Source organism: Camelus dromedarius, chromosome 27 (genome assembly GCF_036321535.1).
Source record: "Camelus dromedarius isolate mCamDro1 chromosome 27, mCamDro1.pat, whole genome shotgun sequence".
Taxonomy (NCBI): domain Eukaryota; kingdom Metazoa; phylum Chordata; class Mammalia; order Artiodactyla; family Camelidae; genus Camelus; species Camelus dromedarius.
In genome coordinates, this window is record NC_087462.1 from 22415599 (window position 1) to 22559362 (window position 143764).

General features: G+C 48.5%; 1 protein-coding gene and 1 long non-coding RNA gene across 5 annotated transcripts; one reads left to right on the plus strand and one right to left on the minus strand.

Moving 5' to 3' along the window:
- Positions 1 to 53689: 53689 nt before the first annotated feature.
- LOC135319481 (uncharacterized) lies at positions 53690 to 66614 on the minus strand. 2 transcript variants are annotated; one of them, XR_010378122.1, is made up of 3 exons: positions 66446 to 66604; positions 57128 to 57326; positions 53690 to 55757 (listed from the first exon to the last, which is right to left on the minus strand). It is a non-coding gene; the product is annotated as an uncharacterized LOC135319481 (long non-coding RNA). The 2 variants fall into 2 exon arrangements; XR_010378121.1 differs by lacking the exon at positions 53690 to 55757 and having other exon boundaries at positions 57052 to 57326; positions 66446 to 66614.
- Positions 66615 to 68302: 1688 nt separating this feature from the next.
- Positions 68303 to 113568, plus strand: HRH2 (histamine receptor H2). Of its 3 annotated transcripts, XR_004131992.2 has the most exons (4): positions 68303 to 68686; positions 90371 to 91954; positions 98805 to 98932; positions 110712 to 110845. XR_004131992.2 is itself a non-coding variant. In XM_031437830.2 (3 exons), exons 2-3 carry the CDS (start codon positions 90879 to 90881, stop codon positions 110878 to 110880), a joined length of 1245 nt encoding a protein of 414 aa, XP_031293690.1. In that variant the 5' UTR covers positions 68305 to 68686; positions 90209 to 90878; the 3' UTR covers positions 110881 to 113568. The 3 variants fall into 3 exon arrangements, 2 of the variants coding, with proteins under 2 accessions (XP_031293690.1, XP_031293689.1); XM_031437830.2 differs by lacking the exon at positions 98805 to 98932 and having other exon boundaries at positions 68305 to 68686; positions 90209 to 91954; positions 110712 to 113568; XM_031437829.2 differs by lacking the exon at positions 98805 to 98932 and having other exon boundaries at positions 68305 to 68686; positions 110712 to 113568.
- The last annotated feature ends 30196 nt before the right edge of the window (positions 113569 to 143764 follow it).

The window sequence follows — 143764 nt, forward strand, 5'->3', positions numbered from 1 at the left end:
GTGAAAGCAGGCTAACATTTTGATATAAGAGAACAGGTCGTAAGAGGAGGGCCGTGTCCCAGGTCCCAAGCGAGTCCCTGAGATGCGCCCCATCAAGTGCAGGTCCTTGGCTTCACACAGGGAAGAATTCAAGAGTGAGCCATAGATGAATAAAAGTAGATTTATTCAGAGAGATGCACTCTCCATGGACCAAGTATTGGCCATCTTAGAAGGCCAGAGAGGCCACAAGGTGTGGGTTGGGTGTTTAAAGCAAAAGTAGATTTACACACTCCATAGACTTGTTAGAGCAGGCAGAGAGCTAGATATGGGCAGAAAAGAGGGGTCCAGGCCAAACGTAGCAGACCGTACCTCGTGTAGGCACCAGCTGTCCCTGGCCAGAGAAAGTAAAGCAGGCACCTCTGGGCTGATAAGTGGTCAAACCTTCCGGGGTGATGAGCCGCCCAGGCCGACAAAGGAAGGTGGGAAAAGGCAGGACTCTCCAGTGTCCAAAAGTAACCTTTTGCTCATTATGCCTCATTACAATAAAATTAGCCTTGCGGATTAGAAGTACCCATCATGCTCTCATGCTGCAACGCTTCTGATCCAGACTAAATGAGGACAAAAATCCTTCCTCCCTTCGGGAAGGTGGAGTTGGGATGAAAATCAGGGAATACGACCCCAGACTGTTCCCTCCCTCATGAATATTCTGCCCTGTTATGTTTACACTCTGTAACCAACTTGCCAATGAAAGTCAGGGCAGCTGCTCACCCGAGCCTGCCTGCTCTCCCTTTGACAGTGTACTCTCCATCCCTTAATAAATCCTCACTTCACTTTCTTAATCTCTGCATCTTGTCTCTGAATTCTTTCTGGGGCAGGACAGGAAGCTGGACACTGGTTACATTTACCAGCAGCAGGCTGAGCGCAGGCTGTCTCAAAAGGCAAGAGAAAGGTCATGAGTTGTTAGTTTTTATGGGCTTGGTAACTTCATATGCTAACAAGTGAGAGGATCATTCCAGCTATGCGGGGAAGGGGCTGGGGTTCCCAGGAACTGGGCCATCACCCCCTTTTTGACCTTTCACCATCAGCCTTGAAACTGTCCTGGCACCTGTGGGAGGACCACTTAGCACGCTCTTGTATTTCAGTGAGCGTATATTGAAGCTCAAGGTCTACTGGGAGCTGAATCTTCCTCTATCTCGGTGCGAACTGCTCTGTCATTCTTTTAATGGCGTGCCCTGCCCCCTTCCCTCCTGTCTTAGTTTGGTCAAGTCCCTTAGCGTGGTCTGGGCGTGGGCAAATCCCTTGTGCTATGGGGGAGTCCACAATTCACAGCAGCCAGGAGAGCTGGCCCACCCTTACCGCCTGCACAGGGTAGAAAAAAGTCTCAGACTTTACTGGAAAATTATGCATGTTCTTTGTTGTTGTTGCTGTTGGGGGGAGGTAATCAGTGCATTTATTTAAATTTTTTTTTTAATGGAGGTACTGTGGGTTGAACCAAGGACCTTGTGAATGCTAGGCATGCACTCTACCACTGAGCTATACCCTCTCCCTGAAAATGATGCATATTCTATAGCACAGGTGGATTCTGTCCTGTCTCATACCCCTCTACACACATGCAAAAAGTTTACCGTCATTTACAATTCAACACTTAGCATTAATTTGTGCTTTTCTGACTTTTCCTTTGAACAGGTTGAAACATCCACCTGGTTCCCTTGTTGATTAACAAATAGAATAAAAAATTTAACATGCGCTCATATGTACACCTGTTCTGAGAGTCATGAGTTTACATGTTTCTGAAAATGATCTTTTAACAACAGGAACTTCCTACAAAAAGCATGGAAAAACCCAACCCCCTTAAATATGAGTAAACAGAGAAAGATTGTGGTCAAAGAGTCAGAAAAACAGGATAATTATCACAGCAGTGTATCTATGGAAAACAGCAACACATTAGAAATAGATGCTCCAGTGAGAGGAAAATTATAACCTGATATTTCAAAATGAGCTAAAAAACTGGGGTGGGGTGGGTGGAGAGCAGTAAAGAAAGAACACTGTAAGGCAGTGTTGGAAAATCTCAAGAATGAATTGGAAATCAAGTTAATAGGCACTACAGAAAATTACTGTTAGAGAAATGTAGGGTGAAAAGAGAAAAAAAGAAAGAAAAAGAATGGAACAGACATGAGGAAGTTAAAAAGATAAGATTGGCGAGAAAGTAACAGACATAGAAAATAGATTAGAATGTCCAACATGTGTACAATGGTTCCAAATCTAAGATTTTCCACCAAGAAAAAAAAAAAAAAAAAGCTTGAATTATATAATCTGGGAAAAGCAACCCCAAATGGTCAACACCATGCCATATTTTAGTAAAATTTTTAGACTTCATAAGGAAAAGTACGTTGGGTATCCAGACAAGATGAACAAATTACTTAAGACATACTGATTTTGGAATCAAACTTGTCATCAGAGACACTATGTCAGAATTCTAAAGTAATGTTTTAAGAAATTCAAGAAAAGAAACTGAGAGTCAAGGACTTTATATCCAGTCAAATGGATCAAGTGAAAAGACCACAGCTCAGATTGTTATGAATAGCTGAGAACTCTAATAATTGTATTCCCATGATGCTTTCCTGAGAAATCTACTAAAGAACAAGCTTCAGACAATGAGAAAATAAGGGGACAAGACCCAGTGTAAGGGCTGGTAGGGAGCACTGAGTAGGTTTACCAATGGAAATAAGACTAAGTGATGGGGTGAGAGGAATAAACTAGTATCTAATCATTACATGCTTTTGACAATGAGGTATAATACAATTCAAAATATAGGGAAAGCAGGAGGAGGGTATAGCTCATTAGCAGTGTGCATGACTAGCAGGCACGAGGTCCTGGGCTCAATCCCCAGTACCTCCACTAAATAAATGAATAGATACAAATAAATATAAATATATGTAAATATAATAATAAATACAAAACATAAATATAAAAATATATAATAATAATAAATAACAAATATAATAGATATATATAAATAAATGGATAGATATAAACTAAATAAACAGATAAATCCAATTACCTCACCCTCCCCCTCAAAAAATATATAGGAAAAGAAAGGAGAAAATATATGAAAAGTAGAATCATTTCATCGACTGCCCATTTGTAGTAATAAGAAGTAAAAAGATACTACTTTAAAATATATGCTGAGAAAGAGGGAGAAGAGGATGAAAAAATTCTCAGTTAATTTCAACATTAAGGGAAAGGACATCCTGTCATGTGTGACAATGTGGATGGATCTTGAGTGTATTATACCAAGTGGAATCAGCCAGAGAGAGAAAGATAAATACTGCGTCATGTCACTGATATGTGACATGAAAATGAAAAAAAAAAAAGTCATACTCATAGAAACGGAGAGTAGAGAAGTGGTTGCCAGGAGTTGGGAACCAGAGAAATAGGAAGAGATTAGTAAACAGGCACAAACTTCAGCTATAAGATGAATAAGGTGTTGGGATCTAGTGTAAACATGGTTATAGCTGATAACTTTATATTGTGTAGCTGAAATTTCCTAGGAGAGTGAAACTTAATGTCCTCATCAAAAAAAAAAAAAAAGATAAATATATACGTGAGGTGATGGTTCATTAATTCACTTGATGGCGAGAATCATTTCACAATGTGTACATCTGTCAAATCATCATGATGTACACTTTAAATGTCGTACAATTGTGCATGTCAATTATACCTCAGTAAAGCTGAAATAAAAAATAAAATTCAAGGCATGCTGAGGAAGAAAGAGAGGAAGGTGAAAAAATTCTTGGTTAAGTCCAATATTTCTTATAGTAGGAAACCAGGAGATACAAACTAATGAAAAAAGGACTAAGTATTACAGAAAGTTGTTACTATGGAGGTAACCATTGGAATGAAAACGCAACACTTTCCAAATACCAGAAGAAATAGATAGGGATGGAAGCTAGACTTCTCTGAATGTATCCTGTTTTATAGTTTTTATTTTAAAACCGTGTAGATGAAGGAATTAATGATCTAACTACACACAGAAGGATTGTTTCAAGTTACTTTTTTAAAGTAACAGAAGAAACAGAGCTTTTTTAAACTGAATTCAGTAGTCAAATATTTAGTAAAAAGATTAATATTGTTATGTAAAGCATATATATGTGTGTGTTTATATATAGGTACATAATTATATCTTATATATGTAAGTGTAGTAGGAGAAAGTCAACATGTAATTAATTTTATTAGAAAACAAGATAATTAGCATAAAAAACAAAAATGTATCAAAACTGTTAACCACAAATTCTAATTTTTCGTTTGAGTTGGAAATAGCTGTATGCATTCATTATTTTTTCCCTTTTTAAAAATGCTTACTTCCTCTTTCTGTCCACTGAAAGCAACCAGGAGCACTGACAACCAGGTAACAATGAGCACCCCGAGCACTCGTGGTCTCTAAATAGCATTTCTCTCTGAAAAGAACCAGTGCTCCTCCGAGAAATGGGTGTTTGAAGATCTGGTGCAAGACACATCAGAGGTAAATCTGGGCCATCTTGTCATGACTGGGAAGCAAGAATCTATGAGACTATTGGGAGCCTATTCAAAGGGGCTCTCATTGGCCAAAGTGAGATTCATTTGAGCATCAAGAGTATTCACTGAAATATCAGGGAGGAAGTGGGTAGGAAGGGCTAAACTGGGAGTTCAAGATTTGCAGATACTAACTAATACATATACAGTGGATAAGCAACAAGTGTATACTGTACAGCACAGGGAACTCTATTCAATATCTTGTAGTAATTTATGGTGAAAAAGAATATGAAAACGAATATATGTATGTTCCTATATGACTGAAGCCTTGTGCTGTACACCAGAAACTGACCCAACATTGTAAACTGACTATACTTCAATAAAAATATATTCAAAAAAGAATATTCATTGAAATAGATTGAAAAAAAGGCACAAAGTATATGACATCTCTAAGTTCTCAATGATAATTTTTTTAAAAATCTCATTGATAAAGAAAGAATGGAGGCTTCTAAGCACCAAACTCATTGTGCTGCAAACTGATAAAGAATAATATTTAAGCATTTATCTTGCTTTATCTGCACGGATTAGATTTCAGGGAAACCAATGAGTTGATAAGGACAATATTCTCCTTTATAGAAGAACCATAGCTTTAGAAAAGCACCAATTTGCAATTCCTAATGAAATAATACATCTATGCCTGTGCACCTCAACCTTCTTTTCATTATCACACCCCCCACAAAAAGGAATCTTTTTAGACTTTTTTTCTCTCTGATCACACTGTCCTCCCATGAAATTTTAATACCACAAATATACTGTATATCTGTTTATGTAAAATATGTACATCTATGCTTTATACATAGAAAAATAAGATTTTTTCCTACTCTTGTTCAAGAACAAATGTTTGCCTCCTCAGAGGCATTATCACCCCTGTTGCAGTGCCTGATCCGGACAGTGATCATCAGTGGTGTGATAGTGAGCTTTATGACAGTGAGCTCCACTGATGCCATCTGAACTTGCTAATCATTCTTAAAAATGTGGGACAGCAGACGTTAGGGATGCCTTGATGCACAGCGATAAGAAATGAACAGCACGACCCATGGGTAACACTTGCCAAAAAAGAAAAGAATGAATTGGACTCTAACCAAGCCTCTAACTCTAACTGGTTTAGAGGGAACACAAAGATAGACCAGCACGTTAACTACAGCAGGAGGAAGCAACCCGTTAAACGTAGAATATGCAAAGTGCTGCTGGAGACATGACCCAGTTTCCCCAACCAACGGAGCAAAAGGAGAAGGAGAAGTGGGAGAAGGAAGTCTTGTGGAGTAAAAGGCATTCAGGAGAGACATCAACCCAACGCGGTGCGTGGGTCTCACCGAACGTAGGTTGGACGTTGGATGATATCAAGGGATTCTGAGTAATTTGGTTGAGTGCGATTTTCTGAAAGTCTTCATCTCATAGGACGTCACACTGTTGTATTTATGGGCAGAGTCACATGATGTCTCCAATTTGACTTAAAATAGTCCAGCTCTACCCTCCCCCACCAAAAAAAAAAAAAAATGCCAGTTTGAGAAAGCAAGAAAGGCAGATGTTAGTGACTGTCAAGCTGGGTGATGATGCACACAGTTACCCTTATATTATTCTCATCTCTACTTCTTAGGATGTTAGAAAGCTTTCACAATAAAAAAATTATTATTTGCTTAACCAAAACATTCAAAACTAAATATAAAGCAAAGTGACCGGGAAATTTATAGGAATGGAAATAGAAAGAGCCAAACCACAAATGAAAGAACGCTTGACCTCATTAGCTGTCGGGGAGATGTAAATTCTAAGATGCAAGATACTGATTCATAACCATCAGATTGGAAAAAATTAAAAATTCTGACCATACGAGTGTCTGGAAGATGTGAAGCAGCAGGAACTCGTATACACAGGTGAGGAGTGCACATTAATTCAGCCACTTTGGGAGAGATCGGCATTACCTAGAAAATTTGAAAATATGTGTGTCATGTGAGCCAACAATTCTGCTCTTAGGTATACCCCAGAAAACCCTGAGCACCTATGCACCAAGAGAAAGGTGCATAAAATAATTATGATGACTCCAAACTGGAGAAGCCCTCAACTGTACATCAACTGCAGGAGGGAGGAGTTAGCAAACTGTTTTTTTGCAAAAGGCCAGATGGTAAATACCTCAGTATTTGGCAGGCCCTATGCTCTCCACCACAGCAACGCAGCTCTTCTTTAGGTAGTGAAACAGCCACAGACAATATGTAAATGAGTGGGCGTGGCTGTGTTCTAATAAAACTTTATCTGTAGACAACAGACATGGGCTTGGATTTGGCCCCCGGGCTGTCGTTGGCAGACCCCTAGTGGAATGATGGTATAAACTGTGGTTTAGTCATACAATGGAATGAAATTCACCAACAAAATTGTTACGCAACAATATGGATGAATCTTCAAAGCTTATTTTTGAGCTAAAGAAGTCAGATATAAGAGGTCACATATTTTTCATTGTATAATTATATATATATATATAGTTATTCATTTTCAAAACCAGGCAGAATTAAACTGGAGTGTTCAGGAATGCAAAGCTAGGTACCATTAGCATGAAAAACATTGATACAGTGATTACCGTGAAAGTAACCAACAGTTACTTTTAGCAGGGATGGAGAGGAGTGTAATTGAAGGGGCACACAGAGGTTTCTAGGGCACTGACCGGTGTTTATTTCTTGGCCTGGGTGGTGGTTACATGGATTTTTATTTTAGAACAATTCATTAAACTGTACATTTGAATCGTATGTCCTTTTTTGAACATGTATTAATTTTCACCCCCCAAAAAGTTTTCAAAAATATGAGAACTTCTGAAGGGAGGGTATAGCTCAGTGGCAGAGTGTGTGCTTAGCATGCATGAGGTCCTGGGTTCAATCCCCAGTACCTCCATTAAAAGCAAGCCAAAAAAATTGCAGTATAATACAAATCCATGTCAAAACTGGAAGAAAACAATAAATTTAAAAAAATGAGAACTTCGAATGTGAATTCTCACATTCTGGTATATTTTCCTGCACACTATGAGAGATGTTTCAGGTGCAAATTGCCCTGGTAAGGGTAGCTGCCTAGAGCCCAGCAGAGAGTTTCCTGGACAGGAAAGTATAGGACTGACATCGTCTCGTAAGCCATAAGGAACTTACCCTGGCACTTTGCACTGTGCAGGGAGGGAGAGAAGAAGGCAACCACATCTTAACTCATGGGGGAAACCGCAGGGCGCTAGCCAGAATCGAATGTCTGAGCCAGAATCGGAAAGATAAAGGCTACTGTCCAATCCGTTCCTATGTCAGCCTCTTTGGCTTCTTTTAACACTGAGCTAGGGTGGCCGGGTTTTGAAGGGCTGTTTCCCTGGTTGCATAGACCCCTGGTTCCTAGTCTTAGGGGTGATTCACGGCAAATGCTAAACATGTGTGCCCACCTGTGTATTTCTGCATGCACACACATTTGTGTACACCCCTAGCATTTGAAACAGGCCTTTCAGGTATCTACAAGATCGTATAGTGTTAAAAATTATTTTGAAAAACACGTTGGCAACCAAGAACTGGAAAACATGTTCCGACTCTTTCCCCAGTATTTCTACAATTCCCCTAGAATTTCTACAATTCCAGGATTGTATTCTTATGACGTTATCAGAAATGAGATATAAGTTTTCCCAGAAAATTTGTCTTCCCTACGTTAGCAACAGCAGTGAAAACGTGGAAAACTGCTAAGTGTTCAAAAATAGAAATGATTAAGTCAACCAATTCCAGACACATGATGAAAAACATTACGGTCATTAAGATTCTATTCAGGGAGAGCTGGTAATAACCGGGAAGGGACTAGGATACAAAATTGAAATTACAGGATGATAACAACTTTGACAACAACAAAATCTTATATATAGAAAAATATCATAAAATGAAATCCAATAAAATAGTAAAGAGTTATCTCCAGGGAGCAGAGATGAAATAAGATGATTTTTTTCTTTATAGTTTCCCTAGAAGAAATCTTCCTAAATTACCAAAACAGTTTGATTATCTTAAAAACTGTAGAAAAGGAGGTGAATACAACTATGTGTAAGGAAGACAAAAATTGTGAAGTTTGGTGTCATGAGACAGGATAAACTGAGGCACTGAGTGGGCAAGGAGAGAAAGGTATCATTTGTTGAGTCCCTTTTTACGGCTTACGTATCTCAACATCAGACACAGAGTGGGTGCCAAAACCAGGGTTTCTGTGCAGTTTTGAAATCTCCAAATCTGTGCTCTTACCCACTGATCACCTGCTCCCAATCATCATCACCATCACCATCACCATCATCACCATCACCACCATCATCATCACCATCATTTTTGCCAACATCAACACCATTATCATCACCACCACCATCACCATCATCACCACCACTATCATCACCATCATCATAATCACGATCATCAACATTATCATCATCACCAACATCATCACTATTATCATCACCATCATCATTATCACCAACATCATCATCACCACCATCATCATCACCACCATCACCACCATCATCATAATCACAATCATCACCAACATTATCATCACCACCACCATCATCACCACCATCACCACCACCATCATCACCACCATCACCACCATCATCATTGTTGTCCATTTCCTCAATTCAGACACTTATTTTCACATTTTAACATTTCTGAAATCAGAATATTTCACACCATTGATATGGCAGCTTTTATTCCCTCTCCAAAAATTTATTAAATCAGTGATTCTTTTATAATCATCACTGTCTTAGAACCAAGGAAATATTGTAATTGCTGATTTTTATTGAGTAGGTATTATGTGCCAGGGTCTGTACATAAGATTATCAGCTCCCTACAAGCAACTGTCTAAAGAAAACATTTCATATACTACTTTAGGGAAGAAGAATGAGGCTCAGAGAGATGAGTAACATGCTCAAGACCACCCAGGAAATAAATGGCTGAGTCAGGACTTGACCTTCTAAGCATCGTGCACTCCAGTTTGTGTCCTCCAAAACTTTCCTCCTCTGCCACTCTGCTATCTCCACCTCACACCCTTCTGTTCCTTGGCCCTGGTTCCCTGAGCCACAGACAGGCTTCTACCTCTGCCTTTTCCAACTCCCAGCTAAGAACAGAGTGGTTCTCTGTAATACTGAGGAGTTCATTTAATTGATTCATCAAATCTCCTTCTGCAGGACAACTCATCCTCCATAGGCAGTCCCTTTGTTTCCAGTAGAGTTGACTTGACCCCTTCCATAGATGAGTGGCTTAAGCCTGACCAATCAGAATTTCATATTTCCTAAATCTTGGTGATTGAGTCAGAGATGGATACTTGACCCACTTGGAGCCAATGAGATAAGATACCTTTAGCCCATTTCTGTGAATTTAAGAAATATATTATGACTCTCCCTGCCTAGGGAGGAGTTACAGAGAGAGTTCAAGGGCTGGAACTGCTGTAGCCATGTTGTGCCATGAGGCCTGGTAATAAAGGAGAGCCAAGAGAAGGGGAGATAAAGAAACCAGGTACTGGATTGAGCCATACCAAACACTCATCATACCCTACCTGTGCTGCTTTAGGTGTGATGTTCTGTACTAAAAACTCTTCAACAAGTCCCTGGTGTCTGGTAATGATGTCCAAACTCCACCATTTGGCATGCATCCAAAGCTTTTAATTTCAGCTTCCAGGTTCTGCACAGCTTCCTGTCATCCAATGCTTTACATCACTCACCCTTCAGCAACAATCTTCCTTCTTCTGTTTTTTAAAATCCTTCCAATATCCTGATACATTCAGTCATTTATTTTATTTTATTTTTTTTGCTACAAAATGTGCATCTGTAACACAAATCAGCACTATGGAATTGGCAAATAGAGGAACGATATCATCTTTAAAAAAAAAAGCTCTTGTAAAGATTATACCTTCTACTACAAATGGCATTATACACACACACACACACACACACACACACACACACACAGAATAAAACTTTCCAACAGTCTGTAGTTTCCAAAGACATTGAGTTCCCATCACAAGGTATCACAGGCAGGAAGAAGGATATTCAGAGGGTTTGTTACAGAGAGAATTCAAGGCATCAGATAGGGTTTGGTTTATTTCAGGGTTTCTCTGGCCTGGGGATTGATGACTTCCTAAGCCAGAATCACCAGGGAGTGATTGACGAAATAGAGCTTCACAGAACTAAATTAAACCCAGATTTAGAGTCAGAATCTCTGGGTATGGGCCCCAGGAATCTGCCCCTTTCTCCGGATCGCCATTCTAATGCCTGTTAACATTTGAGAACGTCTGGCCTCGAAGAACGTCAAGCGCCCTTTTCACCCTGCAATCTGACGAAGTCTGGATGTCTATCAAGGTCTCAATGTCCCTTCCCAACACTTTTCTTTTCCGGGGAATTTCTGATTTCCATCTTTGGTTCCCTGTGAACTCTGATTCTGGGAAACCATTTCTATTCTTCTGCTTTCTATTGTTCGTTGTAAAGAGTTTATCAGACGGAACTCAGTGGGCTCACTTCTTCCCCGCAACATGGCCTGTGTGTGCACGCAAACACTTCTGCACCGTAAAAAAAAGTTGGGCTCAACTTCTCCAAGAGCAGAGTATGTAAATCTGCTTGACACAAATCAAGCCTCCACAATTATCTTTATCCTGGACCCTCTGCCACGCATGCCACTTACTTCTGCATTCTTTCAACACATGTTCGTTGAAGGCCTACTATGTGTCAGCTAGCTACCGGGTGCTAGGGATCCTGAGATTAAAGACAGACCCGGTCCCTGTCCTCAAGGAGTGCAGTCTAGCAGGAGAGATGGCACAAGCAAAACCCCGAGCTCTGTGCTCCTCGTTCATGGGTACATTCACTCACTCCTGTGTTTGCACAACACAAAGATTTGAGCACCTTCTGTAGGCAGGGTTACAGCAGTGCAGCGGCGGCTGAACAGACGAGTGCTTGCACAGCTGGAGCCCTCATTCCAGGGGGGAAGACAGACACGAAACGAGCGAACGATGGAGCCCCTCAAGATGTGACAGCAATATGTGCAACGAGAAACACAAAACTGGATGGGTCCGCTTGGAGTGGGGAGTGAGGTGCCTAGCATACTCAAGCTGGGCTTCACCAAGGAGAGGGCCTTCGGGCAGAGACCCTGATCCAGCACGATGAGAAGGAGCCACCAGACGGAGATGGGGAGAAGCAGACCCAGACAGAGAGCCCCACCGGCGCAAAGCCCCTCGGAGCTCCGTGGGTGCCTGGAACAGGAAGACCAGTAGGTTGAGGGTTGGATGTGAGGGAAGAGGGGTAGGGGATGAGGACAGGGAAGCAGGAAGGAGCCAAATGGAGCAGGATGTGCCAGACCACAGTGGGAAATTTGAATCGTATCTCAAAAGCAGTAGGATGCCTTGGGAACATAGAACTGTAGAATTGCAGACTGGATTTAAGAAGCGATTCCAGAATCTAGAGGATCCTGAGAAGATGCCTTGACTGAGGTTTGGAGGGTCCACATAGAAAGAAAAGGACGGGTTCAACACGGAATTTATAGGGGAAGGATGGTAGAGCCAATAGGACTGGGCAGGGCATGGGACCGGGCAGGTAGAGAGAAAGCCAAGCAGACAGAGGACAACTAGCTTGAGCTCAGGGGTGGATGGTGATGCATTTACTGACAGGGAGAGAAAGCGGTTGTTTGCAGGGTAGGGGAGTGGGGATTGAGGTACGTGTTTTGGATGTGTGTTAGACATCCAACTGGCCATGTTCGTGGAACAGTTAGATACATAAGTCCCTAACTCCGTGGAGAAGTCAGGGATGGAGACTGAAATGTGGGTCCTGGGCACATGGTCCTGACAGAGGCATAGCATGGGCTGATGGTCTTGCCAGAAAGGAAGGAGCAATTCTTCCCCGGGGAGTGACAGAGTGGAGGGAAGGACCCTTAACACCCAGTGTGTCATTTCCGGACATTTGATTGTAAGCAACAGAAACCAAGCCTGGCTACTGAGTAGCTCAGAGACTGAGACTCAAGAAGGAAGCCACCCAGGTATGGCTGAATCCCAGCAGCAGAAATTCAAGGACCATCTTGGGAAGTCTTGACTCCAGCCACCTTCTGCCCTTGTAAGACACTTTGGCAAATGGCAGGAGGAGGGTCTAAAGGATGCACATGTTGGCTGTGGGGTGGGGGTGGGGAGCACCCCTGGTTCCACTAGCACCTGATGGGAAGCACAATGCAGAAGCAAAATCTCAAAGAAAACCTGGATGCTGTTATCAAAGAAGGGATGGGGGAAGCCGGGCCGGCAAGAGCAGCAGACATCTACTGTATCCCACTTGCCTGGAAACTCCCGCACATCCTTCAAGAAACAGCTCAAAGGTCAAATTCTCTCTGAAGATTTCTTTGACCTTCACAGATGAATTTCTATGCTCTGAATTGTAAGCCCCTGTGGGCCTGTCTATCTAGCCCCTCTCCCATAGACTGTAAGCACACCAAGGTCAGAAACGCACTCCTATTCATCAGTGAAGCCCCAGCAAGTCACCTAGGGCCTGGCATAGAGCTGGAACTCAGTCTAAAAAAAAAAATGCTGCACTGAATATGGTGCCATCAGCGAAAGATAATAGGATCATGACCCTAGCTGTCTTTTCACATATCATTCTGCATTCATTTTAAAGTCCAGGGTGAGTTGAGTGACAAATTGCGGAGATCTCTCCCCAGAGCCTTTCAAGTCACCCAGCCACATCGGCTCAGCAAATTATATGTAATCAGCAAGGAAATCAATAAGTACTTGCAGGCGCATTAAAGAGTTTGGCAGATTCATTATGTATTTAGCACATTCAGTCCAATTTGCAGGAAGTTCAGAGAAAAACAGGCTTTAGCATGTAAACAGTGGCTCTGATTGAGTCTCTGGAGTGTCCCAGCCACCCTGCCCTTGGAGGTGAGAGCAGATCTGGAAACTCAGAGCCTCCCCACGCCGTGGAGCCCAGCCAGCCCAGGCCAGTGTCGTAAGTCAGGAATTTCACCTCCAAAGGCGGTGACCATGATCTCACAGGCCCTTTCTTCTTGGAAATTCAATTGGAGATGAAAGAAGAGAGGGGGGAAAGGAGGAGAAATAGAGGAAGAACAAAATTCTTTGGGATTTTGTCCTTTCCTTCAATCTCTCAGCTGCCTCCTGCCTCTGAAAAGGGGTCATTTATTAATTCATCATGGAACACTTGCTTTGTGACAGGTCATGGGCCAAGTTCTGGGGCATGAGCTGAATCAGACCTGGACCTGCCTTCACGCAACTCACAGCCCAACCACAACCCAAGTGGAGGCTCTGACCAGGGGGGAGGAGGAGGGGATATCTGAGCAGGGTACTAAGGAATGATGAGGAGTGCGTGAGGGCAGTATCTCCCAAGGAGAAAAAGATCTTCAAAGGCACAGAGGCAAAGCAATGTGTTTGTAGAATGACAAGTAGGTTGATGTCACCAGAGCATTAAGGCCAGGGAGAGGACGAGAGGGGCAGTGCCTCTTACACACATATCGTCGGGCCTCCTCCAGTCCTCCTGGTTCAAATCCCTCTCACTACTGCTGGGGGAGGGAAAATGGTTGCCCAGCATCACCCAGCAAGTGGCAGACATTAGATGTGGCTTCTGGCCACCACCCCAAGTTCTTTACAAATTCCCTCAGTCGCCTCTGGCCACACATCTTCCCGTGCTCCAATTTCTGAATTGGGCTGAGAAGTGGCCTCAGTTGGGGAAATATGGAGCACACAGCCACTAAAATTCACTTTTATTGATTGGAAACAACACCAGTAAAAGAATAATTCACACTGGCAAGACTATAACATGCACACCCACGCTAGACTGCAGCTCCCACAGCAGACATTGCTAATCAAGCCCTGCATTGTTTCCCACTGATTTCTTAACCCAACAGTCCAGGCAGCCAATCAGAAAAGAGTTGTCACTTACATGAAAGCTGCATGCCTTTTCCTGCACATGCATTTAACTCTGCCAGCTGTCACCATGGGTCAAGCACAAAGGAATGAAACAATAAAGGGGAAAAGAGCAAATATCTGGCACAAATGATTAGAAGCCAAAGAGGGTCCGAAACAGTGACCAAGTATTGATTGTGTGGTGTCAAATGCAATACTTAGCAGCAAACACAGGCTTCAGATTTGCTAGCTGCTGGTTGTATGGGACCTTCTGTCATTCCCTCTGTAACAGAAAACCAGCTGAAGTTAACAGTAGCAGAAACGGAAATCCGCTGGCTGGAGTGGGCCTGGCTTTGAGGTAAGGGCTTCCAGGATGTCATCTGATGTTTTCTTGGCCTCTCTTCTCTCAGCCCAGCTTCCCCCTCCATTGGCTTCCTTCCCAGGCAGAATTGCCCTTTGAGGGGACAAGCTGGCACAGCCCACATCCCCACGGCTCCCTGGGGAAGACCGTCCCTCCCCTGTGGTTCCCACTCAAGTCCTAATTCTGGCTCACACTGGCCCATCCTGGCCCAAATGGGGAAGGCTCCCCCAGGAAAGGGAAGGTGATGATAACAGAAAGGTAGGAAACAGATAACATAAGAACTGACAGCATTTAGATGACATAGAACAGCTATCGGCCATTTATCAGCCATTATGCTACTGACTGTCCACATACCGGGGTGGGGGGTGGGGGGTGGAAACAGCCCCAAAGAGTAAGCTGGCCCCAGCGGAGTGAGGAAGGGAACCTGGTGTGACCTCTGCATGTTGATTGCATAGTAACTTGCTCTTCTCCACGCTTCCCCACGCTTGCTGTCTGCCCCTCCGCCTTCCTTCTCCTAATTGAAATAGAAAATTAACAGGAGACTCCTCCCTGCAGCCCACGGTTAGCCTTTCGGGCAGGAGATGCCCCTGGCGGCCTCCAACTGCCTTTGGGACAAGAGCCCTGCAGGGGCCAGCAGCTTCCGGATAGAAGGGCTTCTACTGACTCCCTGCCTGCCTGGACAGTCGAAGGAAGCAGATCCCCTGCCCGTGCTCGGAATTCCCTGGGAGTCTGCTAAAATGTACAGTCCTTCGCCCCCACCCAGAGAGTCCGGTTCTGCAGTTCTGGAACACAGCCTAGAAGTTGACATTTAAATAGGCTCCTCAGGGGATGCTGGTGCAGAAAGCTTCTGTGTTACACTTTGAGGAACTCTGGTAAAATGGGATTTGGAGTCCCACAGATGCCACATTCAGTAGGGGCTCATAAAGGAGGTAGTTCAAGGCTCTGGCAGCTGGCCCGGTCTTGCAATTCCCCAGGATGCCAATGCAGATGGATTTTCATTTGTAACAGACACGCTACACCAGCCCGATCTGGAAAACTGCCCCATGGCCGCATCCCCCTCCCCAGGGGCCGCAACAACCAGGCCGTGAGTGGCTACTATTCCAGGTGATCTGGGCTCATTAGCTCCTCCCTTAGAAAGGCTGGAGTTCAAAGTCACAAGCCCTACGAACAACCTGAAGTGGTGTGGCAAACTGGACAGCAAAGCCCTGTCTAAAGGGGAGACCTCCCAAAGGTTCCCATGGGGAATGTAAGTTGTTTGTTTTTCTTTTAAGAGACTCCAAAAATCTGGATATTTTTAAAATATCTAATAGTATTGTATGGCCAGTAGAAGTGTGTGGAACTAGCTGGAAGTTTTCTTAAAAGGGACTTCCCTTCCTTTTTCCTGATGCCTAGAATATAGAAGTGATGGCTGGAGCCTCAGCAGTCATATTAGACACTGAGGTAACTTTCAGGATGGAAGTGTGCTGAGGATGACAGAGCAGAAAAATCCGAGTCTGAGTTTTCCATGACATGTCACACTAGCCCTGAGCTTCCAACTTCTGTATTCCTCCCATATATTTTATTTCAGTTATTTGCAGCCGAACAATAATCTCTCAGACCGTTCCTAGTTTAGATGAGGTCTGGCCATTCAGCCTACCCTTGGGTTTCATAAGAGGACCCTGGATCTTTCTAGCAAAATTCCCTTTAGCTGGACTAGTTTGGTTGGGATTTTTGTTCCTTGGAGACTAAACACTCTCTGTTTGCTCCCTATCCATTCCCACCCCCATTCCTTACTCACCACAGACCACACTGGCCTTCATTTTCAAATTAAGTAATTATTAATGGAGCATTTTTTTAACAAGGTAAAATTATGACTGTTATACCACTACAAAATGAGCTGGTGTCAAAGACCTGTTTTAGCTCATTCGTCATGAGGGAAGGAGGAAGATATTACAACAGATTCCAGGAGAATCCAAGGAAAAGACTCTTGAATCAGCAATTAGAACCGTCGCCATGAATTTGTGAGTGGATGCAAATCTGACCTTCCGCACAGCAGAAATCAATTGCATCTCCAGGGCGAAATTCACTTGCATCACTATGGACAGGAGCAGTTTGCCTGCAGTCAGTTTTCTACGGCTCACAGAGATGTAAAACAGCTCAAAGATCAGGAAGGGCGCAGACCCCTAGAGAGTCAGAAAATGCCAAAGCGTCTGCCAGACTTTGTTTTTAAACCCAATAATTCTTAGTCGTTCTCTGAGCATCCCTGGCAACTAACTGAAGGATGGAGAGTGTCTTATGTCTTTCCATGGGTACCCTCCCCTCACCCCCACGCCTGTGCCCTTGACTCTCCTGCCTCAAAAGATATCTACAGAAGTTGTCCAACTGAACTGGGCTTTGAAGGAGGAGCAGGCATTTGTCAGGCAGAGAAGGCTCTAGGTGAGTGGGGGGACTCATAGAATCACCAAAGGGGGTGTTAAAAAGGGGCCTGACCAGACCCTGAATTTCCTGTGTTTGCAGGGCAGGTCCAGTGTTTTCACTGGGACCACGTGTGGGACAAGGAGAAGTGAGCCGAGTCTTTGAGTTGATATGTCTGGGATGGAGTGGAGAGTCTGCTTGTCTAACAAGTTCCCCAGCAATGCTGCAGCTGGTCCGGGGACCTCGCATGGAGAATCGCTGGTGAGGCAGTGGGGACCACAGAGGGGCTTCCGTCAGGAGAGACAGAGCTCTGATGGCTTTGGAAAGGGCTGGGCGCAGGCTGGATGGGAGGTAAGGAACCCCCGCAGGGAAGAGACCAGGATGCAGCCTTAAGTGAGCAGAGGCTGGCCGGGCTGGAGAGCAGGTCAGGGTGGCTCCGTGTCCCCTCGGGCCCCCTCCTCCAGCTGATGAGTACAACTCCTTGGCAGAAGACGTGGACCTCCTGGCTCCTCACTGCCCTGAGGTTTTAATTATCTGCCAGAGCATGATTTTCACAGCCACCTCCACTAGAGGCGGCTGTGAGACAAGCCAAATCACTCCAAAAACACGTGATTTCAGCAAAAAGGAGTCACAGTCTCCCCGGTGGTGGTTGGGAGCTGTGGTGATGAATCCAGAGTCAGTGGAGGAAGATGCGGGCGGGGACCTTGCACAAGCCCCTGGAAGCAGTTTCCTCGACTGTCAAATCAGTTACCCAAGAACCACCCAGCAGCACCTGCTCTGCCCACATCCTGGATGCTGGGGACTCAGGCTGGGCCTTCCCTGCTGGCGTGGAAGGGACTGGATTTATCCGGCCTCCCAAGCTGTCAGGGGCACACCACAGTCTTCATGTTAATGGTCCTCTGTTTCTTCAGAAGTGAATGAGAAACATGTCTAACTAGCATATCCAACCCATGCTGTTATGGAGAAGTATTTCTTAGAGTGGAGCTGCACTTAAGCTTTTTTAAAGAAAATGTTAGAAAGAAAGAAAGAAAGAAAGAAAGAAAGAAAGAAAGAAAGAAAGAAAGAAAGAAAGAAAGAAAGAAAGAAAGAAAGAAAGAAAGAAAGAAAGAAAGAAAGAAAGAAAGAAAGAAAGGAAGGAAGGAAGGAAGGAAGGAAGGAAGGAAGGAAGGAAAGAGAGAGAGAGAGAGAGAGAGAGAGAAAGAAAGAAAGAAAGAAAGGAAGGAAAGAAAGAAAGAAAGAAAGAAAGAGAGAAGGAAAGAAAGAAAGAAAGAAAGAAAATGTTAATTACACAACGTGTATCCAGCAACTGTATAATCACTATTCATGGATTAATTTGTTAAAGCCTTACAACAAACCTATCGGGTAGGTTCCATGATTATACCCATTTTACAGATGGGGAAAACAGAGGCACAGAGTGGTTGAGTAATTTGCCTGTGGCCACATAGTAGAGAGTAGGGGGAGGATTTAAACCAAGGCAGCTCAGATCTAGATTCTGTGCTTTTCATGACATAGGCAGGACATGGCAAATATCAGACAATGGTCCCCCAAAGTGACGTTTGGGAAGCACTGAGCAAGTCACCCCTCTGTCTCAGCCATTCTCAGGCCCCAAAATGTCCCCAAAGTAGTGAGGCAAGAAGCATGATGTGAGGAGCTGCCTGGATCCTTCCAACCACTGACCCTCCCGACAGGGCAGACATGGGGCTGGTGCCTGGGTCTGTCTTCCCCAAATGTGACGTTCCCATGCTGTCTGTCTTAAATGACCCTCCTTGACTGTGGGTAAGCAGGGAGGGATCCCCGCATCCTGTCACTTCAGGGGTGGGGTGGGGCAGAGCAGGGGGATGTGTCCTGGGGGGGACCTGAGGCCACAATGTGAGTCTTCAATCCCCAGGGAATGAATGTAATTTGGACTCATCCAGATCTGAGGGTCTCCATCCTTGGACACACAATGCTCTCCTTTTTATAATAAATGTTTGAAAGTGAATCAGAAATACGGGTAACTGGCATAGCCAATCTGCGCTGTTACGAAGAGTGATCTCTTAGGGAGAAGCTAATTTTGCTTAACTTTTCTTAAAGTATTTCCTTTGCTCTTCTGAAATTTTAATCTAATGTAATGTATACATGATTTTAATATATATATATGAAATCTCTCACCCATAGTGTAAAAGGAAAAAGTTCATAATACAATAATATGTATTTCTATACGTAAGTGCTCTGGCAGGACTGTGTCAGAAGGTGTAGTGAAGTGATGACAGTCAGACACTGGCTCTTATTTATAACTTATAAATTTGGTTTAAAGGGGAACGAAGAGCTCAGTGTCTGATGGATAAAAGCGTAAGAAGCGCAGGGAAATGAAGGACCAGAGGCAGAGTGGACCTTACATTAAAAACTAGCATCAGGGTTTAATTAATATAAATAGACTGGACATCTTCCTACGTGAGAAGAGAAAGGGAGATAATCTTAATTGAAGTTTGGTGACCAGACCAAGACAGGTAAAGGACAGGAGGACATGTGACAGCCTCACGGGGAAGTTTTACAAATGCAGCGTCCGGGTAATTCCCTGCCTTGCGACACAGGACAGGGCAGCCCAGCGCATCCCAGGAAACATACTTCCTGCCTTGAAATTTCAGTACCTATGGAGGCCTACGGCCAGGTTCAGAGACCTGCCGATCTGTGTCCTTGCAGAGGATACAGAACACAGCGTATGGATGGAAAAGAAAAAGAATAATAAGAAAAGAGGCTTTAGAAAAGCTGCACAGACCACTGAGTAAAAATGGAAAAGAACAGGTAATCCCCAAATAAAAAATTGAATGTGGAACTTTCCAAACATAGATTTCTTATCATTGGGCCACAGGAAGATTTGAAACTATTTTGAATCGCAGTCATTTTGACTGTTCTGGAAATTTTTAGTAATGAAATTTAGTGAGAGTTCTCCTTTTTATGTATCGCCACTAATTCAACACAACTTCGTTCTAGGTCTTTTATAAAGAATGTGCAGGGAGTGACTGCTTTCACAGTAACTGTGCGGTGGCTGGAAGCCCTTTTTCAACCACAGCAATGGTAAAAGATGAGTTAGATGTGTATAAAAAAGAAATTGGCCAATCACCTCAAAACAAAATTTTTCTTGCATTGAATTCTCTCCGGAAGAAACTTCTGAATTACCAGGGTTTCATGTAGGCGTCTCACAGTTTTACTTTAAAAAATTGAAGTATTATTGATTATATTTGTACTGTTTAGCCTGGGGGAGGGGTGCATTTTAAAGTCTGGAGGAAGGCAGACAAGTCTTCCGGTGCCTTGCTGTATGGAGCTTTCATGTCCAGAGCAGGACTCAAGCATCCTGGTTGCCTCCTCCAATTGCCAGCAGCATCCACAATCCTTGTGACGGTAAAATTGCTGCCCTCCATTCCCATAATGCCCCCTAGGGGGCGTTATCATCCAAGATAGACTCCCAAATCTACACAGTAAAGAAAAGCCCTGACCTACTGCTTTATGGAGTCCCTACTGTGTGCCTGGTTCTCCATGAATCCTCACAGAGGACCGGAAAACCATTCTGTTATCCCCATTTTCACACATAAAGAAATGAAAGTCCAGAAGAGCAAAGTGGCTTGGCCAGGGTCACCCAGCTGGTAAGCCCTTGGCTCTGAACTCCGGGGTCCTCATTTGTGAAATGGCAGGGAGGCCAGCCCTCCATGCACAATGATGGGATGAGTGAATAAAGAAATGGACAGATTGCGAGAATCGTCTGGAAGGCTCTCTTTACTCTAGCACCCAATCCAGGATGTTTCTGGAATGCGTAAAATAAAAAAGGAGCTTCCAGAGTCTGATAAATCATGGCATAAGAATTCCTCCTTCAAGCAAGGGCTGTAGAGATGAAGTGAGATCCACGTTTCGAGAGGACTTGGCATATAATATTCTCATCCCTTTCCAAGTCCTTCACTCCTGCATCACCCTCCAAGGTCAAGATAAAAAAAGCTTCACTCGACTGGAGCATTTCGCAGATGGCAAAAGCCCCTCTGTACACGTGATCTTACCTGATCTTCGGGTAATTCAAAGAGTTCAAAGAGCTGGTATCTAGAGACCAGCTCCGGGAGGAAGCCAGATCCCGGTTCTTAGACCCTCCCAGATTCTCACATTTCCTCCCTCCATGCCTCAAGGATTCTGCTTAATTAGCATTGCAAGCCAGGCTTTGGCTAAACCCAGCCCTGCACAATCTGGCTTTGTGGGATGATCGCCCTGCTACCAGCCCTGCAGGACTTTCTTCCAAATTTGCATTGGCTCTTAAAGGAGCTTTGCCTCTCCCCTCCTGAAAATACCTCTTTGGATGCTTGCCCCTAAAGTGTTTACTCAGCAGATTCTTTGGCAGCCTCCTCCCCTTGGGGTGACAGGTGGGAGCTGGGGGGTCCTATTTTTTTTTAATTGAAGTGTAGTAGATTTACAATGTGTTAATTTCTGGTGTACAGCATAGTCATTCATTTATACATATATATTTATATATTTATTTTCATATTCTTTTTCATTACAGGCTATTACAGGCTATTGAATATAGTTCCCTGTGCTACATAGTAGGACCTTGTTGTTTATCTATTTTACGTATAGTAGTCAGTATCTGCACATCCCGAACTCCCAATTTATCCCTCCCCACACCCTTTACCCCCTGGTAACCGTAAGTTTGTTCTCTATGTCTGTGAATCTGTCTCTGTTTTGTAAATGAGTTCATTTGTGTCCTTTTTTTAGATTCCACATGTAAGTGATATCATATGGTATTTTTCTTTCTCTTTCTGGCTTACTTCGCTTAGTATGACGATCTCCGGGTCCATCCATGTTGCTGCAAATGGCATTCTTTTATTTTACTTTTTTTATGGCTGAGTCATTGGGGTCCTATTTTTAAGGAGAAGGCAACTGGCAAAAGCAGAGGGCAGGAGCTGGAGATAATTAGACCAGGATCAAAGCCATTCTTGTTTGGAGCTGAGCATGGAGTCTCCGCCCCTCTGGACCTGGCTCCCGGCATGGGAGATGGGGAAGGGGCAGGAAGTTAGAAGTGGTGAAAATCAGGACAAATCAGGGTCTCCAGCAGCTACTAGGCGATCCTGGGAGGACATCTGCATGGGAGGGACGTGGGGGGACAGAAGCCAGGGACTGCCCGTCCTTCCTCTCACGATAAACCACTGTCACTAATCCTGCTGAACTGAGCCGTGGTGCTGCAGGCAGGCAAGAGAGCCGACAGTGAGATGTTCAGACCAGCATCTGCAGGCGAGCAGGGGTCGGGGCGTGGTCCCCCTCAGCGAAGGAGACATCTGTTTCCCCCCCTGGTTCCCAACTGGACTCTTCTGGAAGCATGTCCCCGATCCCAGGCACAGCCAAGGGTGTGCTTTTGCTGTTTACGCCACAGAAAAAATCAGGGCAAGAGAAAAGACAGTTTGTGACTGAGCTGCAGGGAAGGGGTAGGTTCATTCTGCAAACATAAGCTCCCCACTCTGCACATCTCGAGTCCTGGATCCCAGGTGCCTCAGACAGGGTCCAGCACACGTAGCAGGTGCTTAGGATGGACTTGTAAATGGAGGCAAGACGGAAAAGAAAGCAGAAAGACAGGACTTTTCCGGTTGGTCATCCTTTTCCCTTGTGTTTGTTGAGGGCTACAAAATGCATGAATTTCCCGGATATTAGCTCACTGTCTTCCAAAAGCCAGAACGGAATGTTTAACTAGCGCCTTTGTGGGTTTTTTTTTTAATTAATTTATTCATTTTTATTGAGTTATAGTCAGTTTACAATGTTGTGTCAATTTCTGGTGTGCAGCACAATGCTTCAGTCATACATGAATATACATATATTCATTTTCATATTCTTTTTCACTGTGAGCTACTACAAGATATTGAATATATTTCCCTGTGCCATACAGTGTACACTTGTTTACCTATTTTATATATACCAGTCAGTATCTGCAAATCTCGAACCTTTGTGTTTTAGATGAAGAGGGTTTACATGATCTTTGCAGGGAGTGCAACAGATAAACCCTGAAGAAAAGCTAAAATTTCTAGCCCTTTGAGGAATTCACTCTTAGAAAACTTTTTCTTAAAAGGGAGAGAAAATCCTAATAAATTAATGAATCCAGGTCTTGCTCAACAATGTCTGCTCCCATTTCAAAAAAAATCATCTTGCAAAAGAAAGAAAATAAAGATTAATCCCCATCTGACTGATTCAGCCTTGACTGGATCCAGCCAGCAAGGCCCAGGAAGTGCAGGGGACAGAGGACCACGGGAAGGGACGCCAGGAGGCTGCAGTTGGCAAATGCAGCCTGGGGGAAACACGACAAGACAAATGAGCATGTTTCCTCTACAACAAAAAATTGCTTTTAAAATTGAGAGAGAGAGAAAAAGAGATGGAAGGACAACCTTGCAAGGGTTCGAGGAGACACATCAACCAATCGTTCTGCTGTGATCCTTGCCATATTTGGACCACGTTAGAGCACAAAGTTTTAAAGGGGGAGGAGGGGGGCAGTCACCCCCTCAGGGAGCAAAACCCCTTTCTTAGCTCTTCCAATGGCTCATGGCCCTCCCAAGGGCCACAGTTTATACATAGAAATATATGCAGAAAAAAAAATCTCTTAGGGGGCCATGGTGAAAAAAAGGTTTGAAAACATTGAATTAGAACCCAGAAATGGTAACATATGTATATGTGAAATAAAATTCATATTTTATGGCAAGACAAGAAAAATGCCAACCTGAAAACTCTTCTCTGCCCTCTGGCCTCCTCTCTCACCCTGTTGTGCATGGCATGTCTGCATTATGCATGGACCAAAGCTCCACCATCGGCAGAAACCCCTGCTCAGCCATGAAGGGCAACATTCTCTTAGAATCAGCAAGACAACTCCTTAAAAGGTAACGAACGGTCTTTCTGGATCTTGTAAGGGGTCACAGGACCCACCAGGATGCCGCTTAGATCTGGATTCTGTAAATTGTCAATAGTGCGTCATTTGACATAGAATACAGACTTGTGGTTGCCTGAGGGGGAGGGGGAGGGGGTGGTAAGGGATAAACCGGAGTTCAAGATTTGCAGATACTGACTGGTATATATAAAATAGATAAACAAGTTTACGCTGTATAGCACAGGGAAACAAATTCAACATCTTGTAGTAGCTTATGGTGAAAAAGAATACGAAAACGAATACCTGTATATCCATGTATGCCTAAAGCATCGTGCAATACACCAGAAATTGACACAACATTGTAAACTGACTGTACCTCAATTTAAAAAAAAGACAAAAAAATAATAATACGTTATTTGATATACAGCCCCCTGTCTCAAAAAAACTAACATATCTGTGCCTTGATTTTTAACCAACTGAACAGTTCTCAGGACTTTCTGAGATGCTTTTCCCGGGTTATAATCCTCAAATTTGACCCAAATAAAATTTTCCGTTTCTTTCTTAGACTGACTGATTAATTTTTCATTGACATATATAAGCAGCAACAGGGGAAATGCTGGCTCTTTACTGGGTATCGATGAAGTACTGTTAAATTTTAGGTATGATAATGGCACCATGGTTATGCTTTTAGGGTCCTTGTCTTCCAGAGACAACAACTGACAGCGTGGCAGATAAAATAGAGAGTGAGAGGGAGAAAAAGACAGAGAACCGGAGACAAAGGGGAAGAGAGGCTCACTGATGCTTCTCAGAGCGGTGGACTTCCTTCTTGCTGTGTTTTGGGATCCATCATTTCTTCAACTATGGTTGCTCACTAGTGGCCCTTGGATCAAACTCAGCCCACAGTTTTGTTTTGTTTGACCCTCACAGTATTTTCAAACTATTTGAGTCAACATTTTCAAAGAAGAGATTTTACTTAAAACTCCTTATTTCCAGTTTCTTTGGAGACATCAGACTCTCTGAACTGGGACTGGAGCCCTTCAAGAGATCCTCTGTTCCTCTGGTCACCACGGCCACCTCGGATCAAACTGGAAATACTCAGGCTCACAGTCTGTTCTGGGCCTCCTGATTTCCCCTTCTCTGCCAGCCCTCGGGGCATGAAAATTTTATCATTCACACTGGCCACCAATGCTTGTCCTCCAACTGTGAGCCAAGCAGAGTTTGGCCACACGATCTCATTGGACCCTCCAATGAGACCAGGAGGTATGTGCTGTGGTCATCTCTATTTCACAGATGACAACACTGAGGCTCAGAGAGGTGCAGTGACTTACACAAGGCCACACAGCTATAGAAGCCTGCCCTTTTAATGCCAAAGCCTGTGTTTTCATCTGTCATATCAACTGTTGCCTCCTTCATGTGACCACAACACACAGGCTCAGTGTCCCAGGCCCTTGGGCGGTTCTGATCTGAGGGGGGAAAGCCACTCCAGTTCCCCCTAGGCATCTGGCCTCAGTCTTGTTGGTTCCCTGGCAGGGGTGTACCTACCATATTTGACACCTGGATCATTTTTTAGCCTTCCCTCTATTTGAGGAAGGTATTAAATTATAATCTCTGGAAATAAAAGAACATTGACAGATTTCATGCATAAACTAAAATTGACACTATCAAACAAAAATACCACACCTCACTGATTGCGTTTTGTTCTACTGTTTTAAATTTTAAAGACAAACACAGACTCTAAGTAGCCACCCGGAATGATGGAACTGAAGAAACACAAGTTCGACTTCTTCGTCTTTGCAGTTCCTGTGCTTTCACACTTCTTTCAAATCGATTGTCCGAATGTGGGACTAGCCAGCATCTTGAATCCCTCCCCAAAGTGAACTTGAACAAGCCCAAATCGTTACAAACTTCCTCATAAAACAAGAGCTCACCGCTGAGTCTGAGTGTATCTGGGTCAAACTGTACAGTGGGGAGTTCTCAGAATTAATTTCCATGTGGAATAATATCTTTTTCAAGAATAAGTCATAAAAATGTGCCAATATGAAACTGACATATTAAAACTCTCAACAGTGACCAAAGCAATTATTCAGAACTTCCACCAGCAACCATTTTTTCAGGGAGGAATACTTTGCCACTGGCACTGTTTAGAATTGCAGGCACGCAAAGTGACCTTCAGTTCATTTTGCTATTGTTTTCAATTCACCAACAGTGTACTTCTTATTACCATCCCGGCCGCCCTCAGTCTCTCCAGAACATCTTTCCCTGAGCTCAGAAGCCCATGTGGGCTGCTCACCGAAGGAACAGTGTGGGGGAAAGCCCATTTTGGTATCCAATTTGGTACCCTAAGCGAAAGCTCTTCACAATCCTTGAGGCCGTGTGCAAAACCTAGTCCGTGTTTCCTTTTTAAAAATTTTATTATAGAAATATTGTTTTATTATTTTGTAACAGACGTTATGGCTGCGATGGGTTTTTTAAAGTCCGTTTCTTTTTTTTTCCAAACGTAGATACATATATATTTTTTTTTCAGTTGCTTTTCCATCACAAGTTATGACAAGAAATTGAATATCACAGACCGCCCCATTTAAAACACCCATTGCAAGCCCCAGGATGCCACCCATACTTCTGACCAACCAGCTCTAAATTCAGGGGATTCCCACAACCTCCTCGTCAGGTTTAATCATTTCTAGAACAACCCACAGAATTCAGGAAAGCACTTTCCATACTTGTACCAGTTCCTTATAAAGGCTGCAGCTCAGGGCAGCCTGATGGAAGAGGTGCAGAGGGCGAGGTATCCGGGAGGGGCGGGGGCCTCCATGCCCTCGCTGGGCACACCAGCCTCCCAGTACCTCGATGTGTTCCCCAACCCAGAAGCTCTTTGGACTCCCTGGTCCAGGAGTTTTACGGAGGTTTCATTCCATAAGCATAAATCATTTGACCACCCGTGATTAACCCAATCACCAGCCCCTCAATGCTCCCCAGAGGTTAGGGGTGGGGCTGAAAGATGGACTCAATCACACCTTGGTCTTTTAGCAGCCAGCCCCCATCTGAAGCTATTTAGGGGCTCCCAGACACCAGTTATCTCATTATCATAGGAAAAACATTCTTCAGGAGGGAGGGTTCAGCTCAAGTGGTAGAGCTCATACTTAGCATGCATGAGGTCCTAGGTTCAATCCCCAGTACCTCCTCTAAAATTAAGTAAGCCTGATTACATCCCTACTGCCAAAATAAAGTAATTAAATAACATAGTAATAAATAAATTATTTAAAAAAAAGAAAAACCTTTTTTAATTGGAGTATAGTTGATTTGTGATATTGTGTTGGTTTCAGGTATACAGCATACTGTTTCAGGTTTTTGGGGTTTTTTTTGCAAATTATATTCCATTTTAGGTTATTGCAAGACGTTGGGTGTCATTCCCTATGCTATACAGTAAGTCCTTTTTGTATGTCTATTTTATGTATCATAATTTGTATCTGTTAACCCCGTACTCCTTGTTTGTCCTTCCCCACACCTCCTGGTCCCCTTTGGTAACCATGAGTTTGTTTTCCATGTCTGTGAGTCTGTTGCTGTTTTTGTAGGTTTATTTGTATTTATTAAAATACCTTCTTGTCACTCCCAAGTATTCCAAGGGTTTTGGGAGCTCCGTGGCAGGAACTAGGGACAGAGAGCAAATCTACAGTGGACATAATCTGCCACTTGGCATATACTATCTCATTTAATGTCTTCCTCTTTATAATTCTGTGAGATCAGTGCTGTCAATCCCATTTAAATGATTAAGAAAAGAAGCTCAGTTTGGTTAATGGACTTGCCTAAGGCATCACAGCCAAGCCAGGACTCCAATTCAAGCTCTGGCCTTTCCAGGATCTTCCAGACCAAGGAAGGAATGACTTTATCCTGTTTGGCATGGGGTGAAAAGGCAGCAGGTCCTCTCTGGGCATCTCCCTGAAGCCAGGGGCATAGGGATCCAGCCCCGCTGACGGAGCTGGGGCTGCTGATGCTGGAAGAGAAGTTACCAGGACTCTGACTTCAGAGTCGAGGAGAAAAGATGGGTATGCTTGCATGTTTTGCTTATTTAACGGATGTGTTAGCAGCTGAGCGAAAGAGGGATCAAAATGACCTTGTGCTTTAGGTCAGGCAGCCTGGCAGCTTCCAGATCAAGTAAGAAGATGCCTTGGGGTTCCAGCTGGCAAACTACCAGAGAGCCTCAGCCCTGGAGGAGACAGAGCAGCAGGAGGACAGATCTGCCTTTCTATTTGAGGTTTTGGAAACTAAAGCAGAGAGAGGCAGAATGACTTGCCCAAGGTCACACAGCCCCCAAGTGACAGTCACATACGGAACCCCAGGCCACGTGACCACGTGGTCTGTGACATGTCTGCAGCACGGGGCCTCCCCAAGAGGGGCGTCAGGCACCAGGGTCCGGATTTCTTCCTCCGAAGCCACAAACTCTTATCTCTCACAGCAAGAAGTTCCCACAGCAGTGCAGATTCTGCAGCCTCTGCCCACGACTTTTTCTATTCTGGGTGCTGGGCGGGCAATTAGCATAAATCTGCATAAATTTCTCATTTTTAACAGAACGGAGAAAGGCATGAGGAAAGAGATTAAAAAGCTGGTGTTTATCAGTAAGATGGCGTGGCAGCCTTCGCCAGCTGCATCTGTCCCGCGTTCTCCCTTCTGCCTAAGAAGCCCATCCTTGGGAGCCACTTAGCACCATCCTCTTTCTCCTCCAGGCCCAGCTGCAAGGCCACGTCTTCTGCAGAACTTTCCTGGAGGCTCCGTGGCAGAGATGCTGGCGTGTCCCCTCACATCTCCCTGGACCGTGTGTGTCCCCTTCTCGCCCCATCACCCTGTGCCCTAGCCTACAGAAGTGACCCACCTGGGGTGGTTCTGCCTCAAGTCTGTAGGCCTCCGGGGATCGGCTTGCCTGAAAAGCTCTAGAAAGTTCTCTCAGTGCTGCAGGTGCCTTGACGCTCTGTCTGCGACGCCCAGCTTCAAACGGAGGAAACCCACACCCCAGAATCTGCTGGGCTGGCTTCAGACTTGTTTGCAAAATTTCCTTCTGACTCTGTGGCATGCTCTGAGAGTCTGCCCAGCCCAGGGCCGTCCTCCCCCAGCGCAGAGAGTACACCATGCTGTCTCAACCTAGGCTAGGGGTTAGCCCTGGCTGCAAAGGGCCCTCCACTGAGTCCAGCATGATCCCAGATAAGCCCCAAATATAAGTCAGATGGCAGCTCCCTGGAGGTCCCTGGGCCTCTGGCGGGCTGGGCTAGGTCTGCTCTTGGATATTTAAATAAAAATAGCTCACACCCCCATTTTAGATATCTGTATTTCTCCCAGGCAGCCTTTGCTTTTTTGCGGGGGGAGGGGGGTTGGGGAGTAATTAGTTTTATTTATTTATTTATTTTATTATTATTATTTTAATGGAGGTACTGGGGGTTGAATCCAGGACCTTGTGCATGCTAAGCACCCACTCCACTCTGCACAAGCCCTCATTTTTATCTCCTGCTTCCTCCACATTCTCACTCTCGACGCCATCTTTGTTTCCCATGTCTCCCCACCCCCACCTCATCCCGAGCTGGACGTAGGTCTGAGTACTTCGCTCCCCAAATTGCCACGACCTCAATGTTCTGTGTGTAACAGATCTTCATTCCGAGACTATTTATGGCAATGGATGGAGGGTGGACAGTGCACGTTGCTCAGCACAAGCAACAGCTTTAACCTGAAGTTGATCCTAAAGTCCCACCAGAAGGATCTTTCACTGGCCACATGGACCCTTAGATGCTGGCTTGTTGATTTTTTTTCCTGCTCTTTCCCTTCCAGGACAGTCTGGCGGCCTCTCTCAGGTCCCTCTCTTTGCATTTTAAATCTCCCCTCAATTAGAAGATCTCGGCTCTCTGGTCCCCACTCTGCTCAAAGCCCCGGGCACAACCGCAGCCCAGCCAAGGGCGCTCCATTCCTGGTCGCTATCCTTGAGCTGCATGGAGAACCGGCAAGGCACTGAGTTAACCATTTCCCTCCCTGTGACCAAATTCTAGGTCAGGGATCTGTCCCTGGGAACAGAGGAGGTCCAGGGGTTGTGTGTTGTTTCTCGGTCTGTGCTGTCTCCTGCACGGGCCTGGAAGCACCTAAAGGACAGAAACAATCTGATTCGTCTCGTCAGTCCCGTTTCTGCCCAGAACCAGGGAGGATGATGGGAGGGAGAAGAAATGAGTGAATGGATGATGACTTAGCACACAAACCAAGAGAAAGGCGGGAGGGAGCAGGGGGCACTTTGGAGTTGGGGTTGAATTTACTGGTTGTCACACATTCCTGGAGGGGTTCAATCAGATGGAAAATCACATAGCTAGCTCTTTGCTGTGGATCAGACCATCTGAATGGTCACTATGGTAACCTGCATTCACTCCAGTCCTGTACCCCACGAACAGAATATATGCCCTCAACAGAATATACGGCCTTGGACTTGATCATATGACTTGCTTTGACCAATGGAACCTGAGTGGAGTGGACAGTGTGGCCACCCTGAGCAGAGAATTTAAGATGTGTGGCCTATTTCAGTTCGGGCTCTCCTGCTTGCAACACTGGCCATGAGAAGAGCTCACTTCAAGAAGACCAAGAATTGGAGACACATGGAGCAGATTCTAATCCAAGCCCAGCTGAGCCACAGACCAGTGAGTGAAAAATAACCATTTGTTGTAAGCCACAGAGTTTTGCAGGGTTGGGGGTGGGGATTGCTTGTTATCCAGTACATGCTGACTAATACAGTCCTCTAGTCCAATCTCTGTCCAATGCATAAAGCCACTCCTCACCATTTTGGCCCATTTGAAGTCAAGCCTTAGCCTTGCACACCTCCAGTGATGGGGAGCTCACTACCTAACAAGGCTGCTTATTCCCGTCTCTGGAGAGTTAGATCCCAACCCACCCTGACCTGAGTTCATGAATTGATCCTAACTCCCTCTGTCCTTCCTTCCTGATCTCACAAGGCAAGTCCACCTCAGCACAGCCAGACAGAGACTGAAGCAGTGTGGTGTGGCAGCCCCATCCCCTGCCTCGTGGGACCTCCAGCAGCTCCTATACATGGTCGCCCATGCCTTCACCTCTCTACCTCCTCTCCTTGCCTACTGCCCTCCACCAAGGCAGAGTCTGGAACTGACCATTGCAGCTAATCAGCATGGCCAGTGGCCAGACCCTTGTCTCTGTTGGACTAGACAATATACCTCCACAGGAAATGCCAGGTTAGAAGCAGACTCTGGAGCTGGACAGACCCGGGGGCAAATCCCAGCCCTGCCACCACCTGCTGTGTCACCTTGGACAGGCCACTTCATTCTTGGAACCTCAATTTTCTCATCAGTAAAATGAAGACAGTAATTACCTCTACTTTACAAAAGCAATAATATGGGGGGGGGGGAGGTGGATTTAGCTCAGAGGTAGAGCACATGCTTAGCATGTGGGAGGTCCTGAGTTCAATCCGCAGTACCTCCATTAAAAAAAAAGGGGCAACAACTCAAGACCTACCAATAAAGGGATGGGGAATTAAACTATAGACTGTATACAGCTCATGCTACTTAATAACAAAAAAACAAACAACCCAGTTTAAAAATGGGCAGAAGACCTAGACAAGCAATTCTCCAATGAAGACATACAAATGGCCAATAGGCACATGAAAAAATGCTCAATATCACTAATTATCAGAGAAATGCAAATCAAAACTACAGTGAGATATCACCTCGCACCAGTCAGAATGGCCATCATTCAAAAGTCCACTAACAATAAATGCTGGAGAGGGTGTGGAGAAAAGGGAACCCTCCTACACTGCTGGTGGGAGTGTAGTTTGGTGCAGCCATTAGGGAAAGCTGCATGGAGATTCCTCAAAAGACTAAAAATGGACTTACCATATGATCTAACAATCCCACTTCTGGGAATATATCCAGAGGGAACTCTAATTCAAAAACATACATGCACCCCAATGTTCATAACAGCACTATTTACAATAGCCAGGACATGGAAGCAACCTAAATGTCCATCAACAGATGACTTGATAAAGAAGCTGTGATATATTTATATAATGGAATACTACTCAGCCATAAAAAATAATAAAATAATGTCATTTGCAGCAACATGGATAGACCCAGAGATCATCATTCTAAGTGAAGTAAGCCAGAAAGAGAAAGAAAAATACCATATGAGATCACTCATATGTGGAATCAAAAGAAAAAAGAAGACACTAATGAAATCATTTACAAAACAGAAACAGACTTGCAGACATAGTAAACAATCTTATGGTTACCAGGGGAACGGGGGTGGGAAGGGATAAATTTGGGAGTTTGAGACTTGCAAATATTAACTACTATATATGAAAATAGATAAAAAAACAAATGTCTTCTGTAGAGCACAGGAACTATATTCACTATCTTATAATAACCTTTAATGAAAGAGAACATGAAAACAAATATGTGTATATATGTGTATGACTAGGACATTATGCTGTACACCAGAAATCAACACATTGTAACTGACTATACTTCAATTTTTTAAAAAAAAAAAAAAGAATAAATAAATAAATAACAAGTATTAGCATGGATGTGGAGAAATTGGAACCCTTGTGCACTGTTGGTGGGAGTGCAAAATGGTGCAACTGCTGTGGAAAACAGTGTGGCGGTTCCTCCAAGAATTAAAAATAGCATTACTATGTGGTCTAGCAATTTCGCTTCTGAGTATACAACCACAGGAACTGAAAGCAGGTGCCTCAAAGGGCTGTTTGTACAGCCACAATCACAGCCGCAATATTTACAACAGCTGAAAAGTGGAAGCAACCCAAGTGTCCGTTGATGGGTGGCTGGATAAGCAAGATGTGGGGCATACATACAATGGAACATCATTCAGTCTTAAAAGGGAAAGAAATTCTGACACATGCTGCAACATGGACAAACTTTAAAAACATCACGCTCATTGAAATAAGCCAGTTACAGAAAGAAATACTGCATGATTCTACTTACAGGAGGCAGACTAAGAGCAGTCAACTTCATAGAGACAGAAAGTAGACTGGTGGTTTCCAGGGGCTGCGAGCAGGGAGAAACAGAGAGTTTTTGTTTAATGGGCACAGAGTTCCATTTTTCAAGATAGAAGAGTTCTGAGTGGATGGTGGTGATGACCTCACAACAACATGAATAGACTTAATACCACTGAACTGCACACTTGAAAATGGTTAAGATGTTAAATGTTATATTATGTTAAAAGTATACATGAATGAATGAATGAAAATAAACCAGAGTCTTCTATGTTTTCTTAGGGGCCACAGTCCTGCAAACTCCAGGAATACCCCAATGTGTCCCGGAGCGGGGGTTCTGCTGCACCCCTCACCCTTTTGGTCCAGGCTTTGGTCCAGGGAAGGAAGGCAGTACAGGACAAGGGACAAACAGGAGCATCCCCATGCCCCCATCAGTACACAGAGCACTCATACTCACTCATCAGATTCATTTTCCCAAATGCTGCCCATGTAATAATTTTACAGATAAAGAAGAAGAGGCTCAGAGAGGTTGAGTCACCTGTGCAGGGTCACACAGCTGCAAAGTGCAAAGCCTCAGACACACATACATTTCCCAAAGTCTGCACTCTTTCTTCAACCTCTCAGCAGCCTGGCCCAGAGCCTGAGTGATGCCACCAGCTATCTCTGCAAAGCTCTCAACATCATTTCTCTTCCCAGGCCTTCAGCCTCCTCTCGGAGAAAATGAAAAGTTCAGGGCTATGGTGTTTGTGAATGTCACTCATTCCATTCTTCAGCAAGTACTATTACTGAGCACGTCCTACGCTCCAGGTATTGCCTTGGCCCCACAGATGCAGCAGGGACCAGACGGATGAGGCCCTGGGCCTCACAGAGCTCACAGACAATAAACACATAAACAAGCAGGGGACTCCCAGAGTCAAAGTGCCCCGAAAGGCAAGATCAAGGGTATCTGGGGAAGGCTGCTTTGAAAGGCAGCCAGGCAGGCCTCCAGGAAAAGGTGACATTCCAGCTGAGAATTAAAGACTGAAAAGGAGCCAGCCATTAAGGGAGCAGCAGAGAACATTTGAGGCAGAAATAACAGCAAAAGTGGTGGGAATCAACTTGGCTTCTCAGAAGAACAGCCAGGAGAGGAGGCCAGCGTGGCTGGAGGGTGGTGAGCGAGGAGTGGCAGGTAGGAGGTGGGTGGGGAGGCAGGTGCTGGGGGCAGGAAGCCAGCAATCAGGATTTGGATTTTGTTCCAACCGAAGAGGAGCATCTTGGAGGAAGTGACAAGAAGAAGGAAGCACTCTGGCCCTGAATGTGCTGTGCACGCTGTAGAGTGCTGTGCACCTGTGAGCTATGATGTCCTTGCTCTTGTGTCAAGTGAAGGAGTCATCTCCCAGGAGCTCTGTTTGCTCCCTTCCGGTTTGTCTTGATACTCTGGGCAAACGGACACACCCTGGGGCTTAGTAAGCAATACCTTGTTCTTCTCATTTCCCTCCCTGTTTACCTTTCCCAGCTCTGATAGGCTCTGGCCCTGGATTCTGACCTTTCTCAGGACCTCCCTATCTGAGCCTTCGCAGGCAGGCAAGGGTGACCTTCACCACCTGGGCAGTGGAGCCCAAGGGTGAGCTCCACCCTGGGCAGGCCCTGAAGGAAAAAAAAGAGCCTTAGAAGGAAGAGAGCGGTGAGAAAGTTCCAGAAAAGGGTAAAATTAATGCTGAGTGGAACCTCGGTGATCAGCTGGGGAAACTGAGGCCTGGGGAGAGAAAGCAGCTTGTCTCAGGTCATACAGCAAGTTGATCCCGGTATGAAGTTCTTCACCACGCCCGGTAATCTGAGTGGTTCTCGGGCATAGTAATAATAACAACAAAAACAACAGCAATATAGCTAGTAATCACTAACCCTGTGCCGGACACTGTCCTAAGGCATTTACATATTTAACTTTTCTGCTTCTCACAGCACCCCTGTGAGGTATGGGCTATTAGAGCCCCAGTTCCGTAGAGGATGACACAGGCCAAGAGACTTAGCTACTGGACAGGAGTCACACTCACGTCTGCTGCCTCCAGAGCCCCACTCGTAGTGACTACACTAGCAAACTGAGGCTCAGAGTGGGGAGATCCCTTGCCCAGTTCACTCACGCTCATGCTGTAGTCACCGTCAGACACTGTGCCCCCGAAGAATATGTCATGTGCATCTTTATACTGATGGTGCCAAGTATAGCAAAGGCTTGGAGCAGAAAACACTGGTTGAATTAAGACTAATTGTGGTATCAAGTTCTGCTCAAATGTGGCAGATTCTTTTGGCACACGTAGGGGGGAATGCAGGGAAATTGCAGGAAGGAAGCAGATCGAACACCCCAGCTGGTGGCGGTTGTAGTAGAAAGCACATGGGCTTTCTGAGAAGTCACAGATTGCTTGTTGGAAATCTGTGGGATCTTCAGCAAGTCATTTAGACACACTCAGCCTCAGTTGCCTTCTCTAAAAAAATCAGTATAGAATTCCCAGCCTCACAGGGCATGGATTAATTCAGCTGATGGATACAAAGTGGAAGTTGGCTAATTTTTTTTTTTTCCACAAAGGGCCAGATAATGAATGTTCTCAGCTTTGTGAGCCATAGGTCTTTGTTACATTTCCTCAACTGCTTCTGGAGGGCACAGGGAGCCATAAAAATTGCATATTTACAAAAACAGGCAGCAGGCTGATTTGGCCAACAGACCATTGTTTGCTGACCTTTGACACAAAGCACTAGCCAGAGCCGGGTGCCCACAGTGCTGTGTATGACTTTTGTGGACCCTAAGAAACTTTGCCTTTGTAGGTCTCTTCTACCATAACAGAATTTGTGAGCCCTAGAAATTTCTTTTTTTCTATTAATGTGAAAAAAAATCTTTTGGCTTACTATTTTAAAATAAATTAAACTGTTTTTTCGGGGCACTGAAATTATTGCAGGTCAGGCGCTGTGTCTATGTGCCTGATGAGTGGGTACTTGCCACACACAGGCAGTCAGTAAATGGGACTCCCCTTCCCAACCATTTTTCTCTGCTGGGTGGGACTGCCTTTGTTGTCATGAGATACAATAAGAGAATACCAGAAGCTGGGTAGCTTAGGCCATGAAAATTTACCTTCTTATGGTGGGGGAGGCTGGACATTCAAGCATCCAAGATCAAGGAGCCAGCTCGGTCAAGCTCTGGTGAGGCCTTTCTCCTGTCTTGCAGACAGCCACTGTCTCACTGTGTGCTCACATGACCTCTTTTTTGTTCAAAAGAGAAGGGGTAGGGAGGAGAGAGAGAAGCAGCAGCTTTCTGATGTCTCTTTTTATAAGGAAACTAATTTTGTCACATCAGGGCCCCACCCTTATTACCTCATTTAAACTTAATTCTTTCTTTAGAGGCCCCGTCGCAAAATACAGCCACACTGGGGGTTAGGGCTTCAACATCTGAATTTGAGGGAGCAGGGGGAACACAAACGTTTTAGTCCATAACAGCCTGGAATCAGACAAGGAGGTAGGACATCTTCTACGTGGAGGTACCTATGAGCTCAGGTTTGCAACGAGGTGACCTGGGTGTTAGATCCTGGTGCATCCTCTCTGGCATTTATCAGAGAAATCATTTCAATTTTCCTGTCCCCGGGTTATTCTTCTATAAAATGGGGTAATTGTAATTTCTATGTCATTGGGCTTTCCTGGAACGTGTGGCAAGCATTCAGCTGAGACTTACATATGGAAAGCACATGATCAGTGTTAGCAATAGTGATGATGGTGATGATGGTGATAGTGATGCTAGTGATGCTAGTGATGATGGTGATAGTGATGATGGTGATGATGGTGATGGTGATGATGGTGATAGTGATGCTAGTGATGATAGTGATGATGGTGATGATGGTGATGATGGTGATAGTGATGATGGTGATGTTGGTGATGGTGATGATGGTGATAGTGATGATAATGATGATGGTGATGGTGATCATGATGATAGTGATGATGATGGTGATGACAATGATGATGGTGATGACAGTGATGATGGTGATGGTGATAGAGAGGATGATGAGATGAATATGATGATGGTGATGGTGATGATGACAATGGTGAGGATCATCTTGAGACAGGAAGGAAGGGGGCAGGGCAGAGCCATTAAAGGAATGACACAGCAGTTGGCACCAAGATGGCAAAAAAGTCAACTCCCAATAGACCTGAAGGCCTAAGATGGTGGGACATGTGACCTCCAGTGGACCTTGAGCTTTATTATATGCATTGTAATATATTAGCATGGGAAATAGCACACTCACAGGTGCCATGACTGTTCTCAGGCTGACCATAAAAGGTCAAAAAGTAGGTGGTGGCCCAGTTCCTGGGAATCACCATCCCTTCCCCAAAGTAGTTGAAATAATCCTCCTACTCATTAGCATATGAAATCACCAAGCCCATAAAAACTAACAACCCTGCACCCTGGGGCCTCTCTCTCTCGCCTTCTGAGACGGCCCACACTCTGTCTGTGGAGTGTGTGTCTACTTTTAATTTAACTGCCCCCCTCTCTGGCTTTCTGAGCTGGCCTGCACTTGGTCTATGGAGTATGCCTCTCTCTGAATAAGTCTACCTTTACTCAACTATGGGTCGCTTTTGAATTCTTTCCTGCATGAAGCCAAGTACCCTTACTTGGACGAGGCGCATCCCAGGGACTCAACCAAGACCTGGGACATGGCCATCTTCTAGCATGCCCCCACCTCTTTCTTGTATCAATCTTATAAGAAGAACCAGAGACTCATTGGTTGGACCCAGTGGCTGGGATCTTCTACTTCAGCTGAGCATAAATCCTTTCTATCACCAGTGCAAGGAAGACCCACCAGAAGGAGCTGATCCTAGCATCTCAGGGTGGGTACACTGACACACTGAATCCCTTTTTTTGGGTTCCTTGCACACAGTCCTTGTCTTCAGACTCTTCCTCCAGTGGACTAATACTTGTGGCTTCATTTATGCCCTGACACCAATTCTCTGAGAGCAGCTGGGTGTCCTGGCGCTGACATCACCAACCCCCCCGCCCCCGCCACAGGTCTAGGAGCTCCTCCACAAGACTGCCTCCACTTGAGATGCCAGCCACAAGTCTCAGGAGCCACCCACACTTCTGACTAGCTGACTATAAATTTCCAGGTTCCCATGGCTCCCATAGGTTTGCTAAATCTCCAGAATGACTCATAGATTCACCAAAAGTGCTATACTTATGACTACAGTTTTATTTTAAAGGATCCAGATCAGCACCCGCCAAGTGAAGAGACACACGAGTTGAGGTCTGAAGAGAGAGATGTGGAGCTTCTGTCCCCTCTGTGGAATCCAGACACATCACGCTCCCAGCACATCCACGTGCTCACCCACCAGGAAGCTCCACCAGGCTGTGATGTCAGAGTTTTAACTGGGGTTTCGTTAGGTAGGCACGGCTGATTAAATCATTGGCCACATAACTGAACTCAATCTCCAACCCCCTGCCTTCCCTGAAAGTCAGGCTGGTCCAAGGTTCCAACCATCTAATCACATGGTTGGTCTTTCTGCGACCAGCCCCCATCCTGAAGCTACCTAGGGTCCCACTGTGAGTCTCCTCATTAGCACAACAAAGACATTCCTATCAGTTGGGAAATTCCAAAGGTTTTTAGAGCTCTGGGCCAGGGTGAAAACCAGATACATTCTTGATACCACATCCCCCTTCAGAAGCCCTCCTTCTCTCCCTCCCCAAAGCCTTGATTGAATTTCCAGGCTCTGCATTTACTGTTTTTAACCTGGGAGACATCTTGCCCCTGGAAATGACCTCTACAGGGGCTGAGCTCATCCTCCCACCACATGTAGACTCACTCTGTTCTCCTTATGGTACCCACAGACCCTCCCTAAATCTCCTTCTGACCTGGATCCTGAGCTTCAGGCATGAACCCCACTTCCTAGGCTCCTCACTTGCTTATACCATCTCCTGGATCTGCCCAGATTCCCCATCTTACCCAGCCACTGCCTGAGAACTCTTTCTGTGTTTTACATTATTTTCTTTAATTTAAATTCTTTTCTGAATTAGTTTATGTTTATAAAATTTTTTAAAGTTACACTCCATTTACAGTTATTACAAAATATTGGCACATTGTACAATTCATCCTTGTAACCTATCTTACAACCAACAGTTTGCACCTTCTGCTCCCCACCCCCTATATCTGCTGTGCGTTCTTAACTCATCCCAACTTCAGATGCCGAGATTTCCTGGCCTTCAAGAGAAGCCTAGAATCCTGGCTTGAAGTGGGTCTTAAAAAGACATAAGTCCAATTGCCAATGGCACATTCCCAGCCTTGCCATTTCTTCATTGAATGGCCTTCAGCAAGTCACTTCAAGTCCAGAAGGTTACATTTCCTAATCTGGAAAAGAGAAAAACAATCCTCCATTAGTCAGGATTTGTCTAGGATTTGCTGCAGTAACAAATGCATCCTAACATAGCAGAAGTTCTTTCTCACTCACACCCTCACTCACCACACTGCTCTGTCCTTCACCTACATCCTCTAGAACACATGTTCTCCAGGGTCACCAGGACAGAGAGAAGAGAAGGGCTGGAGGAGGTACACTGGCTGTCAGTTGCATTGGCCCAGAAGTGACCCATACTACCTGCATTCACAAGCTACTGGCCCCCAGTCATCACTTGGCTCCCACATGCCTGCAAGGATTGCTGAGGGATGACTGTGTGCTATTTGGCAAGGGCCAAGTCTGTCTGCAGGTTCTTTGACTCACTGGGAGGTGGGGGAAATCCAGGAAGCTTGTGTATGTGAGAACTCCAGCCACAGAGCAGGTGGTTGTTAATCAGTTTCCTGATTCCACAAAGGGCCTCTGTTTTGCTTGGGAAGCCCTTTAGTCTTGATAAGAGAGATGGGTCCCGTTTGTGCTCTCCGTCTCCCGGGGCAGGGCAGGTCCTAGTGGTCTGGCCATTGGGGCTGTTCAGACTGGGCTGAGATGACCAGGTTATTTCTCCCAACTTCCCCCGGGGATCAGAGATCCTACCTTCCCAGCCCTCAAATCAAAGCTGGAGGCAGAGTTTATGTCAAATGTCACTGACCTTTACCTTGGCCGTCAAAGGTCAAAAGCAATCTGACTTCACACTATGGCTTTCTACGTTCTGCCGAAGTTGACTCCACGTAGCTGTAACCGAGTTGGATAGCGGAATGGAGCCATGAGATGTGGAATCAAAATAATGAGATCATGGTCCCGGGTACCATTAATTCCCTGGACCATGTGAAAAAGAGTCTATGGTAGAGTGGAATAGAGGAAACTGGACCTTGGAGACAAGGCAAGAAAAGGTCAGGAAAGGACTGAGACCAGATGGATAAACAGCAGAGAGTCAGGAAGCCAAGAAAGGACAGAAAATGGCACGTGCAAAGGCGAAGAGGCACAGAACCACATCCTCAGGAGCAGCGTGTGGTTGGAAAAGGAAATCCAGGATGGGGCAGGGTGGGGACACTGTCAGGAGATGTGGCTGGATGTGTAGCCGAGGCGACATCGTTCCTTCTTTCCTTCATTTCAGGACTATCCACTGAGCACCAAGAGACTCCAGGTGCCGTGCGAGGCACAGCAGATTCAACCGAGAGCCGGGGCAGAGCTTGGAGTGCGCCACGGGGGGCTGGGCAAGAGGCAAGTAGGCAAGGAAATGAGAGGGTTTCGGAGAGATGGGAGGAAGGAGAAGGAGCACCCCTTGAATGCCAGGCCCAGGGATCAGGGTGGTGGGGAGCCCTGGGAGAGCTGTAGGCAGAGGAGAGATGAGGTTAGATCTGGATTTTAGAAGCTCACTCCATGCAGGAGGGGAGGTGGGTGTCCCAGCCTGAACAGGCGCCCTCAGCACAGGGCGGGGCACACAGTGGGTGCTCAGCTGATGCTAGAGTTCTGACTCTCAGTGTGATGTGTATTTCCTGATCTGGAGCCTGTTCCCCTCCCCTCGCAGCCTCTCTGTCCCCAAGGACATCTGCAAGCAGGGCTAGATGCCTCCTAATCGCTCAGCTGGCTCTGTGCCCAGGGAGGAATGCAGGAAGGGACACCCTGATAACCATCAAAGCTCCAGCATTGACTCCAGGGGAGAAGACAGCCCGAGTCCCTCTCGCTCCGCCGCTGAGGACTCAGCCAGCTTTCCCCAGGGCCTCATCTGTTACCTGAGTGGATGGGGGACGGAGACCTGGAAGCGCAGAGCCTTCAGCTTGACTCCTGCCTCCACCCCAGCCTGCCGCATGCCCCAGGCAGGCTGCTCCCTCACTCTGTGCCTCCGTTTTCTTCCTGGCAAAACAAGCGTAATAATCCAGGCTTCCACCTCACAGGACTATGATGGGGGCGAGGGCGGAGACGCATTCTCTCCTCAACCAGCAGGTTCTCACTGAGCCTGTACCACTCCCCTGGCCTCTCTGTCCCCAAAGACACCTGCATGCAGGACTAGATGCCTGGGGGGCGTCAGCAGGGAGGGATGGTGGGGGTGACAGAACAGAAGAAGGAGTTCCCTGCACTGATGGAGCAGAGCCGAGGACCCAAGCTCTGCTTTAATAATGTCACATGGATTTGGCTCATTTAATTTTCATGACAACTCAGTGAGATGGGTCCAGTCCTCACCCCTCTTTCTACAGATGAGGAAAATAAGGCAGAAAGAAGGTAGAGGACTTGCCCGCGGAACAAGCCCAGGAGGAGCAGCTCACGGGGATATGAACTGGGTCTGAGTCCAGAGCCCGTCCTCCCAACCACGAGTCCGCACTGCCCAGGTGAGGGGAGACACGGCTTGAAAGTATTCAAAAATCCAATGTTCTGTGGAGCAAAGTTTTGGGACAGGAGACAGAGGCAGGAGTCAGGGGAAGAGACCTGAAGGTGGCGGGATGCGCAGCTCAGGGGAAGACAGAGGGGTTCTGGGCAGGGTTGGGGGGGCAAGGCTTGGACCGCAGTGAGAGTGGTCCATGGAGCTCAGTAGGCGGCTGCAGGCCTGGGGAGCATCATCTGGAGTTTGCACTTTCCTCCAAGAGTGATGAGAAACCACTGGAGGGATTAAACTGATTGATGTTTTAGAAAGAATCCCCCGGACTAGGGGCCACGATAAGACATGGGAAGACCACGCAAAGGACGCTGCAGTCAGTGACCCCAGTGAGAAGGGGTGGTGGCCAGGACCAGGTGGCGGCCTTGTGGGTGGGGAGAAGGCAGCTCGGAGGATCTAGCCGAGTAGAATTGACAGGAGTGGGTACGTGAGAGAGGGTGACCCTGGGACGTGTGGATCATGGGCCTCAGAGAGCGTCTCAATGGGCTGGTTCTCCAGGGAAGTAAAGACTGAGTAAGAGTCTTTATGAAACCCCTAGGGGAAGGTATAGCTTGGTGGTAGGCTGCGTGCTTAGGACGCATCAGGTCCTGGGTTCAATCCCCCGTACCTCCATCAAAAATAAATAAATACGCCTAATTACCTCACCTCCCCAACAAAAAAAATATATTTTTTTAAAAGAAGACCTAAAATAAATGGAAAGGCATTTCATCTTCATGGATCAAAAAATTTTATATATATGAAACACCCAACTGGAGAAGGCTCAGACTGATTCAGGCAGACCTGGAAACCCTGGCTCCACCCCCGACCAACCACGTGACTTACAGCCAGTCACTTCCCCTTCCTGAGCCTCGCTCTCCCTCTCTCAAAAGCAGAGGTGTAAACACCCACCTGACAGAACTGTGGGGATAATGGAGGTGATAGCTCCTGCCACTTGGGTTTCAAATCGCTGCATCTCCTTAGTTACAATTTACTGAGCAGGCACTATGTGTCAGATTCTGTGTTGTGTGTTATGTACGTGATCTCGGCAATCCTCACAACATCTCAATGAGGTAGGCAGGATTATTCCCTTCATTTTTCAGTAAGAAAATAAAGGCTCAGAGAGGTGAGGTGGTTTGCCCATGGCCACATAGTGACTAAATGCAGAACTAGAATTTAAGCCCAGAAAGGTCTTGTGTCAAAACCTGGGTATTTCATTACCACACTAGTCAGTAGTAGTTAGGATGTGGTCAGTGGCCAGTAACAGAAGGTACAGGCAAATGTTCATGGTTCCTATAGAGCAGAAGTTAATTACTTTTACATGCCAAGGTGTCTGGTCATAAATGATTCCAAGGTAGAGGCAGTAGCTCAACCAAGTCATCAAGGACACACATGCTTCCTAAAATCCCAATCTATTCCTATCATTCTATCAGCAGTATTTTGCCTCATGCTTGCAATATGGCTGCCACAGCTCCAAGCATCGCAGCTACATCCCAAGAAAGAAAAATAGAGATATCATAAAGGGAGTACCCTCTCTTATCATTCATGAAAAAGTTTCCCCCTAAACTTCCAGTAGATTTTCTTTTATGTCACATTGGCCAGAAATAAGTCACATAACCAATCCTAAACCAATCAGTGGCAAAAGAGAGTAGGGGTGACATGACGTGGCAGTTTTCAAGGATATCTGGCTATTCTTGTCACTCTTCTCATCAAGAGGTGGGCTGTCCTTGAATTTAGGCCCACCTTAGGAACTTGTTGACAAAGAGAACTTGGCATAAATGACACCATGTGACTTCCAAGGCTAGGTTATAAAAGAGAAGGAGATTCTGCTTCTATCCAGTTCACTGGAGCACATGTGCTGGAACCCTTAGCTGTCACATCAGTCCTACCAGTCCGAGGCCGCCATATTGTGAGGAGGCCCAACTAGCCCACGTAGCAATTCCACTTGGAGAAGGTCTAAGTGAAGAGAGAGAGAGGTGCCTGGCCAGCCCCAAGTACTCCAACCCCCTGATGTTCTAGCTCCAGTCACATCTGGACTGCAACTGGGAGAACAACCCAGCCAAGCCTCTTCTGAATTCCTGACCCCCAGAAATTGTGTGACATATGATGATCATTGCTGTTTCAAGCTGCAGAGGTTTGGGGTAAATTGTTACACAGCAGTACGTTGCCAAATCACATGATCAGCTTAGAACAATCATGCTTCATCTTCTGGGGTTAGACAGTTTTCCAGCTGCATAAAGCTGGGGTTTCATTAGCAAGGAAGAGGGGCAATGACTGTGGGACAGGCAATCCCCCACAGGGTTCTATTGTATTGCCAGAAGTTTCTGACATGGAGAATTTGATAGCCAAACTCAGAGAAACTATAGTAACATGAGGAGATTTCTCTTAAGCCACACATATCCTGATGCTCTGATTGCTTGGGTGGTACAAGGTTCACATTCGAGCTGGAAACATTAGTTCTCGATACAGATTCCTACATCATGAACACGCTTTGCCTGGCTGTAGCAACTGGTTCAGTCGTTCAGCCAATCCTGAGAACTTTTTTGTGCCAAACTTTCTTTGAGCCCTGAGACCCCAAGATGAAAACATCATCCTGTTTGTGCCCTTTGGGGGCTCTGAGAGTCAAGGGAGACCAGAAATAACTTCCAGATCAGACAGAAAGTATGCGGTGCTCGTGAGAGAGTGCAACTCACACGCAGAAGGAATTCAGAGCCACACAGTCTCTTCTGAATTGGGGGAGGTGGAAGCCGGGGCTCTGTGGTAGTGACAGCCCACTTACCCTCCTGTTCTCTCCCTCCCCTACTGCTTTCCCACCACGTGACCTTCTTTCTGTGCCTGAAACACCTCAAGCTCATTCCTGCCCCAGGGCCTTTGCACTTGCTGTTCATGTTTGGGGAACAACAAATCCACACCTAAGGAATATAGAAATAAGGGAGAGAAAGGAGTGGGCACTAGAGTTGCCCTCCCAGTGGGCAATGGGCTTCCTGCCTACCCTCAAGTGTTTGAGTTCAGGCCAGTGGCCAGGGCTTCTGCACAAGGCAGCAGATCTACCTGTGGCCCAAATGGCAGAGCAAACAAAGGCCGTGTGAATGCCGAGTACTACGCGAGGGGTTTTATAAATCATTACTGTTTCATCCTCACAGTAATCCTGTGAGGTGAGTGACAACATCCCCACTGAACAGACGAGAAGATGGAGGCCCAGGGACATCGATGAGCACCTTGCCCACCACCCCACAGCTTCCAAGCAGAGGTGGGCCAACTCCAAGGCCCGCAAGCTTCCTTCTGCCAGGCTTATCAGAAATAAGGGGCATCCTACAACTACGGGTCCCAGAGTCAAAAAGAGAGTCTGCCACCCGCTTTGATTGGAATATCCACGGTGACAAGGAACTCAGCCCACGACGTTGCCAGAAGTTCCCACTTGGCAGGTTCCGGGAAGAGTGGAAATTGGCGAGTCCAGGAAAAAGATCCTAGCAAAAGGCTGAAAGACCTTGGGCAGCTCGAAAAGGAGACAGAATAGATGTGATCTGAGCTTGGGGAGACTCTCCAGGGACGAGAGGAAAGGCTGCAGCGGAGCCTGGGGGCCTGGAGGCCAGGGCGAGCCGGGCGGATGCGCTGCCGTTGCAGACACTGGGTATGGGGCATTGCTGGGAGATAATAGTCCCCTTGTTCATCCAGGGCAGGACAGACAGGGACTGGACTGGGGGGAGTCTTCTGGCTGTACTGGGCTCTAAGACTGCACTTTGCACGTATCCCAGAGGAAATGCCAGGTGTGGGTGGTGCCCTCCTCCTCCCGATAAAACCAGTGGGGAAGGTCAAAGGGAGGCCTGTTCGTCTGGGGCCCGGGCAGCTGCGTCAATCATTAGCTGGCGATTAGAGGCCTCCAGCCGTGTCCTTCTGCAGGACATGTGCACAGCTGCCTCCCAGCAGCTGTCCGAACCCCACCCCACCTCTCCTGCAGGAATCTTGGATCTGCTAGGCTCCCAGCAAGGGGGCTGGAGCAACTTTCTCCCCACATGCTTGTGTGAAGGTGAGAGCTCAGTAGATCATCTTCCTTATCATGTTTCTGTTGACCCTTATTATCCAAAAGAAAGGCAGTAAGGTTTTCGAAAGAGGCAAAACCTCACCCCGCGGGAAGTCCTTCTCTTCTAAGGTGACAGAGGGAGATTTCAGGGCAGAGAGATCATTATGTGTCCACCCATAGGATACATGCAGGCCAGGGAACTCCATCAGGCAACCTGGGTTCTTCTTTTATTACTCAGCAAACCTCTCCAGAGGGCCCATGCTACGTGCTAAGAACTGGCTACCCCAGGTGAAGCTATATGACCCCTGCCAACAGAGAGGCAACAAAGTAAGCAATTTCAACCGACCGGACAATCGCTGTCACTGACGTGTGGGCCACGTTCAGTGGGAGCACTGGAGAGGGAGCCACTAATGCTGCCCAGGGGAGGTAAGCCGGGCTCCCCAGAACAAACAGGAACAGCAACTTGGGAGACCAAGGGACTAAGTCTGCTGTGCGTTCCCCTCCCCTGCCTCCTCGAGATGTCCTGCCCCTGGGAACTCCTGACATCGGCTCCCAGCCTGCGCACTTCCTTGCCTCTGCTCTCCCCTGGCCTCTTCCCCACTTCTGTTCCAGGGGGACCTCCCATGCTGGACCCTCCTGTCACTTCCCAAGGGGTCCACTGGCATGAAGCCAGTTTCAGGCTTCCTGGAAGGTGGGACCAAGACAAGTTCTTTGCCCTTGGAGCTTTTTTTTTTTTTTTTTTTGGAAAAGGTACTTCTTTGGCTTCTCTCTGTCTGCTTCTGAAAACTGCTAACTCACCCTCCAGATTTCACAAACACACCCAAAGTTGACTTACATTCCCCCTAAAAATGAGCTCATAGTCTGTATGGTTAACTCATTACACACCTTTTAGAGAAGAGAAAATGCTCAAAGCATTCTGATTTAAAAAAAAAAAAATGGCTGAGCTGGGGTGATCTCCACGTTCAGGGCTCCATCCAGGACAGCACAGCCGCCATGCCTCCTGCTCCAGGTCAATCAGGGTCAGGGGAGGCTGTGAACCGGCCTTCAGTGAAAGGTCTAAAGTAATTGCTGTTTATTCAACACATAGTTATGGAGTCGCTACTACATGCCAGGCACTGTTCTATACACTGACAGTTTGGTGATGGGCAAGCCAGACAAACACGGAGCTTGGATTCCAGCAAAAAAAAAAAGGATAAACAATAAATGAGCAAATTAATGAGTAAATAGGACCATTTCAGAGAATAATATTTACTATAAGAAAATAAAATAGGGTAATGGGGCAGAGAGTGATGGGTGGAGAGAGGGATTTCTCATTTAAATAGAGAGGTCAGGGAAAGCCTGAATGATGAGAAGTATCCAGCCCCATGAAGAGCTCAAGCTGAGAAAGCAGCAAGTGCAAAGGCCCTGAGGTAGGAATGAGCATAACGTGTTCCTGGCACAGCCGGTGTGGCTGGAGCAGAGTGAGGAAAAGGCCAAGTGCTATGAGATGAAGTCAGAGAGGGAGGTGAGGACCAGTCGTGTAAAGACTTCTCATTTAGGAAAAAGACGAAGACTAACCACACCAGGGAAAAGCTAACCGGGCACTGGTCACAGAACTTCAGTGGGTTGTCCACTTGCTGGGGCTGGAGGGAAGCCTGCGAGTCCTGAGGCCCCAGCTGCGCACTTAGTCTCATGGGGTCTGCTTCCTGGAGGCTGCCTGGCCTCCTGATGCGGCCTTTTCTACTGTTGTGCCTGGTAATCCTTACTTAAACAGCTTAAAGCCTCTCCCGTTTGTTCTTCCACTATGCACATGAACACCAGCTTGACCTTAGAGGTCTTCCCTCACTCCTTGAGTTGTCCAAGAACTCTGAAGTCTTTCTTAGTCCAAAGATGGGGTGGAGTTCTGCTTCTAAACGTCATGGAAAGTGGGATGATTTATTTAATCCTCCACCACTGCTGCTGCTTCTGTTATTGCCACAAGGTGTCGCTGTGGAGCACTGGTCTCACACAGCCCTGTGGACACCCTGGCTGGTCTGACCCTCCCTGGTGATGCTGCAGGTGTGTCCCGTGCTGGGCACCAAATTTCAGCTCCCTTGGGGAACACCCTATACTCAGCTCTTCTTTCCGAACACCATCTCAAGCCAAGGGTAGTTGGGTCCAGAGGAGTTTTCAGCCATATGAACTCAGCTCCTCCCAGACTACCCTTTCCTTACTGAGAACTTCTCCGGGGGATGGCTGGCACATTCAGATCAGGACCATCCCAAATACATTTCTTAATTTGAAATATCAGAGAGCAGGGCTTGGGGATTCCAATACCTTTCTTTCCAAAAGACTCTGGTATAATTTGTTTTAGAAAAGAAATTCGTTTAAGCTCATTGTTGCCAAATCTTCCCATTTTTTTTTTCAGTAGAAGCCAGAATTTTCTTATTTTTACGTGAAATTTCCAGACCTTAAAAATACCACAGGACCTGTCAACTACAAAAAAAGCACTATTAATAAATCATTTTTTTATTTCTGTCATACAAATACATCATATTTATGTATATATTTGTGTGTGTACTTTTCCAAATTTAGATATCAGGTTTTTTTTTTCTGTTATCAATGAGAAAGTAAAAAATGGCTCTGCTGTCAGCCAGACCGTGATGTTCCCAGCTGAACATAAATGATACGCGGTGCTCACAGAATACAAACTGAGTCCCAGCGGTGTGGGGGCTCAGACTGGGCCAGGCTGCATCCGTGTCTCAAAGATGGCAGAGAAAAAGCCACTCAGAGGCCACAAAAATAACTGAACACCCTCTCCTTTGACTAATGTGAACGATTCCTGCTTTTTTTTTTTTAACTGCCTCCAAGACAAAGTGCTTTAAGACATTCCGTGACCAAACTGCCCCTGCTCCCTGACAGCAGCCCATCCAGAACCTGCTTCCTGAATCCCTCCTTAGAATCAACCAAGTCAAGTCTAAAATCTCTAGGAAACTCTCTCAACCCAGCCCCGCCTGGTAGCCCCTCTCAGCACATTCTCTTTTGCTGCAGCAAGACACATAAACCTGACTTTGGATTACTGGTGCGCTCCTGGTGGTCTTTGGAGGAGGGCCCTAGACAACAGCATATTTTCAGCATCTTTCCATCCAGTCACAGGGGCCACCAACACCCTCTTTAATGACCGCTTCTTCTCAGGGCATTGTGCAGATGGCAACATCCATATTCATTCCATTTTCTCGATAGTCCCCATCACCCATTCCCTTACAGTATCTCTTCACACGCGGTAATTGTCTTGCTTTATTATATTAATGGGTGTTTATTTATTTGCTTTATGGGTAACTCCCTGCTAGTTTTCTGTTTTTCCCCACAGGTCCATCAGCTCTGGGAGGGCAGGGTCCCCACCCCACCCCCAACCACAAGTCTGATAAGAGACCAGTGGACAATAAACAGAATCAGATGGGGACCAGAAGACTGCTCATCACCAGAGGAAAACGGATGAGAGGGGGAGTGCCAGCTGCAGTCTGGAGCGCCTCCTGATCGCTGGGAACGTGGAAGGCGCTGGTCCTGGGAGGAAGTGGGGGCCCAGGCAGGGAGGGTTTGAGTGCTGCAGGACTTGGCCGGCTGCCTGTGAGCCAGGACCTCTCGGGGTCTATGAATAGCCCTCACACAGGGGAGCTCAGCAGTGCTTGAGGTCCTGGGACCAGAACCAGTGCTTCACTAATAAGGGCAGCAATGCGCTTGGGCCAGAGGCAACACCAGCCCTGGAACTGAGTTTCTCCTCCACATTCCTGTCAGCAACTGGGAAATAAATTAAGACAGATGGCATCCTGTGTTTTAGCTCAGAGAACTGCAAAATGCCCGTAGTCCCCTACCATCCATGGTTGGCCAGCTATGTCATTAGATGTCCTGGAAATCCAGAGATACTCCCTGACTCTTCTAGGAAATAGAACTTCAGAGGATTGTCACCAACTGCTTAGCAGGTGCTGCCCCCTCCATGTGGAGTTGGACCTGAGGACCCTCTGGGGAAGAAGAGTTCTCTGTTCTGAGTTTGGAAGAGAAAATCCTGCTCTCTGGAGCGGGGATGGGTAGAATCAGACAGGGGAGCTCACACTTCTGCTATGCGCAAGACACGAGCTGGAATTCAAATGTAGAAAAAGGGATGGGGGCCCTAGACTAGGAGCTAGAAGACCAACTGGGGGGCCTTGAGCCAGCGGCTGCTCCCCTCCGCCTGCCATTCTGGTTAACAAGGGAGCAGGAATGTGTGGTCGCCAAGGGCTCTCTCTGCCCTACGAATGATCTGCGTTGTGTGCTCTGGGACCAGTCACATGTCCTTTCTGATCCTCAGTTTTTCTGCCTGTGGGGAGAAGACGGGGACAGAGACAGAGGGGAATACATGCTGATTAGTGTCGTGTAGACTCTGGGCCAGACATCCCGCTGGGCACTGGGGATGCAGAGACCAAAGACACGTTCCGAGTCCTCAGGAAGCCCATCATCCGGAAAGGGGACAAGCAAGTAGCTCACTGTAATGCTTGAGGGGCAATCAGAGGCGCTGATGGAAGGAGGCACTGTCACAGAGTGACAGCCAAACCTCCAGGAGTGACTAGGAGTTTCTCGGAGGAGAAGGACACCGGGAGAGGAAGCTGCCCAAGTGACAGCAGGGAGGCATGCTTTGTTTAGTGAGCACCTAGCAGGCAAGGACTCATGTATGTATGTCAGATATTTGCAGCAAAAGTCACATGGTCCAGTGCCTGCAGGGCCCAGGGCAAATGATGTACATGAGTGAGGTGGGCAGGTGTCTGAGCCCAAAGGAGGTGTGTGGTGAAGTAGAGAACTCATATCCTCTGGAAAGAGAGAGACACTGCTCAGTTCCCACGGAATGCTGCCTCGTGAGAATTAGCCCGGTGTCTGAATTTTTAGGAGAAGACAAACATCTGGGTTTCGGGGGGGTGAAATCTTCTAATTTGTAAATATCAACTCTGATGTGCCAGACAAATAAAACAGGCTGGACACAAGTCTTGACTCCCCTATTTCCAACCTCTGGGCAAGGTCGTCTCTGAGGTTCCTGAGAGCATTTCCTTTCTAAAAAGGCACGTGGCCTAGTGATTGAGAGCATGGGCTGGGAGCTAGTAAGAGCTTAGTTCAAATCTTGGCACTGGCTCTTACCAGCTAATTCACAGAGTTTATGAAAATCATCACCTGGAGTTGTGCAGTGCACAGCCTGAGCAGCTGTATATGGTTGCCTTGTATGTAACTATAGGACAGGGCTTTCTCTTTTCCAAGCCCCAAATTCCTCACTCGTAAATCAGTGATGATTACCTCTGAGTGTGAAATGGATTTATATCGGTATAAATGCTTAGCTCAATGTTGGGCATATAGTAAATATTCAAAATATGACATTTTTTGCCCTAGTGTCTTTCTTAGGAACCCAGCTAAAACCCCATGGGCCCTCAGGCGAGAAGCATTCTTTTGTGCTGGAGAATTTAGGCTGAAGGTTGGAAGGGAAGAACCCCCTCTCTTTGGAGGTGGGTTGGAACAGAATCAGGGGAGTTCACGCTTATTCCAGCAGGACATGAGTCAGGATTAGAGCGTGGGAACAGAGATTTTGAAAAACCCTGGCAGCAGATCCAGGTTTTTTGTAGGGTTTTTTTCTTTCTTTCTTTCTTTTTTTTTTTTTTTTTTTTTGAGAGGGGGAAGGTAATTAGGCTTATTTATTTTTTAATTTTAATTTTAATTTTTTTAACGGAGGTCCCGGGGATTGAACCCAGGACCTCATGCACGCTAAGCATGCACTCTACCATTGAGCTATACCCTCCCCGACAAGATTCAGGTTTTGAGACACTTTCTGAATGTATCAGGAAATTTGTTTGGAAGTCTTATTTTTTTTTTTAAAGCTTCCTGTTCAATAAGGAAAAAAGAAGCTCCCCACCCCTCTCTCCAACATTCCATGCCCCAAATGCCTGGCAAATGTGAGACCAGTGATTTGGACTAGAAATGCAAATAGATTTGCTGAAGGTTTGTTTATACAGGGCTTAGAACAGGGTCCTGAGAACAACCAGAACTATTTTCAGCATCCCTTCCCCCCCCCTGCTGCCCTCTCTCCTGCCACCTACCCCTCTTATTTCTTCCCTCCTGTTACCTGTTTATGAGTTTGCCTCTCTGGGCTGTGAGCTTCTTGATAACAGGAAACCAGCTCTCAATGTCTTTGCCTCCCCAGCATCCAGGGTGTGGTACACATTAGACGCTCAGTTAGAGGTATGAAGGGAGTGAATGAAGGACTGAATAAATGTCTCAGCTGTCAAGGTGGCTGGGATGACAATGTTATCGGTTGAATTGTGTCCCCCCCAAAAGATGCTGTGAACCCCCAGTTCTTGTGAATGGGACCTCATTTGGAAATAGAGTCTTTGCAGATGATCAAGATTGAGGTTGTTAGAAGGGCATCGAATCCACTGTGACTGGTGTCCTTATAAAAAGGGGAAATTTGGACACAGAGAAGCTCTTACAGAGGGAAGAAGACACAGGAAGACCACCATCTACAAGCCAACAAATGCCCAGAAGCAAGGAGAGTGGCCTGAACAGATTCTCCTTCGCCGCGTTCAGAAGGAGCCAATCCTGCCAACACCTTGATCTCCAGCTTTCAGCTCCCAAACTGCAGAATAAATGTCTGTTATTTAAGCCAGCCAGTCTTGGGTATTTTGTTACGGTCGCCCAGACCCAGCTGGTACGTGATGGAGCTGGGTCTCACACCCAGGGAAGCTGGCCTCCCGTCTGGCCTGGAGATACGGGATGACTTTACAGGGATCCGGAGCTGAAATGTTGATTTAAACACACACATGCAGGCCAGCAGCTGATGCAGACAGCCAGATTGCTCTTTTCATTTGCTGCCGGCCTGTGACTTTGCCATCGGCTCATCACTGAGTAAAGTTCTTGAGTGTGAGCCTGTCTTACTGGGGGTCCTGCCTTCATGTCTGGGTCAACCCCAACCGTGGTGCATTTCACAGCGCAGAGCCACGTGGGAAGGCAGCTGCCCTGGGGTCTCTGACATGGGACTCAGGGGACAATGCAGCGCAGCATCTGAGACCTCACTCAGACTCTGGGGTAGGCTGCCTGGATCCAGGCCCCAGCTCTGCCTCTCCAAAGCTGGGTGACCCCGGGCAAGTGCCTAACCTCTCTGAGCCTCAGCTTTATTATGAGAAATGCTGACAACAGTGGCACCACCTCAGAGGGTTGTCACGGGGATTAAATACGTTCATACAAATGAAGTTCTGGCAAAGCGGCTGGCAGGCGAGCAGGGCTGTGTGTGTTTGTCCTTACTCTCCTGGCGACCCATGTGTGGCTCTCGGCCGTGGTGGACATCTCCCTGGCCATCCACACCCTCCCTCCTCCCCAAAGGCCCACCTTATCAAAGAGCTCCCTTGCCCTCTGGCTTCTCATTGTGTTCATCCTACCAGCAGTGCAGCCAGGAAGGCGGTGGTGGGGGGAGAATAGGGTTGGGTCTGTGTTCCCCTCTCCTCCACCACTGGGCCCCGAGGGCATTGGTGCTGCCCTCCTCCCAAGGATGCAGCGCCTTCTAGACAGTTCATCCACCTGCCACCTCCTCCCCCAGACCCTCTGTGTCCCCTGGAACGTGCTAGCTCTCTTGTCCCTTCAGCCCTGGAGGTAAAGGTGCCCAGCTGTGGCCAGCTGAGGGCGCCACTCCACCTTCCAAGGCTTCCCTGCACACTGCCCGCCCCTTGGTAAAAAGCCCCTCTGCTACACCCCTCAGTTTACCCAATCCGTGTGCCATCTGTTTCCTGCCAGGACACTTCCTAATGCCTGTGCCCTGTAGGAGTCAGGAAACTCACTTGGGGCCCCAACAATAAGAGAATACAATTATTAATACATGGTGTTAGTAGGTAATACACTGTCATCAGAGGGTCTTTTTTTTAACATTTTTTATTGATTTATAATCATTTTACAACGTTGTGTCAAATTCCAGTGTTCAGCACAATTTTTCAGTCATACATGGACATATACACACTCATTTTCACATTTTTTTCTCTGTGAGCTACCATAACATTTTGTGTATATTTCCCTGTGCTATACAGTATAATCTTGTTTATCTTTTCTACAATTTTGAGATCCCAGTCTATCCCTTCCCACCGTCCGCACCCCTGGCAACCACAAGTCTGTATTCTCTGTCTATGAGTCTAATTCTCTCCTGTATTTACACTTTGTTTTTGTTTGTTTGTTTGTTTTTGTTTTTGTTTTTTAGATTCCACATATGAGCGATCTCATATGGTATTTTTCTTTCTCTTTCTGGCTTACTTCACTTAGAATGACATTCTCCAGGAGCATCCATGTTGCTGCAAATGGTGTTATGTTGTCGGTTTTTATGGCTGAGTGTATTCCACTGTATAAATATACCACATCTTCTTTACCCAGTCACCTGTTGATGGACATTTAGGCTGTTTCCATGTCTTGGCTGTTGTAAATAGTGCTGCTATGAACATTGGGGTGCAGGTGTCATCCTGAAGTAGGGTTCCTTCTGGATACAAGCCCAGGAGTGGGATTCCTGGGTCATACGGTAATCTATAGATTTAATGCAATCCCTATCAAATTACCCAGGACATATTTCACAGAACTAGAACAAATCATAATAAAATTTATATGGAACCACAAAAGACCTAGAATTGCCAAAGCACTACTGAAGAGAAAGAAAGAGGCTGGAGGAATAACTCGCCCAGACTTCAGACAATACTACAGAGCTACAGTCATCAAGACAGCATGGTATTGGTACCAAAACAGACATATAGACCAATGGAACAGAATAGAGAGCCCAGAAATGAACCCACAAACTTTTGGTCAACTCATCTTCGACAAAGGAGGCAAGAATATACAATGGAATAAAGACAGTCTCTTCAGCAAATGGTGTTGGGAAAACTGGACAGCAGCATGCAAAACAATGAAGCTAGAACACTCCCTTACACCATATACAAAAATAAACTCAAAATGGATCAAAGACTAAACATAAGACAAGATACAATAAACCTCCTAGAGGAAAACATAGGCAAAACATTATCTGACATACATTTCAAAAATTTTCTCCTAGAAGAAATAAAAGCAAGAATAAACAAATGGGACCCAATGAAATTTACAAGCTTCTGCACAGCAAAGGACACCATAAGTAAAACAAGAAGACAACCTACATCTGGGAGAAAATTTTTGCAAATGAAACCAACAAAGGCTTGATCTCCAGAATATATAAGCAGCTCATATGACTCAATAAGAAAAAAAAAAACAACCCAATCCAAAAATGGGCAGAAGACTTAAACAAGCAATTCTCCAAGGAAGACATACAAATGATCAAAAGGCACATGAAAAAATGCTCAATATCACTAATTATCAGAGAAATACAAATCAAAACTACAATGAGGTATCACCTCACACCAGTCAGAATGGCTGTCATTCAAAAATCCACAAATGACAAATGCTGGAGAGGCTGTGGAGAAAGGGGAACCCTCCTACACTGCTGGTGGGTATGCAGTTTGGTGCAGCCACTATGGAAAACATCAGAGGGTCTTGATGCTGAACTTCAGACTGGTGGTCAAGAGGGGGAGAGGGGAGGGGTGAGGACGGAGGAGCAGGGAGTGGGTGGTGGTGGTGATGAATTTCTTCCAGCCTTGGTAAGCTCACTGAGCTGGAGAAGTGGTGCCCAGCCGGCAGGAGCAGCCAGTGGGGAGGGCTCTGGGGCAGGGAGCCAGCCTCTGGCCTACCCCTCTCCCAGCCCCCTACACCAGGCCTGCAGGGTTATAGGTCCCCCAGGCTCGGGACGCTGCAGGCATGCCAGGCCAGGCCCAGCAGCACCAGTGAGCTAGTTCCCCACTCCCTTTGCCCCGCCCACGCCCCCGGCTGGAGTGGGAGGAAGGTGCATGGCTTCCTGGTGGGCTCTGATCTCTGCAGGGCCCGGGGCCTCCCTGGACCCACTGCAGGCAAGTGCAGCTCAGAAGGAGATCCAGTTGCTCCGTCTGGAGGCTCAGGGATCTAGGCCAGGGAGAGGCAGGCTTAGAACTTCCTTGCCTGGCCTTTATGATATTGTGATTTATAATAAAAAAAATTTTTTTTGGTCTTTTTCCCCACTTCCGGAAAAGAGCTCACCAAAACCCTTGGAATTTCCTAAGCGTTAAGAGCAATAAAAGTGTCCTGATACTCATAAGAAACCCTTTCAGCCACACACCTGAATTTACATTAGTGAGGTGATGGGTGGAAACCCCCTTGGATGGAGGCTGGTTGCCAGGGGAACCAACCACCTGATTAAAGATTGGAACTTCCGGTGTCGCCCACCTCCAGGAAAGGAAGACCGACTGGAGGTAGAATCAATCACCAACCGCCAAAGATTTAATCAAACATGCCTGTGTGATGAGGCCCTCATAAAAGGCCAAAAGGACGGGTTTGTAGAGCCTCTGGGTTGTGAACTCATGGAGAGTGGTGAACCTGGAGACGGGGTGAAGCTCCGCCCCCTTTCCCCATACATTGCCTTGTGCATCTCTTCCATCTGGCTGTTTCTGAGTTAACATCCTTTTATAATTACCTGGTGATCTAATAAGTTAAATATTTCTCTGACTTCTGTGAGCTGCTCTATGAAATTAATCAAACCCAACAAGGGGCTCATGGGAACCTCTGATCTATAGCCAATCCGTCAGAAGCAGGAGTGACAACCTGGACTTGTGACTGGCATCAGAGTGGGGCAGCGGGACAGTCTTGTAGGACTGACGTGGGATCTGATGCTGTCTCCAGGAAGATACTGTCAGAACTGAGTTGAATTGTAGGACTCCCAGCTGGTGTCAGAGAATTGCTTGGTGGTGGTGGAGAAAAACACACCTGCAGCCATGAAGGTGCATAGGAGTGGAGGAGCTAGGAAGATGTGGGACTTCCCTCCCATACCTCCCCCTTGACATGTGACACTTCTCTGCCCTCCTCTCCCATTCCGTGGTCTCTCACTCCCCAGAATCTTCCTCCATAACCGCTTCATCCCTCCCAAGATTTCCTGTCCCCCAGCTCTAGTCTCAATCTGGTCTCAGGCAGAGTAATTTCACTCTTTGAGCATCCCCACACCCAACATCAGCATTGCCTTCAAGAATCTGAAAGGTCATTAGACCATCAGACTGAGTACTCGACACATGTACTTAGGGAACGGAAAGGACTCCCAGCTACCAAAGAGATGGGTCGGGGGGAGGACTTGCAAATATCTTTTGCATATAGTAATAATAAGACACGCAGCATGATAGTACATTGCTAAGAGTTATAAAATATTTATGTCATTAAAATTACTAAGTAATCATAATGGCTGACTTTTATTACACATTTGCACAGTACCAAGCAACATCCTAAAAGCTTTACCTAAGATCTCTTACTTAATGTTCACAGCGAGCCCTTGGAGCATCTTCTCTGTCGTAGCCTGGGGAACTGAGATTCAGGGCGCTTGGGTGATTTCTCAAGGTCACATGCTTATTAAGTAGATTCGCATCCAGATCTGCTGGCCTCCAGAGGCCGACCTCTAAACCACTGATGCCATCAGGACAGAATCCAACCGAAGATCCAGGGGCTCAGTCACTATAATAGAGACGAGATGCCTTCAGAAGAGCAAGAAAAATGTCAGAAATACGCAGGAATAAACGTACGGGCAAGCAGGCAAGGCCGAGGCAGCTTACCAAAGCTCAGCTCACAAGGAAGTGTGGGCGGAGGGAGCACAGATCATGTTCCTAAGGTTGTAAGGTTCATGCTCCTCAAATTACCCCATTAATTTGTTGTCATGCCACTAAAAATCCCATTAGTGCTTGGGAGATCTTGGCAAATTAACTAAAATTAATTTGGAGGAAAAAAGGCTCAAGAGGAGCCAAGAAAATGTTCAGGAAATGGAAGGAGCAGGGGAGCTCACACTAGCCACTCATTCTTTCCATGGATATTTACTGAGCACCTATAATATACCAGATGCTGGAGATAGAGGTACCATCTCTGTCCTCAAGAAGCTTACAGTCTAGTGGATCCTAAAATATGCTATAGACTAGGGGCATGTAAATGGTGGGGCTCTGGGGCAGAAACAGACAGAAATGGTGAGGGCCCAGACATAGGCTCTGAAAAGCAGGGGGCGGGGACCCAGAAAATAATCACCATGACGGTGTTTATTGAGTGCTCTGTGTGTGCCGCATCATTGCATCCCCTCTGCAGTGCTGTGAACCAGGAGCCCTGATGATCCCCTTTACACATAAACCCAGAGGTGTTAGCCTGCTCAAGGTTACGTAGCAAAATCCAGACCCAAGTCTGCCCAACTCCGACTTCCCAGCTTGGAAGCAGTACAGGGATGTGATAGGACCCCCAAGACACCTCAGATCAGTAGGGAAGTGGCTGAGTCAGTCAGTTGTGTGGGGATAATTATTTGAGAGATGCTTAACTTGATTTTATTTATTTATTTTTAATTGAAGTATAGTCAGTTACAATGTGTCAATTTCTGGTGTATAGCATCATGTCCCAGTCATACATATACACACATATGTTTGTTTTCATACTCTTTTTCATTTAATGTTATTACAAGAGTTCCCTGTTCTATACAGAAGAAATTTGTTTTTTATCTATTTTTACATAGAGTAGTTAATATTTGCAAATCTCAAACTCCCAAATTTATCCCTTCTCACCCCCTTTCCCCTGGTAACCAGCAGATCTGTTACCAGGTCTGTGAGATTGTTTCTGTTTTGTAGGTAAGTTCATTATTGCCTTCTTCTTCTTTTTTTTTTTTTTAGATTTCACATATGAGTGCTATCATATGGTATTTTTATTTCTCTTTCTGGCTTACTTCACTTAGAATGAGGATCTCCAGGTCCATTTACTTTGCTGCAAATAGCATTATTTTTCTTTTTTATGGCTGAGTAGTATTCCATTATATAAACATACCGCAACTTCTTTATCCAGTCATCTGTTGATGGACATTTAGGTTGTTTCCATGTCTTGGCTTTTGTAAATAGTGCTGTTATGAACATTGGGGGTATATGTATCTTTTTGAATTAGAGTTCCCTCTGGATATATACCTAGGAGTGGGATTGCTGGATCATATGATACATCTATTTTTAGTTTTTTGAGGAATCTCCATGCTGTTTTCCATAATGGCTGCACCAAACTGCACTCCCACCAGCAGTGTAGGAGGGTTCCCTTTTCTCCACACCCTCTCCAGCATTTACTGTTCATGGGCTTTTGAATGATGGCCATTCTGACTGGTGTGAGGTGATACCTCATTGTAGTTTTGATTTGTATTTCTCTGGTAATTATTGATACTGAGCAGTTTTTTCATATGCCTATTGGCCATTTGTATGCCTCCATTGGAGAATTGCTTGTCTAGGTCTTCTGCCCATTTTTGGATTGGGTTGTTTGCTTTTTTGTTAGTAAGTTGTATGAGTTGTTTATATATTCTGGAAATTAAGCTTTTGTCCATCACATCATTTGGAAATATTTTCTCCCATTCCATGGTTGTCATTTTTGTTTGTGCATGATTTCATCTGCTGTGCAAAAGCTTATAAATTTAATAGGGTCCTATTTGCTTATTTTTACTTTTATTTAGGTAGACTGCCCTAAGAGAACATTGCTAAGATTTATGTCAGAGAATGTTATGCCTATGTTTTCTTCTAGGAGGTTTATAGTGTCTTGTCTTATATTTAAGTCTTTAAGTCATTCTGAGTTTATTTTTGTGTATGTTGTGAAGGGTATTCTAACTTCATTGATTTACATGCTGCTGTCCAGTTTTCCCAATTAACTTGAATTTAAAGACAAATTTGAAACAGATTTGAGATTTAAGTGTAAGACAAAACCCATAAAAGCAATAGAGAAAACAAAGGGGAAAATTATTTATAATTTTGAGTTGAGAAAGGTATTTCCAACAGGACAGTAATGATAAAAGAAAAGATCAATAGATGTAATAAATTGCAACTTAAAGCTTCTATTATATATAAAATGGATAAACAATAATTTTCTTCAGTATAGCATAGGGAACTATATTCAATATCTTGTAGTAACCTATAATGAAAAAGAATATAAAAACCAATATATGTATGTATATGCATGACTGGGACATTGTGCTGTACACCAGAAATCGACACATTGTAAACTGACTATATTTCAGTAAAAAAATAAAAATTTAAAAATTAAAAAAAAAAAAAAACCTTTTTTATAGCCCAAGGCATGGAGACCAAGAACAAAATGAGAAAATATATTCACAACATAGATGGTAGACAAAGCTCCTTGGTTTTCAAGGTGGTCTTAGAAGCCCATAAGGATAAGAAAATCACCTAATTAAAAAATGGGCAAATGGCATGAACAGGTAACTCTGGAAAGAGAGACAATCAAAGAATGACGAGCAGGTTGTTTCCCACACATTGCCCCTTCCGTACAATAGAATATAATTTGGGAATTAGTCAGAATGAGGTTCAAATTTTATTGACATGAAAAAAAAAGCAGGAAGTTAAGTGAAACTTTTAAGCTACATTTTAAAACTATAGTTTAAAAATTTTATATTTATTGTGTGTGTGTGTGTGTGTGTGTTTAAGATTCAAATTGCCTGGGTTAGAATTGGGCAAATTCTTCAACCTGGTTTCCTCTTCTAGAAAATGAGGAATAACTGTATCATCTTCAAATAGTTGTCTTGTGAGTATTAAAACATGTGCCATCTTAGAACAATGCTAGGGACATACAAAGTGCTCAGTAACTGGGAGCTCTCACCATCATTATCCATAGAGAAAAAGCAAAAAACAAAAAACCCAAAAACTTAGAAGAATACACATCAAGTTGTTCATTGTCCACACCTCTGCGGGAAGGGGTCGGGGTGGGGATGACACTATTATATTGGACTTCAGGCACATCTATGTTAATTTAAATGTTCATAACAAGTGTGTTTTCTTTGGAAACTAAAAGACAGCTGTGGGGAAGATTTCTCCTCTAAGTGGAGGACCTATCAGTCAAGAAGGAGAAGAAAGTGGAGCTGATGGCCAGAGCGAAGCAGAGATGCCTCCCGGTCCCCAGAGGGAGAGCAGTGACAGAAGCAGCTGCAGGGAGTGGGAATGGTTGGCAGTCAGCTTCCCTTAAGGCAAGGCAGTGATTTGTTTATGGAATTGCTCTGTATTTTTACCAAAAACACCCTGTTCCTTTTTTTTTTTTTAACTTAAGTTAGTTTAAATAGCTTTTTGTTCCTGGTAACCAAAAAATTCTGACCCAAACAAGTAGCTGATAAGAAAATATACTCAACCTTACTCCTTACTGAGAAACAAAGAATTGCAAACTAGAACACAGTGATATCCTTTTTTGCCTATCATGTGGAAAAGTATTTAACAGATTGTTAAACAGTCAGGGAGGGGGGGATGAAAAGAGCCAAGATGCACACACAGCTGCCACTGAAAGCAGACATTTGGTCAGTCTTCGGGAGAGCACTTAGCCATGAATCTATTTGCTCTTAGATCTAGAGATTTCACCTTGAAAAATTTTCTAAGGAAAATCTTGGACCAGTTCATGAAAATGCAAGTTCAAGGGTGATGACATTGTTTATATTGGTGAGAAAACTGAAATCAACCTAGGTGTTCATCAGAGGAAGAACTGTTAAACAAGTGGGACACCAGGTCAGATGGTGGCCAGACGATCTCTGGTACTCACACCCGTGTTCAATGCCTTCCCCTTGAGCGTGGGCGGGACCCATATCTTGCTTCCAACCAATGGAATACCTCAGTGCTAAGTGGATATCACTCTGTGATTGGATTACAAAAGATCCTGACTTCTGTTCCACTAGTAGGTGCTCTGCCTTGCCAGCTTTGATGAAGCTACTTGCCGTGTTGAGGAGGACCACCTAGCAAGGAACTGAGAGTGGCCTCTGGCTAACAGTCCCTGAGGAGCTCAGGCTAGCAACCCAGAAGGGACTGAACCCTGTTAGCGAATACGTAAGTAAAATTGAAAGTAGATCCTTCCCCACTCAAGCTTTCAGAAGAGAACACAACCCAGGCGACAACTTGGTTACAGTCTAGTAAGAAACCCCGAACAGACCACCCAGCTAAGCTGCACCCAGACTCCTGACTCACAGAAGCTGTGAGATAATAAATGAGAGTTGTTTTGAGACATCAAGGTTTATAGTAATTTGTGCTGCAGCGATAGATCACAGATACAGAAACTGCGTCACTGTTCAGAAGGGTTGCGTTAGATCTATTTGCATAAATATAAGGAAATGTCTGTGCTACTCCTGTCTTTAAAAAAAAAAAAGTAGGTGGCAGAAGAGTATATGTGAGATGATCCCATTTTTACATACAAATGTCTAAAAACATTTTTATGAGTAGCTAAAAATCTGGAATGAGATATAGGTCAGATTATTCATAAGCTTATCCCCGGGGGAGTAAGATTTTGGGAAACTCACTTGACCCAAATGGTTTGAATTTTTACAACAAGCTTTATTGCTTTGAGAAGCAAAAGACAATAATAATGAAAGATTTCCGCCTAGAAAAAAAAAACAGTAATAATAATAATCTATGGTTAAAATATCAAAGAACTTGATAAAAGATTTTGTCATTTGTGGCAGAGGCTACTTAGTGGCCAGTCCCGCACCTCCGTTCCCTTTGCCTGCCGTACACATAGAGGTTGGACGGGTCCCATTGTCACTTTGCAAGTCTCCCTTGCAGCTAGGGGTGACCACGTGGTAGGTCTGGGCAAATGAGACGTAAGTTGAAGTCCGAAAGGGGGACAGATGTCACCGGCTCCCTCCCGCCTCCCTTTCTTCTGGCCCCCCCACAGAGACCCCCTGGTGGGAAGTGGCCAACAGCAGAGCACGCACCCCGTGCTATGAAAGCGGAAGCGCCCCGTGCTATGAAAGCGGAAGAGCACCAGGCAAAGATGTTTCCAAGAAATTCAGTGGGATCCAGCCTGGGAACTTAAAGTGGAACTTCTGGAGAAAGTAATATCGAAGCTTGGCAGCCAAGTGTGTGGAGAGGAAAAAGGAGAAATGTCCCAAACAAGAGAAAAATGGAGTCACCACCTTCCAGAAGGGCAGCAAATTGAGGATGGGGTTATATTGTCTGCACATTTGTATATTTCCTCCTTGAAGCAAGATGTGCTCAGCTGTGAATTATAAAAAACTTGACTCATAGTGTATTGCATTATTTCACAAGTGAAAAAGATGGGAGACTGGTGGTCTCCAGGGCTGGTCCAAGAGCCCGACAGTCTGTGGGTTCTGAGCTCATCTCTTTCTTTCATGTTTCGTTCCCTCCTGGTCCCAACACGGCTGTCTCAGCTGGAGGATCTAAAGAAGGAGGCAGCAGATCAAGCAAGCCAGGTAGCAGGCCAGGTTGCTTCCTGTCTCTCCTTCCTGTCACAGGAGGGAAATTTCCCACCCCACTGCACCAGGCCCCACGCCAAGACTTCCTCGTGGTCTCATTGGCCAAACTGGGTCATGTCCACCTCTAATGGAGACTGGAAAAGTGAGTATCTAACCCTGCAGCCTTTAAGGTGGATAAAGACAGGACAAAAAGGGGTGGAAACCACTGTGTAGACAACAGCCATGCTCCCTGCACCTGCCTGGACCAGGGACAAGATGCCCAAGACTTCTTAGGCTGGACCCCAGGCTCGCCTTTAAACTCCCTGTCTCCCAAGACTCTGATTAATGAGCCAGCCCAGCATGATCCCCAGACCTGGCTCTTCTTTTGTTCCAGGATATTGTCCTCTTACTGGAGTCCCCAATTCTGGGCTGTCCGTGTCTGTCAACATGTCCTCCAGCTGCTCGGAATATTCTATCCCAGCCTTGCTTTCAGACATGCTGATAGCTCTTCTTCTGTGCATTAGTCAGGGTACTCCAGGGAACAGAACCAGTAGAATATGGAGAGAGAAAGAATTATTTTAAGGAATTGGCTCATGCCATTATGGAGGCTGCCAAGTCCAAAATCCTTAGGGTGGGCTGGCTGGCAGAGACTCAGACTGAATGCATCATCTCCTACTCCAGATTCCCACATAAGAGTCTATTTTGCTAGTGGAGTGGGCCAGGAGAGCAAACTGGTTAAAAGCAGGGGCTTTGGAGGTGGTCCAGTGCATCCCCCAGCTAGTTGTGGAAACTTGGAGAAAACGCTGACATTCTGAGCCTCAGTTTCCTCATCTGCAGCCTGGGGGACCTAGCATGGACCTCACAGGACTGTAGTGACAATTACTTGAGATGATGCTCTATGTAATGAACACAGCATCCAGTATACAGAGGATGGTAGGTACTCAACAAATTGTGTTTCTTCCTATCCTTTGAGCTGTAACTGGGGCATCACACAATCTTAGAGGGACATAGCCAAGTCCAGGCTCCTTGGAGTAGCCCTGGTGGGGCAGGAACCTGCTGTGTCAGTCTGGTGACTCCCAGTCCTGAGATGTTTCCAACACTTCTCTCAAGACTCAGAGCATGGGGTGGCCAGGAAACTCTGCACCCCACATCACCTAACCACAGTCTCAGGTACCCTACCGCAAACCCAGAGCCATCCCAGCGCTCAAGAGAGAGACAAAAAATAACTGATGGCAAAAACCAGGGGGTTTCATTGGAATTTTCCGCAGACCACTTCGGTAAATGTTATCACCATGCCGTGTCATTCGTTATCTTAATTGTTGCAGTGGTTTTTTTTTTTGTTTTTTGTTTTTTTTTTAGTTTAAAGCTGTCAGACTTCACAGAGATTACTCATCCAAAGAGAGCCTTTTTTTTTTTTTTTTTTTTTCTGTTCTGGTCAAAGAGTGCTTTGGGTTTCCTCAGAATGAGAAGTTTCTTCCGGCTTCTTTTGAAAGATGGTTCTTACACAATCAGAGCAAGAAGGAACTGGAGGCCATCAGATCCCAAAGCCCTCTTGCAAGGTGGGGAGACTATTAGTGAGAATGATGACTTCTTAGATGATCAAAGGGTTTAGTTTCCAGCTCTCGTAGAGAACTGGTAACTTGTGAGCTGGAAGGGGTTACAAATGACATCCCAGTCTGTTGGGTTGCCAACTGTAAATGCCTCACTTTACAAGTATGAAGGGTATCACTTCCCTATTCAGACCCTCCAGTGGCTCCGTATCTTTGAGGATGAAACTGGCACGCCTTACCATGGCCTTGCACCAATACCATCTCCAACCATCATCCTTCTTTCTCATACTCTCAGCCAGGATGGACGTCTTCCCTGCCGAGGCCACGCCTGTCCGTACCTTGGGGCATTTGCACCTACTGCTCCTTCTACACGAGACACTGGTCCCCCTTAACTTCAGATACCTGGCTCAGCTCAAATGTCACATGCTCAGAAAAACCTTCTCCAACTGTCTTAAAGAAAGTACCACCCCCGGTCACTCGCAATTACATTACCCTTCTTTGCTTCTCTCACAGCAATTCTCTCTAGCTAAAATTATCTGCCTTGCTCATCATCTTTTTGCTCCTTCCAGCACGTCAGATCCTTGTCTATCTTGTTCATCACTGTGTCCCAGAGTTAACCCAATGCCTGACACATAGTGGGTCCAATATCGTGTGTTCGAGGAAGGAATGAATGAATTTAATGTCCATTTCTTCTTTCACGTGGGCTTCATCCAAACTCTTTGAGGCAGACATTACTGTCATGCTTATTTACTGGTCAAGGAAATGGGCTCAGAGATGCAAACCGCTTCCCAAGCCCCTTATCTACTTACTCATTGCTTTGCAGCAAACCACCCTAGAGTTTACTGGCATAAAACAACGAGAAAGCATCATTTCTCTCAGTTCTGGGGGCTGGCTGGGTGGTTCTTCTGCTAGGCTTGTCTGAGTTCACCTATACGGCTGTGAGAGCTGGGGCAGCTGGCCGTCCCCCTCTGTGTAGCCATTCAGATGTCTTCACAGTCTGGTGGTCTCAGGGCATCATCCTGAGAGAGTAAAAGTTGAAGGACCAAGACCTCTTAAAGGCCTAGCCTTGGAAATGGCACAGCATCTCTTCCACTGGGTTCTATCCATCATAGCAAGTGATGAGGCTGGCCCAGATTAGGGGAAGGGATATAGACTCCAGTCTTGATGGGAGGTGCTGTCACACGGCCAAGGAGCCGGGGCCATGCTGTGGCCACCTCTGAAAATCTATCACAGACAGTAAGTGCTGGAACCAGCCTGAACGAACCTCTGACTCAACAAGGAACACCTAGGGACCCCGATGATCTGTGACTCCAGAAATCTAAATGGCCAACATCACTCATATTACATGTCCACTGGGGCTGGCTGGGGTTCTGAGACTTCATTCTGGAACTCAAAGTTCGGGAGCAACCTCTCTCTTGAACACTTCCTGAGCAGAGCCAGTCTCGTGACAGAGAGGAAAGAGACCAAGACGTACTGGCCCAGAGCCCCTGCACAGAAGTGACACAAATCATATCCACCAATGTGTCAGTGGCTTATTAGGCACAGACAGTTCATCCTCTCCCTGGGAGGGACACAGAATAATCTCATCCACATGGAGTCCATTTTTCTCTTCAGATCCTTAAAAAAAACCAAAACACCCTTCACAAAGACCAAATCTGTCTCATTCTATTTCAACTGTTGGTCCAAGTACTGCTGTCACATTTCTCCCTCTGCCCACAGAGCCCTGCAGAGAGACAAAGCTCACTGGAGCCCTCTCTTCTCCAGGGTGCAATACATCCCAGTCTTTCAGGCCACCCAGTGTGAAAATCTGCCATAATCCTTCACTGGTCACAGGATCAAGTTCAAAGTCCTACCTGTGTCCTTAGAAGCTCCCCCACAATCTGATTCCTGCCAGCACGCCAGTCTGCATTCCCTGGACGTCCCAGGCTGTGTGATGCCCCGTGCCTCTCTCTACGCTGTTTCCTCTGCCTCCGTGGCCCTTCTGCTGTTCTCCACCTTGTGAAATGTCATTTTCCTTTTAAGATCTGCCTCCAAAACCACTTCCCTCTGAAGTAGATTTCTGTTGCCTTTGACAGGTCAATCAACTTTTCCTTTCTCCCAACTTCTTCATCATAGCATCTGTTCATTCACTCATTCATATTTATTGAGCATTTATTACTGCTTCAGGCTCTGGGGAGACACAGGGAGTAATATATGCAAGTTTCCTGCTCCCTTTTGCGTTATATTCTGGAGTGCTAAAACAGGCAATAAGCGCAAAAACAAATAAATAAACAAAATAATTTTAGATAGTGGTGTTTTTGTTACAATGAAAGAGGGATGGTATATGAAAAACCCTGTGGCAAGGAGGTGACTGCGCTAGGTAGGATGATCAGGCCTCATGGCGTCTGACACTGGAGCAGCTGTGGGAAGATGTGGGGGAAGAGCATTCCTGGCAGAGGAAACAGTCAGTGCAAATGGCCTGTGGTCTGCCAGCTTGGCCTGTTCCCAGCACAAGGAGAAAGATGCTGTGGTGGCAGAGGCACACAGAGGGAGGCAGCGAGTGGTGACACATGAGATCAGAGAGGTCATGTTGATGGTGATAGGGAGCTTGGACTTTATTCTAACTGCAGCAGGAAGTCATAGGAGGGTTTTCAGCAGAGGAGTAGGCAGGTGTGATCTGATTTATACTTTCCTGAGATGACCTATGCTGATTTGTGAATTGCTGGAGAGCCAGAGCAGTCTGTGAGATGAGCTTGGAGGCTCTGTGTTTCCAGGATGCTGGTGACTTGGATGCACTGCCTCCAACAGCCTCCCCCAGAGGCTGTAACCTCAGAGCTCTAGGGGACTGTGACGTTGGTCTCTGCATGTCAGAACATGGATAGCACAGAGGAGCCCACAGAGACAAAATGACTCGAGGTGGTGTGTCAATCAGCAGCAGCACACGCCTGAACCTTACACTCAGTGGAACCAGCTATCTTTCCCTCTCCTTTGTCAAGTTTCTGCAGAAACTTCCCTCCATGTATCAGGTTCCCCGGGGAATCAGGGGCAGCCCATCTGACTGCCTACCTCTCCTGCACTGGGTTAGCAACCCCAGCCTGGCACAATGCCCTTGGCCATCCTGCCTACCTAGGCTCCCCACACTGAGGTCTGCGTGGTTAGCACAGTAGCCTTGACATCTTGACATTTAAGAGGTAAGTTCTCCCATCTGAGCCTCTTTTTTCTCATCTGGAAGGTGGGCATAATTTTTCTTACTCAAAGAGCCCCTTTTCCCAAAACTCCCCTCCCTACCTCTTCTCTCTCTCTTCTGCTGTCAAGTAGAACAAATCCATTCTGGGGTTTTCTGAAGCTCCACCGATCTTTTTTTGAGAATTAATAACTCTGAACTCAATGATTTTTCTGGACCCTTGAGCATCCGGCCCTCTGTTTCCAGACACAGATCCCAGAATTGTCCAGACAGTCACTTTGAAACCAGTTCTTTCTCCCTGTCTAGCTTGATCCCAGGTGGCTGGGAGCTGGACACCCAGGTAAGGAGTGCCACCTGATCCCGTGGGTCTAGCCCTCCCTGGGCAGGCCCTCCAGTTGTGCGTGGAAGCGGTGTTGGGCCACAGCTGGAAGTCCCCTTCCACTCAGCCAGTTACCCACATCTGGGTCCCAGGCCAGGCAGTGGGGGCAGTGGGCGGGGTGGGGGGGGAGGGAAGCGAGAGAAAGAGAAGGCAGTGTGACCGAAAGAGAGTCAAATGAGGAAGTGTTAGAGCCAGAGAGAGAGAGGGAAAGAAGGTCCAGGAGAAAGAAAAAGAAAGTGTAGGAGACTGTGGGAGAGAGTGCGGAGAGGGAGTGTGAGTGTGTGCGCGCCGCGCACGGAGCGCGGGGGGGAGAGAGGAGAGAGGGAGAGGGAGGGCGAGGAGGGAGAGAAAGACTTGGAGAGAGAAGGAAGGGAAGGAGCTGTTGGGAGCCAGGAGGAGCGAGTTGGGGGCGGAGACGAGGAAGTGGGTGCGAGGCGCAGGGCGCGGGCGGGGCGCGCCGCCCGCTGCATCCCTGCCCGGGGCCGAGCCGGCGCGGGCGCAGGACGAAGGCGAGCCCGAGCGGAGCCACCGCGGCCGCCGCAGCAGCTCCAGGTAACGCGGCCTCCGCCCCGCGGGGCCCGGGCTCGGGATGGGGTCCACCGGCGGCCGCCGGCTGGGCCGCCCCGGGCGGCTGCTCCCGGTTCCCCGCGGCGGTCGTGACCCTGACCCTGGGATCCAGCCCTGACCCCGCTGTGCGCTGGCTGTGCCTGACCTTGGGCGAGTCCCGCCGCCGGCGAACCTCACTCTCTTTCTGTGACCCGCGGGGGTGGTGCCCGCACCCTGGGATGCAGCCCTGCTCCGTCCGCCGTGGTGCTCGGGCGTGGGGTCGGGTGGAGGTCCCCTCTGCCCCCGTGGGGGTGGATTTGGAAAATCCACTTTCGCCGAAACAGCCCCTGTTTTGTCCCTGGGTCTGGGCGCTGGCGCTTTCTCAGGGTGGTGTGTCTGTGGGAGCATGGAACGACTTTCTGCTTAAGGAAAGCCGGAGAAGGGCCGAGGGCTGGCGGGGAGGGGGCTCCCAGCTCCTCAGGGAGCCTCGGTCCTCCTGGGCTGCCGCCTCCGCCTGCCCGGATGCTTGGGAGCGAGGACCCGGCAGCCCTCGGCCAGGCGGGAGTCTTTCCCGAGCATCTGGAGAGCGAGGCTCTGGGATGAGCCAGGCAAGTGGTCCAGGCTTGGAGGCTGGGAAACCCAGTTCTGCCGCTTAAGTAGCGCTGTTGACCTTGAGCATGGGAGCCTCAGTTTCCTCCCCCAGGAAAGGGGGCCTGCTAACGCTGCCTTTGCGATGGCTGTGAGGATAATGAGGTTAGACAGGAAAGTACTGCGGGTTGTGGTATTCCCGAAGGGCGGCTGTTACACCCCACTCGGGGTGACCAGAGTCCTGGAGCTGGTTACCTTCTGGAAACTCGTTTGTATGTGGCAGGTCCTCTCTGGTCTACTTTGCCAGAGATGGTCAGTGGCTCAGCTGGGCACGAATCAGGGCCCAGTGAATCTGGGGGGCCCAAGAGCCCCACCCCCCAGCCCAGACACACATCCTGATGGTTCTTTTAGACATGAAATCTGTTAAGATGACAGCTTATGTCCTCATGAAGACTCCTGGCGGAACCTCTCCAAGCCTCAGTTTCCCAGTTTGTAATAGAAAGTTAAGAGCTACTCCTTATTCATGAGATTGCTGTTGCTTGAGGTTATGAAAGACTATTAGATAGATTACATTTATTGACACCTCTGACCCTGAGACATGAGGAGAATCGAACAAAACAAGGAAAGAATATTTCTCCAGCACCTGCCCCGTGCAGGCCTGGTACTCGGTGTGTTATGTATACAGTATTGGTGATAGCCATCAACCATAGCGATCAGAATCATCATGGAAATGCCATTAAACCCCAATTTACAAACAAAAACCAAGACCCACAGGAGTCCGTGATTTCCACAGAGTCACACTGGTGGGAAGTGCCTGCCCAGGGATTGGCCCTAGTTCCATCTGACTCTGGAGTGTTTCTACTGATACCAAACCACCTCCAAAATATGGCTGTGGATGGTGTCCGGCATGAGGCCTGGGGTCTAGTTAGCTGGTTTCTTGATGACTGTTTCTTGTTAAATACGTAACAGAAGGAGCTGCGACACCATCACTGGAGAAAGTGATTCTGAAGATGGGCAGCGGGGTCGGGGTGCCTTGACCACATGGCAGGGGGTCTGGAAGGAAGGAAGGTCACTACTCAATACCAAGGAAGCAGATGCCGGGCTGACTCATTCCAGCCCACCAACCTCCCTTCCCACCTCTGCCACCATGTCCCGGCTCACCTCGCCTCCGTTAACCCCAGCCTCGGCTGCTTCCTTGGCCTTCAAGGGCACTTGTCCTTCTGCATCCTCCCCTGATGACTAACAGAACAGACCCTCCTGGCTGATGTGTCTGAGCAGAAAGCAGAGCCAGCTGTGGTCCATCTCCACTAATGCCCCGGAGAAGGAGAAACAGGATTAAGTCCCGAGCCCAAGGATTTAGCTCAGCTTGGGGAGGAAATCTCCGGGGATGGGAAAGTGAGCGTCCTGCTATGGGAAGATGGGCGTCCCGGCAGGCTGGAGAGGTTCCTTTGCCAAAAATGTTTTCAAAGAAGTGGAGGACATCCAAAGGAAATGATGGGAGTCTGAGCAAGGTTCTTTCAAATGGAAATAGTCATCCACAGTCAGAGAGCTCCTAAATGTCCAACAATTGGGGATTGATTAAGTAAATCATGGGATGACCGTGTGCTACTAAAAGTGGACAGTTATAATGAATGCAGACACACTTATGCATATGCATGTATATGGCACGGTCTCAAATTGGTGGCAAGCACTTAGAAAAAAGACTGGAAGGAAATAAGTCAAAGAGTGTTCACGACGTTTGCCAGGGGGAGATTTATGCCCTCTTTATAATTTCTGAACTTTCCAGATTGTATGCAATGGGCATGTACTGTCATAATTAGCAGACACAGACCCGTCTGGCTTCTAATGGCAATAGAACCCACCCACTCCCACTCCCACTCCCACTCGCACTCCCACCACCTCCTCCCAGCAGCCAGGACAGGGCTGGTGCATCGATGCTTGTCAGTAATAGGGACACCTCTGTGTTGAGGCCTGGCAGGCACCTTAGAAGGAAGAAGGAGTGCCAAATTATCGATACCATGAATATCTGACATTGTTTATGCTCTTACTGTGTGCTCCTGGTGGCCCCTTTGAGGTGGCTACAATCAATACCCCATTGTACAGAGAAGAACCCAGGAGTCAGATCCCACCAGCCACTCGCCCAGCATCACACAGGATGTAAGCACAAGCCGTCTAAACTCAAAGCCTGTCCTCCTAACCAGAGTCAGGAAGGGTCAACAGAGTCCACTGGCTGACTTTGCAGCACGTATCACAGAAACCCTGGGGGGAGTGATGCATCTCTGCACGGCACAGGGGAGGAAAGGATTCAGCAGGGACCTCCAAAGTGCCAGGCTTTGTGCTGAATGCTGGAGACCCGAAGGTATATAAGGTGCCTCCCCTACCCAGGTGTGAGGGGGAGCGACATGTAAACGGTGTCCGCAGGGCTTCGATGGTGGGGGGGTTCTTTCAGAAACTTGAGAAGACAAAGCGATAAGGTTCCCCCAGAAGAGATGGCATCTGAAATGGTTCTGGAAGGTTAAGCAGGATTTCATCAGGTGAGCAAGAGAGGTCTGAGCAGTGGTTCTCAACTGGAGACAGTTTGGTTCCCCAGGGGACATTTGTCAATGTCTGGAGATGTTTTTGATTGGCACAACTGGGGTGGGGGGCAGGGCACGTGCGGACGTCTCGTGGGTAGAAGGCAGGGATGCTGCTAAGAACCCCACCATGCACAGGATGGCATCCACAATGAAGAATTAATTAACCTGTCCAAAACGTCACCAGGACTGAGCTGAGAAACCCTGGGTCAGAAGAGAAGGGCATTCCTGAATCGGGATCAGCCTGCCCAAGGCATCCAGAGACATTTGCTAGGTACCTCCTTTCAGCCTGTGATTGCACTGCTAGCCCTCTGACTTCCCTGCTGCTGCTCTGCCCTCGTCACCAGCCACCAACCAGAACGGTCTCTTTTTTTAAAAAACATAAAAGCTTTATAGACATACAACTCCCATGCCATAAAATTCACCCGTTTACCCATTGCACCCTCTTCTAAGGAGTCACCGCATCATAACCCTACCTGTGTTAAGCCTAACATTTGACCAACCCGTGATACAAATGGACCAAGAAACCGTAACACGATTTGAGCGGTGCTTTTCCCTGCTTTGTTAGCCATCACGTGCACTAGTCTACCGCACAACTTTTCTTTTAACAAAGCTGGAATAGTCCTGGCTTCTTAAACTTCATATTTGGGTGTGCTAAGCTGCTATTCGTGTTCAGTATGAATAGTATTTAAGTTGAAACTATTGTTTAAAAAATTATATTTTTTTCCAAAAACATTAAAAAAAATAAATAACAGTAGAACTGAAAAAAAAAATATTTGGTCAGTTGCTTTTGGTCTATTCAGAGAGTTGTGTAACCATCGCTGCTACCTAAGTCCAGAACATTTTCATCTGCCCAAGAAGAAACTGTACGTATTGGCTGTCACTCCCTCAGTCCCACCCAGCCACTGGCCGGTCTTCTGTCTCTGTAGACATGCTTGCCATCTCATGCCAATGGAATCACACAGTGTCTGGCCTTTTGTGACTGGCTTATTTCGCTTGGCATCCTGTCTTCCAGGTTCTTCGATGTTGTAGCGCGTGTCTGTATTTCATTCCTTTTTATGGCTGAAATAATATTCCGTTATTCGTAGAGCACATTTTGTTTATCCATTCATCAGTTGATGGGTGTTGGGGTTGGGTATTTTTTGGCTCTTATGAATGATATTGTTCTGAACATTTGTGTCCAGGATTTTATGAGGACATAAACTTTCACTTCTTTGGGGTATATACCTAAAAGTCAAATTACTGGGTCACATGGTAATACTGCATTTAATCGTTTGAGGAACCATCAGAGTGTTTTCCAAAGCAGCCGCATCATTTAACATTCCCATCAGCAGCAGTGTCTGCCGATTCCAGTTTCTCCACATCCTCACCCATGCTTATGAGCTGACTTTTGGATTCTAGCCATCCTGGTGGGTGTGAAATGGTATCACAGTGGTTTTGATTTGCATTCCGCTGATGGCTAATGAATTTGAACATCTTTGTGGGTGCTTGTTGGCCACTTGTGTATCTTGTTTGCAGATCAGTCATCTTTTAACACGTGGTTGCATCCTTCCCTTACTGAGACTGAAGGGCAAAGCCTGCAGAGGTATATAAGCCCCACACGCCTGGGTCATGTCCCGGCTTTTGACTGCATCTCCCCTCGCTCACTGCTCTGGCCACCCTGGCCTCCAAGCAGCAAGCTGGGCCCGTTGCAAGTCCCTTGCCAGGCTGGTTCCTCTGCCTGCATCACCAGGGAGCTCTGGGGACAGCCTCAGAATGGTCTTCCCTGTTCTCTCAGTTCAAGAGCCTCCTCTTATTCCCAGGCCCTTTCTAATACATCTCAAGGTTTCTTTTGATCATTCTTTTTATGATCTGATAAGATCCAGATGAACTGGTCTCCTGTGTGGCCTCAGGCAAGCAGCTGCCCCTCTCAGGGCCCCAGCTGCGCCACCTGAAAACCAGACTGGGAGCATAGTCTGATTTTGTAGGGGCTTTTCAACTTTGCCCTTCTTTGATATCGGCTTCCCTGTGACAGTGCTGCCAAGAGGGCTCAGGTCTGGCACCGCAGCAGTGAGAGAAATGTGGCTGGAGCCAAGTTGGTCATGGCTCGGAGCAGGCGGCATGGCTGATGAGTGCCAGCCCCGTGGGGACGGTCTCCAGGAGCACGTGGCAGCCTTGACCTGGCGCCCAGCCTCCAGCAACAGCAGGAAGAATTGTCAGCAGCTTCAGCAAAGACTGGACTCTTTGGCCATTTGTAGCTCTGGCATCACCCACTTCTCCTGTGAGAATAATCTTCTAAGCTTCAAACCCTCTCTGAGCACTATAGAGCCATTCAGTCCCTCACTCAGTCACTCAACAAACTCTTCCCAGGAGCCCACTTGTGCCTAGTCCTGGGCAGTGTAGTGAAGACACAGAGATGGATAAATGTGACACCTGCCAAAAGATTTGGGTGTAGTGGCGAAGGCAGACACTTGCAACAGTGGGACAGGTACAGCCCTAAAGCCATGAGCAAATCTCAAAAAGTCAAGTACACGTTGCCCCAGGGAGAATCAGGGAAGGATTCACAGAGCTGGGTATGGAGGTGGATGAGACGGAGCAGGTAGACAAAGAGTGTTGGGGTATTTCAGATGGAGAAGGAGGTGGGCAGAGACCCAGAACTGCAAAGCCTCCAGGTGTGCTCAGGGCATTCAGAACCACTAGGTTTTGCCTGAGGGGCCAGGGACAGGGGAAGGAGGTAAGAGAGGATTCGATTCCTGGGGGCCCAGATCATGGAAAGCTTGCAAGGGCAAGCTGAGGAGTTTGGACTTTGTCCCGTAGGCGGTGGGAGCCATGCAAGGATTTTAGGCTAAGGATGGAGGTGATCAGGTTGCCCTTTCTAGAATGTCCTTTCTCCAGACAGTGCCGAGGCAGGTGGGGCTGAGGAGAGGGCGGGAGACCAGGGCCCTAGTCAGGATGTCCGTGTTCTGGCCCAGTCCAGGGAAGCAGCGATAGGGGAGGCTGGAATGCTGCAGCTGGAGAGAAGGGAACAGATTCAAAAGCTGTCTGGGAAGTAAAAGCACATGAAGGAGACAGGGGAGTCTAAATAATGAACCACACCAGAAGAGCTGATGCCAGCCTCCTGGGGTCCCGGCTACGACAAGGAGGCACAGGAGCTGTGGGAGCTGGCGTTTGAGTGTGACATCTTCCAGGTGGCTGAGAGACGGAGGATAGAGGTGGCAGGAGAGGATGATCCAGACCCAGGGATTGGGATGTGCAAAGGCTCGAAGGGGCAAGAATGTGGAAAGTTAGAGGAAGGTGAGGCTTTCTGGGTGGCCGGAGCACAGAGGGCGTGATGGGTGGAGAGGAGGGGAAACGGAGTCTGGAGAAGGCAAGACGGGCAGAGATTGTGACATCAGAGGACAGTTAGAGCCCAGAGCAGGAGTCCCAGCTACAGCATCGCTGACGTCACTGCCAGACACGGAGCACTCGGTACCCACGGGAAAGCCCACCACTAGGGTCAATCAGTCCTCTCCTGGACCCCTTTCCACACTCCCAGGGCAAAGATGGATAAATGTCAGCCTAATTTTCAACCAGGAGGAAGGCAGACTCCCCTGAGCCCATGGATCAATTCGTTTGATGCAAACTGGGGCAAAATTCTCAAAGCCATAATGAAAAGTGGGAGGATGGTTAGAAAAGCAAGTAAATCTCAGGGGCTGACCTTGCTCTCTGAGACCACCAGGAACGTGCTGAGGTCATAGATGGCAGCTGGTAGAGGGCTTCCACATACGACATTTAAAACAAACAAACAAACAAACAAACAAACGAAAGAGCCAACATTTAAAAATGAGATTTCATTGAAAATCTTGGATATTTTGTTTTAAAGCCAGAAGAATTCACTTAAAATGCAGATTTCCAGACTTTCTCGAAGAATGTGGTGATCTGGTGGCACTGAGGACACAGTGACCACAGTGGCCACCCCTCTGGCCCGGGCATGCATCCTCTCTGTGGGTCACCATGCCTGCACCCCCACAGTTCCCACAGAGGGTGGAGATGGTTCACACACAGCCTGCCTGGGTCAGGAGGCGCTCAGACCTGGGAGGCAGCACCAGCCTCCTAGCGTTCTCTGTCCTGGAGCCTGGTCCTTGCTCTGTGTTCCCTAAACTGGTCCTGGCAGCAGCATTCTCAGGGGAAGCTCTATCGGAAAAATAGGGCCGGGGGTGCGGGACAGTGGAGGTTCTGGGACCTTATTTGGCTTGTTGGAAGCCCTGCCTCTTTGGGGCACAGTGCACACTGGCAGGCTCAGTCAAGTCCCCGGTTAAGACCCCAGCTGACCTGATTCACCCCTGATTCATTCCCAGCAGAGATTCCTTTTTTTTAAGAGCACGCTTAACCGATGTCCCCATTTGGAGAAATAGCGCCTTTTTTATAAATGTTTATTACATAGTTATGTCTTTTCTTTCCACTTTTTGATTAGATAAAACACTGATGTGGTTCAGAAGTACCATATACAGAAGTGCATGGGGAGAGGCCCCTGCACGCTGGCCCCGTCTGCCCCATCCTCTGCCCAAAGGAGGGGGTCAGGTTTTTTTTTTATTTTGTTGTGACGTATCCTTTCAGATTTTCTTTATGCAAAAACAGATACACTTAGGCAAACACATATATGCCTTGGGCATAAGTGAGTGTATGATACACATGTCTGCATTTTATGTTGTTGTATAGTGCCTGGAGAATTAATTCTCCATAAGAAAATTTTGAATAAGGAAATGTGGAGGAAGACAGTAATAAATCATTGTTTCTCTATCCAAAGAAAACCACTGGTACCCTCCAGTCTGCCCCTGTGGGCATAAATTGTAGCTGTTTTTCTCCCCAGGAGGCTGACAGGGTAGGAGTTCATAGTTTCAGTCCTCCTCTATATACAATCGGAACCCTGCTATTTTATTACCTCAATATAAGCATTTTCCCTTTTTATTTCATAGTTTCCAAAATGTGATAGTAACAGCTAGAGTAATTCCATTTATGGCGTAATCGACTCAGCCATCCTTCCAATTTCGAACATATAAAAGTCATTTGCAATATCCACCGGCCGTAAATAATACAGTTAAACCTACCGTTTTGTATGTATTTGGAATTGAGTTGAGTGAGCATCTTCAGAGAGCCTGGCATCTGGACCAGCAGCTGAGTTGCCATGAGTAGCTGGTCCCCCAGGGCTGGGACCCGGGTTGGGGGCGGTGTTGGGAGAGCATAGTTCAAAGAGAGGACACGGGTGGGGGCTTGGCAGGTGAAGGGACCAGGAGGCCAGTGGGCAGCTGGAGGAAGGCAGGTTCTGGGTCAAGCATCATACCAAGCGCTTGTGTGTCCGACCCGTAGAGCAATCACACCGGCTGAGCGATTAGTAAGTGCTGGGGCTTCACGCACATCATACGTTTGCCCCGTGATTCCTCACAGCAGTCAGACGATGCGAGGACTGTTATTCCCATCCTGCCAGGTGAGGAATCTGAGGCAGCAAGGCTCCAAGTTGTTCAGAGAGAGGCAGTGGGGCCAGAATGTGACCTGGGAGGCTGATTCCAGAATCCCCTTGCTTCTAACCCCCACGAGCCTCTGGACACGCTCATGTGGTTGGAATTAGTACCCCTGTTTCGCAGGAAGGGAAATTACGGCTCAAAGCAAAGCCCTCTGGCTCACATCGCCTCCCTGGGAAGTAGCAGAGCTGGGATTAGAACCCGCTGCTGGGGAAGACCTTATTTTCATCAGGGGTCTGGAGGCTGAGATGCGGGTGGTGTGAGGGGCGGGCTCGGAGGAGAAGCCTTGGGACCCAAACACGTTCCCAGGTGGCTCACAGACGGTGTAGTGCAGCCGCCCTGTGCTCAGACTCTTCCAAATGAAGATGTGTTTACTTGGATGCCTTCCCTCGGCGAGGCGGAATTGGAAGTCCAGCACTTCCCAAAGAAGAGCAGAGGATGGGCGTGGGGAGAGGAGGGGCGTTTACCCGGGAGCCATCGGGCCTCTAGCGCCATCCCCCTGTCTTCACCTTTCATCCCCCCAGCAGTGCACGCTGCCGTTTTATGCCCATTTGCAGATGGGAGAACTGAGTCTCAGGCTCCTGGCTCCTTTCCACCACACGGTGTGGGGGTCCTGAGGCGGACGTGGGTGGTCAGTTGTTCAGATGATAGCAAACATCCAGTATTACCAGTGAACGGATTCCTTTTTCGGTTCTCCTTCAAACTCTCCTCTTTGTGTCAAAGGAAGTATCAGTTAGGTGCTAATCTATCTTTAACACCTTTGTAGCACAGGCAGGTCTGCCTTTCTAACAAGGAGAGGGTTAGGCTGGCTTTTCGGGCAGCAGCTGCACCACATCGCTCTCACTTCCACTGCATTTATCTTCAGAGTAACCGATTTGAGGGAAAGTGATCCTGGCGGTTATTGTCATGAGAAAACAATTCCTTTGGCGAGTAACTCCATCACTTTAAAGAAAAATGTTAAAATGCAAAATGGAAGTTGTATTTTGTGGGTTTGGCAAACATCCTGGAGGTGGTACAGGAACTCATGAGGTTTGGGAAACACGGGAAGCTGAGGACACGGGGCGCTGTTGGGAAGTAGAAACTGAGAGGGCTGCTCCCGGCCTCTGCCCAGCTGTGTGGCCTCGGCCCAGGCGTTCGGCCTCTCTGTGACACCTTTGCAGAGGGGAGTGATAGTGACTGCCATGACGGCTTCACAGAGCGCTCCTGCAGGACGCGAGATGAGGTAATGGGCATGTGGAGGGGCTGTGGAAAGTGGGGGAGGGCGGAGGGGACTGCATAAGATAACCGGTGTGTGTACATGTTCCTGGCAAGCCTTAGCTGTTTGCTGTTGATATCTTTAAGGTGACCCAGCTGGCTGCAGGACTTTTGCTTTGTAGGAGCAAGTTGTTCCCTGCTGGAAGGGCAACACCTTCCTGGAGTGAGGGGTGGGGAGAGAAGGGCAGAGAGGAAGAAGACAGTGCTGGAGGGGGCGTTCTGGTGCCCAGCTCGTGTGGCCGCAGCTGCTGATGGTGGCGCTGATGCTGGCGGTGGTGGTGATGGTGGCGCTGATGCTGGCGGTGGTGGTGATGGTGGGGCTGATAGTGGTGGAAGTGGTCCTGATGGTGGTGCTGATGCTGTGGTAGCAGTGGTGACGACAGTGGTGATGACAAAGGCAGTGACTATGATGAGGGCAGTGGCGGTGATGATGACTGTGATGACGATGATGGTGGTCACGTGTCCAGCTGGAGGGCCGGAGGGCTTTTTTTATCACAGAGAAGCAAAAACTCAGGAAAACAAGGGGCTCTGTTGGGCTGCCTGGGGAAAGGGACTTAGATTTGTTCTCTGGGGCTTCAGAGCTTTTCAGGAGCCTACAGAAACATCTGCAGACTCACGTAGACCACCCCACACACACACACACAAAATACTGGATCTAATACACAAAAACCCCACAAAACTGCAAGTAATGATTGTTTAATTGATAATCTATGACAGCTAGTCAGTGGCAGCTCATTATACTAAACAGCTGAATATAAATTCTATGTCTGTGGAAGGTGCACATATTACAATGCACTTATTACACAGTGGGGTCCGTCTCCAAAAGAAAGGGTATGTAGGGCTCCATGAGGGTTTTAAATAGCCGTGACTGATAGGCAAACGATTTGTAAGCTAGTGAGCCCCCCGTCGCTGGAAGTATGCAAGGCAATCAGGGATGACGGTCTCTCCGGGATGCCGTAGAAAGGGTTCCTAAATACCAGATGATCACTGAGTTTTGTCTCTACCCAGAGCCCTCCTATTTTATTGTTTTGGGGGCTCATTATTTCTTCCCTTCCATCCCTTCCACATGTGCACAAAGATACTTACTGGAAGAAATCTTTGAGATACTCTAAGCCCGTCTCCCCACTTTTCTGCTGAGGAAACGAGGGGTATGAAACTTGTGGGCAGTAGCGCAGCAAGTCGGAGTCACACCAGGGACTCAAACTCAGGGTCCAAATCCCCAGCCCAGTGCCTTCTGGCAGTTTTGCCCCTTGGGGGCCCCCTTGCAGACACTGGCAATCTGGGGTCTCACCTGCCCCAGAAGAACAAGGCGGAATTTTCATTTGGCCCAGTCTAACGCCTGCCCTGAAAAGCCCCTCCCCAGGCCTTTCCCACACTTGCAAACCCACTGAGGGCTGTGGGCTTTGGCCAAGTCACAAAGTACCATGAACCTCAATTTCCTCGTCTAGAAAATGGAAGTAAATAATGGCCACCATGTAACAGGGTTGTTGCAGAGAGATTAAGCGGATTAAAAGTATGTAAGATGCTTAGAAACTTGCCTGTGCTTTCAAAGTGCCCCGTGAAAAAGATGCTATACTGTTAGGGCAGCTGTTTTCGATATGCATCTAGTCAGTCCAGTAAGTGTTCCTTGAGCTTCCATTAAGCACCTGTCAGGGAACAAGGCAGAAGGAATCTGGCCCTCAAAGGTGCCTACCTTTCAGCGGGGAGAAAGAAATAGTGAACAAATAGGGAAACAAAAAAACGCCAAGAGAAAAAAATGTGCCAAGAGGGGATGAGATGGACGGTCAAGGGAGCTGCTTCCAGGGTCTAGGAGGTGGGGCGCAGGTCCCGTGGGGCCTTGTGAGCCCGGGGGAGGGTGTAACGGGCCAGCGTGGGGAAGACAGAAGCAGGTGGGTGGTGGTGAGGCTTGAAGACGTAGCGGGAAGGCCCGGCAAGAGCCTCTTGCCTGGACTGGCTGGGACTGAGGACCAGGATGGCAGCAACCCAGGGAAGTGGCCGCATCCGAGATGCGTGTATTTCAGAGGCAAAATCCACCAGGCGTGCTGACAGCTTGACTGCTGGGGATGAAGGAAGGATGAGAGTCAAGGGTGATTCCCAAATACGTAGGCTGAGCCTGTAGTTAGATGAAGTGGAGGCAGGGGCTGGATCCTCCCTCGGTCCCACCCTTCCCAGTTTACATGGGCTCTGTGGCCACAATGTCCAGAATAAGTCCATGGAGTCAGAAGGCAGGTTGCCCGTTGTAGGGACCAGGGAGAGGGAGTGACTGCCTTATGGGTGTGGAGTTTCCTTTTGGGGCAATGAAAACGTTTTAAAGCCAGATAGCAATGGTGGTTGCACAGCCTGGGGAACGTACAGGATGCTACTGAACGATGGTATGCTGTGTGCTTTTCACCTTAACTGAACCAAAAAAAAAATTGAAGGAAAAATAAAGACTTTCTTAGACAAGCCAAGGGAATTTGTTGTCACCAGAGGTGGCTTCAGGGTCCCACATCAACCGCTGGCAGAGGCCAGGACAATGGCGTGGGGTCTCTCGCTGGTAAGAAAACACCATAGCAAGAGCCCGTCACACACGTCGTCAGGGGATGACCTGGACCGGATGCAGGTCTCACGCGTCCATGGGGTGGTTGGCTATGGGCACTCAGACTGGAGTCAGGCCTGGTTCAAAGCCCTGCCTGCCTCTTTGCTGTGGTTGTGTGGCCTCAGACAAGTAACCTGACCTCTCTGAACCTGAGTTTCACTGTCTGTCAAATGGGAATAATAATAGTCTCCGCCCCACAGAGATATTAACGTTATCTGTCGGTGCTCGGCAAACGGAAGTGGTCAGGGTCCTGGCTTCTGGTCCTGGTTGCCTTCCTCCTCACCGTGATGCCCAAGTGATGGCTGTCATCATAATAAAATGTCCACTTTGATCCCACCGTCCCATTCTGGGCTGCTCGATGCACGTCTGAGGGATGGATGGGGCTCTTTCGCTGCCCCGAATTCCAGACGATATTTGTGTCCCTTCACCTCTCGGCCTGGGCAGAGGGGGCCGCAGTGCTTAGGACAACATGCCCTTGAGGACAGACGCGCAATCCTGGCTCTGGGCCCCTGGCGGCTCAGGAGAAACGAAAGGGTGTGACCAGCACTCAGACCATCAGGGGGCCGGGGCCCTTCTCGCTAATGAGCAGCCTCAACCAGGAGTCTTTTTATTGCCTGAAGAGGCTTTTACTAAATGTCCAGCCCACTGCAGGGAAGGACTTAGACATCTGCAGCCATAAAGATCAAAGGCACACTGAAATGCTACTGCAAATGAGGAAGTGTTTTCTGCGGCAAATGCCCAGGCAATTATCCCATCCCTCTGAAGATCGCAGAGGGTGGGTCCTTTCTCCATAGGAAAAGCTAAACAGTAGCGGCTGAGAGCAGGGATTTTTGGAGTCAGGCAGACCTGGGTTCAAATCCTGGCTTTCCCATTTGGTGATGTTGGGACTCTGGGCAACTTGACTTCTCTGAGCCTCGGCTTCTGCATTTATAAAATGAAGAAAAGATCTCTTGCTTCAGGATGTTGCGGTAAAGCGTGAGTGAGAGGATGTGCAGACAGCAGAGAGCCCCAGAGTGTCGTGACATAGCATGGGACGTGAGCTAATGAGTCAGAGAAACCTCATTGAATGATGGCTGACTGGGTTCAGGACAGCTGGGCTCCCAGGCCTGCTGCCAGAATCTCCAGCCTGTTGACTGAAACTTCAGGGCTCCTGTTTGCCTTAAGAACTAAGGCCAAACTTCTTAGCACTTTATCCGCAGCTACAGTCTCCCCACCCCTGAGAATCAGCTGGAGAGGCTGGGGGCCAGATCACGCAGAGTGTGGCGGGCATTGACATCCTGATGCCAGCAACAGGGGAAGCACTGGAGGGGCAGGTCCGACCAGCCCTAGTCCAAAGCCTGTGCAGTGACCACGGGGAGAGAGGGCCCTGAGGGGGACATGCTTGGAGTGGAGGACTTAACGCTTACGGGGCTTCTGGTTGAGCGGCCAAGAGCCAGCCCTGGCCTGGAGCCCTGACCCCCCAGGTCCCGCTCCGAAGCGTGGCCTGATCTCCCAGCTACCCTTCCTTTACTATTGTTGCCTCTGCCCAGCACACCCTTCCCGCTCCCTGCTCCACCGGCCAAACTGTTTGGCTGTAAGGTTTGGAGTAGGTGACATGTACCCAAGGTGAAAAGACTCAAAATGTCCCAAAGAGCGTATAGTCAAAGACGTCTTCCTCCCACTCTTGGCCCAGCCCCCAGTTCCCCCCTTGGAAGCAGTCAGTTCCTTTTCACACGTGCCCTTCCTGGAGGAAGTCCGAGTGTCGATTCCAGGGCACGTGCACGGGTGTGCGCACGCACACACTCCCCGTTTCACCTGTCACACTCGGCGCCCGTGTGGAGACCATCCCACACCTGCCGGCAGCCTGCTTCAGCCGTTCGGTGAGTGCGGTGCGGGCTGTCACACCATTTCCAGGTCACATGACCAGTTCCTAGAAGTACATCTGTGGGTCAGTGAGCAGTCTGAGTGTTTTAACGTTCATGGGGTTTTCCAGCCCCGATGAAGCGTTGCCTGCTGCACACACGCACGCGCACACACACACACAGCTGCCACCTGCCACCACCCAGTGTCCAACTTCATTCCTCCAGTTCCCACAGCCTCTTGCTGCCCCTCCCAAGGCCCCTGCTGCCCATCGCTGGGCTGGGTCTGAATGGCCTGGGTCTGGGACCCACCCTGTCCTTTGGTTAGTCCCCCGGCCCCTGCCCCGCAGCTTGCCTCGGGCGCCCGGGTGAAGGCAAGAAGCAGCCGCAAAGTGCCGTCAGCCTTTCTTGAGCGGCGCTGCACCTCGGTCCGGCAGCGCCTGTGTGTGGGAAGAAAGGGCCCCCTGGGAAGGCCGCAGGCCATTTCGGTCCCCTCCGTCTGGGCCTCAGTCGCGTTGCTCAGCATCCCGTGTGGCACGGCCCCTCTGGGCCTTGGGCTCCTCCTCCCTCCTTAAAGGATGCAAGTTACCCCGCTGACCTCACTGCCGCTTCTGGGCCACTCTGGGACTCCTGACGGCGGCAGAGCCCAGCACCAGGCCCCCAGAACACCTGAAACGGCCAATGACAGGGGCAACATTCTGAGAAATTCCAGCTCGTGAAAATGAGGAACTGCCTGCCAGGCCCCTGGCACATCACATCTCATTACCTGCGGTGATAACGGCCTGGTCAGTGGGGCCCAGCTAGTCCCACACCAGCTGCCACCCTCCCCCAATGCCTGATGTCCCAGCAGGACAGCTGGACAGTGGAGCCACCTCCCGCCTCCCAGCCACGTCACCCTCCACTCACACGCCCCCTCCACCCCCAAGGCTTCCCACGGCTCTGCAGTTAAAATCCACCATCTCTCAGCCTCCAAGCTGTTACAGGGGCTGTTCTGTATGGAATCTGTTTGTTCCCCATTTTCACTGCATTACCTTTTTCCTGTCTGTACAGATGTCAACTCAGATATCCCCCAGACCTGGTCAGAAGCCCCCGTGATACAGTCCCGTGGCTTCCTATACTGTCCCTTTATGTAACTGTTAAGACACTGCGATTAGATGAGCGCTCTGCTGTGAGTTACTTCTTGTTTGTTCCCCTATCCCCCCACCCCCCTGCCCTGCAGCTGCCATGGAAGCTCCAAGATACGCCTGCCATGCTCATCCCGGAACCCACGCACGGCGTCTGCATCTGGAAGGCACTCAGTAAATATATGGGGTGTGCATGAATGCTATTTCCTTGCTGTGCAGCTTTAGATAATAATACAAAAATCACATTTTTTATGGTTATGAAATTGTTACCAAAAACAAGTTCACATGCCCCACGCACCGTGAGGCCAGACAAACAGAAACCACGGCGTTCGGAGCAGAGAAAGGTTTATCGCAGGGCCGAGCAAACAGAACGTGTGGCTCGTGCTCAAAAAACCCCGAACTTCCTGAAGGGTTTCAGCAAAGCATTTTTAAAGGCAAAGTGATGGAGGGGCGTCCCTGGCAGATTGGTTAATGATGATTGATCCTTAGGCACCAGAAGGTCTAGGGGCCACGTGCTCATGATAGTCAAGTAGCTAATTTCTTCCTTTCCCTGGTGGTTTTGGCATCTGAAAAACTCAGGAAATAGGCATCAGATACCATCACCTGGGTACATCAGAGAGGAGCTCCAGCAGAGGATATGGGGGGCGGGTTCTGACCCAGGAAGGCCCCACAGGGTCCTGTTCAGCTACAAAGTAATGATCTTACACTATTATTACGTATAACGTAACCTGCCACGTGCCAGGCACTAAGTGTTTCACAGCCCTTCACTCTGTGCACTTTCACATCCACCAAGTGAAGAAGGACATCTCATTACCCCCATTTTACAAAGGAGAAAACTAAGGCTCGGAGAGGTGGCAGTCACGTGCCCAAGGTGACAAAGCTATTAAGTGACAGCCCTGAAATTAGAACCCAGATCTGCCCAATGTCAAAGTCCTTGCTTTTCAGCCCCCGGGGCTCCCTTCACTTGTCTGAGTGTCAGTTTTTGCAGAATAAGGATCAAATTACCTACTTGCCCCGCTTGTCCACTGGCTCACGCAGAAGGTGCCCGGCACACAGCGGCCTCCTGCTGAGTGTCGTTGTCTTTCCCCTTGGTCAGTGGTTGCTGGGGAAATCAGACTCATCTTCCAGGCTGAGTGAGAGACCCAAAGGTGCCTGAACTGACTCCCCCAGACTGCGGCTCTGCCTGGGGATTGGGTCCTTACACTGCAAACGGGGAGCTTCATCTGACTTCCTAATGAGAAGAGAAAAGTGTTAGACTCGGTTTGATAAAGTTTGATAGGAGAAGACCCCAGCCCCCAGACTGGTAAACAGCATGTACCACCAGTGGCATCTCTTCTGGGATTTTGGGGTTGAGGAGTAGTGAGAGGGGACCTGGTTTGCCTCTGGGCTATACCTCTGCTGGTGGGGCGATCCTCAGCCTTTCAAGCCCCCATTTTCTTTGCTGCCACAGAGGGGGATTGAGAAGGAAATGGTATTCCGGATTCCACCCACCACAGCTCAGTTCCGGGGGAGACACATTCTGATGGGGAATCACCGAAGGCCACATTGAGAGGAGAGTTTTCCTGGGGCCCTGAAAACTCAGAATTCTACCCGGAGGGGTAAAAGAACCCCTCCTTCCTGTGCCTCTGCCAGAGGCAGGTAGAAGTGGGAGGGAGAAGTGAAAGAGGATGGAGCAAGTAACTCTGGAGGACTCCCTGGAGGAGGTGGCAGAGGAAGCCAGGTCTTCAAGAAAGAGTGGGGGCTCACCAGGCATGGAAGGGAGGAAGGGAATTCAGGCAGGGGGAACAGCATGTGTAAAAGCAGAGTCAGATCAGGCCCAGGACTTTCAAAATCAGGAGGAATTAAATGCCACCAGAGATGTTTCTCAAAGTGTTGCCCAGCGAAAGGTCACTCGGCAGGCAGGAGCTAAGGCTTAAGAGAGAAGAAAGAAGCAAGTCACAGAGAACCTTGAATGCCGTGCCAAAGGTTTATACTTGGAGACAACCAAGGCTGGTAATGGGAAGTGATGGAAGCTGGCTCCCCAGCCCAGAGCCCAGCACAGGGGATTCAACACACACCTGGGAGCACAATGAGTGCGTTGAACACACTCGGCGGTGGCTGCTCTTAGGGGCTAACTGGCCAGTGTGGCCTCACAGGGGCACCTGATGTGATGAGTCAGACTCTGAGCTGGGCCCTGCCTTTTGTCATGTTCGCATTTGCTGGGTGATGACTGTAGGGAAAGATGAGACGCCTCCCCGGGGGGGTCGTGAGGGGCGCTGCAACCCATGAGCAAATTCTTCAGAAAGTGGCTTTTCAGAGGCTCTTGAGGCAAAGATGAGGTGAGGCAGGAGGAAGCGGTGGGACGGTGCATAGCTGCAGCGTCTGGGGCCAGCCTGAGGCAAAGGGGGAGGAAGTGGCCGAAGCGGCTTTAGTGACTTTTCACACACTCACACACACAGAGAGAGAACCCATCATTATTTAATCTGCATGAACAGGGGGACAAGAGCTAACGTACACTGTATTGTTTCTTCAGCTTTTTGTGTGTTTGACAATTTTCACTCTAAAATGTTGGGGGAAACGGGCTCATTCTCACATATCCTTTCAGACGTACAAATAGGGCCAATCAAATGCCGAGATGAGTGCCCTTAGGTTTTCACAGTGGAGAAACCACACACACACACACACACACACACACACACACTCACACACACTCCATGTACCCTGGACCTCTCCCTTAGATAGACAACCAGAAACGTTTGCTGGATGGGTGGATGGATGGATGGATAGAAGGACGGAAGGGTGGGTGGATGGAAGGCCCGAAGAGGTGGTCCAGATCCAGCCCCTGCTGGGGGACAGACCCAGAGCCATATGAACAACCTAAGGCGGCAGGTGCCACCAGTATAGCTCCATACAAAGTGCAGGGGAGGGTGCCCCTGCTCGCGGGCGTTCAGGATGGCTTCAGGGAGCTGGAGCTACAGGCATCCCCTGCTTTTTGAAGGTTCGCTTTATGAAACACCTGCATTAGTACCTGTTTCTGCTAACCAGAAGAAGTCCAGGGATTTTCGCTTTTACGAAAAAAGGTGAAAATAGCGTTCAGGTTTGTTTTGCATCCAAGTCGTTATAAAGGCAACCTGCACCCCGAGTGTGGGGTGACCCCACCAGGCTCTTTCCCCGGGAAGTGCACTCAGCATCGGCTCCAGGCCGCCAGAGCCGTGAACTATCTGAGCATCTGTGCTTTAGCTCCATTCCCCGTGCGCATCCATTAGCAAGAGGTGTCCTAAGGTAACCGCTTCTTCGCTTTCTGCCGTTTCGGCTTTTGAAGGGTTTTGTAGGGATGCTCGACTTTCGGGTAGTGGGGGAACCCTGTGTTTGAGCTGGGCCTTGAAAGGGCAGTAGCTGAGAAAGCGGGACTCCGGGAGGTGGAGACCTGCTGCTTTTGAGCAAAGGCCCGGTTGCCTGAACAGCGCGGTTAGGGGACAATTACAGGGCTATTGGGCGAGATCCACTTGGAGGGACAAGTTGACGTCTGATCCACGGACCGGCGTTGAGGCAGACCGAAGGAGTGTGAGCTGAGTGTGAATCCAGGCTCTCTGGCTACTTACTAGGGCTGTGACATCGCTCGGCCTCCCCGAGCTTCGCTCTCCTCGACTGTTAAATGGAGACGGTGATTCCCCTCACTCGCGTGCAGGACGTCACCTGGCCCTGGTCCACCCGACAGTTCCAATGCGCCATTGTTCGTAGCACCCTTCCCGGGCTGGTGGACTTTCATGTGGTTTCTTTTATGTGCTTGCCCCTGGCAAACCGCTCACACCGACCTCCTTCTTCGTGGGTCCTCTCATCCTGGTGGTTGTATTGCCAACACTAGGTGCCCAAAAGAATGAGTCAGATCTGAGTGATCTAGAGAGGCGTCCAATATATAACGGGAATTTTAAAAGAAAAAAGGAAAGGAACTAGTGGGGTAATATCTACAGATGTATTAAATAGCATCTGCCTGTGTCTGGCACACAGAGGCCCAAAGAATGGAAGGTCCCCACCACACCAAACAGCCAGCGACAGTCCCCTCCCCATCTTGAGGCCATGGGTATGCCATGGCCCAAACAGTTGGCCCGTCCTGTATACCTTGGTTTGCTGCAATCAGCTTGTCATTGCTTTTGAAGTTAGAAAGGAAAGTTCCAGAAAGTGTTTTTTAGATTAGCTGTGACAGTGACCTTGGGGTCCCGTGATCCTCTAGGACCATCCTTCTTCTCCCCACAAGGGACAAGATGAACTGAGCTCCTTGCAGAAGCTCCTGCCTTCACCAAAAGGTCACTGGAAACTTCTGGGGCCGAGGCTGTAAAATAGAAACGTAACAGAAGTGATCCTTCTTTTGAAACTCTCTGAAAAAGGAAGCCACCACTGTTCTGTTAATCATGGGCCCCCCAGCGCATGGAACCGCGTTTGGCACATTGTAGGTTCTGCAAGAAATAGTTGCTGAAGAGAGCAGAGGGAGGCAGGAGGAAGAGGAAGGAGGGAGGGAGAGAAGAAATTAATTTTTAATTATGTGAGAGGCTGGTTTGTACAAATTTGAAAACCGCCAAGCATCAACTAAAATGTCAGTTCAAAATACCTAAACCTGGCTGTTAAGGAAACACAGAGAAAATTTTGATCAGAAATAGATAGCGATTCTCAAAAATAGAAAAACAAAAAACCACACTCTGGCTGCTACCCCCCTCCAAAGTTAATTAAGTGTGGCGGTAAGAGCCATCCTGTTTGGGCTATTTATGTAATGAAAAGATTGTCTGAAAAGAAACCCCAGAGGCCCAGTCCGCTAGGCTAGGTGGCTGAGCCAGCTGGAGTGGCAGAAGGTGACCAGGAGCCGTGATCCCTGCACCAACAGACTGGTTATGATTAAATGATGCTTCTCATATTCAGATTGCAAAACCGCTCCAGGCAAGAGTCTGGGAGAGGCTTAAATTATGTCACACAGTAACGAGCTTGTTTCTGAGAGAGTTTCCGCTGTCAACTTGATTTTCTGCACACTCCCAGATCCCAGGAGGTGGCCTGCTGGCTGCTCTCTGGAAAGCCAGGATCAGCTTGAGAGCAAGGGTCCGGGAATCAAGCAGGCCCTTCCCTGGTTTTGCATCAATTAGAATCGTAGCTCATCACCGCTAGGAGGGGGTTAAACCTTCTGCTGAAGTGATGTCCGCAGCGGGACAAGAAGGAGGAAGGAAGAGAGGGCAGTTGGAGAGAAGGAACTAGAAACCACGCAAATACTTGTGATGGGGTGATGATGGACTAATGTACAGCCATTAGAAAGGGGGAGCGAGGAGGGATGGCGTAGCTCAAGAGGTAGGGCATGTGCTTAGCATGCATGAGGTCCTGGGTTCAATTCCCTGTACCTCCATCAAAATAAATAAATTAGTAAAAAAAAAAAAAAAAACTTAATTACCTCCCCCACAAAAAAATATTTTAAAAGAAAGATAGAGTGAGTTCTGTACCAGCTGACCTGAAAAGTGAGGTTCACAGAGATGTCTGAGGCAGATGTGGGGTGGGGCTGCCGTTGGCAAACTATGATAGCAAGCTAAATCTGGTGTCCTCTCCCTGGCTTCCTGCAGCCCGCGAGCTAAGAATAACTTTTACATTTTTAGCTCAGAAATGGTTTTAAAGAGTTTGGGGGGAAAATTCCAAAGAAGGAGACTATGTTATGACACGTGAAAACGATGTGAAATTCCCGTTTCAGCAGCCGTGGTCTGTCTTCCTGGCACACGGCCACCGTCACTCATCTGCCCGTTGTCTTGTGGAGGTGTCCTCACGCTGAACGACAGAGCTGAGTCGTGGCCACAGAGACCAGGCTTGGGACGCCAAGCAGAAAATGTCCTCTACCTGGCCCCTCCCTGAAAAAGTCTTTTGGTTTCTGGTTTAGAGTGTGATGACATTCTGTGACACAGCAGTGTGAGATGCTGTTCCCCGTGCTTTGCCAGAGGAAATGTATTGCCTTTGCTTATTTTTCATTCATTTTATCATTTATTCATCAGACGCTTAGTGCCTACCTGCAGGGCCAGGCACTGGGACCCAGCAGGGGACAAGCAGAGGCGGAGCTTACAGTCTGTGTCCTTTCCCCTCTCTTCCTCCCCCTAGGAACCCTGATGGCCTTGGTCCCTTCTAAGGAGAGGTGCGGGACTGGCTCCATGCCTCCTGGTGTCTTGCAGGGAGGTCAGGGTCCAGAAGGGTTCATCGTGAATCGGGCCACACTCTCGGTTTGGTTTCCGGATGCTCAATACTCAATCTTTGCATTTCCAGCGCGTGCTCCCCAGCGCACCCCACAGGGAGAGGCAGGAGTGCCCGACCCCCGTCATGTGGGCGGGAGCAGCTGTCTGCGATGGAGAAGGCTGCAGCCCCATCTCCGCCTGACGCCTCCCGCGTGAGGCCAAAGCCACCTTCAGACTCATGCCCCAGGGCCTCAGCCTCTATGCAAAACCTGGACAGTGGAAATCAGCTCCAGTCCCGGGAGGAAGCCAGCTCTGCAGGGGCCGATGTGAGGAATGGGGTTTGAACTGGGAACCTCGCTTCAGAGACTAGCTTTCCTTCTTCATTCATTCTCATGCCTACCACCTCCTCACAGACTGCTTTATTAACTTCTAGGAAAACAGCACCCAGGTCAGTCATTGTAGCCTCCCCACATTTGGACACTCCTTTTGGCTCTTTTGGGCAGCCTGGAGCCCGGTGGTGACATAACTTACACGTTGGGGACCTGCAGGAGGAGCAGCCCCGGGGCCGAGGGCAGGGGGAGGAGCCATAGGGCCCCAGCATGGCATCCAACAGCACGGACCCCTCCTCCTGTCTGAACCATACCGCGTTCAGGGTCACCGTCAGCTTGGTCCTCACCGCCCTCATCCTCATCACCATCGCCGGCAACGTGGTCGTCTGCCTGGCGGTGGGCTTGACCCGGCGGCTGCGGAGTCTGACCAACTGCTTCATCGTGTCCCTGGCCATCACTGACCTGCTCCTCGGCCTGCTGGTGCTGCCCTTCTCGGCCTTCCACGAGCTGTCGTGCCAGTGGGGCTTCGGCGAGGCCTTCTGCAATATCTACACCAGCCTGGATGTCATGCTCTGCACGGCCTCCATCCTCAACCTCTTCATGATCAGCCTGGACCGGTACTGCGCCGTCACAGACCCCCTGCGCTACCCCGTGCTGGTGACCCCTGTCCGGGTCGCCATCTCCCTGGTCTTAATTTGGGTCATCTCCATCACACTGTCCTTCCTGTCTATCCACCTGGGGTGGAACAGCAGGGCGGAGACCAACAGCACCAATCACACCATCTCCAAGTGCAAAGTCCAGGTCAACTTGGTGTACGGCCTGGTGGACGGACTGGTCACCTTCTACCTGCCCCTGCTGGTCATGTGCATCACCTACTACCGCATCTTCAAGATCGCCCGGGATCAGGCCAAGAGGGTCCATCATATCAACTCCTGGAGGACAGCCACCCTCCGGGAGCACAAAGCCACAGTGACTCTGGCCGCCGTCATGGGAGCCTTCATCGTCTGCTGGTTCCCCTACTTCACTGTGTTTGTTTACCGTGGGCTGAGAGGGGACGATGCCATCAACGAGACCTTCGAAGCCATTGTTCTGTGGCTGGGCTATGCCAACTCGGCCCTGAACCCCATCCTGTACGCCACACTGAGCAGAGACTTCCGCACGGCGTACCAGCGCCTCTTCCGCTGCCGGCCCGCCGGCCACATCGCTGACAGAACTTCGCTGAGGGACAGCAGCTCTCAGCTGAAGAGGAATCAAAGCCAAGAACCCAGGTGGCAGGAAGAGAGGCCCCTGAGGCTCCAGGTGTGGAGTGGGACAGAGGTCACGGCCCCCCAGGGAGCCACAGACAGGTAACTGCTAGGGTTGTTTGTGTGTGGGATGGGGACCCGAGGGGGTCCCACTCATTGAAACCATTCAAGTGGCAGCTGCCCCCAAGGTGCTGGCTGGAACATTACGGGTTGGAAATGCCTCATGAGCACTTTCCAAATCTCGTATTGTTCCTTCCCCCAAACAGAACTTTTTACCTCCATTCTAAAAGAGGCAAGTCCAGACTCAGAGAACTTGGCCAGGGTCACACAGCTGGGATGTGACTAGAGTTCCCTCGACTCCAGAACTTGTGGGCCCTTTTTTCTAGCTACCTGGTCCTTATAGTCAGGAACCCTAACTTTGAGACCCAACCCTGCCACTTACTTACTGGTCCTAAGTGTTCATCTGAACTGGCCAGGACAGCCCTCCAATGGCCATGCACTAATGCTGCCTCCTGCAGGTTTAGTCAGAGACCCCACTCGGCCCACATTCATTGAGCATCAGCTCTTACTTTGGGGGTGCTCCAGTGCGGGGAGGAAGGCAGAGCCTTGAAAGCCAGGCTTGGACATTGTAGTGTAGGTCTTAGGGGAAGATGGGAGGATTAGAAGCAAGGAGGGGGTAACCCAGGCACCTCTGTGCCTTGGAAAGAGGGCTCTGGTTGCCCCATAAGATGTGGACCACAAGGATAAGATGAGGACGTCAGTGAAGGGGAATGCAGCTCTGGTCCATGACAGAGGAGAGCAGAGAGGAGAGAACAGAGCAAAATCTAGGAGGCTATTGAAAAAACAAACAGACAAAAAGGCTTGGAGACCATTGACTCTCCAGGATGCAGGAAATGCAAGAGACAATGCCCTAGGATTCAGCCTCCAAAGAGATGCCCAGGCTGAACAGATAAACAGGATCAGAATGAGATTTAGATCAATTCACTGGTGACAAAGCCCATGCAAAGTATTAAGGGGAACCCCACCAAAGACTTGAATGGCCCCAGGGAGCTCGCCCGCGGGGAGGAGGGTTACAGGTGGGAGGGAGCCCCAGCTGTTGAGATGAGTAAATGAAAGGGTGCTGGCAGGACAGCAGACATGCGGGTGTTCAATATTACTTTCCTTTCTCTTCCCACAGACCATGCCTTTGCCCCCCCCCCCCAGAATGCTGGTCCGTGTGACAAACCCACTCATTCATTCATTCATTTATTCACTCATTCATTCCCTGATTCATTCATTTGCAAACATTTGTCAGCTTCCCATCCCATGCCGGGAACTGTGCTGAGTGCCAGGGATGTAGAGGTGACGTTTTCGGCATCTGCTGTGGTGCACTGGGATGGAAAGGCAACTGCCCAGCCCTGATCTCAGCTCTGCCCTCCTCGCTCTGTGGCTTGAGCGAGTCCCTGCCCATCTTGGGCCTCAGTTTCCTCATCTCGTAGAGGGTGAGGTCTGTCCTCAGGCAGCCTGTCCGGCTCACCTCCCAGAGTCGCCTGAAGTACACGTGAGCCAGGGGATGCAAACAGGTTTTAGGACCTGCAGTGGGGTACTTGTCTGCTCTCGAGTACTGAGCGTCAGACTCCAGAAAGGCTTGGATGGGCACTGCACACCCATCCGCTCTGGGTGCCAGTCCCTGTGGAGCACTTTGGGGCTGAAACTGACCAAATGGTCCCCTAGGCCTCGTGTAACTCTGGTCCTTGCATCGGCCAGGTGTGGAGTGTCCCCATGTAGACTTGGGTCCCGGACCCTCCCCCTCCACTGCTATGCTTCTGGAACAAGCTTCATGGCTCCTGCATCCAGCCTCCTCCTGGCCTTCCAGCCTCTAGGCTGTCTCCCTCACATCCACCCTCCAAGTCACCCAAAGGCGCCTCTCCAGAACGCCTGTCTGGAGGCTTCCGCGTCTGGCCCTGATCGCTAAGATGACCTTGTCCTTCCACGCTCCCTCACTCAGGAAGCAGCCTCTGGTACAAAGCTAATTTTGTTCACAAAGCAAACAAAGGGCAGAGCATGGCGGGTGTGGACTCTGCAGAAGGCAGTTACACATTCAGTCTAGTCATCAAACCACTTCCTACCGCTCTTACCTGTGCGACCTCAGGTTAATAGGCCACCTTGACCCCTAATCCTTAGGGAGACATCCAGCGAGCACTCACCTGCACCGACTAGGTGCCAGTTTCACGTTTGTCACTGTTTCTATGTATTAATCTTTCTGTGGCGGCATCCTTCACCCACCCCCGTGCTGGGTGCAAAGGGAGAGACAGCCAGCCCCCCACCCCACGCCATCACTCTCACCACCTGCAATTGCTCACAGGTGGAGGTGATGGTCTGGTTAAGGAGCAAACTGGTGATGGTTTGGTGCAGCACATGCCAAGGCTTGAAACCCAGTTCCTGAGGCCCCCAGAGGAGGCCGTGCCGGGAGCAGACCTCTGAGCTGAGCCTTAGATGCAGCTGGGAAAGACTCGTTCCTCCAGGGTGGTGCTGGACCCTTTAGACCCGTGGCCCCGTTTCATTCTCTACACCACCTTGTCAGGTAGCTGCTTGCTTAGTTTCCACTTTGCAGATGGGGAGACTGAGGCTCAGAGGAGTTAAGTAAATTGGTCAAAGGACACATGCTAGTGACTCTCCCGAAGCCAAGATCTGAGCAAAAACAGAAATAGCAGCCCCCGCTACTGACTGCCCTCTGGGGGCCAGACCACCAGCTCTTCTGACTGTTACGGCCACCCTGACCAGCAAGGCCAGCTGGGAGGCCGTGCCTGCCTGGGTCACACACAGCAGCTGCAGAGCAGAGAGGTTCGGCAGAGACGCATAGGGAACCAGCTGAAGGGCTTCACGCTATGGTTGTGGGTGTCGGGGTCCAGGAAGCCAAGAACAGCCAGAGGTTGATTTTCCAAAGGAGGCCACCAGGGCACCCAGGGACTCGTGTGGCCTCCACAAGGTTGGCTCCCAGCCCCCCTGATGACCGATAGTGTGTCCTTCCTGCTCCCCATCTGAGGACAAAAGCCAGCAATGACCTGACAAAGAGCCCTTATCACAACCAAGGAGGCGGGGGTGTCTGCCTGTGCCAAGAATTCCAAGGGACGGACCCTACCTGCCCTTGGCTGCTGGTGGTGGAGGTGAGGGGCGGGTGGGAGACAGTCAGCCCAGGAAAGAGTGGCAGAGCTGGCTGGTCCTCCCTTCCCGGAGGCCAGTCAGCAGCCACCGCCCCACCACCCCCTCCCGCCAGCAGGATGCTCTGTCTGCCCTGCCCTGACCCAGACTGGCCGTCACGTCTCCCCCTCTCTGATCCCAGGTGGCCAGCCTCACCCTCTCTGCTCCACTGACCCTACTCAGTAGGCCCACAGCTTCCACTAGACACAGGCCTGCATTAGGTTCCCAGGTGGGGCTCCTGTAACCAATGACCGTGAACCTGGTGACAGAAAACAACACAGATTCCTACCCTTACAGTCGAAGGGGTCAGAGGTCTGAGATCCAGGTGTTGGTAGGGCTGGTTCCGGAGGCTTCAGAGGACAATCCGTTTCCTTGGCTTTTCCAGCTGCCGGGGGCCACCCTCACTCCTTGGCTGGTGGCCTGGTCCTTGCCTCACCCCCACCTCTTGGTCACATCTCCATCCCCTCCTTTGTAGCCAAGTCTCCCTCTGCCTCCTTCTTTATTTATTTATTTTTTATTTTTTTTTAATTTCTTTTCCTTTTTTAAAAAGGAAAAGCTGCAGTTTTCTTTTTCTGGTGGGAGAGGTAATTAGGTTTATTTATTTAAATAGAGGTACTGGGGATTGAACCCAGGACCTCGTGCGTGTGCCAAGCACATTCTCTACCACTGAGCTACACCCTCCCTCTGCCTCCCTCATCTAATAAGGGCACTTGTCATTATGTTCAGGGCCCTCTGGGATATTCCAGGATAACCTACCCCTCCCAGATTCCTTAACGGAACCACATCTGCAAAGCCCTTTTCGCCATATAAAGTAACACTCCCAGTTTCCAGCGATGAGGATGCGGGTGTCTGGGGCCATGTTCAGCCCCTACAGGTCCCAGTTCCCTGAACTGGCATTAGAGGCCCTTCATGATTTGGTCCCTGACCACCTCCGGACACCATCCCCAGGCCCACGCCCACCCTCCAGCCCCACCCAAACAAGCCACTCAGAGTTCATTCATTCACTGGCACTCACCAAGGACCTGCCCGAAGCCGGCGCTGTTTGGGGGGCTAGCAGTGAGCAAAGCAGGGGTCTTCGTCCCTAAGGGAGGTTATTCCAAGGCCGTAGTTCTCAAAATGTGGGCCCCCGGCCAGCAGCCGGGGCTTCTGGAAGCAGCCCAAGTCCGTCTGCCCCCGAAGCCAGGCTCGTTCCATGCTGACATGCCGGACTTGAATTTAGCCCAGACTCAGAGCTAATCCCATAGCCCACAGATGGGGGAACTGAGGCAGGTGACCTCTCTGAGGCCCTCAGCAAGCTGGGCAGGGGCTAGGAGTAGACCCCGTCTCTCTGGATCCCTGCCTGGGCCTCTTGGGTCCTTTTCCCAGACCCTGGCTGGCCCTGCTAATCTCCCGAGGCAGGGGGACAAGATTCCCGGGGACCTGGAGTGTCGGCAGTCTCCCTCAGGGCGGGGCACTTCCTTGTTCCTGTGGAGCCCTGGTACCCATGGTGGTGATTCTCCCCAGGCCTGGAGGTTGGAGTCAGAGCTCAGGAAAGCCCTCAGGAGAAGATGCCCAAAGGGAGGCAAGGAGCCACAGCTGCCCCGCTCCTGCCAGGTCCTATCAGCTCTCTTCCCTCACAGGCCTCTGGCCAGCACTCCCAGGCCCCTTCCATCTGCCCTCCTTCCTTCTGCTGCCAGAGGGACCATTTCCTCCAGATGGGAACAGGCTTCTGCTCTGCCCCACAAGGTCCTGACCTACAAGGTCCTGCCCTGCCTGACTCTTGTCACTTCCCTGACCCCTCCCTCCCTCCGTCTGGGCCCCTCGGTCATCTCCCCAGGCCATGACTTGTCCCACCCCATGCACCCTCCTCTCAGCCTGGACAGTCTTCTTTCCCCTCCTGGCACCTCCCATCTGTTCTACTCCCCTAGACCGTAGCTCCCTGAGGGCAGGCCCACATCTGTATCCATCACTGCTTAACATCTAACACTCTGCCTGGAGCCCCAGTAATATCCATTGAGTGGATAAGTGAATGAATGAATGAATGAATGAATATCTTGTTCTAGGTCCCCAAGAGCCCCAAGAAGTGACTCACACCATCCCCCCTTTAGAGATCAGAGAAACGAGTTTCCCAGAGGAAAGTTCCAGGAAACTCCTGGGAGCTCAGAAATTCCTGGTTCCCTTTACTAACTTTGGCATCACCCCAGGCCTCCCTCCAAAGCGCAGTGTCAGCCTCGGGCCTCACAGTGGCCTCCGCAGCTCTGAATCACAGAGTCTGCTGGTGGAGGGAGCCTCGCCTCTACCCCCGCCCCCAGGAAAGGGGCAGGGATCCCCGGATGCAAATCCAGAGTTCAGGCAGCTGGGATGCGGTCCTCTGTGGCTCCAGCCCGCTGAGCCGAGCCGTGGGTTGGCCAGCGGTGGGAGGCCCCAGGGGGAGGGTGGGGCTGGCTTTATCTTTTGCTCCAAGTTCAATTTCTTCTGGCTGAGGAGATAAAAATTTGCATGATTGACGATGTACACATACTTCTTAAGAAGGAGCTGTTTGCTCAGAAAGAAAGTTTTGCATAATTTAGTCCTTCAAGAGCCCCAACTTCTTTGCTTGCATCATTTGGGCTCTAAAAGTCTAACTTTGTGGCTCATGGATTCCAGGATTTCTGAACGGGTCTTACTTAACAAGGACTCTTTGCAGAGGCGCCTGGAGCCGCTGCCCCCACCGCACCTCCCACCCGGGACCCTGGCTGCCCCCTGCACGCTGGCCTCCTGCTGGCTGCTGCTTGTCCCCTCTGCCCTCTGTACCTGGCGGTCACACCACAAGGCTCCTGGGGGGTTCTCCTGCTCCCGTGGGGAAGCTGGGGAGCCCGGTGTTTGAATCCTGGCCCCACCACTAGTAAGGGGTTGAGTGATGTTAGACAGGCCTTGGATAGTCTGAGCTGCAGTTTCCTTACCCAGAGAACTATGATAATTATCAGACCTCCCTTGCAGAGCAGTAAAAATAAAACCAGAATAAAGGAGGCGGGCACTGAGCACAGTTCCCTGCACGTAGCAGGGACTGGAACAGACGTGACCCTTCCTTCTCAGCCACCCCTCTCTTTCTCTTTTACTTTCTTCTCATTTTGTCTCTTTTCTATCATGTTCTTTCTTTTATGTAACAGGCGTACTGAGATATCCTTCACGCGCTCTGTGCATCATTCGTTTCAAGTGTACAAGTCACAGGTTTTTAGAATATTCACGGAGTCGTGCAGCCACCACCACAGTCCATTTAGAACATTTTCATCACCCCCAGAGAAATGTTGTAGCTTTCAGCTGTCGCCTCCCAACCCCGCATTCCCCAGACAGCCACTAATCTGCTTTCTATCTCTGTAGACTTGCCTCTTCTGGACATCTCAGATGACCCTTGGGCTTTTGCGGCTGGCTGTTCCACTTAGCGTAATGTTTTCCCAGTTCTTTCTTTATTTTCTGCCTCTTCTTCCTTCCTTGCTTTCTCCCCCTCTGTCGTGTGTTTTCTTTCCCTCCGGCTGTTTCTCCCTCCCCGCTCCCCTTTCCCCCCGTGGCTCCTTCACCGTGTGCTTGGGCTTTCTGGCAGCTCTTGGCCGTCGGGAGGCCCTGGGTGGGGAGTTCCAGGCGGGAGGCTGCATCCCGGACCCCCAGGCGGTCCACGTCCCTCCCGCCTGGCCTGCTCCGATGGGTTCCGAGCACCCGTTCGCAGCTCCTGCGGGGCCCGCACTCCAGCACCGCCGCGGGCAGAGCAGATGGGCTACAGCGAGGAATTAATCCTTTTCATCTTCTGTCTCTTCAGAGAGTTTGGGGAATGAGACCCCCTCCCAGCCCAGGAGAGGAAGTCAGGGAGAGAGGAGGTGGGAAGCCTTTTCCAGCCTCAAAAGTCAAGGAGAATAAATCGTGGCCCCCCCAGGAGTCACTTGAAAGGTAGAGAACCCCTCATTCCCCTCCGCCCTGGTGCCTGTGCCTTTGAAGCCGGCTGGAGGCCCCCGCTGGTGCCCGGCCATGCCCCTCCGTCCCTCTGGCTCTGCACAGACCCCTGCCCTTTCCCTTCCTTCCCTTCCGGTTCCTTCTGACGCACATCTGACAGGTCTGCCGCGGGGCTGCTTCCCCAGGGCTGTGATGAGGAGGGAAGGGGTTGCGTGCCTTCAGGACCCCCACTAGTAGCTCTGTACCCATAAGAAAAAGGTGAACACTCTGGGTAAACAAATTAGGAGAAGGCCCTTTCTCCAGGGGACCCAGCCCCGGGGCGCACAGCCCTGCAAGCAGGAGGAGGTTTGGATATCAGCCCTGAGACCGCGGGTGCAGAGACCAGCCTGCACAGCCGCCGGGAGGCCCCGCAAACCTTCCCGGCTCACAGGAGACGGCCAGGCGTAGGGCAGGGCTCGGCAAGCCTCTTCGGCCAAGGGCCAGATAGCAAATACATTAGGCTTTGTTATGTTCTCAGTCCCCACTGCTTAACCCTACTGGTGTAGTCCAGAAGTCGTCACAGACAATACAGAAATGGATGGGGGTGGCTGGTTTGCAGTCCAACTTTATTTATGGGCACCAAAATTTGAATTCCATATCATTTTTGCGAGTCACAAAATGTTATTCTGCTATTCTTTTTTTTTTTTTCCCCAACCATTTCTACAAAATAGATGGTGGGCTGGATTTGGCCCACAGGCCATCTAGTCTGCCAACCCCTGGTGCAGGGGAAAGAAAAGGGTGTCAGTTCCCGGCCCGGCACTTGCTGGCTTTGTGACTTTGGGCAGGTGGCTTGCCCTCTCTGAGCCTCAGCTTGCTTATCTGCAAAATGAGGATACAAATATCTCCCTGGGAGGACTGGATGAGGCTTAGCATCGATTTATGCAAAGCGCCTGATACAAGGTAGATGCTTGTAAGTGGTAGTCCCTTCCTCCCTTCCTTCCTCTCTTCCTTTCTTTTTTTCTTTCTCTGTTTTTTCCCCTGTGGCCCCTCTGTAAAGGAGCAGCTGAGAAGCCCAGGGCAGACTTTGTGGATGTGTGTATCAGTTGTGCCACTGAGTTGTTCAACTCAGGCCTTAACCCTGAGCCTCGTGTCTGTCCTGAAAATGGGGACTGTCTCAGGGGTCCAACACTAATCACACGTAAATACTTAACAAGAGAGAGCAGTTGGGCCAAACCCTCCACTGTGTTTGTGTCGAGAATCTTCTGCCAAGGGCAAGAAGGAACCTGTTTTTCAGACTAATGAAATCTCTCCGAGGGTGAAGGCAGATTCAGTGAAACGTGTCCTTGTCACGGCCTGAGCTTTGTGCGCCAGGGCCACGGGCAGACGGGGGTGCAGGCTGGGTGCAGGATGGGGCTTCTGGGAGATGGGGGACCCAGGTTTCTCACTGCCTCTGCCCTGGCTGGCTGTGTGGCCTTGAGAAGATCACGTCCCTCTCTGAGCCCCCGTTTCCTCATCTGTCAGAGAGAGCTAAAGCTTCTAGCAGCCGGTGCTGCTCCCGGGAAAACGTCAGTGAGTCACAGGGCTCTCTGTTTTGGGGTGATGCTGTGTGTTCATTAAACCTATAGCTGCTCTTTGTGGCTTTGTCAGGGGACAGGGATGGGGTGTGCCTGAGACCTGCTGGGCATTTTAGGGTGTCTGCAGCCACCCTGAGGCTCTCCTGGGGTGTGAGGACCATTTGCTCCCTGTCCAGAGACGGGCAGGGAGGAGGGGGAGTTTGTCCCACCTGCCAAAAAGTGGCAGGTGGCTCTCCTTGCCTGCATCTGATCTTACAGGAGGGTGCAGCCTTCGGGGAAGACCACAGGTTTTAGGACTCACTGGTCCGTGGATGAGTCACAGGCCTTCCTCATTCCACTGCATGTCACTGTCACCCTGGGACAGATACTCTGGGTGGGCGGCAGGGTGGTGCCGGGTGCCCAGAGGGTTCTAGGAACTTGTCTTTTCCTCACTGACTTGGGAAACGCAGAAAATTTATAAGGATTTTATTAGCATTGAAATGGAGCATTAAAATTGAATGTCAAAGAGAAACTCCATTCCTGTTTCATCTCACATGACCCCTGAAGGCACGCTCTGCCTGCCCTTTCTGTCTCCCGTGAGCAGATGTGGTCTTAATATCATAGCAACCAGAGCACCCACACGTGGAGTTCCTCAGCAGGTCTCTGTTTCAGGAGCTGCTGAGTCCTACTGATTCATTCATTCATTCATCCCTTAGCGCCACTTCCCCGCGGGAGGTAGGAGCAGGAGTGGAGGGGGCCGCTAACAGAGCTGTCGGATGAGCAGGGAGGGGATGAACCCAAAGCCTCATTGAAGGGGTGATGTCTCAGCTGACTCTGGAGGGACAAGCAGGAATTTTCTAAGCCAAAGGGCAGAGGTTGGAGGCACCATTCTCATCAGAGGAGTAGCCTGTGTGGACACTGGAGGTGGAGGAGGCGAGGAGGGGGAGGAGGGACCCACAGGCAGTGGTGGCCGTGGTCTGTTGAGAGAACGCTGGGGGCTGACCTCCCCATTTTGTTGGCCAGCTGACCGTGGGCAGGTACTTCCTTTTCTAAAACTTTGTCACCATCTGCAAAGTAGGACTGATCATTCCAGCCCCTCCCTCCCAGGGCAGGGGAGAGGACCAAGGGCATTAATGCCTGTGCTGGGGTGGAAGCTCAGGGCACAGGGCTGAGTCCACTCAGGTGCTCAGGTGTCAGGTTTTTGTTTCATTTTGCTCTGGGCGTCCACAGGCCACCATTTCACGGATGGCGGGAAAACGTATGTTTTCCAGGTCAGGGGATCGCAGTCACTTCCAGTTGTCAGCATGGTGACTTTGGAGTGTCTGAACAGCAGCCCCTGGCGGTTCACTGGTGGGGGAGGAGGTGCATGGGGAGCCTCAAGATTGACTGCAATGCTCCCCTATTGTTGTCTTGTGCCCTTGTCTCCACATTATTTTGACTATTTTCAGCAACCTTGTGATGAACATCTCCATGCGGAGAACATTTTGTTTCTTTCAGATTATGTCCCTAAAAACTGAATTTCTAGAACAAGAATGACTGGTGAAAGGGGAGGGATATTTTAGGCTTTTTGTTACAAGTTGCTTAATTGTTTGTTAGATTGGCTGGACGGGCTCTGGTGACGCCAGCCACATCTGAAGGCACCACTTCCTGGGAGCCACACCGGGGGAGGGTCCTGGAAATGTCGTGAGAGGGGCTGATCAAGGAAGAGGGTATAGTCGGCAAGGAGAAGGGGTCCCTGGCATTTAGGGATGGACAGAGGGGCAGGGAAGAGGGGAGAAGAGTCTTTGATGGGGCTGAGGACTAGCCCTCGGAGAGGCGAGCCTCCATCCAGGGCATGAGCTGTTCAGAGACTACAGAGCAAATTAAATCTCAAATCAAAAGGACCAGTCTGGGGATGCCAGGCCCTGAGCCCAGGATACAGTGCCGGACCAGGATGACCTGGGGCAAACGGCAGTCTTTGACCCTCAATTTCTTATCTATGAAATGGGCGTGACCCTTCGCCTGCCTCCCGGGGGTGGGATGGAATGAGTGATGGGAAGTGACTGTGAGAGTTGCCTCCAGTATGTGGGTTCTTTTCCCATGAGTACCCACTTGTGTGAGTTGGCAGGAGCTATGGGGTTGCCTTCGGTTTTAAAACGACATTCCAGAGTCTCAGGGAGAGGATTGCGCGAGCCAGCTAGTCTCCAATGGAGGTTCCTGGAGGGTGGGAGCAGCAAGCGCAGATCTCCTTGGGACTGGGGACATCTGAGCATGACCCAGATTCCACGTGTATTGGACAGGGAAGGCGGGCCGGGAATCTCCGTCTCTGCAGATGGGCCAAGCTGGGGTCTTTCAAGACCCCACCACTTATTTGCTGTGAGTTCCTGGGCAAGTGACTAAAGTTTTCTGGGCTCAGATTTCCTCATTCATTGGAAATAAGAGTATCAGAAGTCTATCGTCCGTGTCACATGGATAGTGTGGAAGTTCAGTGTTAAGCACCCTACCCGTGATGACTCTCATCATGTTATTATTCTGCCATCTTGGTCATGAAGCATTTAAAATATATATGATCGATAAAATGAGCAATGGCTTCTGCGCCACTCAGTGCTCCCCATGCACACCCACTGACACTCAGATGCACACAACCCCATGCACGCTCAGGCACTGGCACACACAATCTTGGGTGTTTACACACACACACACACACACACACACACACACACACACACACTCATACCCTGAGCTTTGAGACCAGCTACCCGGCCCTGACTATTAGCCCTCGGTCCTGCTCTGTTGTATTCATTTAGCCTGGCTCCCAGGAAGGAGCATGCTGCCATGGGAGGGGAGCAGACCTCGGAGTCAGCTGTGGATTCACATTTGAGCTTTGTTACTGAGTGACCCAGGGGCATCGCTTACTCGCCCAGAGCCTGGGTTTCCTGGTCTGTGAAATGGGACCCCTGCACTTGCTTTAGCGTGCAACTAACTAGAAAAAGGATGCCGAACAACCCCACGCGTGAGCGCTCAGTAAATGCGCCCTTGTCAATCAGTTGCTTTTCATTCAGGACAATTCACAGATGCCAGTTCTTTGCCAGGCCCCACGGGACTGCTGGAGTCACAGACAAGCCTCCCTTCGAGCTCTGGGTTGTGGTCCCAGGTTGTGACCCACCAGTGTTCCGGGGTGTGTGCCCTGGGAGGCTCCTAGTAAAGATCCCTTTCAGGAGCCTAAACCCTGACCCTCGCCATCTCTTTCCCATGCCAGGAGGTAAAAACAAAACGGGACAATTGTTTGTGGCTGTCACCTATTAACCAAGTCCCAGGGGGCTCTGCGAGTGCCTTTCTTGGATACATTTCACCTTATTTGGCATGAAAATGAACTTTGTTTTTGCAAAGCTCCTTCAGGAAGTCTTTGCCTTGCTCTTGAAGCTTGAAGGACAGAAGGAGAGTTCCGTCTATGGACTTACGACTGGGCGCCCATCATCTTGCCCTGGCCCTCCACACTTCAAAGCAGACGCTGGTGCTGGCAAACCTTCTGTGCTTACTTCCAGAAAATTATGAGAAGGCCACTAAAAGATCAAAAAGATCACTTTTCTCATGAGCGGAGGGTGGAAGTTTGGTCATTTCAGCCAAATTCTAGGTTAAGACTGGTTTGTGGTAGAAAACAAACTTCTGTGAAGATGTTACCAGTGTAAGTTTGTGTGTTTGATGCGCCTGAGGCCAAACAAACCGAAACGTTGGCATTTGGAGCAGAGAATGGTTTATTGCAGGGCCAAGCAAGGAGAATGGGTGGCTCCTCCTCAAAACACCCCAAACTTCCTGAAGGGTTTCAGCAAAGCATTTTTGAAGGCAAAGTGATGGAGGGGTGCCCCGGGGTATGTGATTGGCTAGTGCACAATTCTCTGATTGGTTGATGGTGATCAATCCTTTGGCGCCAGAAAGTCTGGGGGCCACGTGCTCATGATCATCAAGTAGTTCATTTCTTCCTTTCATTCCCTGGTGGTTTTAGCAGCTGAAAAGCTCAGGAAATAGGCATCAGATACTGGCATCTGGGTACATCAGATAGGAGCTCCAGCAGAGAGTATGGGGGAGGGGTCTGTCCCTGGAAGGCCCCCTAGGGTCCTGCTTAGTTACAAAGATAGCACCCCCAAGAGTGGGCTATAGGTAACTTGGCATCCTGAAATTTCCACCTCGTAGCTTATTTTAGGACAGCTGGAAATTAGAAGACACTCACCCCTGATTTTGGCAAAAGTTGAAGGGAAGGTGATGACACGTGGTGGGTTCTGTCTGGCTCCCAGGGCACTAGAGAGCCACTTCCCCTTTCTAAGCATCTCCACTTCCCTTTCCTCAAAAAGGAGAGCAGAACAGTAACCCAGTTCCCAGGATGTCAGAGAAACTGCCCATCTGGGGGGTGGCGGTCCTCCCAGGTGGTTGGCTGCGGGATTCGCGAAGGCCCGGGTTCAGCAATAAGCCGCGACTTCAATACAGAGTTCCTCAAGTTAATGGCTGTACCCATTGTGGGAAACAGATGGGGAGAGAGCAGAGGAGAATCTTCTGGAATCTCTAAACCTTTCACTTCCTCCTATCTCTTTTCATGGCTTCCACAACTTTGAACCTGGCTCATGACCATTTGTCAGATGAGGAAGTGGGATTCTGTAGGGAGGCGGAGTTGTCTGAGACCCAACAGCAGGGGAGTGAGGGAGCCTCAAACTGAGAACAGGACTCCTGGTTCCAAATCTCACATTTTTTGTTACTGAGTCCAAGCTTGCACTGCTCTCCACAGGGCAGACCAATAAATAGACAAGTTATTGGGGCAAGGAATAGTGACTTTATTCAAAAAGCCAGCAGACCAAGAAGATGGTGGACTGGTGTCCCAAAGAACCATCTTCCCCAAATTAAAAATTCAGGCTTCTTTTATACTAAAAGGGGGGGGGGGGTTTGGTTGTTGCAAACTTCTTGGTGTCAGAATCCTTTGTTCTTGCAGCTGCTCAGATAGATCAGGTCATGATGTTCCTGTAAATTTCCAATAAGACAAACACTATTTTCTGTTCTGCAACTCTTTATCTCTATATTTATGGAAAAGAGTTATACCTTTAAAGGTCAGAGCTTTGAGAATGGGCCATCCTGTGTATTTCAGGACATAGGCAACATTCGTAACTTGTAACAGAAGCAATAGGATACAAAGTTTAAATTAAAAGGAACAGCTCCAATATGAAGTCATATTTGTTCTTCCCTGTTACACTTTGTCCCAATCATCCTAGCATAGGGCTGGTGCTCAGGAGGTATTGGCTGAAGTGGTAAACATCCCTCACTGTCCTGCAGTTACTGCCCACAAGGCTCTTTGGGGCTAGTAGCAGTGGGAAGGTAAATATAGAAATAAAGCTAGAATGAGACACCACACATGGGGTAAGGGCTGCCCAGCAGCCAGGGAAAGGGCTTCTGCTTCCAATGATCTGTGAGCTTGGGAAGCTGGAAGACGGGAGAATCAAGATCTACAATGAGACGTACTAGGTTGTTCATTCATTAGCTCACACACTCTATTGAACACCTGCTATAAAGTTGGACGGTGGGGTGGATGAGGAAAGATACAACTCCTGCCTTTAGTCTGGGAGACAGACAGACAGGTAAATTGATGGTTAATCCAAGGAAGTAAGTGCCTCTGCAGAGGGGTTGTGGGAGCCGGGAGAGAATCAGTAATCCTGGGAGACCTCAGAGACAGCTGCCCAGAGGAGGTGATGCCTGAACGGAACCTTGAAATGGAAGTAGATGTTGCACAGCAAAGAAGAAAATAAAGGAATTCAAACAACGGGAATGACACGTGGAAAGGTGCAGATACGAGAAACAGCAGAGTAATGTGCTGTGGTGATTCTGTGTGATCATTTGTACTATAAGCCATAGAGGGTGATGGAAAGGGCACTGGCAGTCACTATGTAGTCCTGTGAGGTAGCTGTTATTCATATATTTCACAGATGAGAAAACCAGTGTTCAGAGAGGACCTGAGCAGGGCTTCTCATACAGAGTAGCGCTGAAACTGGGTCCTGACCCCTGGTGGCTGATCATATTATAGCATCCCCCATGTGGAAAGACTGAGATTCAGATTCAAAGAACATTTATTTAGGAATGTTGTTAGTCAGGACAGTGTTAACGGTCAGTAGTAAAAACCCAGTTAAAAGAGTCTGGGCTTGGTGGAGGTATAGAATTGGCTTATAGAACCGAAGAAACTAAGTGTAGCTTTAAGCTGGATTCAAGTGCTCAGACGCCGTCATAAATTTGTCTTTCTCCAGTTTTCAACCCAGTTTCACCCTGTGTTGCCTTCATTTTCAGTTAGTCTTGCCATGGTGCCACCAGCAGAACATCTTACCATCTTAGCAGCCCTCATGGAAAATACATCCCTCTCTTCCTGTTCCAACAGAAAATTCCAGGCTTAAGTTTGATTGGCTGGATTGGGTCATGTGTCTGCCTCTGTACCCAGACCCAGAGGCGGGCCAGTGAATAAGAGGTCAACCCCACTTCACCCACATGGACAAAGAGTGGGGAACTTTGGATCCCAAAGAAAAGTCAAGGTGCTATTACTCAGAGAAGGGGGGTTGATGATGGGAGGGTGGAAATGAGATGTTTACCATAAGCACTTACTGAGTGACAGACACTGTATTACGTGCTCTCCTGGAGCCCCATTAACACCTCCTAGCCTTAAGTGTCAGGGCTCAGGGACAATGTGTGCCATGGGGCCGTGAAGGGAGTCAAGGAATATTGAACCTACTAGTATCCCTAAATGTGTGTAATGTAATAGATTCTACAGAGTGTGGGAATCCAGCTTAGTCTCTCAACCCAGCGTACACTTGGTATGGATGGCAAGCTAGAAAAGGAGGAAGGGCTTCATGCCTGTGGACGTTATTAAGTTAAGTATGCATGGTAAAAAATTTTTATAAGGGGACTGACATTCCAGATGGTAAGAAGGAAAGAAAAGGCAGTTTAAAACAGAGCAAGAAAAGACAGAGGGGAATTTTATAAAAGATGGATCAAATATAAAACACAGGATCACGCTGAAGAAATTAGTCAACATACATTGGTAATCACTGTACCTGTAGGTAGGATAAGCTGATCAATTTTTTTTAAATGCAGATGGTTAGATTTGATGTTTTAAATCCAAAGAAATATTTTTACAAGAGCTAGACTTAAGGAAACAAAAATGTTGAAAGTATAAGGAAAGAAAAATAAAACATTCTGGACAAATGCCAACCAAAAGAAATCTAAGTAGCTATATTAATAGTAGACAAAGTGAACTGTAAGCAAAAAGTATTACTGAAAATAAAGCTGGCCACCATATTTTCAAAAAAAGACTCAATTCACTGGAAAAACTCTAAACTTGTATGTACCAAATAAACTTGCTTCAAAAAGTAAAACTGATGAAGTATAATTGACAGAACTACAAAGAGTAATTAATCATTAACATCATAAACAAACAGTATTAAGAATGAAAGGGAATATTAATATAGATTTTGCAGCAATTAAGAAAGATAATAAGAACATTGTGATCAGTTTTATGCCAAAAACAAGGGAAAACTCAGATGCAGTCAACAAATGCCTAGCAAAGCGGAACTTGCCAAAACTGACTTGGGAAGAAACAGAAAACCTAAAGGGTCCTATAACCATTAAAAATAAATAAAATGGACGAAGCACCAGTGCTGCTTGGTTTTGCCAATGAGTTCTACCAAACACTCAAGGAACAGATCCTTCCAGTCCTCCACAAAATCCTTCACAGGAGAGAAAAAGGGAAAACACTCCTATTTATATGATGAGACCAGAATAGTGTAGATTCAAAAATAAGTATGAGAAGGGAGATGATAAAAATGAGAAACAACTCAGTGTCCATCAACCGGTGAACGGATAAATAAACTGGAGTACCTTCCATGGTAGGACACTTTATGTCAACGAACGTGAGCTGCAGATACGTGTATCAACACAGTTTAATCTCAAAAACATAATGTGAACCAGCAACTAAAACAAGGAAGCTACAGGGGGAAAAAAATCTTAAAACATGAGCTCATTTATATAAAAATAAAACGCAGGCAGAATAATACAATATATTGTTTAGGGACACATACATATTTGCTGAAACAAGTCCGATCCTGGTAAATTCTGTTTCTTAACCTAGAGGTGGTTACACTGGTGTCCATTCATATTCTTTAGTATTTTAAGCCACGCATATGTGGTTTTTGATGTAGTCTCTCTGATGTCTTTCATTTAAAAATACTTAATGACAGCATCGACATGTAGCAGAGAGATGTCTGAGAAGGGGGGGTGCCTGAGATGTTTATTTTCTTTGTTTTGTTGGTCTGTATGTTCTGAATTTTTTACTAAGCACATGTGATACTTCCATAATAATACTATTTCAAGTGATTTTTAGAAGAAGGGAAGTCGGTATTTCCTAGCCTAGGGCTAGCTTTTCTTCACTAATTTCACTAATTTCAGCGCAAGTCATTTTATCAGACTTCCATCTGGAGTGACAATCCAAGGGTAGCTACCTGCCTGCTCGGTCAAATATGTACACTGCTGGCACGGAGAAGGACCGGAGCCTCTGACGTGCCCGGGCTGCGACCTTGAGGTCCAGGTGAGGGTGGGGATTCTGGGGAGGGAGGCGCTGGCCAAACCCACAGGGGGAGCATTGTCTCAGCCAGAACGTAACACGCTTCGGCATTGGCTGTGGCTGCTGGCTGTGTCCTTGTTCACAAAGACCTACAAAGTCAGGCACCCAAATCTGCATCTCCCATCTGATAGACTCTTCAGGGGAAGCACAAGGCTCTTTCCTCTCTCCGCGGAGAAATAAGCTTGAGTCTTCTGGTGGCCAGATGACCTTAGCAGATGAGCAGAGGCCAGACACGAGCTTCACGGGACACCCAGAGGACCCGCGATGGGTCTCAGGACCACGTGAGGGGTGGCTCCTCTCTTGAAGCTGGAAGAGGAAAGCTACCACTCCAGTCTAGACAGGGAAGTGAGAAACTAGGTAGCGTCTGTGGTCTTAGAACTGAAGCCAGATTTTGTCCTGTCATGGAGATGACCTGGGGCAGAGTTCCCAGGGACAGCATGCGGTGCTCAGCTTTTCCCGCTTTGTGGCAACGGTGAGCGGGAATGGGCGGGGCTCACCACAACACTTCCCAAGCCACAGCTGCTTGCAAACCCCGTTCCCCATGCAACCCATTTGCATTCTGTGCGCTTAAATCTCTACACCACCTGGCTGTTTTCACTGAAATACATTTATAAGAAAACTTTATATCATCACCATAAATGGAAATGCAGTATCACTCGTGGCAAATGGAAAACACTTCTGAACACAAATACACTGACACAAAGCCATGCCATCCAAGTCTGGTCAGATCCCATTGCCTGATTAAAGCTCTGAGCCTGCTCCCACTCCCAGATATAAAGGCAGACTTGCATGCTGGATGCTGAAAACACAGGTGCACCACGCTGCCTTTCCCTCTGACCTCAGAAAGGCTTGAGAAAAAAAAAAAAAAAACAATAAAAGAACTCTCACTCACTGAAAGTAGTAGAAGAGGAAAGCAGGTCAACCATCCACATCTTAAGCAGAGGCAACAGGGCAGAGAATTCTGTATACTTAGAAGTGGGAGGGAACTTCATCTCTCTGAAAATATATGTCAAACACTAGGCGTTTGGCTAACTTACCTTCAGTGACCTTCAAGCAGACTGACTCAACAGCCATTAACTTGAGGACCTACTATGTGCCGGCCACATGGTAGGGGTTTGAAAGGCAAGCGCCATGTCTTCAGGGACCACACCTTCTCATGGAGAGACAGGCGTGTTCACAACTGGTATTAATGCAGGGCTGAATAAATCTTTGTATCGTCTTCTCCCAGGCTTCCCCCAACTGATGCGAAACACAATGTAGATGTTCAGGAATCGTTTAATTAAGACTCAGAAATAGCAAATGTTAATTGGGCTCCTACTATGAGCCAGGCAATGTGTGGGATACTTTTAAACATATCTTATAAACTTAATCCTCTTAAGAATTGGAAGGGTGGTTATTTTTACCTCCATTTAAGGATCAGAGAGGTTAAGTAACTTGACCAAGGGCACACAGCATGTTAGAAGTTGACTGGGGATTTAAAAGCATCTCCCAAATACTCCCCTTGTGGGGTGAGGGAAGAAGTCCTTATTGCACGTGGGTGGTCCCCTGTCCCATCCCGCCGCACCTTTCCCAGGGCCTTGCTCAGTGGTCACCCCAGCCCTGACCTGCATTTGTGTCTCCCCAGGAGGCCGGCGCTGTCCTGCACCACGTGCTCAAGCAACCTTCTGAGCTGCTGCAAGAGCCTGTGGGGAATTAGGCTCCTCCAGAGACATGTGGGAGGCCCCTCGGAAGAGCAGCTGGGGGAGCCGCTGTCCAAGGAGCCCCCAAGAACGCTGCCTTCCGAGGCTGTCTAGCCTCGGCCCCAGGACACTGAACTTACTGCTCCTGGTCACCAACATTTGACTCCTGGAGCCACTAAGGACCCAGCAGCCCCCAAAACCATGGAGGACACACCCTGGCATGAGTCTGGGGACTCCCGGAGCACACGATGGGCGCTGGGGTCCTCCGGCCCGGGGTGGAGCAGCCTGTTCTGCGCTCAGCCTCCCCTGGGTCCAGGTCTGCTGAATCCCGCGGGTTCAGAGCTCACATTGGTGCTGGCCCTGGGTCATGAACAGAGACGCGGGGCTTTCGGGGTTGTGTGCACGGGCGTGTGCTCGGATGTGCGTGCGCAGGAGCACACGTGCCCTCTGAGCACGGCCGAGGGTGTTGCCATAAAGAGTTAGCCTCTCACTCCCTCGCGGGTTCTGTGGGATGAAGGGGAGGAAGGGAGGGGGAGACAAAGGAAGGGAAGGGCATTAGCCTTTAATGAACACCTGCCGTGTGCCAGGTACGCCCTCTGCATGAGCACACATAGTCCTTACCATGTGCGGCAGGGATCACTTTATAGGGAAACTGAGGCTCAGAGAAATACGGGGCCGTCCCTAAGGCCACTCAGCTAGAAAGTGTGCCTGGCACGAGGGAGGCACTTGAGAAACTGTTGTTGAAGGAAGGAAGGAACGAACGAACGAACGAAGAAATGGACAGACAGGATGATGGGTGGAAAACCAGGCTTCAAGCCCATGCTCTTAACATGACATTAAAATGGCCTCTCAAGAGAGGCCACGATATTTGCTTGACTCAGGTGACCCTCTCGCTCTCACCGCCCAGACCCGGAGCCTGGGGCTGGGAGGGTCCCTTCATGCTGCAGTACAGATCCTCTCTGGTGCTTTCCATCCACAAGGAGTGGCGTGGGGCAGGCCTGCTGGGGAAAGTGTGCGGGCAGCAGGGAGGGACAGGTGGCAGCTGGAAGGGGGCACGAGAGGCGTGGGTGGGGAAGTTGGCCCCCAGCGCCCTCTGCTGGATGCGTGATGTTGGGCGCCGCAGGGAGCGCCCCTGAGCAGCTCTTTATTCCTCTGTGGGCGGGTGCGCTCCCCTTTCCCATCTACGGGGGTGGTGGAGAGACCCAAGGAGGTGGAGGAGATGACAGCCCCGGAGACATGAGGGTGTCCATGGGCCCCCCTTGTCGACCACTGCCCCTCCCTGAGTCCACTCTTCCCTTGGTTCCAAGACCCCCTCGTGGTGGCCTCCTCCCCGCCCACCTGTACCTCTTCAGTGGCTCTTGCCGCCCACCTCCTCTCCCCAGCCATCAACGCGGCCGTTCCGAGGCTCGGTCCTGAGCCTCGTCCTCTCACTGCCACTTCTTGCCCTCTGCGGCCACGTCTACACTCTCGCATCTGAAGTTACAGGAGACTCACCTCTCAGGAGGTGACTCAGATCTGTACCTGGAGCCCAGGCTCCTTTGGGACGCTTTCGACCCACTCTCGACCTCACTGTTAGCAGGTCCACAGCTGCAGCTTGGCCGTCTCCCTGCACCTGCTCCGCTCCTGAGGTCCCGCTCCTCAGACAGAAGCCCTGCCACTGGCTTCAAAGGCTGAGGGTCAGTTTTGACATCGCCCTTCTCCTGGCTCCTCATGATCCATCCTCTCGAGTCCAAGCTCCCACAAGTACCCACCGTTTACCTGGTTCTTTCCGGCTGCTCTGTCTTCACTCGGTCCCACTGCCATCCCCTCTGTCAGGACAATTCAAACAGCTTCATGACACCTCCCTGTGCTCCCCACTGGCCTCTTTCCCGTCTGGTCTCCACCCAGCAGCCACTGTGCGCTGTGCGGTGCAAACCCAGGGAGAAACCCATCTTCCACGTGGCCCACAGGTCCCACGTGGTCGGCCCGATGTGTCCCTCCAGCCTCCACTGGCCCCACACCCCCTCCGTCTCTTCACCCCACCCTGCTGGCCTTCTCCTTTGGTTTGTTTACCTCCCTGCTCCCTCCAGCAGCCAGGCCACACGTAGAGCTCTTTCCATGCCTTGGAATGCTCATCCTGCCCTTTCTGCCACGGGATCGCAGCTGAACCATCACTTCTTGAGGGAGCCTTCCTTGACCCTCCCTGTTGGGTCAGGCCTCCCCACACACATCCCCAGAGCCGTCTTCAGAACCATGGGCATGGCTGTCATTTATAGTCATCTGTGTGATTCCTGCCCTGTCTGTCTCCCCCACTCAGGAGGTCGTGAGTCCTGCCTGTATCTGTTGACCTTTGTCTGTCTAGCCCCTGGAAGACTGTTCAGTCTACAGAGTAGGAGCTTTAAGCAGCTTATCTGCCAACATACACCTGAAGGCACGATTTGCCCCCATGCCCTCCCCAGAGATGCTCAGTCTCTTGGCTTAATTCCTTCCCGAAACTCCAGAATCCCCTCCTTGGAAGTTTTCCTAAGAGTCTGAGACAGGTAGGTCTCCAAGTCATGGCCAAGTAGTTAGAGCACAAGACTAGCCTAGCTGATCACGCTCAGCAGGTCAGGGCAGAGGTCAGGATTCCCGCGTGCCACCTGCCACGGCAGGGACTCCTTCAGGTCTGTCTCTGAGCCCTGCCCTGCCTTCCTGGAGGCCTCCTGAAGCCCCGACTGGCTGCAGAAGTGGGGCGCATGCTGCTAGAAGAGGAGCGTCTGCGGTGGGCCCCCAAATCCGTGTTGCGTGTCACCATCGTGTTCCAATAAAGCTATCAAAACAGATGCTGCCTTGAGGGTTTCGTTTTTCACTTCCTGGTGAGGAAATGCTCTCCGAACTTCATCATCCGGCGTGTCTCGGTTTAGAAAAAGAACTATGATAAAATGTTGGGGTAAAGGCCAACTTGGAAACTGCCTTAAAAAGTGAAAGCGTTCTCAGGAAACTAGGTCTCACCTTGAAACATCCGATTGGAAATGAGGGACAGACTGATGGGAAGGATCAGGCCTTCGTCCTGCTCACCTGGTGAGCCAGGTACTCGCTCGGCCCTCAGCAAGCGTTTGTGGAATGGAATATTTCTGAAATTGTCAGATCCGGAGATGCCTTTGTTAGGTGGGAGGAAAAGACATCTTTAAAATGGAAAACTTGTCCATTGAGGAAAGTCCAGTCAAAGAGGAGGTGGGTGAGGTGTAAGTGAAAAGACCACGTCAAAGAAAATATTCGCAGATTCGGTGCAAGGACGGAATCCCAGAGGCACCCGGAAAGGGTTTGGAAGATGGAGGGAGGGAGCTGACCAGAGTCGAGGTCGCTGTGTGACAACTGCAGTGTCGGCAGTGAGCCGTGTCCCGGGGTGGGAGGAGGGGCTGGGGGAGGCTGTGGAGTCCTGAACTCGGAGCCTCCCCGAGGGATGCACAGAGACACACTTGGGTGTTTCCACAGGAGGCAGGGAGGAGACGTGAGTCGTCAGGAGCAAAGCTTACCGGAACTGACCTGCCCGAGACGGGAGGTCCCTGTTTCGGGGCCAAGAAGGCGAAGCATGTTCAGGGATACCCGGGGAAGATGAAAGCAGCATTCAGATGGAGTCACTAGGTGATGTCAAGCAGTTCTATGCAGATGGTTTTAAAAGGACAGGGAACTGTCCCCCTGAATGACTACAGTGCACGCAGTGAATACTGGGCTACTTCATAGGCAACCAGCTAGGGCTGGAAGCCCGGGGACCGCAATTCCTGAGAATCCCGTCCCAATAGGTTTAGATTCCACCAGTGAGAGGCGGGGGGAGAAGCAAAGCCATTGTCGCTAAGTAGGCCAAGGGGAGGGGGTGGGAGGAGGGGAAGGGGGCCAGAGAGGCTAGGAGGGGCTGCTGCGGGCGTCCTGGAGCGGATCAGGCCGGGAGGGGGCTGCATCAGGGAACACTATCTCATCCTGGGAGGAATGGCTTTGAAAGGCCTCTAACAAGAGGGGACTAACCTGATGAGAGCTGGGCTCTGGCAAGCTCATTTGGAGTCCAGTTTGGAGAAATATACTGAGGGAGTGAGAGGGCAGAAGCTGGGTGATCAGGGCAGCCCCACTGCCGGGGAGGGTAGACCGTCGTGTCCTATTAGGATCAATTCCAGACCCCAGGCAGGCTGACTCAGGCTCCGTGCGGGGAACCCAAAGGCATCAGACCCTTCCCGCCCTCCAGAGAGACGGGCTGATAGCGAGACATTACCAGGGAATCCGAGAAGGAATGGGACTTGGGGGGCAGTGCCAGGGACACCCAGGGAGGAAAGTGTGTGTGTGTGTGTGTGTGTGTAAGGATACAGGTCAAGACAACCATGAACTTCTAAGGGGATGTGCTCCAGGTGCACATCGGGCTGTATTTCAGCTCAGGTTTGACGCGTGGGAGGTGGGAGGCCGTGCTTCCCATCCCAGCTGAGCGGCTGGCAGGTCACACTTGGCGCCATCTGGAGCTTTGGGGGAGAGTTTATCGTCTTCAGTGTCCATGTTAGGGGGCTCATTCCAGGTCACTCAAGCAGGGAGTGACAGCCTAGGACACACTTCTCTCACCATAATTCCCAAATCCCACCAGAATTCCAAGCATTCCAGTGATCATTTGGGAGCCCTCAAAGGTCACTAACATCCCCTGGGGTGACTAGGAAAAGGCCCCCTTCACCCCACCAGCAGCCCTATGGGGCACATAGTTTTGCTATTTTGGAGGTCATTGCAGATGTGGGCACCATGTCCCCAGTGTCTCCATCCAAGGTCACACAGAACATGTTTCTCACGCCCTGAGTTGCCACTGCATGAGCCAGAGCACGGGCCCGGCTGGACGTCAGCCTTTGCTCTCTGGGACTTTGCCAAGGCTCTCACGTGCCCAGCGGGCCTGGCTGGACTCCCAAGGAAGGAAGGGTCCAGTGGGACACGCCCTCCGGGCTGTGTGACTCCCAGGTAAACCTGTCCTTCACTTTCAACTGACGTGTACAAGCCCCTTCATGCACCCAGTCATTATGTCAGCCCCTCGACAGGCACTGGTCCGATTTTCCCACTGGCCACAGCTAGAGGTTAGCATCCTCACCACCCGGGACCTGAAAAGGTACAGGACGCACCCAAAGTCAAAAATTGAAGCAACATAACTGGGGTTCCAACCCAGACCTGCTTGCCCCCAAAGTCTGGGTCTTTTTTTTTTTTTAATATATCATTCATATTGTGAAACTCACTTTTAAGGATTAAGTGACAGATACAACCTCTTTTGAAAATTGTGACGTGACAGAGAAAGCCAGAGATCCTTGGACCTCCCCACCCCATCTTTTTCCTCTAGAGATTTCCAAGGCAACCTCCACTACAAAGTTTGCTACATGGTGTTTGGTTCAGTTTTGTTTGGTTTTCAACACAAGTGCTCCTCAGGAACTGAACTCACTCATTTGTCTTCAAGGTTCAACTACATCATTGGTACATAAAGAGCTCCTTTCTTATTGTGTCCAAAAGGAATGGACACCCTACAGCTCATTTAGCTGTCCCCCTAGCCATGGACATCTGAATCTTTCTAAAATTTCTAGCTGTTGAAATAATAACACGCTTTTCCATTACAGGTTATTACAAGATACTGAGTATAGTTCCCTGTGCTGTACAGTAGGTCCTTGTTGTTTATCTGTTTTATGTTTAGTAGTGTGTATCTTTTAACCCTGAACTCCTTATTTATCCCTCCCCCCTAATGATAAATTTGTTTCCTAGGTCAGTGAGTCTGTTTCTGATTTATAAATGAGTTCGTTTGAATCTCTCTGCTGTACACCTGAAACTAACACAACATTGTGAATCAGCTATACGTCAATAAAAACATTAATAATAGTATGCTGATCATCTGAAACAGTGTTTCCTTGTGCACATCTGCAGGTGGGTTTTGTTGCCATTGTGTCTGTGTGTGTGTGTGTGTGTGTGTCTGCCTGTGCGCACATGTGTTTAGCATACCTAACAGTGTAACTCTGGATGTGGAGCCCATGTGTTGCTGAACAGCCCTCCAGAGAGGCACAGCTCATTCAAGCTCCCACCAACAACACTAAGGGGTCCCTACCACACACTTGTGCCCCTTCTACCATGCCCTGCAGCTCCCTTCATCCCTGAGAGGTTAGAATATTCCTCCTAGAGATGTCTTACCTCTAGTCAGTGCAGGCAGGTCATGTAGGTAGAAGAAATACCCAGAAACTCCCTTAGGCTCACCCCAGGTTTCCTGCAAGCTCTACAAAGCCTGACCTTCCTCCTTGGGGTGTCTGTAGAGGAGGGCCGCCTTGCCCAATTTGTACCACTGGAGAGAAGCTGTATCACTTCACGACAGCCACAGGCATGCTGCGTAACAAATGTTCACAAACACTCTCAGTGTATGACAATTATTAAACATTTATGAAAAAAAAAGAAAAAAGAGGCCACTAATGAACTCATCTACAAAACAGAAACAGACTCGCAGACATAGTAAACAATCTTATGGCTGCCAGGGGAAAAGGGTGGGAATGGATAAATTCGGGAGTTTGAGATTTGCAAATGTTAACTGCTATATATAAAAAATAGATTAAAAAATAAATTTCTCCTGCATAGCACAGGGAACTATATTCAATACTGTGCAATAACCTTTAATGAAAAAGAATATGAAAATAAATATATGTATATATTTATGCACGACTGGGACATCATGCTGAATACCAGAAATTGACACATTATAACTGACTATACCTTAATAATAATTTTTTAAAAGACAGAAAAGAAAAACATTTATGTAGTTCATGATTCTGTAGGCTGACTAATTGAGGATGGGCTCTGCTGGGGTGGCTCATCATGGCTCCACAAGTCTCTCACCCTCTCTTGGCACCAGCAGGCCCACCCAGGCATGGCCTTCTTGCAAAAATGATTGGCATACAAGAGAGCAATCCCAGCAGTACAAGCATATTTCAGGTTCCTGAGCATCTTGCCTGCAAATACATCATTAGCCAAAGTAAGTCCCATGGCCAAGCCATGCTAGAGCAAGCATATCTACCCTTCCCATGGGGCTGAGATGGAGTGAGAGATGAATATTACTGGATGGCCATCTCACCCACCACAGAGGCAGAGCCTGGATAGGAACTGAAGGCTGCCTGACTCCAGAGTTCTGCATCCTCAGGACGGAGGGGACCTGGGTTTCCCAAGTGACTGGAAATTCCCTGGCACTCTCTAAACCTCCCCACTCCTCAATATTACAGTTGCTTCCAGCCTCCTACATACCCTATGCTCATTCCCTACCCTGGCTTACAACAAAATCTTTGAGACTCAAACTCTGGGCCTTGGCATTCCCTGGCTGATGTCCTTTCGGTGGCCCTCACCACAATTTCCACTGTCCCCTCCATTTATCATCAATCGAGCAGGGAATTCAAGGCTGCACCATGGTCTGGCTCTGCTTAATGGTCCAGCCTCATCTCACATCCCTCTCTCCCTTTGCTCCATTTTCCCCATCCAGCCCAAGGGCCTGTACTCTCACACAATTTCACTCTACAGCTATATCCCATGTAGAATTTCCTTCTCAACCTACAGAGTTTCCCTTAGCCATCCTTCAAATCTCAAGTTGGGCGTCACCTCCACTTCAAAACCATCCCTGCCCCTTCCTAGAATAGCTCATCACTTCCTCCTGGGTACATTCCCTGTCAAAGAACGCATCTCACTCCTCCCAGGGGTTCCCAGACTCAAATGCCTACAGGGACTAGCAAAGCTCACTCGTGTAAGACAACAGAAAAAGACACACTGGTGGTTTATGACCAACATCCCTGCAGTTGGTCTATGCCCCTGCCACACTCATTATAAAATAGTCTGAGTAACACCTTAGCAACTCTGTATATAGTGAAGTTCCTTTATGGGGATGTGGGGCCAGATTCTGTTTTTTAGGAGAAACCATAAATCTGGATTTCTATTAGCCTTTTTCAATGAATTAATATTTGTAAAGATCTCAGAAAAGTGCTAGGCACATAATAAATGCTGTAGAAGCATTAAAATAAATGTATGAATGGGTGGATGTGTAGATGATGGTAGATAGGTGGATGGATGGATAGATAGATAGATAGATAGATAGATAGATAGATAGATAGATAGATAGATAGATAGATCGATCTTTGAAAAGATGGCAAAAAATTTTAAAAACACTGCACCGACAAAACCAAGCCTTTTCACTGGCCACATTTGACCAGAAAGCTCAGTTTTTGGCCTCAGCTACAAATGCCCCTTTTCTCTGCAGGAGCCCTTGGAGAAGAGAGTGGGGATGTGGCATGTGGCCTCCCATCCAGAGCAGACACCACTGAAAATGTCCCTTGCCACTGACACAGCCAGCCCTCCCTGCTTCCCTTCCACTCTGACTGAGGTGGAGACAGTGAGGAGAGAGCAGAGAAGAAGAGTCATGGAGAAAGTGTAAATTGCTTCTGTCTTGACCAAGGTTTCTCTGCAGTACCCGAGAGAGATCTAGAAAGCCTCCTGGTTCTCAAAAAGGGTCTTACATGTGCCCCTTCCTCCCATCTCCAGGGCCAGCACCCTGAGTCAGTCTTTCCTGGTCTCCTAACTAGTTTTCCAGTCTTCATTCTCTCCTCCTCTAATATGTCCATCCACCTCTTACATCCTTAAAGCAGCCAGAGTGAGTAGATCATGGTCTCTGTCTGGCTTTGAAATCCAGCTGTGAGAACAAGTTACTTTACCTCCTGGCATAGAGTTTGCTCATCCGTAAAATGGAGATAATTACAGTATCTGCCTGGGTTGTTAGAAGATTCAATAAGATCATGCTTTCAGGGTGCTTAGAACAATGCAATAAAAGAACTTAGACGTTAGTATGTCCTCAATCAATGTCAACCATTGTTACTGCTAAAATGCAGGTCATTCTAAGCACTCTTGTGCTTAAACGCCTGTGTGGTTCCCACCATGTGTGGATACAGACCAGGCTCCTTGGCTCAGCACTCGCAGCCCTGCTTGATGGGGACCATGTTATCCCTTGGTGCTTCCATGTGGACGTAGTTTCCAGCCATGAGATGCACACTCCCTACTCTGAATGGCTGTGCATTCTTACTTTGTCAGTTCTGAGCCTCCCAGATGCTGTGACCAGTTAACACTTCCCCAAAGCTGGAGAAACCCCCACCACCCTTAGAGCTCAGTCCAGGATGTGAGACCAAGTCAGGGTTACCCTGGGCGTCCAACATCTCATAGAGATTTAGGGGTGGAGATCATCTTGAGTTTACTCCAATCTCTTCTCCCAGGGACCCAGCGTGCATCTGATCTAGTGAGCTTTGCCAGACAGGACAACTGGAGTGATGGACGCAGTCCTCTCTGATCCTCATTTTCTCATCCATGAACTGGTGGTGCTGCACACATTTCCCTTTATGCTATTTCTAACCTAAATGGCCTTTTCAAGAGACAATCTCTTTATTGTTAACTGGGTCTCCTTTGTTCCATGGAGCACCTGGATGAATCTGAAAATGTATTTATCTATCTCCATAATGGAAGGAGAAGAATTTGGAGTTCCTCAGGCACAGTTTGGGGTGGCAGATGGTGAGGAGGAGGGATGGGAAAAGAGAAAAGAGACAAGAGCCACCAAGATGGGGACCATGCATATTCCCAAAACAACATTTTGAGGAAAAGGGAATGCCTAGTGTTCGTTTTATTTTTGCGAGCTTTGATGTGATATAAATCCTTCTCCACCTTTTCTCCTATAAAAAGATCTCCAGGAGAATCCACTGTCCTTGTGCATATTTTGTATGAGTGGTTTTGGCAGAGAGTCTAGGAAAGGGGTGGAGTTTCACATCTGGGTTCATGTAGAACATAACAGAAGGGACCCTAGAGGAGGTAGATACCCAGAGGCAGAGGAGATTATGAGACTCTGAGCCCCTTGGGAAGTCACCAGATTCTTGGGAAAGGCTTGTTGGACTTCCTAGAGGGTAGTGAGTGTGTGGGGTCAAACCAACCTTGTCCAGATCTCAAAGCATCGGGAAGCCTCAGATGTCATTTTGGTTACAGAGTTTATAAAGTCTATCTTGTAGGCTGCAGTGAGAATTGAGAGATATGATGAATAAAGGCATCTGATGGATACACAAAGAAACAATTATTTGAGGTGGATTTTCCTCATGGTCATATCCTCTAGAAAATGCCTGCCTCACAGTGCCAGACACAACATGATGGGAATTTCCAATTTGAAGATCAGGTCTCCCACAGCATAAAATTATAAAGCACCAGATGGACATAAGCAGGTATTACAAATGATTCAAAACAGTTTAGGCTCATATTACATGTAAGAAGAGGAGGAAGGAGGATCTTCTCAATTCTTAGAGCCTGTCTCCACTGAAACAGATCATTAAGGACAAGCTCAGCCCAAGATGAATGATGGTTTGAGCCAGTCAGGCAGGGAAGGGAGCTCTGTAACATCATGGAATTAAGCCACAAATATGTTCACTCAGATTTCCAGACCATTCTTTTCTCTTAGCTGGTATAATATGCATTGACCCCTATGCTTGCAACAAAGTAAATGGTGCACTCTTTGGGAATTTTTCAAAAAGTTCTTGCAGTGCTGATCCTTCTCTGGGCTTTTTTAATTGATATATAGTTCACATACCATAAAGTCTACCCTTTTAAAGTACACAATCCAGTATTTTTTAGTATATTCAGAAGGTTTTCATCACCACTGTCTAATTCCAGAACATTGTCATCATCCCAGAAGAAATCCCAGGCCCACTGGCAGACATTCCTCCACCTCTGACAACCACCAATCTCTTTTCTGTTCTCCATGGATCTGCCTACTCTGGACATTGTGCCAGTCACTTGTACAGTCAGAGAACTCTTGGAGTTCACAGTGATAGCTACTGAAACTCAGAAACCAAGTCATGTCTGCTGCTTACTAATAAAAATCACACTGCTCACCAATAAAAAATGTATTACCTTAAATTTAAACTCTTTCCTATACCTCTCCCTAAGTGATTTGATTTGGACACTCTCTCCCCAAAGGCAATCTAAGGAAGGAAATGTGACCACAAAAGCAAAAATGGGGAAGCGTTTTGCTGAATAATTTCAGGACTGACTCCGCTGGGACCATGACCATGAAGGAGAAAGAGACTTTCTGTCTATATACAGTTTTTACTAACAGAAAAATCCTCTTTCCCCTGACCCAGCTGCAAAAATGTGGAACAGAGGGTGAAAGACACAGATCTGAAGGGGAGCCAAAATATTTGCTTGTCTGGGTACCCATACCCCTAAGTCCAGCCCTGACCCTGGCAAAGACTTGCTCAGAACAGCCTTTTTCTGTTGTTAAGAAAATTAATTCAGAACTTGAGAATAAAGCTAAAGGGTGATGGCATGACCTCTGAGAGTCATGCTGGGGTGTCCCCAGCAGGCTTGACCAAGATCATCTGATTCTCTAAGTGAGTGTCCCTTTCTTTGATTTACTATTTACTACTGATAAGGGACCAAACTCTGCAAAGTTACATGGTAACTTGTATATGAGTGATAATTGGCAAATAATTTTTTTTTTTTTGGCTCAGGAGAAATGCAAAGGATTTCTGTCCAGTAGGAAAGATAAAGCCAAAGGGTATGGTTTATTGTTCTGTAGGACACCAAACAGTTTTGTATCCAACTTGGCAATCGGATTTCAAGGTTCTTCCTTTGCAGATCTATAGCTGTCTCTCAGATACTTCTCTGAGCCAGCTCTCCCTTCCCTCCTTAGTGGGTTAAATTAGTCAGTCATGTGTTAGAGTACACATTTGCATGAGCCAGGTTTTTAATCTTTTGAAAATTACACTTGGACAAAATGTTGAGTTCCTAACCACAGCCAGTGAGCAACAATGCCTCTTGCTGGCAGGATCATTGTATCCACTGGACACCACGAGCACAAGCTTTTCCAAGACGTACAAAGATATTTGGGACCTAAAAAAAAAAGAACTTCAGAGCCTCCAAAATATGAAAAGAAAAATGTAAATGAAAGAATCAATAAATGTTTAGTTAAATATCTGCAAAATAGAATAGTTTAAATGTCTGTAAAGGGGAGCGAGGATTTACTCCACATCTTACCAACATGTTAAGAGGTTTTCAGATTCCACCTTCAGTGACTCTATCGGTGTTGAATTCAGTTACAGCTCACCAGCTGGCATAATATGACTGCTCGCAGAATATGTTTAAATATAAACATTGATTGGCTTTGATTTTGCATCTTACTTTTATATTCTGGAATAATCCGCAGACAGAAGCTACACAGAGGGAGGGAGACAACCCAGTGAGAAGGGCAGGGAGTCCTGAGCTGAGGTCATGAGCAGCAGCAGCTACCAAAGGAGGGCTCACAAGGTTGTTTAAATATTTGCCCAACATTTAAATAGAATGTGACTGGCAAAGAATTGGAAAGGATTGAAATCCTTTATTTGGCAAGATCAGATCCATCCTTCTTCTTCTAACCAGTGGTCTGCAAAAGCAGAAGTGACACACCGATTAGAAGGGAATGCAGATGCTGCTCTGTGGGGCATTGCTGAGCGACGCTGCGGGGGTTACGCCTGCTCAGTTTCTTCTTCCGTCTATTTAGTCTGTTTCTCGCCTGGGCGGGCAGCTGTCAGTCACGACGGCGGGCACCCTCTCACTTCTTCGTAGTTTCCTCTATTGCGAATCCCTCCTGCCCAACGTAGAAGGCAAGCATCTGCCTTTGCCAGCCTCCTCCCCTCGGGTGCAGACATGTGACTCCGAATTTCCTGATCAAAGGCAGTAAGCACCTCTGATTTAAAAAGAAGCTCTGTGCACAAAGCGGTGAGCTCTGTCAGGCTGGCGGGTGGGAGGCAGTAACTGCTCCTGCCAGCCAGTCAGCCACGAATCTGTGAGCTTTCTAATAACCCCTGTGCTGATCAATCCCTTCCTGCTTAATACCCGGTTCCTGGCATGTAATAGGTACTCAGTGACTTCTAATTGAATGAGGGACTGTTGAACCAAAACCGCTGCTGGGCACGGCTTTTCAAGAACCCATATGCATGCTTGGGGAGAAGGTCTAGGTTTGCTTCAAGGTATGTCTTCCCTGGTTAACTGGAAAAGCAGAGGCTGTGTCCTTCAAATCCAGGTTGCCAGGGCCTGGCAAGAGCTTGGCACAGAGTGGGCTCCAGTAAATATTGAATCAGGGAGGAGGGGGCAGATATGGGGAACCAGCGCTGACACTGGACTGGGATTTTTTCCACGCCCTCCCTCTTTTCCTGCCTCTCGGGGGTGGCTTCTGCTCAGGCATATCACTGGGGACCTCTCACCCACCTAAGAAGTTTGGAACAAGGGGCTCTCCCAGGACCACCCTCAGACCCCAAGCAAGAGCGCTCCCGCCATGATTCCTGTGCTCTGGAAAATCCTTCCTGGGCCCTCCAGCTGCACCTCTTGGGGTCAGGAGTCTGTGAGGCCAAGAGGAGGTGCCCACAGGAGCCCCCTCCTCCCTTGTACAGCACACTTGGAGGAATCAGATCCCTGGATTTCCTCAGCCAGACGGTGCTAAAGCCCAGTTCTGGGGCCTCTTCAGGCCTCTGCCCAGGTCCAGCCTCGGGAGGGCAGACCACGCACCTTGTGCGGAGGGTATGTGCACGGCTGGGCCCCGGGGGGCTGTTTGCAGGGGCAGTTGTATGGAGGTGTAGCCCCTGAGCACGAACAAGCTGTGGGGCCCGCAGACATCTGGCAGATTCCTGCTCCAAGGCCTCTCAAGCGGCCAGTTGCTGCCTTTTAAAGATAACAAAGAACTTTCCTTTCTTAATATCTACCTGCCTCAGCTGAACTAGCCGCTCTAGACAAAGATCAGCCTCACCGTGCCCAGAAGCCCGGCCACCAGGACTGGTCACAGTCCCCTACCAGAGTCCCTCGCCCTACCCTTTCACCATCCCCTCCCTTCCCTGTCACCTCAGCATCAGCCAATCGGAGAACTGTGCACTAGCGGACCACGCACCCTGTGACCCCTCGGCGCCTGAAGTCACGTCAGCACAAGGAGTTAAAGGTCACCCTCTCTCATTAAAAGACCTCAACAGCAGCTCTTGGGGCACTCGGTCACCTCTCGTCTGCGTGGCCCGCTGTGGCTATGACACCATACCTCATCAACGCCTTTCCTATTTTCATCCTTTGTCTTTGGTAAATTCTTTCACCACCATGCGCCGCCGGCTCACCGAATCCCACAACACAAGACCTGGGGCATAAGGGAGGGAGCCTGGGTGGGAAGAGAAGGTGGGTGGCCTCCAGCTAAGGTCCAGCTCTCCCCCTCCCACTGTGTTCTGGTTCAAGGAGTCCAAAGATTCCAGGTCTGAACCTGACCTTCCAGGTAGTTGCTAACGCAGACTTCGTCAAGGTCAAAGGAGAGAAGGTATTTGATTGTAATAGTTCCCCTGTGTCCTGGTTACCTACTGCTGTATAATGAATTGCACTCAAACGCAGCAGCTGAAAACAGCACACGTGCATTACCTCCTAGCATCCAGGGGCAGGAATCTGGGACCTGCAAGGTCGTTTCCTGTTTCACAGTCTCAGGAGGCTTCAATCAAGGTGGGTCAGCCCAGGGTCTACGGTCTCATCTGAAGGCCCGACTGGGCTCACTCGGTGGCTGTGGACAGCGTTCTGCTCCTTGCCACCCCCCAACATGGCAGCTGACTTCATCAAACATGCAAACCAGAGGCAAGAGAGTCTGCCAGCAAGCCAGAAGTCACAATCTTTTATATTACAGAAGTGGCAGCCACCACCTTTGTCAAATTCTACTGGTTAGAAAAAGTCACTAGGCCAGCCCACACTCAAGGGGGGAACACAAAGCCCCAAATGTCCACCCGGAGGCTCCAGCAGGACCCAAATGCTTCCCTTTGAGCCAAGCCCTGGGCTGAGCGTGCAGGGCTCCCACCACCGAGCCCAGCGCTCCCAGAGCACCATCCTGCACCCTGGACAGATGAGCAGAGTCCAATTCAGAGGGAGCTTCCGTGAAGGACGGAAATTACCACCTCCAGCTCCAATTACCAGCTGAGCTAATTGCAAAAGTAATTGCAATTGAAGGATCTAATTATCAGGCTGGGCCAGAGAAGCGCCTCCTGCCCGCCTTTGGGGAGACTCCTGCTGCCTCCTGGGGGCTCCAGACATGGTGGGAATCCCATTCTTGAGGAAACAGCAGGTCTGGCCTGTGTCCCAGAGACCAGATCTCCAGAGATAAGCTGTCCCCCGGATAAGGCTCCCCAGCCCTGAGAGGAGCCTCTCCCCATGGGTTTCTGCCCCAGCCCTGGATACTTCAGCCTCTTGACCTACTCCTGTGCTGCACACAAGCACCAGCTCTGAGCAGAGGGCGCTTTGTGCTGGCGTCTGGGTCTTGGCCGTCCCTCCCCCATGGGTGTCTACACCAGGCACCCTCAGCCCTGCAGCTCCATCTTCCCTGATGACTTGAAGCTGGTCCTCCCACTGGTGTGCAGCCCCCAGCCTCTGGCTTCCACGGTCCACCTGCAGGACCTATTCTTGGCACCTCCCACCAGCACTTCCCTGGGTTCCTCGGACCCAGGAAGCCCAGCCTGGGCTGGCCCTGGGTGACCCCAGCACAGAGCACAGTGTAGACGCTCATAAATCACTGTGGAGAGGATGAAGATCAACAGAGGTGGTGTCCTCCCCTACCTGACAGCAGCTCTAGCCGCCTGCCACCCTCCATTTGGCCCCTACTGGCTCCCTCTCCACACCCCAAAATAGCCATCCTTGAACCCAGCCATGCACACACTGTCAGCATGGCCCACCTTTTGGAGGCTGGACCTGGGGCAAGGCCTGCACAGATCCCAGACTCGGGACCAGCTCCCCAGGGTTTGTGATCTGGAAGAAGGGTTGGCTGTGAGCCCCCAGGTGGCCACATCCTCCTGAGCCCAGGGACTCCTCACCTGCGGGGAGTGGTCCAGCTGGAGGACCAGGACAGGGTCTTCTAAAGCATAAGTACCATGGCCACCGTCCCCTTGCCTGGGTCTGGGGGTTGCACAGGGAGAGCTTCTGCTTCTGCAGAAAATTTCCCAACTCAGAAACCTTTCCAACTCAGGAGTGGCCTGGCCGTTCTCCTGTTCAAATCTTTTAATGGGGCCCCTTCACTCTCAGGACAGAGTCTGCACTTGTCAGCTAAGCCAACCTGCAGCTCTCGGCCTCTATCACTTTATCCCCTGCCGCTCCCTCCCCACCTTGACTCCTCCAGGTATGGGGGAGCCCCTGATCTCACTCAATTTGGAGCAGGAGAAGGAAGAGAACACAAAATGATGAATGTAGCATGAATTCCAGAGCCCTGGAAAGCAAGATGCCCCGCCCCCACCCACTCCCGAAGTTTTGGGCCATTGCTTCGCAGTTGACTTGCCTCTTCCTTCTGGACCCCTCTGACCCCAGCTCTCCTACGATGCTCACCCCTCCTGCTACCTTCCTTAACCAGCCTTCCTCTGGCCCCTCCCTCCACTCCCCATTCCTGCCCAGTTTGCAGCTCCCAGGATGCTCTGGGTGTGGCTTCATGGTGCCCACCTCTCCCTGCATCGTGGGTGTCTCTCTGGGGGACCTCCCTTCCCAGGAGGATGGAGGCTCCCTGAGGGCAAGGACTATGCCGAGTCATCACCATTTCAGCCTGAGGCATCCAAGTGTCTCTGGAGACCGATTAAAGAACCTAATGAATGAACACTTCTCCCACAAATAAATACCTGAACATCTGTGATCTGTTCTAGAAGGAATAAGCATTCAGCTGTCCAAAAGCAGGGGCTGCTCCACCAGGAAGATATGGAACCCACCCACAGCTACAACCAGGCTGAAATTTCCAAGCTCAGGGCTCCCAGATCCCGGAGGCCAGGCATGGGGCGGCCACCAGGGGGCAGTGCGGGAACACAGAAGCCCATCCAGCAGCCCCTGTGAGTAGCTGTCCTTCCCTCAGCCTTCTCCCTGCAGAAACCATCTCTGTGCCGCGCCACCCCATCCTGCAGCTCTGAGTTCCTGCTACTGGTCTGCACTGTTTAACAAGAAAGCCAGGGCTGCAGAGTCAGGGGATGGATCCAGGCTGTGTGAATTTAGGCAAGTTCCTTCCCTTCTCTGAGCTTCTAACATGCAGATCGGTTGCTCTGCCCTAGGGAGTCTCTGGAAGTGGTAAACTGCCAAATGCAGATTGATTCTTGGTGAATTGATCATCAACCAATAGTCTCAGTCCACTGTCTGATTCTCAAATGATGCCACATTAACCCAACTTCAGCTTTACAGGAAAAATGTTGAAAATGCCAACCCCATAACAAGGTTATAAAAAGCTCTGATTTAGTCTCTATTAAAGACACTGTGAACAGTTTATTGATTCTTTTTTAAGGGAAACAAACGGAAATAGAAGCAAACCCTTCTGGGTGCCAATTGAATTAGCAGTTGAGAGTGGATTACACAAGAGACAGCAGGGACAGCAGAGCAAAGACCCTGGTCCCTGTCCCTCCTCCATCTCCCTCCCCTGCCCACGAACTGTGGGCTCTCCAGGCTTCAAAGGGGACTGACATCTCTCTGGAGCCCCAGGACCCAGCACGGGAGCTAGCACATAGTCGGTGCTCAATAAATGTGCCCTGTATTGCCTGCTCTGAGGGAGGCTTTGGGAAGTAGCTCCTCTCCCATGACCCGCTAGGGTTGCAGTCTGCAGCAGCAGGAGTGCTTGGCTGCAAGCCCCAAACCCTGACTTGAGGGAACTGAGTCTATTGGAAGGGTGTCAGGTAGCTCACAAAAATGAAGGGAACCCTGGGGGATCGAACTCAGCAAACGCTGGAGTGACTCTGGGGGACCCAGAAGGAAGGAACTCTTCTCTCTGCCAGGCTGCCCCCACTGTGGTGAATGACCCCTGGGAGTTTCTCCTTATGATTCAAAACCCCTGGAGTAGGGCCACCCCACCCCCCCACCCCCCGTCTGGAGAACACACACATCTTGATAGGCAGCCCCAGGACCACCCCACACAGAGCCCGGGAGAGGCCAGCCCTCCAGTGAAGGGGGCAGGGGTGCTACAGACCAGCCAAAGTCCGCAACCAACCTGATACAGCAAGTCTGGGTCCCCGGAACTCCCCCTCCTGTCCCTGGGCCCAGTCCTGCAGTGCGGAGCCTGGGAAGTTGGGGTGTCGAGGGGAGCAGGCAAGATTCCTCCTTTAGAAAGTCTGAGAGCCGGCTGAGGAGGCAAGGCTCAGAGATGACAGGGCAGAGAGAGAGAGAAGACCTTGGTGCAGACAATCTGAGGTGTTCATTCCAGCTTTCCTGCCATTTGTGGTGCAAAGTCAGGCAAGCCTCTGGCTTCTCTGGGCCTCAGTTGTATCATCAGTAAAAATCTTTCTGGGCAACACTCCTGGGCATATATCTAGAGGAAACTCTAATTTGAAAAGTTACATGCACCCCAGTGTTCACAGCAGCACTGTTTACAATAGCCACAACATGGAAACAACCTAAATGTCCATCAACAGATGACTGGATAAAGAAGCTGTGGTTTATTTATACAACGGAATACTACTCAGCCACAGAAAAGAATGAAATACTGCCATTTGCAGCAACATGGATGGACCTGGAGATTGTCATACCAAGTGAAGTAAGCCAGGAAGAGAAAGACATATATCATATGGTATCATTCATACGTGTAATCTAAAAAAAAAAAAGACATAAATGAACTTATTTACAAAACAGAAATAGATTCACAGACATAGAAAACAAACTTCTAGTTACCAGGGGGAAAGGGGCTGGGGAGGGACAAATTGGGAGTTTGGGATTTGCAGATATTAACCACTATATATAAAACAGATAAACAGTAAGTTCCTACTGTAGAGCACAGGGAACTATATTCAATATCTTATAATAGCCTATAATGAAAAAGATTATGAAAAGGAATATATATATATATGTATGTCTAAATGAATCTCTGTGCGGTACACCAGAAATTAACACAACATTGTAAACTGACTATACTTCAATTTAAGAAAAAGATCTTTCCAGGCAAGCATACTGCTCGCCATGGTCCCTCTGTCCAGCAGTGACATGGGGTCACTGAGGTCTACAGAGGTGCAAGGACTCGGTTGTCATCTACCAGCATCGCTCACACACACACACACACACACACACACAGGCACACTCACCAGGCCCCAGTGAAAAAGAGGTCCCTCCACATCTCAGTCATTAAGCAGCAAATTTCTAGAGACGGGAAACTGGCCTGGAATTAGCCCCCTGGCTCACTAGCTGTCACTAATCTTTAAGCTTCAGTTTCTTCATCTGAAAAATGTGACCAACACCTTACTCAGAGGTTTGGTGGAAGCATCCAATGAGAAACAGATGTGGGAGAATTTCGTAAATCATAGAACTAAGCAAATACAAGACATTCTCCAAGGTGTTCATTTCCATGTTGTTGTTTTTTATGCCTCTGCCTTTGGTGACACGGGAAGCGGTTTTTGTTTTCAGTGGGAAAAGCCCAGGGCCTCTTATTTGGGGGTAAACAGAGCCTTTTTGGTCTCTCTCTGGCTTTTGCGACTGGCTCATTGGTATTCGTGCAGTCATGAGTCCGGCCTCGTGCTTGCAGACCCATGCTGCAGATTCCTGGGCGAGCCACCCAGGGAGAAGGCTGGCTCGGCGTGTCCCGTCCTTACCACCGGAGACTCAGCCGGTGTATGTAGGCCAGGAGTCCCGTTTAGACCCAAAGGGGGTACTCCCCAACGCCACGTGTGTAGTCAGGGTCATGCTAGCAGCAAAAATAGAACCAGAGGCACAGGAAGACTCAGACACAGCAGAAGTTTATTTCTCATTCTCAACGTCCAAGTCAGAAAAATCCAACCATCTCAGAGAAGCCTTGTATTTCTGAACACTACATCCTTTCATTTTGGTTTACAGGCTGGACAATTCTTGCCTGAGCTCACGTCTCCCTTGTGATACCTTGTGATGCGCAGCAGGAAGAAACGAATGCTCGCTAGCTGTCAGGCTCTTTGCCCCGTCCCCTCGAACACCCCATCCACGGCCCGTTTTAGGCAATGGTTCTTCAGTTGTCTTCAACTACAGGACACGAGTCCCCAGCCTTCCTGCCCGTGACCTCTGTGTCCTCCCCACCCACAGTCACCACAAGTGCCACAGATTTTCGCTTTGTTGTTATGGCAACACCCTCACTTCAGGGTACCAATTTGTGTATTAATTAGAGCAATTCAAGCTGCTGAAACATAGATCCAAATAAAAAAGGGCTCAGCACATCAGAATGCGGTTTCCCCTTCTGCAGGGCAGTCCTGCGCCTGTATTCCTGGCCAGTAGGAGTTTCCTCTGATCAGGGAGCAGGTTTCACTTGCAGCCACATCCCCTTAAAAACAAGGACCTTGTCCCCATGTCTTTCCAGCTTAAGGAAGGAGAGAAAAGGAGGCTGTTCCTTAAAAGCTTCGGCCCCCAAAGGGAGCCCATCGTTTCTGCCTGCATTTCATGGGCCAGAACTCGGAACTCAGCCCACGGTCACATCTAACCACAAAGGGAGGCAAGAACCAGGAATGAGAGAGAGTGGATTTGGGGGACGGCAGGCAGCAGTCAAGTCCAACCCCATCTCTGGGGGAATTCCACTCCGACCCACCCCACGTGCCTAGTGGTGCTGCATTCATTCATTCATTCATTCATTCAACAAATATTTTCTTAGCACCTACTATGTGCAGGCCCTGTGAAGGGAATCAGCAATGCCTTGATGAATCGGATACCATCCGTGTCCTCAGTGAGCTCGCAGCTCAATGGAGAGGCTGCGAGAACATGCAGTCACACCCCAGTGTGATCGAGCTGATGGAGCGTGTGCCAGGGAAGGGCTGATAACGTATTGAAGCAGCACCTGGACGACCTCTCGGGGGAGATGACATTTCAGCTGGGACCTGCGAGTTGTGTGGCAGATGTCCCGATGGAGGATAACAGATCAGAGCACGGTCCAGCCTGCCGGGTGTGGTGGGGCTGGTTGAGAAGAACCGACCTGAATCTTAACTTTTCCTTCCGTGCTGAGCCCCTGGGAGATGGTTCTACCTTTGGGTGATGGCAGGAAACCAGTGTGGAGTATGAGATCCAAAACGTGAGATGCCAGGTACCAAGGGGCATATTGATTCTCTGTGAGTGCTGTAACAAGGAACCACAAGCTCAATGGCTTGTTTTGTGTTGTGTTAACACAAATGTATTATCTGACCGTTCTGGGGAGGTCAGAAGTCCAAAATGGGTCTCAAGGAGGCTCCAGAGCAGGGTCTGTTCCCCTGCTTTTCCAGCTTCTAGAGACAGCCTACATTTCATGGCCCACAGCCCTCAGCCTGCAATCATACCCCTCCCATCTCCGCTTCCACCCTCAGAGCCTCCACTCCTCCCGCCCTCTCCTGCTTCCTTTTTCCACGTATAAGCACACTGACGTGATCGTGTGATTACGTGGAGCCCACCCAGATAATCCAGGATCACCTCCTCATCTCAAGATCCTTGACTCCATCACATCTGCCAAGTCCCTTTCACCACATACGGTCCCAGGGATTAGGATGCAGGCATCTTTGCGGGGCGTGATGATCACCAAGAGGATGCTCAGACAGGAAAAAAGGAGCGTCCGTGCAGGGGGCCAAAGCTCAGGAGCACTCAGAAGTCAGGAGGGAAGGTGGCAGGTGCTGGCAGCAGGAAGCCCACGGGCAGGATCACATTCCCCCCTTCCCCACCCCCGAAGGTCATCTGTTTTTGCCTTGCCTACATCCACTCTCCCTCTTCTGGTAACTGCATCCTAGCTGTCCTGACGGAAATGCCTCTGCACATTCTTAACGCAGGGGTTGGGCCATGAGCCAGCCGAAGCCAGCCAGAGCCTTCCATGCCTGCTTCAGGGGCAGGGATGGCCAAGGTGGGACAATGAGACCTTTCTTGTAAGTTATTCCAGAGTGACTGGGGGGTAAATTGCTGCTGACGACCACCTTTGGCCAACTCTCTGAGACAATATATGGAGAAAGAAGACTTGAGTAATGGAAAGAGACCACAGCATTGTTTGAGAATCTGGAACTAGCTATGCCTGAAGCCAGCTCTGAAATTCTCAATTGTGTGAACAATAACAACCACCGAAAAACCTCATCTGGGTTTAATTCCATGTCTAGCAATGGCAGCCAAATTGATGTCTCTGGTCAAGTCCAGCCTCTGGCACTGGTCCCATGGAAGGTCTTGTTCCAGGGGCTGCATGCAGTGTCTCTCCCCTTCTCTTCAGTCTTCCCCATCCTCCAAGATTGTGTTTCATGCCACCTTTCCAAGGAAGCCGTCCCTGATTCTCTACACTCCCTGCTTGCCTGGTCCTGCCTAGAATGCTTCCCATAAGATCTCGACCTCTCCAGGTGGCGCCCTTACCCAAGGGCCTTCCCAGAGCCCCCTTGACCTTCCTTGTCCTTTCGCCCTTAGGTAATGAGCTGCCCATCTGCTCTCTGGCCACTTGCAGTTCTGGGAACATGAACTTCCATGAATCTGTCAGAACCAGATGCCAAGCCGCAGGAGAGTCAGCAGCTGCCATCCTTGGGATCAGGGAAAGGGAAGCACTCTGGCCCCTTGCCAAGGGTGGCTGAGCCTCTTCCTTGACGGGGCCCCAAAAGCCAGCGCAGGGCTTCTCGCCCTGGGATCTTCTCTGCAAGGCCAAGGTCACCCAGCAGAGGAGCAGTCAGGTTATCTGGCATCCCCTAGACAGAGACTCAGGAAGGGTCCTTGAGGTTCCTGGAGCCCTGGCCCTTCCGTGGCTCTGCCCGATGGTCATGGGTACTACTTGAACGCCTCCAGAGACAGGGAGCTTACCACTTCTCTGCAAATCATCCTCTTGCTGGACAATGGGTCCAAGTCTGCCATTAAGCTTACTTTCCCTCCAGTCCTCTGGGAAGGTCTGACTGGGTACCTCCCTCCGCTGCCCCTCCACTCCCTAGTGCTGGCCCTAGCCCCAGTCCTCGCTGGCTGTGCGCTGGGACTGTCTCTCAAGTTCCCCACCATTGCTGCCTCCCCATATTTCCATTGCCCCTCCCTCTTACTCTCAGTATCACCAGCTCTTCCCCGATGGGTCCCTGACATGTCACACAGCTCTGAACGCAGGAAATAGCTTCCAGAACCTCCAGAGTTCCCAAGCTCACCCGGCTAAGTGCATGGCCAAGCCAGGAGAGAGATTGACGGTCCCCACCCTCAGACCTCCTTCTTTCCTTGAGTCCTAAGAGATTCCCATCCAGGGGACAAAGGAGGCAGACGGTCCCTCGTCTGGGGCCTCCAGGCTGAGGGAGACCAGGACAGTGCATTTCCTGGCAAGAGACATATTTTATATCCAGAGAAGGACACTGAGTCTGGGAGAGGTGAGCTCATATTAGAATCAGCATTGATCCTCGCATCCAGCTCCAAACACCGCGGCTCTCCCAGGCTTCTGAAGAACTTATGGTCCCTCTGCTGCACGTGGTTCCTGGCAGGCGTTCAGTAAACGTCTCAGGAAGGAAAGAAGGTGGGAGGAAGAAAGAAAACACATCTCTGAGCATCTACTGTGTGCTGGGGCTTTTTACTGATACCTCATTGACCTCACCCATCCAAACAGGGTGGTCCTTCTCCCACCCTCAGAGAGGAACTGTGACAAGGCCAAGGTCTCACAGCCAGTGAATGTCAGATCTGAGCCCCGCCGCTCAGTGCCGAGCCACCCCACGCTGCCCCCCCGCCCCACGCCCTTCCTTCCTTGACGGGAGCGCGCACTATAAACAGTCCAGCAATGTCAGAGTCTGCTCCCCGAAGAACACATGCGGCCGCTCAGCAATTCCTGCCACGAAGAGGAAGATGTCAGGAAAATCTGGGATGGAGGAGGGGCCGCAGCGATTTCTCCAGATCAGAACGTCAGATTTTGTGAGCCCAGTAGCTTGTCAGGGCTGGCTGGGCAGGGCCTCCGCTCTGCCCCAAACCACCCTCCTTCCAGAAGCTGCCCCCAGCCTGGTGTGCAGAGCCGTGCTCTCCTCCCCAGCCCAGCCACAGCCCAGGGTCCTGCCCCAGGTGAGCCTGGTATTTAACAAGGGCCAAGGGGCCGCCGGTGGCAGGGGAGGCGGTGTGGAGCGCCTCCGCTCAGTCACTCCGTGAACATTTATCATCATTATAGAGCGCGCTCACCGAGTTCCCTGCGTGAGTGTTGCAGGTTCCAGCAGTGCGACTCCGGGCAAATCAGTTCTCCTCTCTCGGGCTCTCTCTTGTCTACAAAATATGCATGAATCTAGCATCTGCCTGAAAAGATTGTTGGATGAAACAGAATGAGCAATCCCTCAAATAATGCTGGTTCCTACTATTATGCTACTTCTATCCGGGCAGCAGCACAACTAAGAAGGTCCTGTCGTTCCCATTTCACAGAAGAGAAAAGTGAGGCTCAGTGAGGTTCAGGACCCTGCACAAGGTCCAACAGGGAGAGCTGGTGTGGTGCCAGAAGCTCTCTTTTTACCAGCTCCGTCTTCACTCCCAGCAGCACACCAAGGGCCAGGGGCTCCCAGGCACATCAGGCCTGACTCCTGGTCCAGTGGCAGAAGACAGACACCTAAGTAGACAGTTACAGCACCAGGGAGTAAGAGCTGTGATGAATCCAGGGGAAGAGGGTGAGGGGGAACAGAGGAGAGCTCTTAGCCCAGCTGGGAGCCCCAGGGGGACCCCGTGAGAGGTGATCTCTCAGCCAGGCCCTGAGGGGTGAGCACTATATTCAGGAAGCAACTGGAACAGCAGGAAGGACATGGGCTCAAAGCCTGGCTCTGCCCCACTGTGTGATCCTAGAGAAGTAAGTTTACCTCTCTGAGCCTCGGCTTCCTCACCTAAATAGCTTAGTGACGGAGAAATGGTGTTGATAAAAACACCTGGTACCTGGTAAACCTTATCATTTACAAAGTTCTCTCTCCCCCCAGTCTCCTGTTGTTTACTGAGTGCCTCCCACACGCCTCGTCCTGGATGCAGGGTTATTGTGATCTCATTCTATGGGCAAGGATGCTCAGCAACCTGAAGTGACTTGCCTGAGGTCACGTAGATTCAAGGTCAACCCTGCATTCACAGAGCACTTACTAAGAGCTCATCACCTCAGTGAAGCCTCCAAACATCTATGGGAGGATAAAGTGCTTTGCTTCCGTTTCACAAACAAGGGAATGAAGACGCAGGACGGGGGTTCTGCACAAGATTGTTAAAAAGGCTGTATAATGGAATACTACTTAGCCATAAAAAAGAATGAAATCATGCTATTTGCAGCAACACGAATGTTCCTGGAGAATGTCATTCTAAGTAAGCCAAAAAGAGAAAGAAAAATACCATATGATATCACTCATATGTGGAATCTAAAAAGAAAAAGAAAAAGAAAAAGAAAAAGAAAAAGAAAGGACACTAGACGCTCATCTACAAAACAGAAATAGACTCGCAGACATAGAAAACAATCTTATGGTTACCGGGGAAAGAGGGTGGAAAGGGATAGATTTGGGAGTTTGAGATTTGCAAATGTTAGCCACTATATATAAAAATAGGTTTTAAAAAAGTGTTTCTTCTGTCAGCACAGGGAACTATATTCAATATCTTGTAATAACCTTTAATGAAAAAGAATATGAAAATGGATATATGCATGCACATGCATGACTGGGACATTATGCTGTGCACCAGAAATTGACACACTGCAACTGACTGTACTTCAATTTTAAAAAGTTGGGGGTCATATCAGTTGACTCTTTGATACTCAGCTCCCATTTTTTGGAAGACATAAGCTTATCAGATGGGGTTGAGTTAGCTGCTAATGGACACAGGTTATTTCTTCACTTGGAAAATAGAAATTAAAATAATCCTACTTCTGTCCCCACTGCCCCAGAGCACAGAGCCCTGCCCTGATTTCCCTCTGGGACCCACCACATGCCTCTCACAGCCCATGAGGTTTGGAGAAGGCTGAGTCACCACCCGCAGCTGCAGGCACGGGACCCAGCAGGGCTGGCCAGCATGTCACGGTCCCCCAGCTGCAGGGTTTGGACCCAAGACCCAAGACTCTTGGTGCCTCTAATGGGAAAGGAAAACTCCTTCAATGGAGTTGCTGAGAAAAGAGGATGGAAGCAAATGCTGCTCCAACCAAGAGTGAGGGCAACACAGGAGAGTGGAGCCAAGAACCAGAGCCTGCTTCCTGGGCTGCTGTCTGGTTGGACGCAGCCTTGTCTTTGGCTAAAGCGACCCTCTAGGAGGCGGGGCTTCAAGATGGAGGAATAGAAGGACGCGGAGCTCACCCCCTCCCACAAATACATCAGAAATACATGTACGTGCGGAGTAATTCTCACAGAATACCCACCAAACTCTGACGGAAGATCTTGTGCAACTGGAACTACAAGGAAAATCTTCATGAAACCAGATAAACCACAAGGTCCTACTGTCTAGCCCAGGGAACTACATTCAATACTTTGTATAGCCTGTAATGAAAAGAAACATGAAAAGGAATATATATATATATATATATATACAACTGAATCACTATGTTGTACACCAGAAATTAACAAAACACAACATTGTAGACCAACTATACTTCAATAAAAAATAAAATAAAGCAATAATTTAATAAATATTAAATGGAATATTTAATTACAGAGACCAATAATGTCTCCTTTTCCTTAAGCCACATTGAATCAAGTTTCTGATATGAGCAACAGCAGAAACTTGACAAATAAAGCAACCCAAAGAGCTAAAATATCACATTTGCCATGAAAAAAAAATACAAGAAAGCACTAACGTCTTAATGTTAGTAATTAAACAAAGAGGGAAACAATCAAATTAAATAAGAGAGTTTTCTTTATCTAGAAGGCAGTACTTAAGGAGAAAATTATTTAGGGAAAAAAAAATGGAGACTTCTGAAATTCTGAAGAAGACAACAGGGCACTGAGAGGGAGGAACCATCACGGACTGAGTGCTAACTACGTATCTGGTGCTTCTCCAACTGTGATCGCGTTCCATCCTCACGCACCCAGCACAGCTGGTAGTTCTACACCCATGTTCACAAATGAAGAAAGAAATTGATGTTCAGAGGGAATAGACACTTAGCCAAGCACACATCAGATTTGCATCAAGCTCCATCTTGCCCCAAGACCAAGGCTGTTTCCTCATCCAATAAAGCTTTCAGCAATACTTTGGTAAGGACCTGTGGAATGGCTCAGCGACCACAGTCTCTGTGGGTCATCATATGAGCATCACAAAAAGTACCCCAAAGTGGACGTTCGTGGTGGAAATCAGGGCCAGCACCCACGGGGACAGGGCCCCAGAGGCTGCCTCCATTCCCAACCATTCCTGGCGTCTCCAAAGGACAAGGTGAAGGCTCAAGACTGTCTCACTACAGAGCCTAATCACGCCCTACGGGCCAGCATGCCCCCAGCCCAAGGACCAGCACGACGCCTGTCTTTGAAACTGACCTTCTCTCTGCTCTTGAGAAAAGCACTGACGGACGCTCTTGCCTGAAAACCCCTGGACTCTTCCTTCCACAAACAAGAAGGAACCCCTTGCAGATAATGATACAACCTCTACCCACTGGTTCAAATGAAAAGTTAATCTTTCCAAAACCATGATCCAGAAACCCTGCACTGATGGGATGCTCAGAGAACTCAGAGCCCTGCAGAGTCAAGCCGGACCAGCTGAGCCAGGACAGAGCATGAGCCTCCCGTCGAATGCACGTCTGTCTGCTCTTGCGAGCCCACAGAGGTTACTGCTTTCCTGAACGCCCCAGTCCTCTGACAGTCCATTGCACAGATGAGAAAATGGTAACCCAAAAAGAAGCAAGCACGCCAGTGACCCAGGGCAGAGCAAGACTTGAACTCAGACCCCTTTTCCTCCAGAGACCATCCTACCCTCACCTCACCACCTTTGCCAGCACAGTGAGAAACAGTAGCCCGGTGCAAGCAGAACTGAGCTCCAAGAAAGACAGTTCTTCATTGCTTCAAAAAGAAGCTAAGTTGCTCCCCTTTCCTGGCATCTGCAAAGTAAGATGGCAGGGACGCTAAGGAACAAAGTCACTTACATTCTGCCCTGAAACCCTCAGAATATACTGCAGCTCTCTGGGAACGCGTCTCCTTAGCCACATAAATAATTGAGAGCCTGTGCGTCCCGTGGCATTTCTGCTGAGATCATCACTCACCCACACTGTCTGTGCTTCCTGCAGAGCCTAAGAAATTCTTTCTGATTTTTTTTTTTTTTTTGTAATGCAGCCTTTTGTTGAAAGCAACGTTTGAATTCAGCATCCACGGAGCACCTGCTCAGTGCCATGCCCTGTCGTAAGCGGTGGAGACGCAGAGATGGTTTGGACACAGCCCTACCCTCCGGGAGCTCAGATCCTGCGGAGAAGAGAGAATTCAACAGACTGTTAGAATGTCCACCCTGTAAATTATTTACCAGATTGAGGAGGAGGGGCCAGCAGGGAAGGAGGGAGCAGTGGTAGGTAAGTGCAGACTGGACTGGCAGGTCTGCACCTCTCAGGAGGGCAGGAGTAGTCAAGGCTAGGCCCAGGGGTGAGCCACACTGGGGAGAAAGGTGTTCTCAGAAGGGGGCAGGAGGAGCGGGGAGCCAGCCCAACAGCAGAAGGCTCTGCTAGGAGCCATGGGATTCCTCTGTAACATTTAGTTCTTCTGTCATTAAACTCACACAATCACAGGTGTGATGGGTTTTTTGTGGAGAGGAAGTGTGTACCAACGTGTGTACACCAGCAGTTGATCTGAGGGGATGTGCACAGATGCAGGAGTGGAGGACCACGTGGGAGGAAAGCCAGGGGCATGCAGAAATCAGGGAAGATGTGAACTCTGAAGCTGACCAGTTAGTGCACTCCAGCTCCCATAGCCATTGGCTTAATTAATAATGGACACGTGACCCCAATCAGCCAATGAGAGCCAGCCCTGGGACTTTTGCTGGAATGTCTAGAAAAGAGACTTTTGTCTTCCCCTGGAGCTGCTGCTGATCACTGTGAGGGGAGTACCTGCCTGAGAATGAAACCACACAGATGAAAACATATTCCAAAAGGCGTTATTTAAGCACCTCTGCACGACTGAATCTCCCTCCACCATGGGCTATCCAATGACCCAAGCCAAGAATTTCTCCTTTTTTGTTTAAAAGTATTTGAGATGGTCTATCACACTGGTGACCTCCAGGGTTGTGACAGTGGGTGCAAAGACGTAGAGGTGGAAGATGGCCAGTGTGTCCAGATGCTCACAGTCAGCAGGTTGTGGAAGGGAAGGTGGGTGGTGGCCAGGTCCCAGGGGGCCATGCTGTAAAGCCAAACGTGAGCTGTGGGAACCAGGAAAGGGCTTTAAGCAGGAGAGTGATATACGCACATATATATTTATGGACTCTCTCTGTTTATTCAAATCTGTTTAAAACCTAGAAAGAATTCCCCAAGTAGAATGCGAGCCAGACATTTTTCTTCTCCAGTTTTTCAGCACGAAGGTGCTATTCAAGGTACTAAGATCCCCAAGAGGACTCTTCCAGGAAAGGGAGCTTGCTGAGTCTTGTGGGAGGAGAGTGGCATGCCAGCTCATACAGTCGAAATGCCGGCGAGTTCTAGTCCCTTGTTTCTGCACAAATGGAGTCAGCCCTGTGCTCTCTGTCTTCCTGCTCCCACAGACGGGGAAGACAGTCTCCTTGCATATGACTGCTCGCTGAAATCGACCTCAGGATACACACAGATCTTTTGTCCTTGCCTCCGCCTGGGCTGATGGAGCAGGAGACTAATAAAACTCACAGCCGAGGGGCCCAGGTAATGAGGTCTTTGATACTGGGGGTATGCAAACAGCCAGAATGATCAACACACTCGTCTAGGGTTGGTGGTAGGTGGCATTATTGGCCCCAGTTCTTCAATTCTCCCTGCATGCAAGCCCTTTGTCATGTGATGAGTCCCTCTCATTAAAAGAACACGGTGTATTTTCCCCTTCTTTGACTTTGGGTTTCACCGTATGACTTGCTTTGGCCAAAAATAGGTGAACAGAAGTGATAATGAGCTTGTTCCAGGCTTAGACATGAACAGACCTAGACATTTCCGCTTAGCTTCTTGTAATGCTGCCATCACCATGAAAAGAGTGTGCACCATGAGGCCATGGTTGGGGAATAATTCTTCATGTCTCTACACATCTTGCGAGCAGAGTCATGACTGCCTACATAATTTGCAGGTCTTACTGCAAAATGGAAATGCAGGGTCTTTTATTCAAAAAGTATTGATAATTTCAAGATCTGTGATTTCATGTGCATGGCCCTGTGCAATTTCACAGGTCACACACCCAGGAAGCCAGCCCTGGCAGATGCAGTGATAGTTTTTGTTTTAGACCAGGGGCGAACAAACTCCGGTCTTCAGGTCAAATTCAGTCCATCATTTGTTTTGATTTTCCCCTGGAGCTCAGTGGTAGAGCAGGTGCTTAGCCCTCACAAGGTCCATGGTTCAATCCCCAGTACCTTATTCATTAAAAAAAAAAAGTTTTAAATAACTGATTAAAAAAAGAATGTTTTTACATTTTTAAACAGTTGAAAAAATCAAAAGAAGAATACTGTTTTGTGACATGTGAAAATTTTATGAAATTCAAATGTCAGTGTTCATAAATAAAGTTTTATTGAAACATACCCCCAGACATTCATTTACGTTGAGTCTGTTGCTTTCATGCCATGATGGCAGTGCTGAGTCATGGCAACAGAGATTGTGTGGTCCACAAAATCTAGAATGTTTACTTTTTAAAATAAGTAATTAACTTTTTATTGTCATACAGTCAGTTACAATGTGTCAATTTCTGGTGTACAACATAATGTCCCAGTCATGCATATACATACATACAATCATTTTCATATTCTTTTCCATTAAATGTTATTACAAGACATTGAATATAGTTCCCTGGGCTATACAGAAGAAATTTGTTTTTTATCTTTTTCTTTATATAGTGGTTAACATTTGCAAATCTCAAACTCCCATATGTATCCCTTCCCACCCGCTTTCCCCCAGTGGCCAAGGCTGTTTACTATGTCTGTGAGTTTGTTTCTGTTTTGTAGATGAGTTCATATGTCCTCTTTTTTCTTTCCTTTTTTCTTTTTCTTTCTTTCTTTTCTTTTTTTTTTTTTTTTAAGATTCCACATATGAGTGACATCATATGGTATTTTTCTTTCTCTTTCTGGTTTACTTCACTTAGAATGATGATCTCCAGTTCCATCCATGTTGCTGCAAATGGCATTATTTTATTCTTTTCTTTTTTATTACTGAATAGTATTCCATTGTATAAATATACCACAATTTCTTTATTCAGTCATCTGTCAATGGACACTTAGGTTGCTTCCATGTCTTGGCTATTGTAAATAGTGCTGTTATGAACACTGGGGTGCATGTATCTTTTTGAATTAAGAGTTACCTCTAGAGATTCCTCAAAAGACTAGGACTAGACTTACCATATGACCCAGTCATCCCACTCCTGGGCATATATCCAGAAGGAACCCTACTTCAAAAAGACACCTGCACCCCAATGTTCATAGCAGCACTATTTACAATAGCCAAGACATGGAAATAGCCTAAATGTCCATCAACAGATGACTGGATAAAGAAGATGTGGTATATTTATATGATGGAATCCTATTCAGCCATAAAAACCGACAACATAACGCCATTTGCAGCAACATGGATGTTCCTGGAGAATGTCATTCTAAGTGAAGTAAGCCAGAAAGAGAAAGAAAAATACCATATGAGATCGCTCATATGTGGAATCTGAAAAAAAAAAAAAAAGAACTTAAACACAAAACAGAAACAGACTCACAGACATAGAATACAAACTTGTGGTTGCCAAGGGAGTGGGCACTGGGAAGCAACAGACTGGGATTTCAAAATGTAGAATAGATAAACAAGATTATGCTGTATAGCACAGGGAAACACATACAAGATCTTGTGGTAGCTCACAGAGAAAAAAATGTGACAATGAATATATGTATGTTCATGTGTGACTGAAAAATTTTGCTCTACACTGGAATTTGACACAACATTGTAAAATGACTATAACTCAATAAAAAAAAGTTAAAAAAAAAAAAAGAGTTCCCTCCAGATATATACCCAGGAGTGGGATCTGACTTGTTATAAAAATTAAAAAAAGTTTGCCTACCCTGCTCCCAACTAGACAGAAGAGTCACCTTCTCACTGCCTGCTTGGATCGGCTGAGTGCCAGCTGGACCACAGATCTCTGAGAATGGAAACTATTGCTGTATACCCCCTGAGAGCTTGTCGTCCCGTGTAATGCAGCCGTCGCTAACCCATCAGGCTTCAATCTAAGGTTTCTAAAAGGATGGTATGTGGGATGATTTCACAAGTACGTGGAGGAGCCTTACATAGCATTGAGTTGCTTCATAAGAAAGCACTGCTGTTTCCCATTCTCTTTACATCCTTATTTCCTCAAGGAGGAGCCTCAGCTTGGTGATGCTAAGTCTTTAATTCTGTTCTCACTCCTGATCATTCTTCAGAGCAGGGATCCAGCAGACCTTGAGCTCAGTCCCTCTATCAGGTAAGGCATCTCTAGAACAGACAAGACTGCTGTTTTCACTGTATTTCTTTCTAGGATTTACCTTCTATTTCTGGCAAGCAGTACTCGCCTTCTATTTATGTCGGTATGTTAGCTTCCTTTTTAAATGCAATTGTTGGTGTAAAAATTGTGAGTTTACTTGAACAAGAATTATAAAGGTGATACTATTTAAATAAAACTACTAAGTAAATCATGGTGCAGATATAAAATAGCAGAAAAACATCGCAGAGTGATGGTGATGGACACATGGTTGAAGCTTGGGAAGCATGGATAGAGATGGCTTCTGAGGTCCCCTTTCTTCTCTGGTTGCAGAGCATGACGCTAAGCATGTTAAATCTGGGACCACTCTCCCTGGTTCAGGCTCTATCTCTGCTGCTCATTGGCTGTTTAACCTCAAACAAGTTACTTCACCTCTCTGAGCCTCTATCCCACTACTGCCGCAAGGAGATGAAGCTCTTGCCTCCGAGCTGTAGTGAACACTGGTGGCTGCCTCCCAGCATGCTTCTTCTTTTGGACTCTGCGAGCAGAACCCCAGTTTTGTTCAGGTACCC

Excerpts from the sequence above, each read along its gene's own strand:
- HRH2 (XM_031437830.2), top strand. The coding sequence starts at position 90,879 with ATGGCATCCAACAGCACGGACCCCTCCTCCTGTCTGAACCATACCGCG. Across the intron at positions 91,955-110,711 it reads CCCCAGGGAGCCACAGACAG|GAGGCCGGCGCTGTCCTGCA; the intron begins GTAACTGCTAGG and ends GTGTCTCCCCAG.